Source organism: Nycticebus coucang, chromosome 6, assembly GCF_027406575.1.
Source record: "Nycticebus coucang isolate mNycCou1 chromosome 6, mNycCou1.pri, whole genome shotgun sequence".
NCBI lineage: Eukaryota > Metazoa > Chordata > Mammalia > Primates > Lorisidae > Nycticebus > Nycticebus coucang.
Window position 1 is genome coordinate 130826043 of NC_069785.1, and position 140688 is coordinate 130966730.

General features: G+C 49.6%; 3 protein-coding genes and 1 pseudogene across 12 annotated transcripts; 2 read left to right on the forward strand and 2 right to left on the reverse strand.

Annotated features, from left to right (window-relative positions):
• Positions 1 to 8011: 8011 nt before the first annotated feature.
• IGSF9B (immunoglobulin superfamily member 9B) lies at positions 8012 to 59734 on the forward strand. 8 transcript variants are annotated; one of them, XR_008380674.1, is made up of 21 exons: positions 8012 to 8308; positions 18273 to 18470; positions 20382 to 20528; positions 26293 to 26444; positions 26727 to 26844; positions 27897 to 28038; positions 28336 to 28481; positions 30780 to 30922; positions 31237 to 31377; positions 31462 to 31578; positions 31740 to 31890; positions 33143 to 33266; positions 35508 to 35683; positions 36957 to 37183; positions 38221 to 38305; positions 40313 to 40474; positions 40851 to 40896; positions 41451 to 43076; positions 43744 to 43825; positions 44528 to 44573; positions 50596 to 50959. XR_008380674.1 is itself a non-coding variant. In XM_053594614.1 (20 exons), exons 1-20 carry the CDS (start codon positions 8245 to 8247, stop codon positions 54233 to 54235), a joined length of 4296 nt encoding a protein of 1431 aa, XP_053450589.1. In that variant the 5' UTR covers positions 8012 to 8244; the 3' UTR covers positions 54236 to 59734. The 8 variants fall into 8 exon arrangements, 5 of the variants coding, with proteins under 5 accessions (XP_053450589.1, XP_053450590.1, XP_053450592.1 ...); XR_008380676.1 differs by having other exon boundaries at positions 50843 to 50873; XR_008380675.1 differs by having other exon boundaries at positions 43744 to 44573; positions 50843 to 50944.
• A 1-nt stretch (position 59735) lies between these two features.
• Positions 59736 to 66936, reverse strand: LOC128588030 (histidine-rich glycoprotein-like). Of its 3 annotated transcripts, XM_053594622.1 has the most exons (4): positions 61445 to 66936; positions 61307 to 61395; positions 61053 to 61266; positions 59736 to 60974 (listed from the first exon to the last, which is right to left on the reverse strand). In XM_053594622.1, the coding sequence occupies exons 1-4, from the start codon at positions 61605 to 61607 to the stop codon at positions 60481 to 60483; spliced, it is 960 nt and encodes a 319-aa protein (XP_053450597.1). In that variant the 5' UTR covers positions 61608 to 66936; the 3' UTR covers positions 59736 to 60480. The 3 variants fall into 3 exon arrangements, with proteins under 3 accessions (XP_053450597.1, XP_053450596.1, XP_053450595.1); XM_053594621.1 differs by having other exon boundaries at positions 59736 to 61266; XM_053594620.1 differs by having other exon boundaries at positions 59736 to 61128; positions 61218 to 66936.
• A 16728-nt stretch (positions 66937 to 83664) lies between these two features.
• Positions 83665 to 89307, forward strand: SPATA19 (spermatogenesis associated 19). The gene is made up of 6 exons (XM_053595638.1): positions 83665 to 83742; positions 84171 to 84227; positions 84722 to 84853; positions 84998 to 85089; positions 87613 to 87690; positions 89136 to 89307. Exons 1-6 carry the CDS (start codon positions 83665 to 83667, stop codon positions 89305 to 89307), a joined length of 609 nt encoding a protein of 202 aa, XP_053451613.1.
• A 36755-nt stretch (positions 89308 to 126062) lies between these two features.
• On the reverse strand, positions 126063 to 126722 carry LOC128588238 (transcription factor BTF3-like; annotated as a pseudogene).
• Between the last annotated feature and the right edge of the window lie 13966 nt (positions 126723 to 140688).

The following is a 140688-nucleotide window of genomic DNA, read 5'->3' on the forward strand; positions in this document are numbered from 1 at the left end:
TGCCGGCTGGGGCCTGTTTGCCCGGATGCTGACTGGCACACCATCCACCCAGCCCCTCCCCATGCGCTGCAGCACAGGGCTCATGCCTCAAAGAACCTCCCCAAAGGGCAGCAGCCGAGGGCAGAGAAAAGGCCCCTTCTCCCCACAGCAAATGCTCTTTTCACGCCAGCCTCTGTCTTGTTGGAATGTCACAGAGGCTGCCTGGTGCCCCTCAATTAACCTTGGGGAGCTGCCAGGAGAACAGCCCTCATGGCAGCCCGCCCCTCTGTCCCCCCTTCCCGCCATGTCCCTCCTTCTATCAGCTCATTGTCCCAGTTCCCCGCGAGGCTCTCTTTTCAGTGCCTCAGCTGTCCCCCTGCCACCCCTGCCCCGCCTGGGCTCCACTGGCAGCTGTGCCCACCAAGTCCACAGGCTTGGCTTTTCCAAGTTGGTTTCCTAGAAAGGGAGTGAGGAGGGAACTTACCTTCTCAGCCCCCCAAAGTTGGGGCTCTAAACAAACTCTCCTCCTCTCCCAGATAGGCCCCGTTACTATTTATTAACATCCTCTATCAACCCAGGAACTCCCTACGTCTGGGCCTTACCAGGCCACGTGATCTTCTCTTCTGTGAAGATAAGGCTCTGCTATGTCACGTTGTCCCCTAGTTTCCAGCCACCTAGAACAAGCCTAGGTTCAGCACCACCCTTGAATTCTAATCAGGGTCATAGCAGTCTTGTGCCATGGGGCAGATGGAGGCCAGCTTGTGTTCTCCTTGCTGGGCTCTGGTAGACCTTGTGCACACTGGAGACTGGCCACCCCTTGGCTCATGCTATACTGCCAAGCAACCCTATGCCCAGTAGCTGCAAGTTCTGTGAACAAAAGAACCAGGTCTGCCTTGTCCATGTGGAACCTTGAGTACCTGTGTACTTGGCTTACAACTGGTGCTCTAAAGGGCTGGGGTGTGCAAGCTGCTGATTAGAAGGTTGGACCTTTCCAGGATTCCCAGCGGGACTCTGGGAGGTTACAGGACTCGCCTGAGGATGCACTGGTGGTGAGGAAAAGCAGGGATGGGACTCGGGTCTTCTGACTCTGAGTCCAGTAATCTCTCCATTCTGCCACGTTAGCTTGTGTCCAAGCACCATGGAAACTTGTTGCTGTGGTACCCTCTGCCATCGATGTGTTCTCCAAGAATAAATCCAGTTCTGTCTCTAGGCTCTCCACACCACTTCGAAGCCCAAAGAGGGGAGGGGCAGAGAGGAAGCGAAGGAAAGAAAATAGAGAAAGCAGAGGGCTTGTGATAGAGGGGGCTGTGAGAGGGACAGGGCAGCGGGGCAGGGGTGTAAGGGAGGCTCCCGGCGGGGCAGTGGGGCAGAGGTTGCTGTTTCCATCTGACTTCTGGTGCTTCTCGGGTCCCAGCCCTCTTTTCCCATCTCTTGCACCTGCTGGAGTGATGTTCCTGCCAAGGCTCTGGCGAGGGTGGGGGAGGCTATGGGGATAAAGATGCACTGGGCATCTCCCTGCACCGCCACACAAGGCCCTTTTTGTGTGGGCGGTGAGAGCTCAGTGTGGAGGGGTCCTGGAATGGGAGGTCTGGGGTCAAATGGGTACCAAAATAGACCCCCTGAAGTCCTCCAGCTGTGGCTGCAGGGCGCCCTCCCCTTCCCCCATTCCCAGCCCTCCCATCTGCAGGTCCAAAGCGGATGCACAGGCCGCCCCACACTGCTGCCTGGACTCTTTCACGCTCCAGTCCCACTTCTGTGCCTTTGCTTTTGTTTGGGCTAAGACATGTGCTTTCTCCTCGGTCATCTCTTTGGGCCATGCTCTCCCCCCATCAACCCTGCACCCCTCCGCACTGTTCTCTGCTCCTCTCCACCTTTCGGAGCCGACCAGGTCCTCATTCTCTCTCACTCTCTTTTTCATGCCACAAACTTGTCATCCAGGTCACTGCCTGCATATTCAGTTGCCACTCACCCTTTCTGGTCTCTGGGTAGGTGTCAAGGTCACTAGGCAGAGCAGACCCTTGACCTCAGCAGGTTTCGGACCAGCAGCTTCCCTGCCCTGCAGTCCCTTGTCGCCAGCATCCCGTCTCTTCCTCTCCTTTCTTGACCACGGAGCTGAGATCTCACTTCCTTTGCTCAGCCCTTACAGTCGGCATCATCTCCGCCCTCCTGAGGTTCTGCCGCAATTCACGCCTGGGCCACCGCCTCTCTGGAGGTGCCGTGCAGACAGAGTTTAGTAAATGCTGTTCAAGTGGTCAGCCTCCCTTTTTCAACCAGATGCTAAATTCCTGAGTGACCAAGACTATGGCCAGACACTTGATGTTCTTCACAAGGCCTAGTGTATTGCTGATTGGAAGTCGGTATTTTGGGGCTACGTGTTCCTTGGGGAGCCCCTTCAGCAGGTGCTTCTCCAGCTTAGATCCTCAGTTGCTCCATTTCTGGAACTTTAGCCTGGCTGCCCCTTGGATGACTTCTGATATCTTCCCAAGCTCTACTTGAGTCAACCTTTTGCCAGTTTCAGAAGGTCGTCAGCTGCTTGAGTCCATGGCCTCCTTCTGCCTCTGTAGAAGCTTCTATGCTACACTGGAATCTCTGGCCATCCAAGTCTCCAACATTTGGGGATTGAAGTGGGGTTCCATTCTCTTCCTGTGTAACATCACAGGAGCAAAGCACTGGGCTTTCAAGGGGTATGCGACAAAGGAACTGTCCATAGAAAGTTCACATCCTTTCGTCCTGCACATTGCAGTTCCTGCTAACTTCTTTTTACAGCAGGAGGGAAGATAACTCTGCCAAAAAGGAGTGACCCTGAACCCCAACCTGCTAGGGCTGGAGCTGGATGGTGCCATGGAGCCCTGACTCCTGGTTGTCTTCTAGATTCCTGGATGCTAGTGTATGTGAGTGAGGTTCACTGCTGCCACCTGTCCCGGCACCTCAATTCTTAGTCCTTTAGCCATGAGCAGGCAAAGGCATACTCACAGGGGCTAGTGTTGCTTCAGGGAGTCTAAGAACCACAGTTTCTAAGATGCGGCCCCTGGTAAGGTGAGGAGCTGCTGAGCCCTGATGGTGACACATTCCCATGGGAGACACATTTTATGCAGAGCAGCAAACCTCCTTTCCACATTCCTAGCTTAAGCCACAAAACCATGAAACATGTCTTCTCTAAGATTCTTCAGGGCTCCTCTGAAATACCAAGAAAAAACAGAGGGTCAGTATGGCTGGAGGTGCTACCCATCTGGTTTTCAAATAAACTTATCCTAAATTATGAATCTACTTTCTACTTCAGGCAAGAACATGTTCTCTTTTCAGCCAGATAAGGAACAAACATATAATAGTTTGGCTAAAACTCTAGGAACTGGTTTCTTTATCAATTTATTTTTATGTTGCTGCAAACACAACTTTAGGAACTCCAACTTAAGGCCCAGCATGAGAGAATTCTGCCCTGATACACACGATCAGATTTGTGCATATGTACATGACCAGGGCAGGTTGTGGGGAGAGTTACCTGCTGCCCACTCTCAGGAGGGCTGCCTCTGCCACATGTGCAGGGTGGTTACAGTGCAGGGAAGCAGTGTGAGGCTGTACGCTAGCCATGGATGGATTCTGTAGACTGTCTTCCTGGGTTTGTGGATTCACCTGGACAGGATAACATAAAGTGATCTCATCATAGGCAAAACAGGTTACCTTAAGTTAGAAAGGACTTGGTCAGTCTCTAGGCCAGTCACCCCCACCTAAGCAAGCTGTGGCCTTCAGGGGAAACTGCAACTGTGTAAGACAACTCTGGAGTCTGAGAAATTTGAATCAGAATGAAGTTTGAGTTTTAATAATGAGCAGAGGGCTTTCAGGAACTTATGGTGGGAGAGGGCAAAGTGGATTGTTAAAGGAGCTACTTGGGTCCAGAGAAACAACTTGTGATCAGAGTCCCCCTGCCTCAGAATGAAGCAGGGAGCAAGGAGAAGAGAAATCCAAGCAATGTGCCTTCAAAGTTCTATTTACATTTTGAGCCTAGATGAAAAATTCTTCTGACAGGAGGCTTTGAGTATCTTGCAAAGATTTTCTCCACTTCTCCTGCATCATATTAGGCATTTGTATTTCAGAAATCCAATTTTCTTTGTTTATTTTATTCCCTTTCCAAGTTCTTCTAAAACTTGCTGACTGGTCTCTGGCATATTAAGAGACAACACGGTTAAAGGATTCGCTTCTCAAATGGGCTAGTCTTTTATAAGGGTCAAGGGCACATCCCTGAGACCTGGGATTGACGATGGCAACTTAAAGTGAGAATATTCCAAGATCCAGTTACTATATGTCAAGCCCTTTGGTGATGGTTAATTTTAGGTGTCAACTGGCATACCAGATAGCTGGTAGAATATCATGTGGGGGGTGTGTCTGCAAGGATGTTTTTGGAAAAGATGGGCAATTGAATCAGTAGACAGAGTAAAGATGTACTTTCACCACCAGTGTGTGGAGGGCATCATTCAATCCATCCACCAAGAGCCCAGATACAACAAAAAGGCTGAGGGAGGGCAAATTTGCTGTCTTTTCTGGAGCTGGGACATCTTCTCCTGCCACTCGGACATCAGAGCTCTCAGTTCTCAGGCCTTTGGACTCGGATTGAATTACTCCATCAGCTTCTTTGCTTCTCCAGCTTCCATATGGCATATAGCTAGATTAAGTCTCCAAAACTTCATGTCTCAACCCCCATAATACATCCCCTCTCTATCTGTATCTCTGTACGCATCCTAATGGTTCTGTTTCTCTAGAGAAATCTAACACACCCTTCTTCCCAGGGATTTCTTCTAGAGTTCATTTTTGCTTTAGTTTTTGAAGACTGTTTTCACGGTAAATTGTGTCAAAAATGGCTGCAACACTTGTACTTGTGCTATCCCCTGTTCCAGAAGCCCTTCTCACAATGAGAGAGAGACACTGCTTTACGGAGAGGGATCTGTGTCCTCTCCCTGTGAGCCAGGCATGTTTTCGACTCTGTTGGGAGTGATGCTACAAGTCTTCCAAGGATGGACATAAAGGGTGATATATCTTTTACCCGGTTCTACTGGAATGCCAGCCACCTTGTTGTGAGGAAGCTCAAGCAGCCTCTAAAAAAGCCCTTTGCCAGCAGCCCGGGCCAGTAGCCAGCATCAGCTTGGTAGGCATAGGAGTGAGCCATCTTGAAAGTGGAACTTCCATGCCTCAGTGGAGTTGATGCCACATGAAACAGGAGGAGCTGGCCCTACCAAGTCCTGCTCAAATGACAGATTTTTGAGCACACGAATGTCTTATCAATTTAAGCCATAATATTTGGAATGGATTTTTCTATGACAAGACAACTGATACAGTTTCCTATTTATGTAAACACTAAACATGCTCTTTGGTGTTCATTTTGAGTCGACTGCTTTGATTTAGAGCTGCCTCGCTCCTTCACGAGCAGCTGTCCAACAATTTTTCTACCCTAGATTCTACAAAGTGCCCTGGGACTGCTGAGGAAGGTAAGAAGTGACAAGCTATCAAGTTCTTGTTTGTGAGTCTTACTTGCTCAGTGGATATGAGCGGTGCATGAAGCCAGATTCTTCTTACCTTAGACTTGAAGCTCCTGTTAGCCTGTAGGGATGTGTGGCTGTGTGGGGTTTTTCATAGACCAACTGACAAGACTAGTGTTTTGTATTTCCAAAAAGGAAGTACCTCTGTGAGGTTAAGAGATGATAATAAACACTCCCAAAGCTGTATACGTAGCATTCCTGGATAGGTCACTGCATCTACTAGTGGCATGGATGACTGTCAAGTACACCCCGGAGCTGCTCTTGAGAGTGGCTCATGTTCCTCCCTTATATCCTTCTCAAGCAGCTGGGGTCCATACTGAACTGGACATGTCCACGTCAGGAAAGGGCTGCCATCCTTCCTGGTCCAAAGCTCAGCCACATGCCAAGAGGTAAAGATTTGATTGGTCTCATTCCTTACTGTGACCTGATACAGCATCTTTTTCTTAAGCTGATCTGAAACCCAGATGAGACGTATCTGATGATGATGAATGCTAACTTTGCCCTTAGGAGAAGGTGTCTCTGACCCCTAATGCTTCCCACCTCCCTGATTTTTTTACGCCTAAAAATGATGAGGAACCAGGGCTAGCCCTTGGGAATCCAGCATCTCTCTCTAGGCCACAGTTAGCTGCTTAGAGGTTTGGAAGGAGGAGAGCCCTATTATCACCAGGTCTGCAAGTGGATTCCAGGAAGGCTTTATAGCCCTAGGCCCAGGGAAAATGTGTGTGCACATGTGCCTATGCGTGTTGGGGGTGGAGTTATCCTGGGGCAAGCTGCCTGGAATTACTGCATCAATCAGGAATGGAGCTGCCAGGACTCTCCACAGCCCCAAGAAAGGCATCTTGGCCCAGGAAGAGAACCTAAAGTATAATGGCTCAGGGAGCAATGTACCTAAAGTCATGTATGTTAAGTATGTTCACATGAGTGGAGTGGGTGGGTAGGACAGGAGGTTATTCGTGACTTTTGGTTCTCCAGATTATACCCAGGCGGTAAAACTTTACCAGTGTGTTTACTACTCTGCTGGGGTCCTAGGTTTTTGCCTCCTGGCTGGCAGTGAGCTAAGAGGAGTCAGGTTTCAGGGAATGCAGCACCTCCAGTGTTCAAGGCCATTTTGCTATGTATATGCATGGTGTGTGTGTGTGTGTGTTTCCCCAGAAGCACATCTCCTTCTATTTCTTTTGGGAGCTTGACACCCTAGAGCCAGAGCTTTGTGGCTAACGAGTGCTTTGAGAAGATGACATTCCTGAGCTCTCTTTCACTGCCCCCCTGTTTTCCTGCCTCGGGCTAATAGCCCATCCTGGGGATCTGTGTGCTTCTTAACACCGTTTTCCCTCTTTGAAAGAACAAATATCTTCACTGCAGCCTCAGAACGCCAGTGTGAGCTGATTGTAGTAGATGTTTCCATGACACTCATTTATTTCTTCTGCAGATATGACTGTACTGGGGAAGGGGATGAGGAGCGGCCAGGGTAGGGATATTGAGAAATATGAAGACCTTCCAGTGTCCTCACCTGTGTTCCCGTGTGGAATAAGAAGCCTCCCTTCCCCTTTCCTGGAGTCCCCTCCATCCCAAACTCCTAAAGTGCTCTCCAAATCCATCTTGACGTCATTCTGCTGACTGAGATGGGGCTAAGCTCTGAGTAAGGTGGGAAGGGAGGACCTCCCACCTCCCACCTTACTCATGTGCATGAGTATAAAGCCCTTTTTTAGGAAAACAGGGGGAAAGAACTTTCATTGCTCAAAGTTAAGATTAAGTAATGATGAGCAGTGATGACCCGCACTGGGGGGGGGGGGCAGTGTGCCTGCACACGTGTTCCAGAGGGGTCTGTGACACTTGGCAGCTGAGCCAATGACTCATTCTACATCTTAGCGACTTTTAGAGGTCATTTTAGTCATCCCCCTGCCTGCAGGCTGGATGGAGCCTAACTCAACATCACGTTTGCTGGAGGTGGTGTGCGGCTCTGGGGGAAGAGTGTCTGTGTGCGGAAGGGAGCGAGGGTGCGGGAGGCAGCGCATGACCTCTTTGAAAAGATCTCCAGCGAAGGACGTTTCCTAGCTCTCTCAGGCTGCCCTCTCCAAGGCTTCCCCATCCCTGAATCAGCACGGTCCTCCCGGGAACTGGCTTTTTGCTGGCTGGGAACCGGATGTTGGGTCCCTGGGTGGGCGGGGGCTTCATCCCCTCAGACCTGATCGGGGTAATTGAGACATATCAGGGTCCCGTTGGAAGCTACCATTTCCCTCACCAGAAACTTGCCATGCAGTGTGAGCAGAGAACAGAACTGAGCGGAGACGCTACAACGCTTTCTCCCCGGCAATGCGCATGATTCTGCGGCTCTGTGCTCGCCACACTTCAACGCACCTTGAAATGGGCTCGCCTGCTTCGCACTGCGACGGGCAGACATCTCAGCCAATCGAAATCTAGACTTGTGGGCAGTGTTCAATAGGCAGGCGGCGGGGGCGGATCCGGAGGCCCGGCCCCGCTAGGCTTCACCGTAGACCTGGCTGCGCTCTGCCTCGGCTGGCAGTGCAGGTGCCGCTGCGCCGGGGTCGGGGAGGCTGCGCGCCGAGCGGAGCGGAGCCGAGGAGGGATGGAGAGCTGGCCGCCCGGGCTGCAGGAGAACCGGCGCAGGGCGTAGGCGGGCCAGAGGCAGGCGAAAGACGGGCGCTCGGGCACAAGAAGTGTGCGGGCGCAGGGGCACTTTGCGATAGGATGAGGCTCTTGGCTGGCGCGCGGTAGTACTATGATTTGGTATGTGGCCACTTTGATAGCAAGTGTGATCAGCACCCGAGGTCTTGAGGCTCAAGGTGAGTTGAAGTGCAGCGTTCCTCCTTTGCCCCTCCCGGCTCTCTCAGCCCCTCGCTCCCGGGCTCGGGTTCCCCGGCGCACCGCGCCTTCCCTCAGGGAGGCTCGGGGTCCGGCCAGGCGCACCCCGGGGCACTGCCGGGGAGGGCCCGGGGGCTGCAGGCTGGAGAAGCCGGGCGGGAACGGGCTCGAGCCTTCCGGGCACTCTGGGAAGGGATGCCTTGGAATCGAGGTTGGCTTCGCCCACCTTGGGCCCTACGTTCACACCGGCGTGCCGAGTCCGTTGCCTCTTGCCCGAGCGGCCGCTCTCCCGAGCTTTGGGGAGCCGGAGGCTCTCCTAACTCTGGCTGCTGCGGAGTTTGCGGGTCCTCGGGCAGGCTGCAGCACGCTCGAGCCCCGTGCAGCGCCACCGCTCCGCGGAGAAGTCCTTGCGGGGAGGCGCGACCCCGAGCCTTGGGACTCTTGGTATTAACGTCTAAGAGATGGGGTTCTCGTCCCTGCAGGCACCCCAAGCTCCACTCGCGCCCCTCCTGCCCACACATCTTGGCAGCTAGAGGTCGGATCCCCCTTGCAGGGGCGGGGAATGCATGGCGCCTGGTGAGAGGAGAGGAATTGATTAAGCCAGCTCGGAGGAGACGAGCGTCCGCTTTTGGCTGGCCCTGGCAGGCGCCTGCGTCTGTTTTAGCCGCATCTGGGCCCAGGCCAGGCAAAAGTTCCCCAGTAGCGCGCCGCAGCCGCAGGGACCCTACGCCACCCTCCCGCGGCTTCCAGGGAGAGCTGGCTAGGGGCGAGGGCGGTGGGGGAGAGGGTCCCCGCTGCTGCATCTCGAAGCGGGAGGAGGATTCTCTTTCCGCTTTCCCAGGTCTGATCTGGGGAAGAGGCAAGAGGGAAGCCAGGGAGTTGGGTGATGGTGCGTGAGCGCGCGGGCTTTTGCTTTGGAGGCGCGCAAAGCGACCTACAAGCCTCCGGGTGGCATCCCCGGCTCTCGGCCCTTGTATGGAAGTAGGAGCGGAGCCTGAGAGGTGCCAGGACTCTGAGCTCACTGCTCTCAGCGCGCAGACACAACCCGGTTGCCGGCAAGTTCACAGAAGCCGGGAAGAGATGGCGGCGGGAGAGAATCGGTCGGTGGGTGGAAGGCAGCGGGGAAGACCCGCCAACCAGAGCACCCACTCACAGGGTCGCTCGAGTGGAAGGGTCGGCAGGAGGCGCCTTTAACGGGGTCTTCACCCTGTCTGGGGGTGCGGACGGGGGGAGTGCTTCGAGAAAGTTTCTGGAATGGAATATGTCTCCTATGCTACTTGGGGCGGGGAGGGGAGGCGGTGTCTGAGAACAGAACCAGCGGAGGGCGGAAAGGAAAGGTGATTTTTGTCAAGAGATTTGTTGATCTGGCTGTTTTAAAAACTCTCCGTTTGTCAAGTAGGAAAACTGAGGCCAGGGTGGCTGCAGAAGCTTATGGAATGGGGGTAGATGTGAGGTGGGTCCGGTGGTGCTTGAGAATCTCTCTGTAGCCTCATCTTCCTCCTCTCCCCCATTTCCTTGCAGTCTTCCAATGCCCTCACCCTCCTCCCCTCCAGTTTTTGGTATGTTCCTGCTATGGGACTGTCCCTGAAAGCAGAAAAGGATGAGCTGGGATCTTTGAATAGAAAAGACAGTGAAGGTAGGCTCTGAAATAGCCTCCAAACCCAAGTCAGGATGGGGGGAATGGACTTCTTTGTAAGTTTAAGTACAGAATAAAGGAAAATAGGTTTAAACTGCAGCAACGCACAGCATGGCAAGGCAGAAGGGAAGCCTTCACAGCATTGAAGGTTGTTGGGGATGAAGGTTATGCCTTCTGTTAGGGGGCAGAGAAGGCTTTCTGTCTGGGACGACTTGACACAGATTCCTGTCTAGAAGCAGAGAGTGACCTTGTTAGTCTTGGGGTCCTTTTTAGCTTCAAGTAGCTCTATGTGTGGTGGTTACAGATCTAGGTCTAGGGTCAGATTACCTGGATTCGAATCCTGGCTCTACCACTTGCTAACCCTCTGACATTGGACAAATTGCTCAACCTCTCTGAATGTCACTTGTGTCAATGGAATGTGGGCTAACTGTGTGAACGTCTAGGGTTTTTTTGGGGGGGTGGGTGGGTGGGAATATTAGTGCTATAAAGAAATGAGTGGCTACCTGTTACATAGTATATGTTCAATAAACATTAACATTACTATTATTTCAGTGGGATTCCAGGCTCCTCAATTTCTTTCCCTTGGGCTATTCAGGGCACCTGGAGCTGGATGTATGTTGGGGGGCAGTTTGTTAGGCTACCTCCAGCAGGACCTGAGACCCCTTCGTGGGCTGACCTTGTCTGGCAGACCCTTTTGTCCCCCTGCCTTCTAGGTGCAGGGTGTGCAAGCCTCAAAGTTGCTTGGAAGTCCTTTGCAAGGTCTGCAAGGCTGGAGTGCTGTCAGAGTCAGAGGCTTATGGAAGGTGCAGAGCCCAGGAGGCAAGCTGCCAATAGCACGTAGCCTCTGGAGGGGGTGGGCGCTTGCTCATGTGAGAAGCACCAGCCAGAGTTCAGATGCTGTTGAGAGCTCAGCTGTTCTTTGACTGGCAGAGGTGACTTCTGGGGAGATCCCTGAATGGGAGGGACTTTGAGATGCCACTCTTAGGATTTGGCTAAGTGGGGGATGCTCCAGCAGAAGAGTGAAAGGGATGGGACCCTCAGGTGGTATGTTGAGTGGCTGTCAAGCCCAGGTGTGGGATGGAGGTAGGGCTGTTTGGGCTCTTCCTATTGACTTTGATCATGTGTATTTGGGAGGTGATTGAGGTCAGTGGACAGGTTGGGAGAGTGGGAGAAGAACTTGGAGTCTGGAAGATGGTGTCTGGCATAGTCTGAGCATCTTAGACGACTGCTGAGCAAGGTGGGAGGAGTTTGCCGCTCTATCAGAGGGCCCCAGGCCCTGCATAGCTGACTTTGGACTCAGAGGGGGACGGAAGTCGGGCCTTTGTACCTGAGGCTGCCTTCTCTGTCTATCACAGATTCTGTGGTTGGACTCTCCCTGACTACGGTGTCCCCAGATCAGAAGGGGTCCTGGCTCAGATCCTGCTGGTAGTTGGACCAGTGCCCTCTTTGCTCTGCTTGGCTTTGGTCCACCTTTCTTCCTTTTTTGGCTAAGATGGGAGGGAGGAGATTTAGACCTGGAGGTTGCTAGCAAGACCCCCAGGACAGTCCTTCAGCTTGGAAGGACTTGACTCAAGAAGTGGTCAGTGGGGGTGTGTGTTTGCGTGTCCCGAGCACATACGAGGGAGGCAGGGGCGTGTCTGTCATTGTACAGCCTGGGGAAGTTGGGGCCAATGTGTTGGGAAGGGCATGGCTGAGGGGCAGTGGGAGGGATCAGCTTTCAGCGTCTGGCCTATGGCCAAGCATGTGACAGTCTTGGAATTGTCGGGTCCCAGACCCTGGTGGTTTCATGTTTATGGCTTTGAGACAGAAACTGGTATCTGATTACCCAGGTTGCAGAGGCTGCCTAGCTGGGAGCTGCTGAACCCCAGCATCCCTCTGTGCTGGTGCCCTGTCCCAGCGAGGGTGCCAGCTCTCAACCGCGGCCCCTCTTTCTCAGCCCTGCTGGGTGCTCCCTTGTTTCCCCACAGCCTTCCAGTTTGCTAGGCCCACGACATTGGGGGTGGGAGGGGAGCCTCAAAGAGGGCTGGGGCTCTCTTCTACCTCCTGTGGTTTTCTCAGGCTGGGGTTCAGGGTCCCCTTCCAGCTGGTTCCTAGCATGAGTGAAGCAGCTTGCCTGTAGTGGAGCTGAATGGGGAGAAAAGAGCCATAACTGGTGAGCACTTGCAGCTGTCTGGAGTGTGTGTGCATGTGTGCCCGTGTCCACATCCATGTGCATGCCGTGTGCACATGTGGGTGCACACACATGTGTCAGTGCCTGTGTGTTTTGTGTGTATGTGTGGAATGTGGCAGTACAGGGGCAGTTAGTGTGTGGGCATGAGGTGGGCGCCCCTCTTCTCTCCGAGTGCTGCAGCACTCAGACGCCACTCAGAACAGACTCCTGGCTTTCCTGTCCCCTTGCTCTGCACTGGAATCTAGGCAGCCCAGAAGTTACCAAAGTGTGAGTCTTCAGCCCAGGAGCTGGATAGAAAGATGCTTGAGAGAAAGCCCAGGGAGAAAGCCCAAGTCGGGGGACAAGGCAGAGCTCAGGGAGGTGCAGGAGATGGTCTGTCTTGCTAGGGTGGGCTAGGGTGGGCTGTGGTCCCAATTGTCCATGAGCCTGGCACATTCCAGGGTGAGATGGGAGGACTCTGGGTTGGACAGACAGCTGATAGCCTCTCCCCACCCTGGGGCACTGCCCGTAGGTGTAAGCCCAGTCTGCTGGAGGCAGCTGACCTATTTTTCTTAGGAATCTTCCTGCTTTTCTGTTCTTTCTTGCGTGAATATGCAGGAGGCTGGGGAGCTGAGATGGGGCCTCCAAGAGGGTTCTGGGGAAAGATTCTGTGTGGGCTAGGGCTGTGAGGGGTCTCAGACTCCTGACTGTCCTTCTGAGAAGGCCCCTTTCAACCCCATCTTCTGTGCCCCCTGCTCCCCCCCGCATGTGCCCGCTGAGACGGCGCTGTGGCACAGACTTGCTCACAAGCACAAACTGTACGAGGTGAGTCACTGTCTTCATTTTCTGGCTTCAGAGTGGGGAATGTTGACGTTTCCTTGGGAGTAAATATGGGACTTAGCTTTCCCACTTAGTTGTTGTGTGGATCTGGCACCTGACCCACAGAGCTTGGCCTCCTGGCAGGCTGCGGTGCCCTCTCTTGGCAGGGCCTCCTGGCCTGCCTCCTCAGGGCAGGCTCCTGGGCACCAGAGTCTGCAGGGCAGGGCTCTGCCAGGTGGGGGCAGAGGGCTGTGGGGGTGGGGGTGTGGCTTTGCTTTTCTGCTGAGGAGCCATTAAAGGAGCAGAGCGGAGATTGAATTACTGACTTCCTTCCTGCCAGTGGCTCATGGGGAAAGGGCTCTTGGAAATAGAATCTAGCCGAGAGCAAATTAAGGTTGCTAATAGCATGGCTGCCTCCCGGGCTGCTGGGGGGAGCCCAGCTGAGAAGGGTCAGGGAAGAGAGACCCCTGCAGAGGGAAGGAGCTGCCTGCCGGCCCCTCCATCCCCAGTACCTTGCTCTTTGTAAGGAGCCCAGACTGGGGACACTGGCCTGAGTGTCCCAGTCTTTTGGCCCTGAGAGGTTTGATGCAGAGTGGGGGCTGGGAGGACCCTGGGGACACTGAGGCGGAGACCCCTGAAAGGTGTCCAGGACGCCGCCTACCCCAACAGCCTTGAGAAGGTGAGCAAGGACACCATCGGTGCCTTGGGCACAGGTCTCTTCTGCATTTCCTATTTCCTGGTGTTCTTTGCTTTGCTTTGGGCCACGGGGAGTCTGTCCTCTGCCTTCTTCAGCCATCCCTCTGGGTGTATGCCTCCCACTTTGTGAGAGCCCTGAGTCTCCCAGCTTCCTGGAATCTCCTGGAGCCTCCTGGCTTCTTAGGGAGGAGGGATTGGGGGACTATTGGGGGCTGTGCCTTTTTTGGACTCAGCAGGGATTATTTTTAGGCTGGCAGATGGAGGTGGCGGTGGCTGTCGCTGGTATTATTAGACAACAGGCCTGTGGTTTAGAAGTCTGGTGCCCAGAGGAGGAGGAGGAAGAGGAGGAGGCTCCAATAAGGACTTGTACTAATGAGCGTCGGCGGCAGCTGGGGCTCACTCTGTGTTCCCCCTTCCCACAGCCGCCAGGCAGACCCAGGCAGGGGCTCCGGAGTCTCAGGAAGAATGACGTTCTCCCCAGAGCCAGTCAGAGGCAGGCCCGCCCTGGGAATCCTGGGCTGCAGAATTTGGACTCTGGAAACGTGTCCAGGCTGTGGGATAGGGGTGGCTGACCTCTGACTCAGTGCTGGAAGGAAGAGAAGGGGTGGTGGGGGAGAGGCCTTGGTCTCCTGGGCCTGGGGTGGGAGAGAGTTGTGTGTTGGAGCTGGGATGAGTAACTGGGTGAGCCACCCAGCTTCCTGAGTGCTCACTGGTAAATTGGAGACGACAGTACTTGTGTTAAAGGGCCGTGGTGGGCGGGAGATTCAGGTTGCAGTCCCAGCACAGGGCCTGCTATGCAGCAGGTGTCTACGGCACGTGAGGTCTCAGCCCTGGCTCCTCAGACCTTCCTTGGTAGGAAGGAACAGTGTCCTGTTCTTGGGGTGCCTTCCCCACCCTGGTTCCTCGCTGGCAGACTAGCTCTAGGATGTGAGTGTTGGACATGGGGCCATGCCAGGCTCCGGATGCCTCAGGGTTCTGTGTCCACGGGTTGGGGTGGGTCCACCAGCAGCCCTGGACTCAGCTGCCCACTGGGTACCACCTGGCCCAGAGAGCAGGAGACTGGTGCCCTATGGGTTTGCCAAAAGGTCAGCCAGACTGCAGGGGCCACCTTATCCTCCCCTGCCCTCCTGCTCTCTCTCTCCTGCCAGAACAGCTCCAAAGAGGGCTGGACAGACCCCCAGGAGGCAGATTTGCTAGGCTCAGGGTACCCCTGTTTCCCACCCTCTCTATAAAAGGATGTGTGAGGCCTGCCTTCTCCCTGTGCCACCGTGTAATCCTCCCTCGAGGGAGGAGGCTGCTGTGAAGGGGGCACTCCACCCTCCCTTCCCCCTCCTCGTCCATCCTACCCTCTTTCTTCACAAGTGATGGGCAGCTGCTGCAGCCTGGGCTGCCAGGGACGTCTCCCCTGCCTGCCCCTTGCAACCTCAGCTCTGTCGCTGTCCTGGTTCTGGGATGCTGTGGTGGTCTGTGTCTCTGTGTCCCTCGTGTCTCTCTCCCAGGGCTAGGCTCTGCCTGTGCCCACTTGCACTGGGGCCTTCTGCAGCCCCCCTCCGGCCCTCCTAGATTTGAGTCTGGTTCCTTCTTATTCGGGTTTATCTATTTCTCCTCCACCAAGCCCCTCTTTCCTCTTCAGTGCCAGCCTGATTGTTGTTATTTTTTCTCACCTCAAGCTTTTCTGGAGAGAGTGTTTTATTAGACATATTTTGGCTCAGAAAGGATCAGGCTTAGAGGGAAGTGCTTGTGTGGAGGGAGTGAGAGAACGATGTGTGTGTGTGTGCGTGTGTGTGTGTGAAGGAGATGAGGGAAAACTGGTAAATATTTTAGGATCTAGAAAACCAAGAGGGCTTGGGCTGAGTGTGGAGGCCAGGCCTGGGCTACCACCTTCTGCTTTCTTTTGGGGAAACTGCCCTTCAAATTGTCTCCTTAACATCTTCAGGAAGAGTCCTCTCTGCAGCTGCCTTGCTTGGACTAAAGGGTCCTTGAGAGAGAGATGTGGGTGGGCCTGGGGCTGGGTGCTCAGCCTTTAGCAGGGCTGGGTGGGGACCTGGAGCATTTGCTAGGGCCTGGAAGGTGTGAAGAGGCTGCTCATTGCCATGCAGTGGGAATGAGGCTGGGCTAGGTGTGAACGAGCAGCTGGCAGCGGGCACTATGGGGACCCGTGTCAATGCAGGCATTGCCGCCTTGAGACCCCCAAAGCCAGTTCTTTAGAGCAAAACCTCCCCCTTAGAGGGCCTCTAACTCCCCTGGATCTCTTCCTCCTGCCTTGACTGGAGGGCCAAAGCCCTGGAAAGGAGCCGCCCTCTATGGCCCACCTTGTCCTCTCCCAGGTAACTGGGCCCCTGGGAAGAACGCCTTCCTTTTCCCCAGGTGCCTGTAGTTTCTTGTCTCATTTCCCCACAGGTCTGCAGACACTCAGGTGTGCACACATGCACACATGTACACACGCATGCGCAGACACACACCGCCTTTCTGCTCGCTCATGGTGCCCACCGTCCACCCATTCTTTTTGGTCCAGCACAGGCCTTTGTGCTAGGGTGCTGGGAGGCAGGCTCAGCCTTCCAGGTGCCCCTCTGGGTGTGGGGCCTGCCTCTGCTGCAGCTGGGTGCTCTCCATGTTTTCCTTGAGGGCTGGGATGCAAACCTAGCTCCAAGTGAGGTAGGGGGTGGGGAGAATCGGGAAACCTGCTGGGGCCTCAGGCAGGTGAGTGTAACACTCTGCTCTGCTCCAAAAATACTCTGTGATCTTAGCTCTTTCTCTAGAAAACAGTGATGTCACCAGGAGCCAATCAGCTTCTGGAAGGGCTGCCTCCTCCTCCCCCTTCCGCAACTTGCAGGAGAGGGGGAGGGGAGAGTGAGACACACAGAGATGACAGACAGACAGACACAGACAGACAGGGAAGCACATGTGTTCAGGGACAGAGCCCCGCACAAAGAGCAGCAGGTAGACCCCTTCCCCTTGCACGAGGCAAGAGAAATCCACGGACCCCTTCTCCCAACACACACTCACACACATACATACAGGCTGCTGGAGACAGAAACAGGCAGGTAGAATCACCCACGGAGAGTGGGAGCTAGAGAGAGAGACGCTGACAGAGACACAGAGACACATGGAGAAGAAGCAGGAGAGAGACAGAGACCGGAGGACAGGGGGACACACACACACACACACACACACACACACACCCCCATTAACACACTAGAAGGAGGTGGAGGGAGACAGACCCAGAGAAGGAGCTGGAGGGAGCCTGGGGGTGGGGCTGGGGGACAGGTGCAGGTGCACACCACACACGTGCACACAGGGACACAGAAAGGTAACAGACACAGGGACATGAGGGAAGGCAGGAGCATACGGGTCAGAGATACAGGGTCGGCCCCAGGCCCTGGGAGCAGCAGAGCCTGGAGCTGCTCTCCACTGTCCTCTCCGTGGGAGGACCCAGCAGCTCCCTGGCTCTGAGCCTCCGGCTGCTGTCCTAGGTGCTGCTGGAGAGAGTGGGGACGTCCATTCTGGGGCTGAGGGGTGGGCACAGAGAAAAGGCTGAGTCCGTGGGGGATTGGTGGGTTGTACCAGGGAAGGCAGGGTGTGAAGTGTCTCCTCCACTGTCCCTGGAGGCATATGGACAAGGTGACCTTGAAGGCCTGGCATGAAAGGGGTGCCTGCTGGAGTGGGGCTGTACCGGACCCAGGAGCCGGTGCTGTGGTGCATGGAAGGTGTGTTCCAGTTTGTGGGTGGGCTGGGCTGTGGGGGGGCCTCCTCCCTGCCTCCTTCCTTGTCAACTCTCCTGCCAGCCAGGATGGGTGTGTCCCGCCCAGTCATCTAGTTTTGGTGTCCTCTGCCAAACATGGGGACCGCCCAGGCTTCCCTCCTCTGTCTCAGCATCCTGTTCTCCTATAGGTGATGATGTCTGGGGCTTCCCAGAGGCTGGTGGATTTGGGGCTGGGGAGTAGGGGGGGCTGCAGACCCCTCCCACTCCTTGTCTTCAGCAGGGCTGGCGCAGCACTATTGGGGGAGGAGGGGCTGGGCCAGCTGGGCCTGTGGGGTTTTCTCTCCGGTGTTGCCATGGGCAGCCTCGGCTTAGCTTGTTGGGGGAATCCCTGCTCCTGCATGGAGCACCCTTGCGTTGCAGTGTATATCAGGCTGGGCTGGGGGTGGGGCGCAGGAGGAGGGCCGGCCCTGCCAGCTCCTACCAGGCTGTAGTAGGAAGTGTCTTGGTTCCATAGGAATGTTTCACGTTCACAGGCAACAATAGCTGGGCTGCAGGTCTCCACAGAGAGGCCTGAGGCCCCTCCACCTGGGTGTCTGTGACTTCCTATCATTGTAGGGGGGTCGTCAGAGGCAGGAAGGGGCATGATTATACCTGCTGGGCTGGCAGGACTGAAGAGAATGGCTTCCCTTTCCCTTCTCCCTCCTTCCCTAGCCCCCAGGATTGTGAGTGCTTGGGCCCCCAGTACAAGGGCAGGTGTGAACAGAGGGGTGAAGAAGGGAGGGGTGCATTTGGGACCCTCTGAGGAGGGCAGGATGGGGGGACATGAGCGAATGGAAGGCAGCTGTGAGGAGTGGGGGGCAGCCCTGTAACACAGACATGTGGCTGCCAGGGCAGGGTCTCTTTGTCACCTGCTTTCAATGTCCCACTTGGCTGTCCCATTAGGCGCCCACGGCCTGCGAGAGGAACCCGAGTTTGTGACTGCAAGAGCTGGCGAGGGTGTGGTCTTGCGATGCGACGTAATCCACCCGGTGACGGGACAGCCCCCACCCTATGTCGTAGAGTGGTTCAAGTTTGGGGTCCCCATCCCTATCTTCATCAAGTTTGGCTACTACCCGCCCCACGTGGACCCTGAGTATGCAGGTAAGCTTTGGGTGTTGGGCTTCCCTTTGTGCTCGCCGCCTTGCGTCTGCCTGGCTCCCAGGGGTCACCAGGAGGTTGTGGGCTCCTCCGCCCTCACCTGTGCTGCTCCTTATTTTTTCCTGACTGCTGTTATCTCTGTTCTTCCAGTCTCTGTCTCTTTCCTTCCATCCTTTGTACTTTAGTAGGCTTTAATTAAACAGTGGGAAGACAGGGAACAGGGGGTGACATAAAGCCCTCCCACACCGCATGGCCTAGGGGTGGGAGAAGCCACATGGGTGAGAGCAAGGACAGCGGGAGAGCAGCTCATGACAGGGAGAAGCTGAGTCAGCACTGCCACCATGCACCGCGTGTGGCTGGGGCGGCAGGGCAGAGTTTGCTCTGTCTGGCTGCGCCCATCCCTCCCCTCTTGGCTCTGAAGCTGGGGCACCTTCCCATGCCTGGGCCCCTGCTGTCTGTGCAGCTGGCGGGCATCTGGTCTCTGCCTCCTCTGCCACACCGTGCTTCCTTATGGCCCCGTCTGGGTCTTGCTTGGCCGTCAGTCCCGCCAGTGATGCTGTTGCCTGGCCTCCAGCTAGGGGGAGGTGGGTGTGGGGGCATGTGCATGCGTGTGTGTGTTTGTGTGTGCACGTGCGTGTGTGTCAGTGAGTGTGTGCTGGGGTTTAGAAGAAGGAAGGAGACAGGTAAGAAGCAGCCCTTTACTTTCTTTTTTTTTTTTTTTTTTGAGAGAGAGTCTCATTATGTCGCTCTGGGTAGAGTTCTGGGGCGTCACAGCTCACAGCAACCTCCAACTCTTGGGCTTAAGTGATTCTCTTGCCACAGCCTCCCAAGTAGCTGGGTCTACAGGTGCCCGCCACAGTGCCTGGCTATTTTTTTTGTTGTAGTTGTCATTGTTGTTTAGCAGGCCTGGGCTGGGATTGAACCCGCCGGCTCCCTACCCACTGAGCTACGGGCGCTGAGCCGGCCACCCTTTACTTTTACCCTCACTCGGAGTCGGAATTGCCTTTCTCTCAGAACGCTTGCATTTCCATTTTGCTTCCTCTCCTGTGCCCGGGTCTCTCGCTGTCTTTTTGGCCATGGTTGGTTTTGACAGTCTGCGTTTTAGGCCGATGGCCAGTGTCAAGACTAGGAGGAAAGCAGAGGAGGGCGTGATAATTGGCTTGGGCTGAAGGGTGGGTAAGGTTGGGGCTGACCCTGAGGGCTGCTCCACCCCACTGCCGGGGAGGAAGGGGCTCCTACTGCGTCTCTGACTACCTTTTTGCTGAGGGAGAGAGAGAGAGAAAGGAGAGAGAGAGAGAGAGAGAACCCTAATGGGGGTGAGCAGGGCATTAAGGAAGGGCGGCTCTGGGCCCCTTTGTCCTGGGCAGCTGGAGCTGCTGGGCTTTGATAGCACATGTTGTTTCTCTGGCACCAGCAGCAGGACTCTAGCTTCAGGGTCCCCAGCCTGCCTTCCCTCTACCTTGCAGGGAAGGATGCTGGGTGAGGCTCTGGGACAGGGATGGTGCTCCAGGGCCCACTGAGGCCCCGACCTCTTTGGTTTGCATCCTCTGTTCTGCTCTCTCTGTTCTGTTTCTTCTTAGCTCTGTATCCATCATGCCTTACCTTTGTCCCAGGAGATCCAGAAAGAATGGCAGTGTCTAAGGAACTGAGGCTGTCCTCAGTGCCAAACACATTGAACTGCTGTTGGTGGCTGGGGCGAGGCCAGCTGGGGAGGGTGAGTGGCTCCCTGGCCAAGGCCTATTGCCTTTTCTTTGCCACCTGCTGCTGGAGGTGTCAGCCGTTATTCTGGGGCGCTGTCATGGGAAATGGTGTGAACGTTTTGATGGGTCTCCTGCCTTTGGCTGAGGTAGGGGTGGGGAGCTGTTGGCCTTGCCCTGATGGCCTCTGAGGTTTTTGCCCACTCTGTTCCCCCAGGCCGGGCCAGTCTCCACGATAAGGCATCCTTGCGGCTGGAGCAGGTTCGCTCCGAGGACCAGGGCTGGTACGAGTGCAAAGTGCTCATGCTGGACCAGCAATATGATACCTTCCACAACGGGAGCTGGGTCCACCTCACTATCAACGGTGCGTATGGGCCATCTCTGAGGACTGTTCTGGGGAAGCCTCTCTCCTGACTGCACCCTGTCCCTTCCCCAAGCCCTTGCTGTGGGCGCCGGAGCCCTGGCCCATGAGCTGTCAGCTGCCAGCTGGTGCTCTCTTGGCTGTCATGGCCTTGGGCTCAGCATGGTTACACGAGAGGGGTGGCTCTGTGCCCTGTGATGCCATCAGGGTCTGTAGAGAGAAGCTGTGTCTTGAAACCAGAAGGGTGGAGGCTTTGGGCAGCAAAATCGGTCCCTGGTGAGATCATGTCCCAGCCTTGGGACGGCCTCGATAGCCAGTGGAACCCCCTCGGTCCCACTATTAGTGTTTTTTCTTAGATTGATGTTGTGGCTTCTTGTTAAGTGTATTCCTTTGAGTAGAGCATGCTGAGGGTCTGTCGTGGGCCAGCCCTGCCCCAGATGATGGGTAGACAATGGTGAGCAAACCCACACACCTGCTCCTGTGGGTTTTCCCAGCTAACGAAGTATGAGGATTCTGGGAGGAGCAATGGTTTTAGTGGCTATCAGCTATTTATAGCTCAGGCTATGTGCAGCTGCTTTTCCAGTGCTAGGTGAGGGCCAGGGGCTGGGCGAGCTTGCTGAATCTCAGGATAGCTGTGAGGGCACCGAAGCTGGGCCCTTGGGGTCTCCCTGGGAGTCCTCACCTGGGCGGTGGCACTCTGGAGGAGCCCAAAGGCTGGAAGAGAAAACACGAAGAAGTGGTCTCTGGAGTGGGAGGGGGGCAGGGTTTTCCATTCTGTTTTGCTTCAGTTTTTTGCCAGACTCTTCTTTACACAGTTGATGACAAAAATGTGTTCAGCCACCACTGTGCTGCAGACACCGTGCTAGTTACTGAGGCTTCCACAGCGTTGGCACCTGCACGTGCCATATACACTTAGGTCCTCCTGGCTCTGATGTCTGAGACTGGAGATGCTGTGGCTGGAGGAGAGAAACTGGTCTCCATCCAGCTTGGAAGGTCTCAACATAGGTCTCCCCTGTGGGGTGGCTCTTCCCTCCTTACCTAGTGGGGCTCCTTCTGGTTTGGGAACCTTCCAAGGTCCTGGGGGAATAGAACCACTGGCCTGTAGGATGAGAGATCTCCAAGATGGTGACCCCACATCCATGTTGGTCCAGGCTGCCTGGCCGGTCCTCCATGTGGGCTGTACTTGGCTCTTGTTTCTATCGGTCACAACAGACTTATTGGAGGTATATTTTAAATCTTGGGTGGGTTGTTCCTACCACCCAGCAAACTTTTGAATCAGCCCCTTTTGATGCCAGCTGTTGTGTGAGCAGGGAATGAAAACTCATCTGAATAGTAACCCAAGCAAAGCGTAATTAGAAAGGTAAATCCGCTGCTCCAAGCTTCTCCGGGTGAACACCAGGCCAGGGGTCCCCACGTTGCTTCCTCTCTCCTGTGCTCTTTCCGAAATGGGGTGAAAGTCTTTAGAGGTGCTGCCTGCTTGCCTTTCACAGCACCCTGGCTGGTTGTTTCAGGAATCTGAGACACCAGGTGTAAAGTGAACACTACACAGGACGGGCAGGGAGAACTTAGTTTGGAATTGTATGTTCTGTCTTAGCTTGTGTAAACTGGGAATTCTTTGGGAATTCCTCGTTGCTTAGAGGGGTGTGAGTGTGGAGCAAGATCCTGAAAAGATTTGGTTTACTTTGTGAACCTCCTGTGTGTTCACTGTTTCATGGACATTGACTTTCAAAGACAAGTTACCTCTTTAAGGTTTAGCTTCCTCCACTGCAAAAAAACAATGCCTGTTTGCAAGGCAGGTGTGAGGATTAAGTGCAATGTGATGTGAGAAAACGTCTTGCCTGTTATCTGGAACATTAATTACATGTGGGTAATTATGTGCGAGATGTTGGCCATCCTCTTTCTCAAGAGGGAAAAAAATAAAGTCAGATGAAAACCTAGTGATAGCAGGGATGTCAGGCCTGGAATTTGCAGAGGGCTTTGGTAGTTTAAAAGTCCTTGTGAATCCATCCATAATTATCTATACAAAACATACATTTGCATGTTGCACTCTGTGGCCAGCGGAGAGGACACAGCAGGATGCCCGACAGAGTCCTGGCTCTTAGGGAGACATCGAGAGACAGTCAAGTCTGGAGATGGCTGCAACATGGCTTTGAGAGCACAGAGGAGAGAGCTTCTCCAGAGAAATGGCTTCTGCTCAGAGGGCGGGGAGTTAGATGGAGGTGGGAAGGGTACTCCTGGCAGAGGGTACGATATGCCCAGAAGCCTGGAAGGATGGCGTGGCGCTTCAGGAAGCTTGGGCAAGTTCATAGGAAGTGTTGGACAGAGAAGCTGAGGGTGGTACCTTATCTGCTATAGACTAGAGACCCCAGGCTGATGATTGAACATGTTTTGCCTAATCAAGGAGCCCACCTGCAAACAGAGCAGAACAGACCCCTCCTAAGGTGAAAGAGGTCTCTCTGTCCCCTTCCCTTTGGCATGAGTTCTGAGGTTCCTTCCCGCATAAATATTCCCATTATTGAAGGAAAGAATCAGAGCACCAGCATTCCACCACGTCCCAACTAGAATGTTTAATGTCGGCATTTTCTGGCAGGGATCACCTTTGGAAAGTGAAAGGCCAGAGAAAAATTAGAATTACAAATCGACTCCTTTTCCTTCTGTGTTTTCTTTGAAGACCAGTTGGGTGGAAACAAACCCAATTATTTCTTTATCACATATAAAATACCGGAAAACCCAAGCCGAGGCTTGCTTTAGGTTGGTGAATTCCACAGAGGAGAGGCCAGCCTATTTCTAACCTGCGCTATTAATTATAGGGCACTCGTGAGAAAGAATTAAGCCCGGCGATGCAGCTGGCAAGCTAACATTTAATTCTGTAAATAATTGAGAGTCAAACCATTATTTTCCTGAAAACTCGAAATTGTTCAAAGTACTTTCCTGATTAGCACCTAAATAATAAAGTAATTATGTAATTAGTAAGTAATTTGTCACTTTAGGACGTAAATTTAATTTAGTATCTTTTCTTTTAAGCTTGACACCAGAGGTAATCGGGGCCATGGCTGTGTTAACTGTATTTCAGGGGACGGTGGTGGGGGGCTGGGGGAAGGAGGAACTATCTTGGAGATGCTATGTGTGTCCCAGTGGGAGGATTCCAGGATCCCTGTACAAGGATGTAGAAGGACTTTTTGCCATTACTTTTAGTATATTCTTAGATCTCGGATGAGAATTGATTTTCTCGGGAAGGCGTGTTGTCTGTATTTTTGGGAATGATGAAGTATGCTTCTTATTTCTGTGAGTGGTCACTTGTCACATGCCCCTTGTGTGACCACGCTGGGCTATGGGTTTGGGGGGATTGTAGCTGAAGGTCATTGTGCTCTTAAGAAGTTCTTTGTGTTTGGGCAGTGCCTGTGACTCAGTGAGTAGGGCGCCGGCCCCATATGCCGAGGGTGGCGGGTTCAAACCCAGCCCCGGCCAAACTGCAACCCAAAAATAGCCGGGCGTTGTGGCGGGCGCCTGTAGTCCCAGCTGCTCGGGAGGCTGAGGCAAGAGAATCGTGTAAGCCCAAGAGTTAGAGGTTGCTGTGAGCCGTGTGATGCCACGGCACTCTACCCGAGGGCAGTACAGTGAGACTCTGTCTCTACAAAAAAAAAAAAAAAAAAAAGAAGTTCTTTGTGTTTGTATTTATGTTGGTCTGGGGGTGTGGATGGGTGTGTATACCTTCATTTATTCATTTGTTTCATTCATCTGCTTACTCAACAAATGTCTGTTGAGCACGCTGCTGCCTCTGGGAACCGTGCTGAAAGCTGGGCATGCAGAAGGGGTCTGCCATCGAGGAACCACCATTGTAATAAAGAGACAGATAAGATGGAAGTCAACAAATATATATTTTTCAGCCCCAGGGACTACGGGAATGGTACCCTCTGCCCCTGGCCCTGCCTCTGCGTGCCCAGCTCCCCTCCTAACTTCTGGCTAGTGAGCAGTAAGATTCCTCCAGAGACAAAATTATTCCTTGCTCTGGACTTAAAAAGAGCAGGTTTTGTCCCTCCAGTGTATCTTTGGTTTGGGCTTTGCTGGGAGAAGGTTGAGTAGGAAGGGTGTGAGAGAGAGAGAATAAAACAGTGCAAGGAAATAGAGAATGATGGAATGCTATTTTATTTTTTAGAGACAGTCTTTCTCTGTTGCCCAGGCGATAGTGCCTTGGCGTCATAGGTTATAGCAACCTCTAACTCCTGGGTTCAAGCAATCCTCCTGCCGCAGCCTATAGGCACCCAGCTGTGATGGCCAGCTAATTTTTCTGCTTTTAGTGGAGACGGGGTCTCATTCTTGCTCAGGCTGGTCTCGAACTCCTGAGCTTATATGATCCTCCTTCCTTGGCCTCCCAGAGTGCTGAGATTACAGTTGTGAGCCATCGCACCCCTCTGGAATGCTGTTTTACATGGATGGGCTGACCAGGCAGTGTTTTAGCAAAGACTTATATGCATTAAAGAAGTGAGGTCCAGGTATGGAGTTCCAGGCAGGAAGGACAGCAAGAGCAGAGGCCCTGCGGGCAGAAGTTCTCGGCACATTGGAGGAAGGCAAGGAAGGTCGGTGGTTGGAGCACAGTGAAGGGGAGGGTGTGGGCCTGACACACTCTGCCTTATTCTCTAGACAAGGCTGTGAGGGGATGGGAGACACCTCCCAAAGCTCCCCATTGGCACCTCGGGGACTGCTGGGGAGAAGATCATGCTGGTGGGAATAATGGCAGAATAACCAGCATGTTATGTATGTGTGCATTTACCAAGATGCTTTTCACAAACATTTATTCCTCACATCAATTCTGGAGGGTGGACGATTTAGGTGAAGCCTGGAGAAGCCTCCCTGGAGATTACCTCAAGTGGCAGGCTCGCAATGGAACCTGGGTTCTGAGCTTTGGGTGCCAGCCCAGGGCTGTGGGCCTCTGGGCTGGCGTTGTGGAGTGGGGGCCTCCTCGTCATTTCAGAAGACCGAGAAGACGGTGGAACTGATGGTCCAAGGGGTTAAGATTGACCGGATTGCTTCTACAAGCAGCTCAGGCAAATGAGTCTCTTAAAAGCCGATTATCCAAACAGGATGGAGTTTTAATCAAATCTCCAATATAGGGGGGGAAGAAAACCTGGGCCAATCAGAGACTTAGGAGGGAGGAGCCTGCAGGGTGAGTGGTCCAGTCCCATTCACAGCAGCCAGAAAGGGAGGAAGGTGGATGATTTTCTCTGTGGGGTCTGGAAAAAGGAAGACTCCTTGTAGTCTTAGCCTGTGATCTGTGTGAGGCCTGGATAGGGCTCAGCTGGCACGTGTCCTGGAAAATGTTGAGGGCCTGGCTGAACTGGGGTTCTGGAATTAAGGGCTCCTGTATATCAGGAATAGCCCTGAGGAGAAAGACTAAGGGGTGATCAGATCGGCTGGGGAGCTGGTGGCAAACAAGTGAGCCAGAAGGGCCACCAGGAAGCTGTCTCGTTGATGTGATATCTCTAGCACTGAACACAGGGTCTCCTGTAGAAGATGTTCCACGAACGTTAGTTTATTGGGGATACACAGTTGGAGACAGCGTGGAATTTGGACCCAGCCAGGCTGAGTCTGGAAGTAGGAGTCTCTCCTGCCCCCAACATATTCAGTGCAGAGGATGTCCCACACCTTCACCGTGTTTGGCCTTCCTTATGCTGGTGGAGGTGCAGTGAGGGTTACGACCAGGGCAGGCACTGCCTGTGGGCAGCGACGTGGCTGACGTCATCCTTCACTATGCTGCTGTCCTTTGCAGCCCCTCCCACCTTTACAGAAACACCCCCCCAGTACATCGAGGCCAAGGAGGGTGGCAGTATTACCATGACCTGCACAGCTTTTGGGAACCCCAAGCCCATTGTCACCTGGCTCAAGGAGGGGACGCTCCTCGGTGCTAGTGGGAAGTACCAGGTGAGTGTGGGTCTGGGCTGGGCCGGGGTAGTCACTCTTCCCCATGTCCCTCCCCTCCAAGGCCACCTCCCAGTATAGCTGGCCACTGACAGTGTGCACAGACACAGAGGACGTGAGAAGCTGGCAGCCCAGCATCCTGCAGGCTCCTGCCTATGTCATAGGAGGGCGACTGGCCAGGAGGCACCTGCCCTCTGCATCCCCAGTTGCCTATGTCCCTGAGATGTCGGCAGGGCCCATGGGTGGGTGCTTGGGTGCTGAGCTCCATCTATCCTTGGCCCCCAGGTGAGTGACGGCAGCCTGACAGTGACATCGGTCAGTCGGGAGGACAGAGGCGCCTATACCTGTCGAGCATACAGCATCCAGGGGGAGGCTGTCCATACAACCCACCTGCTGGTCCAAGGTAGAGTGTTTACTTAGGCTCTTGTGGGGACCTTGGCCCAGCTGAGCTATGGAGGGTGTTTTTTCTGGCCACATGTGGCACAGCAGGGGGTGGGGTGGAGATGCAGGCGGGCCTCCCGTGTGCCATGTGCAAAACCTCACTGCTCCCGCACAGGCCTGCCTGGGAAAGAGCAGGGCCCACGAGCTGTGGCCGGGCATGACAGTGTGGCAGGCAGACACTGTGCTGCCTGGGTTTCCGGTTTCTCCCTCTGTCCAGAGAGCATCCCTGCCATGCCTCCACCTACCTCGGAGAGGAGCCCTCCCTTGGATCATCTATCCATGAGTGATGGCATCAATAAATACAGGAGTCCAGCCCAGGCCCAGACAGTTAAATAACCCTGAGGGCATTTGGCAGAGCTGAGGTCTGTGCAGTCAGCACCCGGAGATGCCAGTCCCCCAGGCGGGGCTGGGCACTGCCCAGGGTGGTGCAGTGTCTGAGGGCAGGGGTCTGTGCAGAGCCTGTCTCTGCCCTGCCTCCACTCCCCTGCCTGCTAGAGGAACACAAGGGGAGGATGGTGGTGGCCACATGCTTCTGCTGGTGCTGCTCTGAGTGCTGAGCCATAGCTGGGGCCAGACGTCCCTCATAGCCTGGATGGACTCTGCTCCCTTGGGAAGGAGCCAGCACCAGGGACTGCTGGACGGCAGCCTCTGCCCCCTGCCCTGCCTCTGCACCCGTAGCTACCCTCCTGACTCCCGGCTGGCAAGCAGCACAAGGCTCTGATTCTTCCAGAGACAAGATCATTCCTTGCTCTGCATTTTAAAGGAGTGGCCTTTGTCCCTCCCGTGTGTCTCTGGGAGCAGGGAGGACAGGAATGGGTGTGCGGGAGAGACCGAGAGATGGCTGGTCTGGGGGTTGTGGGTGTGGTAGCAGGTGGGGTGGAGCAGGTGCCAAGAGACCGCCTGGGTTGTGCTGTCCCTAGCGCCTCTTCCTGGGGCACTCACAGCTTCCTGGGAGGCTGGGGCTGTTGCCTTCCCTGATGAGGTGAGGTGATGTCTGTTCCTTGCTCTCCCCAGGGCCGCCTTTCATTGTTTCCCCTCCTGAGAACATCACTGTCAACATATCCCAGGACGCTCTGCTCACCTGCCGGGCAGAGGCGTATCCCGGAAACCTCACCTACACCTGGTACTGGCAGGACGAGAACGTCTACTTCCAGAAGTGAGCACCTGGCTGACCCTCTCCCAGGGGTCCCCACCCAGGCCCTGGGGGCAAGGCCTCCGAGCAGAACCTGTGCCTATGCAGCTGCCCCAGGCTCCAGGAGCTGGGACAGGCGGGTGGTTCAGACTGCGTGTCCCACAAGCTGAGGCCAGAGTCTGCGTGGAGGAGCCTTGAGAGAGGGGACCTGGGAATGCCAGGGGCATGAGGTCTGGGTGACCCATTGCTACCTTGCTGTGGCAGGACCCTCATCTCCTACCTCTCAACAACCTCCCCCCATTTTCTTCATATGCTTTGCAGTGACCTGAAGCTGAGGGTGCGAATCCTGATCGATGGGACCCTGATCATCTTCCGGGTAAAGCCAGAAGATGCAGGGAAGTACACCTGCGTCCCTAGCAACAGTCTGGGGCGCTCCCCCTCTGCCTCGGCGTACCTGACAGTGCAGTGTGAGTTGGGGTGCTGGACAGCCCAGTTGGTGGGGGTTCTAGAAGGTTCAGGCCATACTGGGCAGACTTCAGGCTGGAGGGCAGCAAATACCAAGCTTCATTCAAGGGAATGTGGAGGGAAAGATGAGGGAGGGGGGAGAAGGGGGCAGGAGGGGAGGCCCAGCGCCTGCTGGCTTGTTCTTCGGCCAGGCATTGCTGTCTGTGCTGGGCTGGTTACCTCAGCATCTACACTTAGGTTGGGCTGAAGGAGAAGCAGGCTCTCTGGGCAGTTGTCCTAAACAGTTGTCCATGCGCTGAATGCTGGCCAGCACCTCTGCACCTTGACTGAGGTGTCTGAGGGAGTACATTCAAGAGTCGGTGCAGATTAGATTTCCCGCCAGCCAAGCACCGTGGATGCGACAGGGAAGGGCGAGAGCTCCCTCTTCTGGGGCGTCTTGATCTGGCTCCCATGCCCGCTTCCTGGGTGCCCTTCTCTGTAGTTGCTGGAGATGCAAATGAATGAGCTGCTCCTCACCCTTAGCAATCGTGGGCTTTTGTTGAGGACAATAATTCTGTTTGCTAATCTTCAATAGTGGGAGCGGGCAGTCGCTTTCCCGCCCCCTGGCAAGCTGAGCACTGTGTATGAGACAGGAAAGGATGAGTAATGAAGATTAATGTCTTCCTTTTGATTTGTGGATGGCCCTGTCACTCAGGCGACAAAGGCCCCAGGCTGTTGCTGTAGGTGACACTCTTCATCATTCAGGGCTGGAGTGGGAGGATTACTCATACCCGGAGGGGCAGGGGTGAGGAATGGCAGAGTCTGGAGACATTGGCCCCCGGTCAGTGTATGAGTTGAGGACAAGCAGAGAAGCAGTTGGTGGCTCCAGAGGCAGAGCTCATCTGGTGGCTGTCTAGAGCTGGGTATTGCATGTGGCTGCCATCGAGCGGTCATGGTGGTGGGGCCGAGCAGGACCTTCTGAGCCCTGTCGGACCCCCACCTCACACTCTTACTGTTTTCTCATCTTGATGGAGTATGTTGTCTCTCGGCTTCCACTGGCAACAGCTTAAAAGGACTTTTAGCATGCCGTGTTTACCAGTTCCAAGCTTCACAGAGCCGTGAGGCCTAGGGCCATAGGTCTAGCCCAGCAGACTGCAGCGAGTCAAGGAGTTACTCATGAGTGAATTAGGACAAGCTGGGCTGGAGCATCAAGGACTAAAGGGAGGGAGACCTGCCCCTCAGAGGAGTGTCCTGTCCCTTGGGCTAGGTGCAGGCTGTGCCACCTGGGCAGGAAGGTGACTGTGATGGGCCCGGGGAGCCAATGGGAGAGGTGGTCTTTGGGATGCCAAGCCCAGCTGGGACGAGGCCCCAGACTGCCAGCTCCAGGCCGTCTGTCTGCCAGGAGGCGTGTTTTGGTTTTCCCCTGTCTCTCACTGGCGCCAGCACCACCCACCCCCTCTTGTCCCTCCTTCCTGCCTTCAAAGAAAAGCCAGGGGTTGAGATTTACAGGTGGGTGAGACGAGGATCTTTATTTCTGCTAAAAAGCAGTGTTCAGAGTATTTCTCATTCATAAACCCTTTGAAAATCTTGGAGGAGAAAAAAAAAAAACTCTACCATACAAAAGTAGGAAGCTATGTCTAAATATATAACCCGGCCTGGTATTTATGTAATGCTGTTCTCTGAAGAGCTCAAAATGCTTAAAAGATACCAGCTCATTCATCCTCACTGCCTCCTTAGTTCTGTAGCCTTCTGCTCCGTAGCCCTCAGGGGAAGTTGGGGGGGATTGAAAGGAGGTGACTCAGGCTGCTGGCAGGAGGTGTGGGGCGCTTTTGTGGTCTCCCGAGAGCCTCATCTGTTCTGTGCCCGGGGCTGATTCTGCATCTCAACAGCAGAGTGAGATGGGGGAAACCGAGGCCTAGAGAGGCTGAACAAACAGCAGAGGGGAGAGGCAGAAGAACAGCCCCTGTGGTTATGCCAGGGTTGGTCATACTTGCAGAAGTGATGGCTGCCCAAGAGAAATTTGGGGATAAGGAGGGGTGGGAGGGGGTGTGGGCAAATTTGGCTTCACAGATCAGGGTCTAGGGGCTCAGAGTGATGGACATGGAGACTCCTTGCCCAATGGGTAAAGTCCATCATGAGTAGAAGCATTTGAGGAGTGCCGTGGGCTGGGGCCTATAGGCTGGAGGGCCTTTGGGTGCCTCCAGGTGCTGGGCACAGCAATCCTACAGTCTGGGTGTGCACGTGGGCTCGCCCCCCGCCTGGATTTCTCACTTGGTGTCCCGTGGTCTGTCTTCTCTCCCACCCACACTAACTCTCCGCAGACCCCGCCCGCGTGCTCAACATGCCCCCTGTCATTTACGTGCCCGTGGGGATCCATGGCTACATCCGCTGCCCCGTGGACGCAGAGCCACCAGCCACCGTGGTCAAGTGGAACAAAGACGGGCGCCCCCTGCAGGTTGAGAAGGTGCTAGAGAGACGCATGTGGGATTTCAGAAAGAGAGGCCCCTCCTGACATCCAGACGCTGCCTCTAGGGTCAGGTTTTCCGCCAGGACTTCCCTGCCCCCTCTAACGTCTCTGCTGAGACAAAGAGCTGCTTCTGTGGGGGTCTGTAGTGTGGCAGGGGCTTTGCCGTTCTCCTAGCATGTGCCGACATTGCCCACTCCGCTGGAGCTGGGGCTCCATCCTGTGTCTGCCCAGCTCAGATCCCACCTGGAGGGGAGTGGGACGCAGTGCCTGTTCCCTGACCAGCGCTTCTTGTTCTGTTGTCTGGCCGGCAGAACCTAGGTTGGACCTTGATGGAAGATGGCTCCATTCGAATCGAGGAGGCCACAGAAGAGGCCCTTGGCACTTATACCTGTGTGCCTTACAACACCTTGGGGACCATGGGCCAGTCTGCTCCTGCGAGGCTCATCCTGAAGGTGAGGCCCCAGAGTTGTGAGTGGCTGGCCCAAGGGCGGGCACCTGAACCCTCAGCTTCATGTGTGTGCCTGTGCCCCCTGCAGGACCCCCCGTATTTCACGGTGCTACCAGGCTGGGAGTATAGGCAGGAGGCTGGCCGGGAGCTGCTCATCCCCTGTGCGGCCGCAGGGGATCCCTTCCCTGTCATCACATGGAGAAAGGTACCTGGGCTCTGGAGTTCCTGGGGCCATGGGGGGAGGTGGCAGGGACCTGGTGGCCAGTTCTGTTCTGTATCTGCGCGGGGCAGTGTCCAGGTTTGGTGGCTTCTTTCCTCACCTTCCTTTCTGTCCCAATCCTCTCCCTGCCCCCTCGTTTGGCCAAGGTAGGGAAGCCCAGCAGAAGCAAGCACAACGTCCTGCCCAGTGGGAGTCTCCAATTTCGCGCCCTGAGTAAGGAGGACCACGGGGAGTGGGAATGTGTCGCCACCAACGTGGTCACGAGCATCACTGCCAGCACTCACCTCACTGTCATTGGTACTTGGCTGGTGGGACTGGGTGGGGCTGGACAGCAGGACAGAGCGGCAGCTGGTAGGGGCCCGGGCTGGGTGGCTGCCCTCTGCAGTGACGTTCAGGCCAGCCACTGAGCTCAGAGTCTAACAGCTTTGTAAGGGAAGATCAGCTGGGATCTTGTCCTTGGGGAAGTCTTTTTCTGATGGGGACAAGCTGAGTGTACCCAACAACCCCCCCTGACATAGGAAAAGACCTGGGACCCAAGACTGGGGCAGGGGGACATCTTTCCCTGGGGCTCCAATTTTTGATGGCCCAAGGTAGGAGACCCCCAAGAACTCGCCTGCTTTTGTAACCTGTCCCTTTGGGTCCTGGCAGCTGCAATTGTAACCATAGCCAACACTTTTGAGCTGTCACCAGCAGCTTTAGACTCTGTACTACCTAGGTTCTGCATACCTCATCATGCACAGTTCTGGGTGCTGGGGTTCCCCCACTTTGGCGTGGCTGGACCCCCTTCCCTGGGTCTCATTACTAATAAGTGCTGGGCCCAGGACTCAACCCTGAGTTGAATTTCTTTTTTATTTTTTGAGACAGAATCTTATTATGTTGCCCTTGGTAGAGGGTCATGGCATCACACTCACAGCAACCTCCAACTCCTGGGCTTAAGTGATTCTCTTGCCTCAGCCTCCCAAGTAGCTGGGACTACAGGTGCCCGCCACAATGCCTGGCTAATTTTTGGTTGTAGTTGGCCCTGGCTGGATTCAAACCTGCCAGCTTTGGTGTATGTGGCTGGCGCTCTAGCCGCTAAGCTACAGGCGCCGAGCCTCTGACTTGAGTTTCTTAACTACTGTGTCATGCTACCACTCACCCCAGTGGTCAGGTGGGATGTGGCTATCTTGTGAGGCCAGAGACCTTTATAGGAGACGGGACTTTTTGGCTTTGCCTGGGACTGTAGAGGCCAGTGTTTCTGTGCTTGCCAAGGATCTCAGGATGAGATGAGTGTTCTGGTTTCTCTTTGGCCCATATCCCTGATGCTCATATGATCTGCCAGTGGCACCAGACTGCCCAGTGGGCCGGGCTTCCCTCTCCAACTCTACTCACCAGTAGCATTAGGGAGCTAGCACCTGAGTGTCCCCTTGACCCTAGTCACTTCTCTCGCAGTATTGCATTCTGCTGCCACAGGCCGCAGCCTCTCTGGGGCTCCCGCAGTGAGCTTGTGGGCACCCAGCACCATGGGCTCAGTTCTTTTCAGTCTGAGAGGTCCCCCCTTGGTTTCTAGGCACCAGCCCCCATGCCCCAGGCAGTGTCCGGGTCCATGTCTCCATGACAACTGCCAATGTGTCCTGGGAGCCCGGCTATGACGGAGGATACGAGCAGACATTCTCAGTTTGGTACGGACCTCTGTGAGTCAGCCCCGCACGCTTTGCTCTCTGCTTCTCCTCTCCCCGCTCCCACTGCAGGCAGTCCCGGGTTGGGGGAGGCTAGGGGATGCTGTTCCTCTGGCAGACCTACAATGGCGAAGTGGGCCAAGGCAGTGACCAGTTCTTATAGGTGATGACTGCAGTCTGCAGGCTGCCTTGTCCCCAGCCCTGCAGGTTGGGGTGGCCCAAGTCATCCAAGACTCTCTGCCGCCTCTCTTGGCTGTGTCCCTGCCCTGAATGTTAGGTCCCTCTAGCTTCCACCTTAAGCGCTTTGTACAATAGCCGAGCCTTAAGGGTAGAATCTAATTTTTATTCTCTCCCTTCCCCAGTGGTCCCAGAGGCCGGTGTGGAGAAGTGTGCTCACCTTCTCGGCCTGTGTTCAGCTTCTGCGTTTTTCTCTTTAGGACCGTGTGTTTCTCTGCTACTTTTATTCCTCTGTTGTTAATTTAGCCAGACGCGGTAATTTGTGAGCTTTGCCCAAACCTTAGAGGAAACAGCAATGTCTAAAATGCACCAATCTGGAGGGAGCAGGAGGCCCAGGAAGGGAGGAAAGAGAGGCCCAGCTGACCTCCCCCCAGCACCCTAGGGATGTTCTCTCCCCACAGAGAGAGGCCCAGCTGACCTCCCCTCAGCACCCTAGGGATGTTCTCTCCCCACACTCATGTCCAAGCTAAGCACTGTGGCCACCTGCCTTGTGGGTGACGTCCCTGAGCAGGGATAACAAGCCCCCTTGCTTCCTTTGTTCAGACCTCTGTCACCTGGGCTGTGCTTCCAGCCAGGCTCAGGACAGCCTGGGGAGGATGGGAAATCAGACTCTAGATGGGAACTCTGGAGGGGGAGAGGGATTAAGAACCCCTGATACACTCCCAACAGCAAGGGAGGTGGAGAAGGGAACCTGCCCTGTCATGGTGGTTTAAAGTGGGCCGAAAGTCCTTGGCATGTTGCGTTCTGGATAGGTGAGCTGCACCTGGTGTGGGGGGGCGGGGGTTTGCAGCCAGAACACCCTCCCATGCCCTCATCTTTATTCCTCCCATGGCAGGGGTTGGGGTGCACCTAACAAGCCTGCCTAGTGGTTGTTGCAAGACTGGTGCTGCTTGGCGGCTGCATGGCCGGGGGAGGGGCACTTGGCACGGTCCAGATATCTTTGGGGATGTGCCTGAGGCAGGTGTGGGTGCAGGCGAGGGGCTCCCTTGCTACTGTGGCGCGCCCCACCTGCTGCTCATCTGCATTGCTTTGTCACGTGTCGCCTGCTGCTTTAGTGCTCTGGCGAGGAAGGGCAGGTGCCAAGGTTGCGGAGGTCCCCTTCCCGCCTTTCTTTCTTACAGCCTCTAACGCTCCGTGTAGTGACTCAGGCATTTGGCACTAGCTTCTCTTTGCTGTGCTTTCCGCTGCCTCAGCTCACCCTCCTGGGCATACACGGCAGCAAACCTGTACAGCTAGAGGGAAACCCGGTGGGCATCCTCTGCCTTACGCGCAGGGCTGCAAGCGCAGGGCCACTCCCACAGGACTACGTCTCCCCCTGGCGGCGATGTGGCGGCACTGCACGTGCCACAGCGGGCTTTATTGCTTGTTGGGAGTTGGGTGCATAGAGCCAGAGAAAGCCCTCACTCCGGGTTTCCGTACTCTCCACCTGCTGTGACCTTGCCCTTGACTGTGATTTCTAACTCCTAAGCGTTAGGGATCCTGGTCCCACTGTGGGGAGACCCTGGGCATTTTGTCATATGCCCTGGATATCCTTAGATGACCCAAATCTAACTGGACACAGTGAGCCATGTGGGTTATCCTGGGTCCCATTTTTTGTGGTCTCTGGTGGGGAGGGGTGGAAGCCAAGCTACCTGGGTTCCTTCCCTACTCCTGCCATTGCTGAGTTGTTCTTCCCCACTTTCTAGCGTTCTTACCCTTCTAAGGCAGAGCCCACCTTTGGGGTTATGCCCAAGGTGGGATTCTCCCACAGTGCAGCTGGTATCATGATAAGCATGACTCATCCCTCAGGGCCCCTTTCAGGGGAAGAGGTACCAGCCATGGCTAGTGACCTGGCATCAAGGGACTGGCACAGCCACAGCCGGGCAGGTCTCGCTCCTTGGTCATCCCCTCTTCCTGCCCTTGAACCTGGGAATGCCCCCTCCCCCCCCCGCCTTCTCCATGAGGCCCTTGCATGTACTCTCTTCTCTCCAGTGTGACCCACCCCACCCCTTGTCTCCTGCCCTGTCTTTGTCTGGCCAGGATGAAGCGGGCACAGTTTGGGCCCCACGACTGGCTGTCCTTGTCAGTGCCACCGGGACCCAACTGGCTGCTGGTGGACACTCTGGAGCCTGAGACAGCATACCAGTTCAGCGTCCTGGCCCAGAACAAGCTTGGAACCAGCGCCTTCAGTGAGGTGGTCACTGTGAACACTTTAGGTGAGGGCCCTGGGCCTGGGGTGTCTCCAGCATATTTCCTGGAGGAGCTGAGATAGTGACGGGTGAGGAGACAGGTGCCCCAAGCAGGGGGCATGCGTGGCCTGCTGCGTGCCAGGCGCTTTGCTAAGTACTTCATGTAATCATGACATTTGATCTTCCAGGATGGATTTGTCATGCTCTTCTGTGGGGTTTTCCTGGTCTCACCTCAGAACACAGTTGGCCAGATCCCCGTTGTGTTTCTAGATGGAAGAAAGAGGCTTAGCATTTTACCCTTCCTGGTGAACCACATGTTAGCAACAAGGCTTCACAGGGGAGACTGGGACTCCTTCCTCTGTCCTCCTGGCCCTGCCTGGCGGTTCTCTCCTTGGCCCCAGCCCCGTGCAGGCTTGTGGCTGACTCAAGCTGTGGAACCTTCTAGTACATGCCAGCTCTTCCTTCCTGGACCCAGTTGCTCACTCCTCCCTGCCTGGCACAGTCCTCTGAGGCGGGAGAGAGGGCTGCTGTGAGCAGGATCTTCCCAGGTGGAATGGGTGGCACAATGCCGCCTGTGCCCAGACTCCTCTCCTCAACCGCCGCCATGGGGGCCGCAGGGTTAGATGTTCACCCCAGCCCCCAGTGCTTCTGCTGGGCCTCAAGTTGCCCCCATGGGCCAGGAAGGGAATTGAGAGTGACCAGCATCCTGTGAAAAGATATGCCCAGCTTCTTGGAAGAGCACAAAATTATACTTCAATTACCTTGCATTCTTCTTTTTTCCCCTCTAGTTCCCATCTCCCCGACTTTAAAAAAAAATTTTTTTGAGACAGAATCTCATTCCATCACCCTGGTAGAGTGCTTTGGCATCATAGCTCACAGCAACTTCAAACTCCTGTGTTCAAGCGATCCTCCTGCCTTAGCCTCCCGAGTAGCTGGGTCTGCAGGTGCCTGCCACTACTCCTGGCTAGTTTTTCTATGTTTAGTAAAGATGGGGTCTTACTCTTGCTCAGGCTGGTCTGGAACTCCTGAGCTCAAGTGATCCACTGCCTCAGCCTCCCAGAGTGCTGGGATTATAAGTATGAGCCACTGTGCCTGGCCCATTTTTCCTGCTTTTGAGATTCTTGACTCTCTCATCATGTTCTGTAGCAGAACTCTGAAGACAGAATCATGACGCTCTGGGGTCACTGGCCTTGACCTCCTTCCCCTCTTGTACCCGAAATGATGAGGGTAGAAGCATGCAGGAGTGTGGAGATCTTGGCCCTCTCAATGCCATCATCCCTCTTTCCTCTCCCCACTGCAGCATTCCCTATTACAACTCCAGAACCCCTGGTGCTGGTCACCCCACCAAGGTGCCTCATAGCCAATCGGACTCAGCAGGGTGTGCTCCTGTCCTGGCTCCCACCTGCCAACCACAGCTTTCCCATTGACCGCTACATCATGGAGTTCCGCGTCGGGGAGCGCTGGGAGATGCTTGACGATGCCATCCCAGGCACTGACACAGAGTTCTTTGCCAAGGATCTGTCACAGGTGAGGCCTCTCCTTTTCCTTGCTGCTTCTTCCCAAAATGTGGAAGTGACGTGTCTCTAGAGCTTCTGGAAGCTGTGAGTGACCAACTTAAGTTGTGAGGTCAAGCCATGTGCTCTTCTCCAGCTGTGCTGCCAAGGATTGGATTCTTAGATTCACAGGTTCAGGGTCAACTTGGTGGCAAAAAACTAAGGATTTTCCCCAAGCTCTGACATAAGCTGGGCTGGCCAGACAGAGAGGCCAGCATGCACAATCAGGTCACTGACCTCTGCTTTTTTTTGGAGACAGAGTCTCACTTCGTTGCCCTCTGTAGAGCGCGTGGCGTCGCAGCTCACAGCAACCTCAAACTCTTGGGCTTAAGCAATTCTCTTGCCTCAGCCTACCAAGTGGCTGGGACTATAGGTGCCTGCCACAACACCCGGCTATTTTTTGGTTGCATTTGTTATTGTTGTTCAGCAGGCCTGGGCTGGGTTCGAACCCGCCAGCCTAGGTGTATGTGGCTGGCACCCTACTCACTGAGCTATGGGCGCCGAGTCTGACCTCTGCTCTTTGATGAGTCTCACCTGGGGTGGCAAGGCGGGTCCCAGAAGGATGGTCATCTAGATTGGCCCAGGGAATGACCCCTCTTTTTAACAACTTGGATTCTCTGGAGGAAGATGCATCATCTGTTTTTCCAAATGACCCTCTTTAAACTTGGGAGAGGAAGTGGTTTATTTCATAGACACAGCTGATCTAATCTTTCTTTCTACCTTCGTTCCCTGGATGCTCATTTAGTGGTGCCCTGGAATCAGTTCACAGTGGCCCTGAGTGCCGATTGTGTGCATCTGTGCCCAACACTTCCAGTGAACTCACATTCTTAGCTAGAAATCAGCCAGGGTGGGAATATTTACACACAGTAATTGGCCACTGCTACCAATCGCTTACTGTTAGACACTCAGGTGCCCCGTCCCACAGGAGGTCATGTGCAGGGCTGGTGGGGGGAGGGGGACAGTGGTGTCTCAGGTCCCTCAGCTGACCGGGTGCTGTCTCTGGGGCCGCAGGACACCTGGTACGAGTTCCGGGTCCTGGCCGTCATGCAGGATCTGATCAGTGAGCCCAGCAACATCGCCGGCGTCTCCAGCACAGGTACTTTGGGGTTGGGGCATCTCTTATGACTACAGTGATGTAAAGCCCCTAGCCACTTGGGAGTCCCTTTGTGAAACGGCTGATAGAGAAAAGTCTGATTGGCACCGACATGAGTCACAGCATTTCTTAAGCCCGCTGGGGCCTGGCTTCTGTGACACACAGCATTTTGTTCAACTTAGGTTTCAGACACACCTGTATGTTAGCCCCGAAAAGAAATTCAACCAGTGTTTTTATAGTGGTCAAAAGGACTCGATTTCACAGTTACTTGCTGTATATTTCTAGTTTCCTCTGGTGTTACCCTCTGTAATGGGGGGGTATAAAGGGGAAGGAAGGAACAACAGGTCAAGTATTTACTGAATGCCTGCTGCAGACTTCTTTATAATTATATGGGTTTTATTTGGAAAATTGTTGTTTGCTGTTGTTTGCTTGTGTTCCTTCCTCTCCCTGGATCTTTTCAGGCTAAATAAAGCCAACTCCCCAGCATTTTCTCCATTTCTCTCTCTTTCTCTTGGCCCTGGTCCCATTTCTGCATAGCATCTCTCTAGCTACAGTTCCTGAAACACAGCAGGGCCCCTCCCCGAGTGAAGGAGAATCCTTGAGATGGGAAGAGTGAACGAATAGTGGCGTCATTTCCTTAGGCACTGCTCGCCTAGAAAGCCCTGGGACCCAGCGGCAAGGATCTTGGCCGAGAAGCTGGTGCAGTCAGCCTTGCAGTGTTAGGAAGGCTCTCGTGTGGGCAGCCTGCGGGGACGGGAGGGCTCAAGCGTCACCAGCGTGGGGAGTAAGAGTGGAACATGATTTCTGCCTCTTCCACACCAGCGGACTTTTTAAAAAATAAAGTTATCCTCCCAGAGGCAGCAGAACCAGAGGGCTTCTGTCTTAGCTTCTCTCCAAGGGAAAGAGACTCAGAGGTGTCGGGACAGCCAAGGCCACATTAGAAGGCTGGAGAGTTTTGCAGGCTCATCTCAGCAGACTCTTCCTCGGTAGCTTGGGGCCTGGCCCCCGGAAGGAAATGTGCTTGGTCAGATGATCGCACGCGGGTGCCTGAGGGTGCAGCCGGCTCAGCAGTCGCAGTATTTAGACATCCCATGTCTGAAGGCGGTCGTGTTCATTTCCCATTCAGCCAATCAACGTTATTGATGGAGCCGTGAATTCTGGCCAAATATATCACCATAAATCGATTTTCCCTGTGCTGACCCGAGAGTGGCACTTACTGATATTGCTGTCTTATGAGTATATTACACAGACCGGGGTCTCGTCCTGGGCTGTGTTATTGATGAGCTCTGTAAGGTGGGCATGGCTGGGGCCACCGTTCTTGACCTAAACAGAGAGTACCCACCTATCTCTGCTGCCCCTGCCGGCTCTGTACCCGAGATGACCAAAGTGTGCTGGTCCTCACTGCCAGAAGCTGCGTGCCTGTACCGTAATGTGTTTAAAGATGGGTGGCTCTGAATTCTATTGTGATAATACCTCTCCCTGCTATAGTACAATATTTTACCCTTGCTGCTTCTTCATACACGGGCTCTTATTTTGTAGAGACAGCAGCAGGTGGCAGAAAATCCCAGATAGGAAGCTGGAGCAGCTGGGTTCTGGTTTGGGACTGACAGCAGGGTCTCTATGCTAAGCGACTCAGCGTTTTTTCATTTAGAGAGTGGGCACAGTGTATATGCTCTGTCTGCCTCATAGGGTAATGTGAGAAGGTCCTATCACGTGCGTGCCATGCTTGGCAAAATGCAAAGCACCAGCAAGTATGGATCATTGTCACAATAAGGCATAGAGGCCTGTCTTCTTTGGAAGCTATGTGAAGGTTACTTGACTTCAGGAGATCCTTCCCTTCTCTCTCTTCATGATGCTGTGCAACCTGTTGAGCGTTAGCACTGAGCGTGGGCCCTGAGCCTCAGTATCTCTGTCCCATGAAGGCGAAGCAGGACACTTGAGGACTGTGTTTTGGGGCAGGTGGGGGGCCTGGGAAAAGACAGACTTGCGTGCTCTCTGCCCTCCCTGCAGACATCTTCCCGCAGCCGGACCTGACCGCGGACGGGCTGGCGCGGCCTGTGTTGGCTGGAATCGTAGCTACCATCTGCTTCCTGGCAGCTGCCATCCTATTCAGCACCCTGGCTGCCTGCTTTGTCAACAAGCAGCGCAAGCGTAAGCTCAAGCGTAAAAAAGGTAGGTGTGGGTCCCTGACCCTGCATGGCCTACTGGGAAATGCTGCCCATCAGGAGAGATGGGCTGTTTTCAGCATGAACTCTCCTCAGAAATAGGAACATGGGGGTTTTGTGGGTAGACCTACCAGTGGGACCTGATTTGAAGGCAGGAGTAAGGAACTGAGAGAGATGGGGAGGCTGACGAGTTGGGGCCTGAGCTGGTGTAAAGGCAGGGCACGGGTGGGCACCGGCTTCTGAGCTACGCCCAAAGGTGCCAGATGTGAAAGCAGCTCCTTCCCTCTGCGCTTGCTGTGCACTGCTCACCCCTGGGCAGGAGGAGGCCCAGCTGCTGGTGGCTCCGGCCTTAGTGGGCTCTCTCTTTTTCTTTTCCTTTGCAGACCCTCCACTCTCCATCACTCATTGCAGGAAAAGCCTGGAGTCTCCGTAAGTGTCTCTGACGCTAGGGGAAGTATGCCGTGACTTTCTGTGGAATGTGGGGAGGAGGTGGTGGTCCGGCATAGGTGGACCGTCCACCTCGTTCAGCCCTAGTTGCTGTTAATTGACCCACATATTTATTTTAAGTTGTCCACACCAAGACACAGAGTGGTAGTATAATAATCCATATTAGTGAGTAAGAAGCTCTTCGTTAACCCTGGACGGTATTTCTCTAATTTTTTCCCGGCCTAACAGGCCTTCATAATGTCTCTTGCTTAAGTCAGTATTAAAATGAGCTTGTGTTTCCTGCACAAGTGGACACAAGGCCGGAGTGTGCTCGGGCAGAGTGAGGCAGTCTAGAATAAAAGTGCAAAGGAGTTGTTCATTCCAGAGATGGCTGAGGCACATCCAGATGATAGAGTATAGACAAAAGTATTTCTTAGCAAGAGCCACAGCCTGTTTTCTGCAGCATCCCCTCCCTGGGAGTTAGTTGTTTGTAGGGGAGGCTGAGCAGGCCGGCGTGCACCGCGCCTCACAGCTCCTGGCTCTTGCTCTTCCTGCAGCTTGTCCTCAGGCAAGGTGAGCCCCGAGAGCATCCGGACGCTCCGGGCCCCATCAGAGTCCTCTGACGACCAAGGCCAGCCTGCAGCCAAGAGGATGCTGAGCCCCACGCGGGAGAAGGAGCTGTCGCTGTATAAGAAGACCAAGAGAGCCATTAGCAGCAAGAAGTACAGCGTGGCCAAGGCCGAGGCGGAGGCAGAGGCCACCACCCCCATTGAGCTCATCAGCAGGGGCCCTGACGGCCGCTTCGTGATGGACCCTGCTGAGATGGAGCCCTCGCGGAAGAGCAGGCACATCGAGGGCTTCCCCTTTGCAGAGGAGACTGACATGTACCCCGAGTTCCGCCAGTCAGACGAGGAGAACGACGACCCGCTGGTGCCCACGTCTGTGGCTGCTCTCAAGTCCCAGCTGACCCCTCTGTCATCCAGCCAGGAGTCCTACCTGCCACCACCAGCATATAGCCCTCGGTTCCAGCCCCTGGAGGGTCGTCTCCAGGCCACGGGCCAGGCCAGGCCCCCGGTCCCCCGGCCTTTCCAACACGGCCAGTATTATGGGTACCTCAGCAGCAGCAGCCCTGGGGAGGTCGAGCCGCCCCCCTTCTATGTGCCAGAAGTGGGCAGCCCCCTGAGCTCTGTCCTGTCGTCCCCACCCCTGCACAGCGAGGGGCCCTTTGGCCACCCCACCATCCCTGAGGAGAATGGAGAGAATGCTTCCAGCAGCACGCTGCCCTTGGCCCAGACGCCCACGGGGGGGCGCTCCCCTGAGCCCTGGGGCCGGTCAGAGTTCCCCTTTGGGGGGCTGGAAGCCCCAGCCATGATGTTCCCCCACCAGCTGCATTCCTGTGACGTCACCGAGAGTCTGCAGCCCAAGGCCTGCCTCCCCCGAGGACTGCCCCCCACCTCCCTGCAGGTGCCCGCAGCTTACCCAGGCATCCTGTCCCTGGAGGCACCCAAGGGCTGGGTGGGCAAGTCACCTGGCAGGGGTTCTGTCCCAGTGCCCCCCGCCGCCAAGTGGCAGGACAGACCTATGCAACCTCTGGCGAGCCAAGGGCAGCTAAGACATACCAGCCAAGGTATGGGCATACCCGTGTTGCCTTACCCCGAGCCGGCCGAGCCCGGGGGGCAGGGCGGCCCCAGCACATTTGGCCTGGACACCCGGTGGTATGAGCCCCGGCCCCGGCCCAGCCCCCGGCAGGCCAGGCGCGCCGAGCCTAGTTTACATCAAGTGGTGCTACAGCCATCTCGGCTATCACCTCTGACCCAAAGCCCCCTGAGCTCCCGCACCGGCTCCCCTGAGCTTGCGGCCCGCGCCCGGCCTCGCCCAGGCCTCCTGCAGCAGGCAGAGATGTCGGAGATCACCCTGCAGCCGCCGGCCGCGGTCAGCTTCTCCCGCAAGTCCACACCGTCCACAGGCTCCCCTTCCCAGAGCAGCCGCAGCGGGAGCCCCAGCTACCGGCCCGCCATGGGCTTCACCACTCTGGCCACAGGCTACCCTTCCCCTCCGCCAGGCCCCGCGCCTACTGGGCCTGGGGACAACTTGGATGTGTTTGGACAGACACCTTCCCCTCGAAGGATGGGGGAGGAACTGCTCCGACCAGAGCCACCCCCACCCACATTACCTACTTCAGGGTGAGTGTGAGCGGCATCTCCGCCAGCTGCACCTGGTCAACCTCCCTGCCCACTTGCCACCCTGCCCCCACCTGTCCATCCACCCAGTGACAGGGCTTGTTTGCACATGCTGCAGCATCCCCTCGGGAGATGAGTTCTGGCCGCTATGGCCACGGCACTGGCAGGCTGTGGGCACAGGGTGGCGGTGCTTACCTGCCCGGGTATCTGGCCAGCAGCATGAGAGATCTTTTCTACCTGGCCCAGAGTCCCCAGAGGCCTGCAGCATTCCTGGGTGTGGCTCACCTAGGGTAGGGGGACATGATGTATCAGAGCAAGTGGCCTTGGGATGCCCCAGTCCCTCTTGGCCCTGAGGGCTTTCCACGTCCCCATGATCCTGGCATTGGGCCGTGGTGCCTGGGGCCTCCCACCAGCCTTGTGTCAGCCTCTTTTTCTTCCTGGCTCCTCCTCCTTGCTAAGCAGGACCATATATGGAGCCTGACTGCCCAGGACCACCAGGCCAGGGGCCTGTTCCCAAACTCTGCCCCTTAGCAGCCTTAGTGAGTGCCGGACTCTAGCCCCCTCCATGGCCTGTCCTGGAGACTCACATCCTGGAGGCCTGGAGAAGATTCTCAGACCTTGTGACCGTGTGCGGGAGCCACACACCCCAATCCCCCTGTGTGCCTCGCAGGAAGCTGCAGAGAGACAGACAGACAAGCTTCCGTGATCGGCCTGCCTGAGCGAGCACTCTAAACTAGCCGCGGGTATTCCAGGTACCAGAGCCTGGATGCCTGTCTGTGCCTCCAACTCTCTCGTCTTTCTGCCCTGCCCCCCACCCCCTTCTCTAGTCAGTCTTTCTCTCCATCTTTCTTCCTTCGCCATGGTCTCTGGGTTGGTCCGACTTGCTCAGAAGAGCCTGCCACGTCTCTACTGCCCCTGGATGCCCTGCCCCTCCCTCCCCCCTCTTCTCTCTCTCTCTCTCTCTCTGGCTCCGTCCTTTGGTCTCTCTTCTTGATGTAGCGCCTGTGGAGGGGAGCAGAGAGTTCCAGAGCAGGCTGGCCTGGTGGTGGGCAGGATGCGGGGTGATGGAGGAGGGAGCCCCGTGCTCTCCCCTGCCCCTGTCCCTCACCCTCTCTGGTACCTACAAGTGCAAGCTCACCTCTCACCTTCAGTCCCACGTGGGCTGCTGGGGAGGAGGAGGGCATGGCGGGCGGCGGGGCACAGGACAGCTCTGGCTAGGGCCCGCCTCTGCCTGCAGGATGCTGTCTCCGCAGCCCTGTCCGTGCTTGTGCAGCGCTCATCTGCTTCCCCCCATCGTGCGTCTGGGTCTTGTCTCTCCTCCTCCCTCACCCATTCTCTGGCCTCGCCTGTCGCCTGTCGGTGCTAGCTGTGCTCCCCCCTGCTTCCCTCTGGGTGTGCGTGGGCGGTTGACCCCGGCCCATGTTGATAACTGCTTTGTTTCTGATTGATCTCAGCTATCTGGGCAGTGTTGTCGAGACAAGCCTCTCCTCAGCTCAATAGGTAAGGGAGCTCCTCGGCTGGGTGGGCGGGGGCGGGCAGGCGGACGGGGCTTTGGCAGGGCCATCGCTTCCTGGACAGGGGATCCAAAATCATGTCCCCTCACCGCCCCATGGGGTGGCAGTGCCGCTCCCGATCCCCACGGCTTCTGGGTTCCCCACATTGTGCCGCTCCGGGCCACGCTCGCTCAGATACCTGCCTCGCTGCAGCTTCAGGCCCCCCCCATTCCCCACATCTAGCCACCTGCCAGATTTCCCGTAGGTCCCCTCACTCAGACATCTCTCCAGACTGCTGCCAACACACCCAGGGCCTCCCACAGAAGCCCTGGGCTCTGCATGCACCCCAAGGGGCCCAGAACGCCAACATCGGCTTTGCACCCCTGCACCCTTGGGGCCTTCTGTGAGGCCACTCTGGTGTCCAGCCACAGCCCCCCACCCTGTTTTCCCAGTAGTCTCAGGCATAGTGTCCCCTTCCTCCCTCCCAACACCCAAGGGCTCTTCTCCGGGACAGCTGCTTTCTCACTGCCTTCTTGAGGTCTTCATGATACACATATATTTAGTCCTTTCAAGGAGGATGAGGTTGAAACGTGGTCCACGTCTTCCCTCAAGAGTGGGGTCTTCCTCAGGGTCAGGTCACCTGTAGTCCTACCAGGGCTCAGAAGTGTCACCACTTCCCTATGCTCCAGCATTCTGCAGCCTGTTTTTAGTTGCCACAGGACTGAACTGTGACCTCACCCTCAGGTCCAGATGGCTTTCAAGATCCTAGCAGTGTTCACGCTGACTTTCTTGGGTCATGCCACAAGGAGAGGATCTTGGGAGGATCTCCGTGGGGTGGAGAAAGCAGCTTCCTTGGGGCAAAAGGGTATTGCACTGGTCAGAGGTGAAAACCCCCAGGGGTCAACACTGCGTCCCTCCCTCTGCCCCACTGTGGCTGACCCTCTTTCTACATGTCTTTCTAGTGGAGGCAAAAGGAATATGGGTATTTTAAGGGCTGTCAAGTCTCTCAAGAGGATTAGGGTGCCTTGAGGCTCACTCCCTCTCATAGAAACCTGGAAGGTTTTTGCCTCCATTGGCAATGTCCCTGGGAGAGAGTGAGCCTCGCCTCTGGTGCTCTTGGCTTGCTCAGGTCAAAAGTAGCTGCATTCTTTCCTCCTAGAGAGGTCTAGGGAGGCTGATTCTCCTAACTAAGGACTATCAATCTCATGCAGTCATAAGACAGGCCTCCTGTTAAGAGGACTGACTGTGTTTCATTTCTTTAGGATCTGCAGTTATAACGTTGTCAGCAGCCCTGAGGCCCTGCAGCTGAGGGGAGGCTGCCGGGGAGCCACACCACAACCATGGGCAGGGAGTGGCCGGAGGCATCCCGCGGCCACTGAGCAACTGGGCTGCCCTCTAATTTCCCCGTTCTTCCACCCTGTGCCTGGGAGGTGTGGGTGCATTAGACCAGTACTCACCTGGCTTCTAGAAGCTTCCTGAACTCCATTCTCTTTGTTACTTCCTCTTGCCCTCACCCCATTCTTGGCCCCCTCTCTCTCCATGGCCCCCACCATGCCAGCCCCAGAGAGCCCTGCTAGCCTGTCACTGCTGTGGCAAACCCAGAAACCAGGGGCAAACCCAGAAACCACAGATGATGGACCATTGTTTCTCTCCTGGGCCTGGCGGGGACCCCAGCCTAGGAAAAGGAAATCCTCCCACTGTTTCCAAGGCAGCCCTTCCGGGTGCTGTGGCAGGAGCCCCCCGCTTGCTCTCCCGCTTGCTGAGAGCCTCCGTGGCGGCGCGGTGGCTGCCGTGGCCATGGGGAGCCACGGGCTCCTCTTTAGACGCTGTCTCCATGCCGCGCCTTTGCATGTAGCCCCCTCAGTCTTGCTTGGAGAAGTTGTGACACCTCTTGTCTACGTTCTCGCTCTGTTTCTTTTCCCTGCAGTTTCTTTCCTGGTCCTTCTGCCCACACCTGTAGTTGTTTCTCCCGCCTTTCCTCTTTTCTCTCTTTTTTGTCTCCTCTTCCTAACTCCTGTCTCAACATGGGGAGTTGGCCTGTCTTGTTTGTGGACTGCGAGGCGGCCGAGCCAACCCTCAGCTCCCTGTCTGATACCAGTAGTGCTCTGTCCCCACATCTCCTTCTCATCCCCTTCCCCATGAAGGCCTGCAGTGACCTCGGCAAGGCCTGGGGTCTGGGAGTGTGGTATGGCCAGGTGAGTCATAGGAGCGAGCCCCGTTTTGGAAGCTGCTGCCGCCAAGTTCAGAGGCAGAGTGCTGGGTCTGACCCGACTGCACTGGAGAGGCCCCGCCTTGCTGTTAGGCTGGGTAGGGGCAGACCTCTAGACTCCTGGCTCTCCACGTACTATGTGGAGAACTGATTCGCCTTTTCCCTGGTGTAGGCCTGGATTTCTCTGCCCCCCATCCACAGTGTATAATCAGGCAAGTGGAGTTTGTTCTTGGATGGTTAGAAGAGGAGGAAAATGCTCTTGAAGCTACTGCTTCACTCTGTTCACTGAGGGACGACTGAAACTGGGTGTTTGCGGTCATTTCCCTGGGCGTGAAGGGGAGGAAATGTCCGGATGGACTTTGACTTTCCTGTCCTGGGGTTTTGCCTGCATTTTGAACCTGGCTGCCTCTTTCCTCAGCTCCTCTGGGGGAGCAGAGTGCTGGGCAATGATGACCTGTTGGCCTACATGGGCATGACTTGGGTTTTGTATGGATTTTTTGAAAAGAGAGAAAGAAAAGAATTGGGGGGAGGGGGAGCATTAAACTAAATTCCAGTCAATTTTTGGTAGTCTTCAACTGCAAGAAACACCACTGGGCCTTTTGGTAATACCTGGACTTCGTGGGAGAAGGTGAGCCCCAGCTTTTACAGCATTCTTGTATATTTGGGAAGAATTCTGGCTGACTGGAAAGAGAACTGGGACCTCAACTTCTTGGAAAGCCCAGGGTTGGATTCTGTTTTAACAGGGTAATCTATAGGTCAAAATTAGCTTTACTTGACAGCTTAGTTCCAAGGACAGACTGGAGTTGTTTAACACAAGCTTCCCGTCTGAGGCATCAGGATCAAAAACTGCATTACCGGAGGGCCCCAGGTAGACACTGACAGTGGACGTGGTCACCCTTTCTAGAAAAGGGAAGCAGTTTGATTCTAGAAGCCTTTACCTATTTACTGATAAAGCCTATTGGAAGACATTTTATACATTTTCTCATCCTGCTAGACACCTTATTTGCTTTCATTGTTTTCCTCTGGCCTTGGGTGAGTGTCTTGTGTTTGAGCCCTGTGCCAAGAGTTCAGACAGGTGGACAGCAGGCGTCCTGGAAGGGCTGTAGCTTGGCTGTTTCTCAAGGGAATATCGGCTTCTCCTCAGTTTATCATTATTGTTGGGGAATTTTTGCCAAAGATGTAATTTCTGCCAGATTTCCCCCACCCCTGGTCTATCTCACCCTGGCTCTGCCATGGAAGCAAAGAACATCAGTGACTGGGTGTTCGGCAGGGTGAGACAGATTTATTTCTTGGGTGTGGGGTGTATGCAGTGTTTTTATTCTGTGTAGCTTCGATAGCTGTGTTTACTGGGAAGAAGTTTGAAGAGCATTTAGCCTAATGGTAAGAGGCCTGGTTCTATCTCCTGATACCTGGATTACTGGACAAGGTGCCTGACCTCTCTTGACTTCAGCGTCTCCATCTTAAAAGTGGGGGTCAATGTGGTATTTATCTCTTAGAGTTGCTATAAAGGTTAAAGGCATTTCATAGAGACTAGGACAGTGCTCAGTATGGTATATAGTAGGTCAGCACAAGATGGTACCATTGAAATAGTAACTCAATGTTGATTCTGACAGTCATATCTACCCTGGCAGCTTCCCTGGCTTGAAAACTTCATAGAGGTCATTGGGGGCCTTCCCATCCCAGTTTCTCTCGTGCCCTAGCCATCTGGGGTTAGGTTGGAGGCACTGTTCTTGCTTGTCATGTGTCTGCCCAGCCATACGTTGCTCATCTTTTTCAGTCCTTCTGAGGAGGCTGGCCAGGACCAGAAGACAGAGGTCAATGGAGTGGGTGGGTTCATGTCTTTGATTTTCCTTTTAGGCAGCATGAAGAAGCCATCCATAGCCAAGGAGGAGAGGGGATGAGGACATTCCACCAGCACTGGGGAGGTGTGCTCACTCCTGCCCTAGGCATCTCACCCTTTGTCTGCCTTTCAATTCCCTGCCTGCTGCCGCTGCCGTGGTGCGGGATGTCTATGGGTAGCTGGAATAGTTTGCAAAAGAGGAAGGAAAGAGGCGTGGGCGTATTGGGTCTTTGGGAGAGACTTGACTTCTGACGGTGAGTTAGACTACTTTCCTTGGGAAGTGTGTGTGCCTCTGCAAGCCTCTTAGCTCTGCCATCAGGGGATGTAGGAAATGAAGACGTCTCTGAACTGAACTTGGAGGGAGCATCTTGATACTTTATGGACTAAAGGACTATAGTATGATGACATCCCTCAAAGAAGATGGAGGTCACTTCATTGCTGTTTAATGCAAGAAATCCCCAGAGATGGGAAGTTTATCTACAATTAGTCTGTACGTTTCCTCTTCCTGCCTCCCTGCAAAGATATTTGATGATGAGGATGGGTGGGGGGGGGGGCTACAGTCTTCCCATCCCTCTAACATTTTTTTTTTTTTAACTTCAAACTGCTTGCTGACCTCTGGGGGATTCTTTTGCCCTTATAGGGTTGTCTGTTCCACTTCTTTTAATCAGGATTTGCTAAAAACTGATTGCGCTGGAGATGGGGGAGAGAGATGAGAAGGTTGAGGAGAGGAAGAGTGTGAGTCATACCCGTCCCCCGTGGCCCTGGAGCATTCCTGCTCCCCTGATTGTGAGCTGGCTAATACTGGCGCTGTTGAACACCGTGGTGACCCGTCTTTCTTTTCCCCTCTTTATTCCCCAGGTGCCTCGTTGGGCTTCCTTTGAGAGCAAATGGCATTCATAATGTGTTTTCTACATTATCTTCTTTTATGACTTTTTTTTTTGAGGCAGGATCTCGCTCTGTTGCCCAGGCTGGAGTGCAGTGGCGTCATTGTAGCTCACTGTAACCTGGAACTCCTGGGCTCAAGCAATCCTCCCGTCTCAGCCTCCTGGGTAGCTGGGACTATAGGCATGCATCACTGCACCTGGCAAACTTTTCTATTTTTAGTAGAGATAGGGTCTGGCTCTTGCTCAGGCTGGTTTCAACCTCTTGAGCTCAAGCAGTTTTCCCACCTTGGTCTCCCAGAGTGCTAGGATTAGAGGCAAGAGCCACCACCATTGTGCCTGACCCATTTTGGACTCTTGAAAAATTCTCTCCCGTATGCACAGAGTGTTGGAGATCACACCTCCCTGAGTCCTCTTTGGCCCCTGTTGAGCTGCAGCACGGGCTCTGGGTGAATGGTGACCACGTCTTTAACCATGCAGTTGATCCAGCAGGCAAATGACAAAGTCGATTTCACAATCACAGTGGGGAAAGAGAGAGCTAAATATGTAGGCTCCTTTCCCAGCCACCTTCCTTTCTCCGTAGAGTCTTACCGTCCACCGACACTTGTTACAGACAGATAACAGGGGCCGGGTGGGGCTGCTGGACCTGGATGCTCTGTCATAATCTCCTGCTACCCTCTTCCGTTCTCTTACATGACTGGGGAGATCTGAGCCTAGCCTGCAGGGTCAAGGAGACGCCCCTGCTGGAGATGTTGGTAAATGACAAGTGTTTGTTGCCCTTGGCTGTGGAGGTTCTGGCTGAATCTTGAGGAGGACAGGATGAAGCCCAGGGACGCCTGGTTTTGCGCAGCACGGATCACTGGCTGCTGCGTTTCTCGTTCGCCTTCCCTTCCCTGCAGATGGGGGACAGTGCATTGGGATGGTGACTGCTCCTCTCCTGCTCTCTTTTGCCCTTTTACTTTTCATGGAAAGGTCTTAATTGTGATGATGTCGAGGAACTTCAGAAGCTGAACCTGCTTCCTTCCCTGACACTAACGCGTCCCGGCTTGAGTCGTGTGGGACGGGGCTGATTATTAAAGTCTCTCTCTCCTTTTCCTAGGGTCTTCTGGTTGTTCTGCAGGTTGGGTTCTGTCTGAGGCAGTCCATGCCACTGGAGCTTCCGACAGGGTGTTCTCCCTTCCAGGAGCAATAGAAAGGCAGGTGTCAAGGAGCCATCCAGGACACCTTGGACTCCAAAGAACTGGACTCTATCTTCCTCTGGGTCAACCATCTGGTTTTCTTCCAGCCCTTCTTCAAAAGCTCCCTCATGTGGGAGTTGACCTGTGCTCTCTAATTGTTCCTTCCAGAACACTTCCACCTGCACCCGGGAATGCTGCTGCACCTGAGAGGCTGGAGGCTCTGAAATACCAACGGATAAAGAAGCCCAAAAAGTCATCCAAGGGCTCTTCGAAGTCAAAGAAACGATCCGGTAAATGGTGGGAAGCAGCCTGGTCCTCTCTTTCCACCTTGCCTTGCCGTTAGGAGGATTGCCGGGCCCAGATCCCAACCTTGGTTAACCCACCAGCTTCTCTTGTTCTTTGTTTCTTTTTCAACACTAATTTTCAAGTAATACACACAGTTTTCATGTACAAAGCAAGAAAGATAAAGCTAAAATTTCTAATTGCCCCCCTAAATGTGTTTCCACCACTAGAGGTCCACCTACCTTCAGAACCCTTTCCATGCATACAGCTTTAGAAAATGTATTCTATTCTTTCAAGATAGCTTTAAACAACATATATATACTCCCCCTCCACCACTATCAGCGGGTAGTATACCTTCAAATATCTCCATCTCTTTGTACTATACAGAGGGTGCCAAAAATGTATACACATTTTAAGAAAGGGAAAAACTGTATTGAAGTTGTAATACTGAGTATACACTGATAACAAAAGATGAACACAAGTCATGATTGACTTCTGTGATAAGAGGAGGTACTGGAAGGTGGTTACCATCAGCATCCAGACACTGCTGATTATGGTGACCTCCTGCTCGAGCCAAGTGTTCACTTATATCACTATAGATGCTATTTCAGTTTCTTCCTGAAGTACGGCCAGTATAGCCAGTTTTCTATGGCAACCACGGCCTTTAAGGTCCCCTGTCTTCCTGCCACCATTGTTGTTGTATGTTCCCAACATTCTCGAATTTCAATGCCACTTCCAAATGGTCTTGCCCTCCTTTACGAGAACGACAACTGTGTTTCCTTTCTTTGACATCCTCCTATGGCAGGGTGACACTAGCATTCATCTCATAAACCTCATCTTTGGAGCCAACAAGGTCATACTACACATTACTACCGTAATTCAATTCAACTTTGAAAGTCATACACAGATAACGTCTCTGAAAATGTGTAGCATGTTTTGGACACCCTGGGTGTTTCTTCTCCCTCATTTCAGCCCTTCTAGTTGAACACGGGCATGATGAAGCCCTGTGTGGTTCTCAGGGTACCACGGTGCCATGGGCCCAGCCTCTGCCGGGTGACCAAACTTTTCTCAGTGAGGTAGAGAAACCCCTCTGTGTCCTGTAGAAAGGGTACCTCTCTTGAAATGTCTGATGTTTATCCAACAGAATAGGTAGCTTCTGAGATAGAACGAAAATAATCCAACCCTCTTTTAGACATTAGAAAATTCCTTAATATTTATCAAATGCTCTGTTTTCTCCAGTGGTTTTGGGAGTGTTGTGGCAGGCTGTCAAGGAAGCATGTGGGACAGCTCCTTTACTGATCTTTGGTAACTTCTGTAGAGTAACTCCCTTTACAGGGGGGTTGTACAGAAGTGAAGCCCCTTGAATCTTCAGGAGATGGTAATGACTTATCCATGCCTTCGCTTTTGGGTGGTGCTCAGTTTATAGAGGGGAATACATAGTGAGGCAGAAAAAAAATGAGTATTTTAGGGCTTGAGTGAAATTAGAGCCCAATGCTAAATTTTCAACCCATTAAGCACATTTCAGTTTAAGACCCACCAGTATGTATTATATATGGATATATGTGGATATACATATTATATATATATACACACACACATATGTGTATATGTATAATTTATGTTTGTTTATTGCAAAAAAAGTCACATTAGGTGTCCGTATTCTGTCTTGTTCTGATGGTCCTGTTACCTGTTTTGTGTTGACAACTCTCAAATGGCTGTGTTTAGCCCACATTTCTTCCATGGGGTCAGGTCTGCTATTTCCAGTTTCCTGCTGCACATGCACTTGGGTGTTTATTAGTCTTTGAGATGTCTAAAATAGAGTTATTGATTATCCTCCCTGAATCCTCTCAGTTCTTCCCCAGTTCTTGCCTTCGCTTACATCCACTCCACTTGGTAAGGTCTGCTGAGTCAGCAGCTCCAACATATCCTGAATCTGGCCACTTCTGTTTCCACAGCTCGCTCTGCATTCTGAGCTGCTCTTCTCTCTGGCTCTGCTGACTGCAGCACCTCGCAGGGGCTCAGCGGCTGGTCCCTGCACCTTGCACGGCCTATTTCTCACACGGCCACTAGGGAGAGCTCTAGAACATGGACCAGCGGCCCCTCTCAGTCATGGACGGACGGACACACACACACACACACACACACACACACACACACACACACACACACACACGACACTCTTCTGAGTAAAGCCTTCCAGAAGCATCCCATTGCAACCAGAACAGATTTCAAACTCCTGTGACACCTCACCTGTCTTTCCGGCCTCCCTCTGCTTTGGCTGTGATAAACTTCCTTCTGCGTTGGGAACATGGCTTGTTAGAAGAATTTTTGCCATTGCCATCCCTTCTGTTGGGAATCATTTTCCCTCAGGTCTGTTGAAGACTCCTAAGTCAAGGCTCAAGTGTTAACCCTTCAGGGAGCAGAAGTGGTGCTTCACTTGTTTGCTGTCACATCTGATCTTTCTTTGTAGCACTTTCAGTGTCTGCAAATTTTCCTTCTGCATTTGCCACGTCTCAATAGTTTGTCCCTTCCTCCCCACCCCCAAACTAAAGTATAATCTTCTAGAAAGAAAGGCTCTCCAGAAAGGCCATGAACAGAGGAGTGGCCCTGGCAATCCAGGAAGCCTCAGGTCTGACTATTGCATATGATTAAAATCTTGGGTAAAGTCTGTCCTTACTTGGCATGGGTGAGAAAATGTATTGAGTCTTGACCTGTTCTTAGAAGCTCTGATCCCCAGTACCTGGAGTGATCCTTGGTACCTGGGAGGCACTAAAAAAGAAATATTTATAGATTGACTGATTTCTTTCTATCTATCAACAGAAAGAAAAATCATCCATCCAACTTCCTTCACTCTCATTCTAATGAGGCAAGCAGGGCCGGGTTGTGGTGAAGAAGGTGGTTTCTCTGCAGCCATTTGGTTCTGTCTTCCCTACACTAGCGGATTCATTTTTTAATATTAGAAACTCAGAACCTATCCCCTGACAGGTGGAAGAGGTGAGTGTGTGAGGCTGTGTGCCTCCTTTTCATCTGCGTCTTTTCTTTTCTTTTACATACCTGCCCCGTCCCCTAGACGGCCCTGCCTCCCAGGCTCAGCAGCTCCCCAGCTCTCAGGTTCTGTGGCCCGAGGAAGCTGTCTGCCTCCGAAAGAAGAAGAGACACTCTCGTCCTGACCCCTTTGCCCGGCTCTCAGACTTGTGTCACCGCCAGCTTCCAGAAGACCAGACGGCGATTCTCAACAGTGTGGACCATAACGATCCTGGCCACGCTACTCTGCTATGATCCAGCCCCACTATAAGTGTCCCCAGGGCGAGGTGCTGGGCTCACGGGGCAGGGAGGGACGTTGTGCGTGGCGTGTCCTCCTCTGCCCGCCAAGGGATGGCCCAGACCTGTGTTCTGCGTGCCCTCGCTCCTGTTGGAGGGGGCCTCCTTCTGGATCCAGCCCTGCTGGCCTCACCTCTGGGACGGGGGGCTGGGGCAGACCCTCCACCTGTGGGTTAAGGTCAGGAAGTGAATTGGGGACAGGGAGACATGTGTCTCCTCCCCTCTTCCCCCCTGCTTCACTGCATTAATTTTTCTCACCTCTTCCAATGTCTTTGGAAGTGAAGGAGAGGAAAGTGATGGCTTTTATTGCTCTCGGCTTCTGTTTCAGTTTCCCTAGTGCTGGCGGAGGGCTGGATTTCCATGCCGTCTCCCAGGCGCCACGTATATATAGATACAGATACAAACGCACATGTGTGTAGTGTGTAGGCTTCGCTACGTGTGTATATATGTACATTGAAGCAAAGCGCTGTTGCTCGCTGTGGTCAATGCAGGCAGGAGGACAGGGAGGGCGGCAGCCAGCGGGGTTTGTGAGTGAGGCTGTCCAGATCTGGCCGGGTGCCTGGTGTCTGTCTTGGGGGATTCGTCCTCCTGAAACAGGACTCATGCCTCTCCACCGAGTACACCATTTGTCGCCTATCTTCTTCCAGCTAGAGCAGAAATGAGGCCTTGCATTGATTACTGGCTGCTGGCTTGGGGCTTCAGCAGTGAGTTCCTGCAGAACTAAACTCAAGCCTTTATCTCTTGGTTCCTGGGTGAAGAAAGGGCGGTCAGGCACTCAGCCTGGTATCTCCCTTCCTTCCAGTTTTTTGGGCTACGTAAGTAGCAGCTGCTTAGCCATGGGGCCAAAAGGCAAGCCCCCGGTGCAGAGTTCAGCTCATCCTTCAGCCCCTTTTGGTCCAGCTACCCCCACTGTGGCCCCACTGTGGAGCCACCAGGCTGAGCGCCAGCCTGCCACGGCTCTATTTATACCGTCTGTGGCTCTGTGCTCTTGGAGCGCTGCTCCGTGGTGGCTGATTGGATCCTCCTTTCCTTTTGTGGGAGCTAATTCCCCAGATTGATTAATTGCCACTTGTGAGCCGCCTGCGACTCCTTCCCGTGCCTGCTTGGCGCTGCCTGCTCTTCTTGTCGCCCCGGGCTTCCCCCACCCTGCAGACCCCAGCTCCAGTAGGATGGGTTGCGATGTAGCCAGGGAGCCTCAGATTCCCACATTCTGGGGTGCTCTGGGTCCCCACTGTCTTTTCCCAGTTCTGTTGTGTGGAGCTGCCTGAGGCATAGGGACGAAGGTGGGAGGGGTGGTAAGTAGGGGTCTGGGCACGACACTTCCTCTGCCAATGTCCTGTCCTAGTTCCAACTATTAGCATCCAGACGCTTCTGTGAGGCCATCTTTCTACTAAGATTCATCTCTCTCTTCCAATAAGACAATGGTGCTGCCCAGGATAGGGCAGAAAGCCTGAGGGTGGGCTGGAGGGTGGGGCTGCTCCCCCACCTCCTCTGTGCAGGAGCCCCCACTTGTGGTGTGGCCTGGAATAAAGGTAGCTGCCAGGGTCCCTGAGGTGTTTTCTTCTTGGTGCTGCTGTCTTGGTGGGTTTGGCGTCACCCCCCTCTTCCCATTCTCCTGCTTGGACCTTAGCCACCTCAGAGCACTGGAGGGCTTCTGTGGGTCTCATTGCTGTGTCCAGAGGCTTGGCCGAATGACCTAGGTAAGGTGGGTCCTCAGGGGGCTGGGAAGCTGGTCTTTCCTCTGGGCGTCTGTCTAGGGGGTATGGATCTTGCTGTAGACAGGCCCTGGTACTTCCTTCCTCGGCCCTGGTGAGCTGGGACCTGCTCCACCCTGAGGTTCACCACAAAAGTCACACTGCCACATTTCACTTCTGAATGCACGGGAAGGTGTCACGGTGAAACAGGTGCATAGGACTGGGCCGTGTGCCCTCGGGTGGAGCCTGGGCCTTCCCTGGGGCATGAGAACCTACTTGCCCATTGATCAGCAGCTCTTGCAGAATTGGGAAACAGCTGCTCTGGCTGTGTCCTTTCTCCTTCCTCATGCTGGTGGCTCTGGCACTCTTCTGGGGACAGTGGGAGCAGGCTGACCTGAGAGGGCAGGATGAGGACACATCACAGGTCAGCGTGCAGCCCGCGTCTCCCAGGACGGGGCTCAGGTGCGTGGCCCAGGTCCTGGGTGGACTGGGAACGTGGGCTTCAGGCTGTTGGACTTGGGGATGAATTCAGCCACCTTTTCTGAGCACTGTCCTAGGAATTACAGGCTTGGACATCAGAAAAGAGGAGGAGGAGGGGTGGAAGGCTCTGCTTCCTCGTGGGTGGAGATCCTCAGACTCTGGCCATGCTTTCCAGAGGCCCCCAGGACTAACAAAGGTGCCGACTCCCGGTCTGCTCCGCCCTTCCCTGGCAGTGCCCCTTACTCAGCCTGCCAGACCACACGGTGGGAGCTGTGCTTTTTGTTGACACCGGGTGGCAGTTGTGCTGTGCTGTCCCCCACGCCAGGGGGAGGACACCAGGTCTGGCTATTTGTCAGTGGCCTAGGACTCCTAGTCCTCCCAAGAAGCCTTTCTTCTACGACAGTGTTCTCAGATGCCAGCAGCCTTCCTGCAGCCCTGGGGAATGGGCAGAACACAACCCTCTTCCTCCATGGGACGAGGGTAAAGATTTCACAGGCACATGCTTAGGTGCTGGGTGTGAGCACATGTGTGATAGTGTTGCCATGTGCACACGAGGGACACGTGGCCATTTCTAGGGACCAGTATCCTTTGCGATCTGCCTCTGAGACAATGGCAGCGCCCATGTCCAGCTTCTTAGGAGTTTGTGCTCCACCCTGTGGGAGATCCCTCATCTTCTGGGTACCCACCTTCACAGTCTGGTAGTCTCGCAGTAGAAGGGACTCAGAGGAAAATCTATCCCGGCGTCTCAGATTTTCATCTGCCTCTTCATTCTGCGTCTTAGTGGCTGTTTGAGTGTTAGATGATTCACAGACCAGGAAGAGGGTAATGGTGTGATCTCCGCGCGGCCTGAAAGACCGCGTGTGTATAGGGAGGGGAGATGAGTAACAGGGGGAGAAGGTGAATGCTGTTTCCTGATTTGCAGGCTGGCTGCCAGGGCTCTGTGACTCTGAGTGGGGTCCTGGCTGGGTTGCTGTGTTTGGCCTGGGCCCAGCGTCTGGTGGTGGGGCTGTGCCTCTTGGCAGCTTTTCTCGAGGAGCTGGGGGTAGGAGAAGCCTTTTGAAATAATTCTACCATCTCAACAGGAAGGATGCCTTCTTCCCAGCAGGCTGACAGGGTCTGGGCTCCCCTTAAGAAAGGGGTCTGTCTCTGACCATGCTCTCAGGGAAGGCTCGAGAGGGGTGGATTGAGCCGAGTGCTTACTGATATTTGTCCATGCGCTCTCTGTCTTTATTTTTGATTCGTGATCTAAACTATTTGGGGTTGAACTGATTTCAGTTGCTTTATTTCTCTGCCCTCTTCAGGGAGAGGGAACTGGGTAAGGTTCAGATATGGAATTTTGTGACTTTCTTTTTGCAGGGAGAGGTCAAGCTTGGCAAAACAATAGCTTCAGAGGAGAAACAGAGTTCATGGAGCACTGGAATGTCTTTGCCCCTGCCCGGGAGCTGAATCCAGGGCCAAAGCATATGTGGCTTCTTCTAATTCTGTTAGCAAAATCTTTTGGGGGGCTTGGGGGTGGGCTGGGGGAAGAATTGTACATAAAGTACATTTTATTACTATGTAGAGAAACCTAGGAAAAGAAAAGCTAATGGTTAATCTTGGGCTTGCTTTGCTTGCATGTAAAGGAGCTTCTGGGGGGCAGTGCAGGGAATGTTGGGGAGTATTAGGAAAGGGGTCAGAAGGTCAAGTGGGTGGGTACACAGGGAGCCCCCATTCCTATGAGTACAGCCACCCCAGCTCTCTATGGAAACTGCATATTCCCACGGGGACGTGTATGCCCAGCCCTACCTCGTGTCTTCTCTAGAGTAATGTGAGATCAGGTTCCCTCAGGGTAGACATGTGGAGCCTTGAATGGCTGTGTTTATTGCTTTGGGGAGAGGGTTCATGAGTTATCTGAATGGCCAGATCTAAGCTGAATGGGGTTATGGGTTGGGCAGGTGTTTCAGGAAGGGGAATTAGAGCTGGAGTGTGGAGGAGAGGCCTGTGTGCTTTGCCGTGGGCCCATGAGGCTGGGAGGGGTATAGAGTGTGAGGTCAGGCCTGAATTAGGAGCAGGGACCCTGGAGTATGGGGGCAGGACCACGTCGGGGAACAGCCAGTGTGTGATAGTGTAGCTACCTCTAGGGGGCAGCATACCCAACGAGGGGTCACCACCATACAGAAAAGAGTGATTGCCTGGTAGCAGGCCAAGTGGGGCATGGTGGCCCTGCAGGGCATGTTGGGGACATGTGTGTGTGTGTGTGTGGGGGGGCGTCTACTTGAGAATAGACTGTGGGGTGGGGTCCCGGCAAGTGGGCCCAGACTGGATTTTGGAAGAGGTCTTGCTTCTTTGTCAGACTTCTTTGCTTCTTCTCGAATTAGCCTCAAACACTTAAGTGCCCAAACCAAAAACATGGACATCCTTGTAACATTTTTCCACTTTGTCTGTTCTGGGGGCTCCTCAGACCTAAGGCCCATCCTATCACCAGCTCCCTATCAGTGGGGAAGGAGGAACGGATCCTTCTCAAGAGCTGCTGGTGTGTTTTCGTCAGACGTAGCAGGCCGCCTCTCTCTTCTTCTATGACCTGAAAATGTTCACAGGACATTGGTGATGGTGATGGGGAGGAGGGGTTGGGGCCTGACTTGCCTTTCTCACTCTTCCTTCTTGTGGTAAACAGGCTTCCTTCAGATCATAAAGCTATGCAGTGGCTTCATAGCTAGAGGATCTGCCTTCACTTTCTATTTTTTTGCTAGGTCAAAGTCACCAGTCTATGCTAAGGTAGGAAGGTGAAAGTTCTGCCCTGAGATCAGAGACCAGCCATTTTTCTGCCCTCCTTAACGTCTTCAAATCTACTTCTTTTTGGATCAAGAGGCAGAATTAAAAATCTCTTCTTTAGAAGAAGTCAGTAAACCAAGGATCAAAGCCCAGATTGGACTTCAGCACTCCTACTAACTTGACATTTGGGTCGGGGGTATCCATTACCACCCTTCCCTTCGACTGCCAGTGAATCCACACTGGCCCAGAGCCTTATTTCTGGGCCCCTGTCTATACTTTCAAAATAGACTTTCAGGAGCAAGTATAATATCCTCATCAGACAATTCCTGCATTAGGTTGCTGAGAAGGTTGCAGTTTTTTCATGACCTCATTTTAAGTTGCTGGAAAAACTCTCAGTAGATTAAATTAGGTCCAAAGACTCCAAAGACACCCTCAGACTCCAAAGGTTTCTGTGTAGCAGAAGGAAAAAAATTAAGCATTAGTGCAAAGGTTATTAATGGCTGGCCACACCTTAGAGAAGGAGTCAGAGGATTTTGATAGAAGAGCAAGCAGTCACCAAATTGTGGGTACTCTCTTCTCTGTAGGTTGGTAGTAGTAGTTAGGGTTTCTGAAGGGAGCTGGTGACACTGTTGTCAGCTTTGGATCATTGCCTAGGAGAGCCGGATTAGAGCATTTGAAAAAGTGGACATATCCTCAGCTCCTGCCCCTAACTGTCCACCTTTCTCATCCCCCTGGATGGGGACATAAAGGCTGTGTGTGCCTATTTATCTTTTGAATCTTGAAGAAATGTTCTCCACCAATCCCATCTCTCCCAAGCACTGGATTTCTCAGATTTATATTGGGACCTAGGGCGGATGCTCCCTCCTATCTGCACCCCAATCAGGTTCCCTTTCCTTCAGCCCCCCACTTCTTTATGGCTCTAGGATCTGAACATGTGCATGGTCCATGATGGGAGGTTGTTGGGTACGAGGGTTGGGCTGGGGAAGGGGGTTGCATTTTCAGCCTTAGAAATGCTGTGAGCATGCTTTGGGGCTGGGTGTGGGGTGTTCACGGGAATTGTAGGGAAGGAGCAGAGGCAGGGCCTCCTCTTGTGGGGTACAAGGGCTTTTGCTTCCTTCCGGCTTAGGGACCTGTGAGACCTCACTTCTGGTGGAGGGCTGAACCTCCTTGTTGTCTTCTTGTGTTTCTTAGAAGGGAAACCATCAGTTACTGTACTGATAGTGTCTACACTTCTGCAGACAGTGAGGTCTCTCTGGAGTCCACGGTGTCCTGGCTGGGTCAGAGAAATGGGATTGTCCTCTCTGTCCTGCTGTGGGGACGAGGCCTCTCCCTGATCTGACCCGGCCAGCATCTAGCCCAGGGTTCCTTTTTCAGGTTCAGGAAGTGATGTGTGTGTGTGTGTGTGTGTATGTATGTACATTGTGGTGTGTTTTGTAGTGTTTGTGTTGTTTGTGCTGTGTATGGGATGGTGTGTATGGTCGGTATCTGTATGGGGGGGGTCTGTGTGGGAATATGTGTGTATGTGGTGTGTGATATGTGTGTGTGGTATGTGACGTGTGTATGTGGTGTGAATAGGTGTTTATGTGAGAAAAGGTGTGTGTTTAGTGTGTGGTATGTGTGTGTGGTGTGATTGTGTGGTGTGGTGTGCTGTGTATATGGGAATAGGTGTGTATATGGGAATAGGTGTGTCTGGGGGGGATGTAATATGTGTATGTAATGTGTGTATCTGGTGTGTGATGTGGGTGTGGTGCATGTGTGTGGGGGAATAGGTCTGTGTGTGGTGTGTAATATGTGTGTATCTGGTGCATGATGTGGGTGTGGTGTGTAATATGTGTGTATTGTGGGTGTGGTGTGTGTGGTGTGTAATATGTGTGTATCTGGTGTGTGATGTGGGTGTGGTGTGTGTGGTGTGTAATGTGTGTGTATCTGGTGTGTGATGTGGGTGTGGTGTGTAATATGTGTGTATCTGGTGTGTGATGTGAGTGTGGTGTGTGTGGTGTGTAATATGTGTGTACCTGGTGTGAGATGTGGGTGGGGTGTGTGTGGTGTGTAATGTGTGTGTATCTGGTGCGTGATGTGGGTGTGGTGTGTAATATGTGTGTACCTGGTGTGAGATGTGGGTGGGGTGTGTGTGGTGTGTAATGTGTGTGTATCTGGTGCGTGATGTGGGTGTGGTGTGTAATATGTGTGTATCTGGTGTGAGATGTGGGTGGGGTGTGTGTGGTGTGTAAGATGTGTGTACCTGGTGTGTGATGTGGGTGTGGTGTGTAATATGTGTGTATCTGGTGTGTGATGTGGGTGTGGTGTGTGTGCGTGTGGGAATAGGTCTGTGTGTGGTGTGTAATAGGTCTGTGTGGTGTGTGTAGGATTTGCATGGACACACTGATTTGCCTGACTAGCGCCATTGGGCCCAGGAGACCCTGTTTTCGGTTGGCTCCTTCTTTGCTAGACGACTTCTGCTTTGGTAGGAGGGTCAAATTAGTAATACACCATCTTAAGTGTATTTTTTATGGAGATTGTATATAAAATTATATAAATATACATAATTTGCTCTATTTTAAGGAGAGAGGGAACTTGGGGGGGTGGGGTCGGATGCAGCAGTGGCCAGTGGGCGCTTGTGCACCTTGGGGGTGGGGGCAGGGACGAGAGCTTGAAGCCGGGCAAGATGCGTGAGGGCCGGGCCGCTGCACACGGTGTAAACGTGAAGGGAATCTATACAAAGTCTATCTAGCGATCTTATCTCTATAGCTCTATATCTCTATGAAGTCATAGTTTGCTCTATTTTTGTACCTGTGCTTAGAGATGTTTTGAGCAGTGCCGCCTTCCCCGGGGGTCGGGGATACTAGCTCACGCCTTGACGCCACCTCCCCCCCATCCTTGCTTTCAGATTCTGCTCAGAGTTGCTTTAAGTCTTTCGGATGGAAATGTGTATATATAAAAGTAGATATAAAACAAAACCAATAACCCACTTGCAGAAAGGACAGTGAGCTGAAAGTTGTGTGGAGCAACAGGATCTAAGAGTTCCGAAGAATCAGGATCCACGTGCCTCTTGCTGCTGGGAGGACGCTGACAGAGCCAGGGTGGCACAGAGATGAAATCGCTGGGGACCATCCCCCCCACCCGTGACTGTGGGCTGGTGCCAGTTTCCCCTGAAGGAACCCCACGTTGCAGCATTAGAAAGGGGAGGTCAGGGTTACCCGGGGCTTCCAGTGACACTTGTGTGAGTTGTACACTGTGACCCCAACAGCTCCTGGAGGGTGTGACGGTGGGAGGGTTTATGAGGCTGACCACGTGGGCTCGGTCTTGGAGAAGACACAGCCTGGTTGTTCTTGCTGCGGATTCTTGGAACCAGTGGGAATGTGGTAACTAGTATAAATGTCATCTGTGCTTCTTTCAGTTTTTTTAAATTAGAAAATAAAGTGCCATTGGAAATGGAATGGTCCAGTCCTGGACACTGCGGGGGTGTTGATAACGAGTAAGAGATTAACTTTGGGCAGGACTGGGAGGGTGCGTCCTAGTGGAACCTTTCTGGAGGCATCGAGCCTGAGACTTAGAAAACTGAACCATGTTTTGGCAGAGTTTGACCCAGAATGAGAGATTCTGGGGAGCAGGAGTCTGCTTATCTCTGAGTGTCCTAAAGAATACCTCTCTGAGCAAATTGGAGATCTCACATACACTGCAAGCGCCCCATGCCTTGCAGCCTCAGCAAGCGTCTCCTGGGTGCTAGCTCTTTCTTCGGACTTGCCAAGAGCACAGAGTGATGTGTTTGAAGCTGGTACAGGGCCAGATGGCGCAGGAGGGGAGGAGGGACTCATGACTCTCTGCAATTACGCCTGCTTGTTACTCAAAATAAGGCAATACCAACCCTTCCCCCAATCAAAATGTGATGCTTTCTAAGAGCTCTGATCTATGGAGTTTGATCGTTAGAGGAACTCAGCCACCTCAGTGCTGGGAAGGGCTCTTTTTACATTTTGGGGGTATTGTGGGGAGAGTAGGTTGGGGCAAAGCTTGAGTCTGACTCCTGATCCCTTTTGTGGACGTTATGGGGCTCTGCCACTCACTCAGGCACCTTCCTTGGGTCAAATTATGTACTCAAACAAAACACCTTCCATTTCCTGAGGAAAACAGGCTCTGTGCGTGCAGTCTTGGGAGGACCCCAATACTGTGTCCCACTGGCGGTGTGTCCATCCTGCCATTGACTAATCTTTCCTGCATGTCTTCAGAAGGCATAAGGAGGCCACAGCCTCATGTTTCTTGTACAGGTTTTCAGGAAGCTTGAGCAGGAAGGGCAGTAGATTCTGCCCCTTCCTGGCTTGCGAGGCACGCCCCCCACCTCTGCCACCAAAGCCTCTGTTTAGGGAGTTTCCAGTCCTGTTCTTTTGGCTCTTGGAGCCACACTCCTCTCTCCTCTGTAGACTCTGCCCCACTTCTAGCGCACATGTAACCAGCAGGGTACATCACTTCAGTACCACAGGCACCTCATGGGGTGAGTGCTTTCATGACAGCCAGGAGTCCCCCAATGCTCGGCTGTCCATCCCACACTGAGTCAGAGGAGACCTCAGCAGTGTCAAGGGATGGGAGGTCAGGAGAGCCATTCTGCACAGTGCTGTCCCATTCCTCAACCTGCAAATGGACTCTTTGATTTGGGGAGGAAGAGGGAAAGTGGGGGATATATTCCCTGCCTGGAAATTTTAGAGCTCAGAGAGGGCCTAGTGCTGCCCTGTGTCCCCTCCAAGGTGAAGCCTCAGCAAGGTGGTGAAAGGGCACGTGTCAGAGGGGAAAGGATAGAGAGTCCAAAAGCAATCTCCAGTTTCCCCGTAGAGCTGGCCTTTCACAAAGGCATGGGGAGCAAAGGGGATTGAGATCTGATTTTGTATGGAGTGAGCAAAGAGGTCTTTGAACTTCTCAGTTAATGGGACAGGTGGATGGATGGATGCTCTGATGGAGCCTTTGAGGCCCATGGCCACTGCCAGAAACCTGGGCTGTTCCATCTCTTTTGACATACTCCTTGGTCCCCATATAGTGGAAGGGACATTGAATTTTGGTGCTTTTCCCTTTGGGTAGGAGGTGGGGGAGTCTATAGAGTTGTTTTTATTTTGGACCTCTGTCTGTTTTATACAGCAAGAGTTTGGAGTAGACAGAGCTGCTGGGAATTGGTCCCACAAGGACTGGTGTGGGCCTTTTCCCCATTGTCATCAACTGATAGCTTGGGAAGAAGGAATTGTCCGTTCTCCTTGGATTTTTTTGCTGGGTTCATCCACTCCTGTGCTGTGGATATTCACATTTGCCACACTGGGCGATGTGAAAGTGGGAGGTGGGAGGTGGGAGAGCCCACGCAGTGCACGTCCCTGTGGGTAAGGGATTGGCCATGGTGGTCTCTCCTGTGGCTTAATGAACTAGTGTAGTGTTCAGGGTTATGGAATGATCTTGGTAGTGGAACTTTGGATGGAGGTGTCAGAGGGGGACGGCTGGTTAGGGAGAACAGCAGTTGAGCATTCCATTTACTAAGTCATCCCCACCAGTGTCAGAAGATCTCGAAGGCCCATTCAGATTTAATTTCTTAACTGCCATTTGTGGGCTGAAGATGGTGCGCTCTCAACCAGCTGCTCCCACTTCTCCACAGACCCCAAGTGAAGGGACCACAACTGCTTCAATTCTTCCCCTTTTGTCTTCAACCTTTTCTCTTCCACCAGGAGGGACTTGGATCCTCCTGGCTAGAATCCTTCCATCGCATGCCTGGAAGCAAGTTTTATATACATTTCTTTGCCCTGTTTCCCCGGTGGTCTGCAGATACACCCGGGGGCAGGGGGAGGCGGTGAGGAGCTGCGTGGGTGGGGAGGAGCTCCCGATGCTGCCTCCCTCGGACCCCCTACAATCTCTGTACCTCTAGATGTCCAGTGGCCTCTTGCTCTGGTTCTCTTTTGACGGGTCTGGATACGACCATCACTTTCGTTATGAGATTTCTTGCTCTCATTTCGAACTCTCTTTTTCTTTTCTTCCACTTTCTTTGGGGGTTACCCCCCATCCACGCCAGGTCTTCTTATGCGGACCATTCAAACCTCATTTCCATTTCTTGAATGTTAAGTATTACAACATAACCGCGCCAGGGTGCTTCATGGTGCTGTTCCCGAAGACGCCAGCTGACCGAATCTCCTTCGCTCCGCTGGTTCCTCATCTCTTCCTGTACTTTATCTTCTGGTAGATTTTTTCCCCTAGGGTTTGGGGTGGGAGACTTAGGGGGTGGCTTTTGTGTTCTCTCTCTCTTTCTCTTCTTCTCTTTTCTTTCCGTCTGTGTGGACTGGTTAAAGTCAGTTATCGCGGGCAGCTGACTTCATGGTATTGATTCGCTGACTTTGGTTCAATATTAAAGACAAACCAACAAACTGTACAGCTGCACACGGAACACCTTTGAGTGAATTTGAACGGCAACTACAGGCTTACTTTTTGAACTTCAGGTATGTAACTCAAAAGTAAATAAAAACACTATTTTTTCAGTAAGCTTTTTTTTTTCCTTCTCAAAGATGACTTAGAACTCAAACTATAAGAACATTAAATCGGTGCTGTACCAAAGCCTTATATGAACATGTTCTATACTCTGTAACCTGTCTGTGGGGAGCTCCCTGCTCTATCACCTGTTTCTCAAAAGCCTGGGAATGCCAGCAGGTGCCAAGCCTGGGGCCGGGTCTTGGGGACCTGTGGGCCAAGGGGATCCCTGGGAGCAAAAGATGATGGTGAGGACGGGACACCGTTCTGCTGCCTGAGCAGACTCTAAAGGGAAGCCAGGCATGTGTGTGCATGTGTGAATGTGTGTGCACACGCGTGTGTGTACGTGTTTTGTGCGTGTGAGCTGATAAGTGCACAATGCCAAAGTGCACGCACTAAGTGGGTCTAGAAAGGGAGAGCCAGGCTGGCTCAGAGAGAGGGGTTGTGGGAAGAAGAGGGGGGAATGCTCTCTCTCCTGTTTCCTATCTCCTTTCCCCCTCCATCAGTGAAGGGAGGTCTATTGGAAACAGCTACATTCTCAACCAGGTGCTTTTTTTTTTTCCTCAAAATCTCCAAATTCTTAAGCATTTGTAAAGGGCCCGTGTAAGGGGCAGGCACCTCCAGCTCCCAAATCACAGACTTCCAAGACTGAGAGGCACCTTTTTCCTCCCCAGGCCTTGCTTGGTTTCTTGGGGATGAGGGATCCTCTGGCAGGGTCCCTGGACCTCCTGTGCCTGGGCCTGGGATACTGGCTTTCCTAATCCATTTCTTCTCAGTCCATCGAGAAGACCTCATTGGAGATGACCCCTGAGCCACACCTGCTCTGTGGCCCTAAGCAATAATGCCTGCCCTGGCTACCAACGACAGCGATCCTTTTGGCCTTAGAGTTGCTGGTTAAAACCTGAGTGATACCCCAAGCTCAGGTAGGGAGAGAATGTGCAGCCTCCCACAGCCAGGCTGCCACACCAGGCTTCACTTGCTGGTATTTTCAGGCTTGCTAAATACTAACCAACTCATCATCATTAACACTGCATGTTCATATCCTGAATTAAGAATCAAAATGAATGAAAAAGGAGATAAGCAAATACACAGAAAAAAGGCACATCGACTGATAAGATGTGTAGCCAGTGAAGGTCCCCTGGAGTGTTGCAAGTTAAATTAATTAAAGAAGTTTAGTATTTAACTGCTCCTCATGTAACATTACTCTGCTTCAGAAATGTTTTGTATTTTGATATAAATAAACATTTGCTAAAAAAGATCACTTTCTAATTCTTTTTTTTTGGTACATAAGAAGTATTTTCTGATGTTAGCTGATCTCACTTGTGCCCCTAGCACTCCCTAAAGCAACCCAATAAAAACTCGTGGCTCCACATAAAGCTAAAAGGATTTGAGGCTTGGGGAGGAAGGCAGCTGCTCCTCATTCATTGAGGAAACACACGCTGAGTGTGGGTGTCACGGTTCTGTCTGGTGGGGATTCACTAGTAAATACAATAGGACTTCTGTCATAGTGGTAGCAAGACAGACAATGAGTCATTACTGCATTAAGAAAATCATGGAATGGAATAAGATGATAAGTGCTTCGGGAAAGAAGGTTGAGCAGGGTCATGGGCAACTGAACTACAGAAGGAAGTCATTGGCTGCTGTTTAAAATCCAGGGCTCAGAGTGGACTCACGGAGAAGGTATGCTGGAGTAAGGATTGTGTTTAATGCACTTACACTTCTTTTACTTTGTAGGCTCTTTACATTGCCTGAAATCTTTGCTAACTTTTCAGTTATGTGATGAAGGTAATTTTTTGGTTTGACCACATCTTAGGCTCAAGGAGCCCCCAACTAACGAGGGCTGGTCCTGGGAAAAATCTCTTATACAGAGTTGATAGTGCAATGGCCTTTCTTTCACTGAATTATCTTTTCCGGAGGAGGGATTCGCAGGCCCCTGGGAGACATCTCACACTGTCCTCTCCAGGGTTGGTTGGAAGAATTGGATAAAGGATTGCCTAAACTTGCATACCTTCCTTTTCCAACCATGTGACTCTTCCTATTTCCCGGCATCCTTTCTTCTGTCTAGGCCAGTGGTTCTCAACCTTCCTAATGCTGCGGCCCTTTAATACAGTTCCTGTGGTTACAACCTACAGGTTGAGAATCGCTGATCTAGGCCATGTTCCCTGATTATCAGCTCCCACCATGCTTGTTCTTTTATTTGGGATTTAGATGGAGGGAAAACATCAAAATATGATATTCCTATGTATGTCTATTATTCTAAGACAAGAAAACTACAAACAAAATAGGTGGCTCAAAGAGTAGGGCACCGGCCCCATATACCGGAGGTGTTGGGTTCAAACCCGGCCCTGGCCAAAAACTGGAAAAAAAAAAAAAGTTATTTACAAATGAAAACACCTGTGTCATAGTTTAAAAAGCCTGCATTGTAAAATTCCCTAAAAGCTGTGAGGATCTTATATCAGGGGGTCCCTGGTGTCCAGACAGCTGCCCTTTGCCTCAGTGATTGCTCACAATTCCCTTTATTACTTGGTTCCCATTGCTTCCTTTCTCTGCCTTCTCCTTTTCTTAGCACGCCATGATGAAAATGTTTGCAATATTTCTTACGTTCTTTAGCCTTGATTTCCTAAAAGCAGGTGCTTGGTGTGTTTGGTAGTCTCCTACACATAAATGAATGTGACCGACATGGCCAGATCCTCCCAGTGAAAGACAAATCTAGGTCCCTTCTAGAGGTGTGAGCACTGAGGTCACTATCACGGATCTGGGGCTTCTGTAGGGGCAGCTTTTGAACTAAATAAACATTTTTTTTTTTTCTTGTAGTTTCTGGCTGGAGCTGGGTTTGAACCCGCCACTTCCTGCATATGGGGCTGGTGCTCTACTCCTTTGAGCCACAGGCGCTGCCCTAAATAAACTTTTTTGTTACATTCACAGACTCTGTGGCAAAGCTAAGTTAAAAAAAAAGTAGTGAGGAAAATAAATTTTGGTCAGGAGAAACTTATTAGTGTTAAATTGTATTATTTGAGTGGCTTTAACTTGTTTTTAAAGCCAGGGCTAACTTTATGTTAACAAAGCGCTCCCTGTGTTAAGAATTCCCTTCACGTTTATTTCATTGGCACTCCCAGTAACCTTGTAGGTTAAGTAAGCCCCTGTCTGTCCCTCCTTCCCTCTCTCTGTCCATCCTTTCCTTCTCTCCTTGTTCCACAAAGGCTTTAAAGGCAGCAAGAAGTGGCTTAGAGAATAAAATAAAGGACCTAGTACTTTGGCCATTAGGCTTCCTTTCACATTGATATGGCAGAGTCCCGGGGTACCTGTGTTCTCCATGTGAGGTCACATGGTCCCCTGAGTCTAAAGAGTGATACTCTGAAGCTCCACTGAGCAATACCAATGTTCTTATTACTGGCTTTTACCCAAAGGTAAATTACCATGAGAAGGAAGGGCTGGCAGAGACCACGAGACAGCAAACTTCAGAGGCTTGTGTGTCACAGACAAGACTGATTTCAGGGTCAAGGCTGTATTTTTAGGCTTTAAGGAGCGAGCGAGCTGTAAGGGCCCATTTGTCATTGTGCAGGTCCTGGGCAGGGGAGCCCCACCTGCAGCTGTGCCTGTAAACTAGCCACAGTTGCCTGTGTCCCCAGCCTCCCTCTTTTGGGGCCCTTTCCCCTCCTTCCATAGAACCCTTTTCTTCTGTGGTCAGAGTTCACCTTCTGACCCTTCTGTCTACAAACCCAGAGTTCAAGAAGAATTTAAAATGCAGCAGTTCTGCCATCAGTGGAGGCAGGCCCCTTTCCTCGGGACTCTGAAATGCCCCATCACTCTGCTTCGGAGAAACAGTCTGCACAATCGCTTGCTTTTTGGCTTTTCTCTCTGGGGAAGAATTCTCCGTCCTGGTTCTACCGCTTTGTAAGGGATGAACTTGGGGAGTTCACTTCGTCTTGCTGAGGGAGCTGCTCTGGAGCAGGGAGCCAGCGTCTCTGCTTCAGAAACAGCAGGTGGGGAGCACATGCACTTCCTTTACAGCTGGACAGACCCCAAGTGCCAGGGGCGCTTGCCCAGGTGGCTAGGGCCCAGGTTGAGAGGGAGGTTTTGCAGCTTGGCTGGCAGGAGGGAGAGGCTACGTTCTTTCTCCTGCTGGCAGCCCAATGGCTATGACCTGTTGTTGCAGAGTGGTGCTTCATTTTTGAGGGGAAAGCATTCTCTTTGGCACCCACATAAGCTGAGCAGGGAGGCACCTTGTAAGGCCAATGACCAGACTGCCCTTTCTCTTCCCTTCCCTTCCCTTGGCTTCAGAGGAGGGACGTGGTGTGTCAGGCTGTGTTGGAGGCACCAGCCCTATTATTATTATTATTTTTTGTAGAGACAGAGTCTCACCCTACCGCCCTCAGTAGAGTGCCATGATGTCACAGGACTCACAGCAACCTCCAGCTCTTGGGCTTCAGCAATTCTCCTGCCTCAGCCTCCCGAGCAGCTGGGACTACAGGCGCCCGCCACAACGCCGGGCTATTTTTTGGTTGCAGTTCAGCCAGGGCCGGGTTTGAACCCGCCACCCTCGGTATATGGGGCCGGCGCCCTGCTCACTGAGCCACAGGCGCCACCCCACCAGCCCTTTTGAGAATGAGGGGTACTTACTCCTGTGTGTCCTCAGCTGCAAAGTGGCAACAAGCAGGGTCCCTAACACTCCATTTCATTTGCTTGTGGGTGACGGCCTCACTGGTGCAGCCCCAGTGCCTATCACAAAAGACTTCATCTATTGAAAGATGGAATCATGGGTCAGAAAAATGCCTATTACTTTTAGACCTTGTCACATGGCTGAGGAGAAGGGACCCCTGGGTGAAGAGCACCCTAGGGAGGCGTTCAGTGAGTGCAGCCCCTGGGGTGAAGCGAGTTTGGTCTGAGGACTAGAAGGGGAGGGAGATCCCAGTGAGAAGGGAAGGAGACAGCAGCAGAAGACAAAGCTGGGGAAGCCAACCCGGGCCGTGGAAACCCCAGGGAGGGTTAGGTTTGATTCTAAGGGTGCTGGGCAGTCACTGGAGAGTTCTAGTCTGAGTAAAGGAATGATCTAATTGATGATGTGAAAAGAGCCCTCTGATGGCTGGTGGAGAGGGGCTCGTGGGAGGGCGAGAGCAGAAGACGAGAGCAGGGGAAGGGGAAGAACGCCGTTCACAGTTGGGAGGGCAGGATTGGGCCAGCGCAGCCCGGGCAGACGTGGACAGAAGGGAGACCAGTGTGGACTTGTTTGTAAGAGAGTAGGGAAGCTTGCTCAACATGATGGGTCAGGGAAAGAGAGGAAGTAGGACGAGTCCTAGCCTGAGCAAACACCCGAGCGACGGAGAGGATGGAGGGAAGAGGAGGTGTGAAAGGGAGAGGAATCAAAAGTCTGAAAGGCTCATTAAACTTCCCATCGGAGATGCCAGGTCAGATGCTATTGGATAAATAAGGCTGGACTCCCACAGGGAGGCTAAGGGTGGCGATGGACTAGGGAATTCTTGAGATATGCCATTTGGTCCTAGGGAGTGGGGACAGATGGAGAAGAGGGGGGCACAGCCAGGTTGCTGGGTGAAGGAAAGTGAGAGGCAGCAGCCGGAAGGTAATTGATGGTGCCGAGCAGAGCGGCCTCAGTGGAGGGTTGGGGTTGGCTGTGTAAATGCAGTGGGTTAAGGAGACAGTGACTTTTGACTAGTCTAGGGCTGGGAGGCAGAGGGGAAGTTCTGATGCTGCAAGGGAATTTGCTCATCATGAAAGGATGTTTCCCAGGAGGTTGCTTCAGGGTGTAGGAGCACAGTGGGTGCTGCTGCACCCCACCCAGGTCCCCTCTGCCGGGTGGGTGTGCCCAGCCTCTGGCTTCTTTGAATGTTGATGGTTAACAGCTGATAGGTTCCCCTTGGCTGGAGAGGTGTCCTCAAATGATATGGATTGCTTTCCTAAGAGGTCATACGCCCTTCCCCTGGGATGACCCTCAGTCAGTGGTGACACAGGGATACAAATGACCACCCCTTGCCTAACGAGCTCTCCAGGCCCAGGCCCAGGCAGGAATTTACCTGAGACTGCATCCTTGATCACTTCCTTCCCTAATCTTGTCTCGCTTTCCTTACTTCCTGCCATGTTTTTCTCCAAGACTACTCCCACAATAAGGCGCATGCCCCAGTTGCCTTTCTTAGGCTCTGTAGGAAGCCCATTCCAAGGCCTGTTGTCAGGGCACTCTAGGGACAGAGTTCGGGAGTTGGGCAATAGGACCCTATCATAACGGCAGGTTCAGTGCTAGCGCTGGCGGGTGCTAACAGTGCAATTGCTAAGATTGCAATTGCAGAAGTGAGGCAGGGAACTGTTCGAAGGGATATGCTGCTTCACAGAGTATCTGACATTGGAGAGACACCGGGGAGAGAGTGTTCACAGGACTGTGGGATTGAGTGACTTGCAGGATGCCCCTGATGCTTTGAAGAGAGAAAATGTAGGATCAGGGCAGCCACTCCCCAATTTAAAGCAAGGTGTACAAATGTCTCCATGACTGCCTTGGACCTTCACATGCCCAGAAGGATAGACAAAGCTGAAGACCAGACCCGGGTCTTCATCATGAAAGTGGCAGGATTTTGGAGAAAGCTGAATCTCATCCTGAGTGAGTCTCCTGTGCCCAGGTCACAGATCTGATAGGACTGGACCTGGGGAGTATGCCCAGTAGTGAATCCTGAGAGGGCTGGCTCAAGGGAGCAGGGCTAGAAAGCGCTTCAGGGGAGCATGCCTCTGGGGTGCGGGATTAACAGTTTGGCAAGGGTCCTGGAAAGTGCTTTTTTAACCCTCTTATTAAATTGGAAAGTTTAACGATCATTTTATATTTCATTAATGACAATTTTCCATTTTCAAGTACTCAATCAAACCCATATTTTCTTCACCACTACTGAGTGATGATGAACGCTAACTTTTTTTTTTGCATATTTTGTCTGGGGCTGGGTTTGAACCCGCCACCTCTGGCATATGGGGCTGGTGCCCTACTCCTTTGAGCCACAGGCGCTGCCCATGAATGCTGACCTTTTACCCCATGGAGTCACTCCGGTCTCTGACTGCTCTCTCCACCTTGCCTATGGTGAGAGTTTAGGAAAGTTTCACTCCCAGACTTTCCCCCAACCTGTATGATACTTTTGAACATTTTTACTTCTTCCCATCTTACTACTCAGGCTTTGTGGGGAGAGTTTAGTATGTTTATTTGATTTATCTTGCAGTAAGTAGGTTTTTTTTCTATTTAAGAATCCTTATTTCTTAGGTTATACACTCTCAGATGCTCATTTTCAATATACGTGTTTGTATAAGTATTACTTACCACTGTCTCTTTTCCATCACCCTCTATTTGTTTTTGAGAGTAAAGTCCTTTCTTAAGTTCTTCTCCTAGAAGAAGAATTAAAACCATATATATAGTCTCTGGACCATGCATTTCTGAAGATAATCACTTCTGACACCTTGTGACAGCAATGTAGCACCTTTCAACCCTCTTTCAAGATGCTCAGGGGAGAGAAGTCTTAGCTCACTTGCTCAGCACTTCCCAGCTCCTGAGAGGATGGAGAGAATAGCACAGCCAGTGGCTTCCATTGTCTTCTCCTGGGGCTCAGATGTCTCTGCACACTAAGCCTTCTCCAGGAGCCACCGTGTTCCTCATCTGGCCCTGGGATTGTTCCCACACTTGTCCCTAAGTTAGTGTGTTTCAGAGGAAGAACAAATGGAGTGTTAGGTTAAATCCTGCAAGTGGTTGATGTTGCTTATGAGAGGACAGAGAAAGGATGGGCAGTGGCCAAGGGGAGAATGTTGGAGAAGGAAGTCATTATATCAAAAAAGCGCCTACCCCCATGTTTATAGCAGCAGGATTCACAATAGTAAAGACACGGAATCAGCCTAAGTGTCCATCAACAGAGGCTTGGGTGGAGAAAATGTGGTCTACACAGTGTATACAGACACTGGAGTACTATTCAGCCATAGTAAACAAAGGAATTTTGTGTCTTTTGCGGCAACAGGGATGGAACTGGAGGCCATTATCTTACAAGTCAGGAAGTCATACACCAGATGTTCTCACGGATAAGTGGGAGCTAAATAATGTGCATGCAGGGACGAGGAGGGTGGATCCGTAGTGCAGACGTGGATGGATGCAAGCGCGGGGGTGGGTGGGTGAAGAGAAATTACGTAATGAGTACAGTGGATATCATTCAGGTAGTGGATGCACCAACAGCCCAGACCTCATCACTACTCAATATATCCATGGAACAGAATCGCACTGCATGCCCCTAAATTTATATAAAACATAAAAAGAACAGCACCCAGGGGGCACGAGTATTTAAGGAGCAGGCAGAGAAAAGGGGCTTGAAGAAGAAAGTGGTAACTCACACATAAGAGAAGGGCCATATAAATACTGCCTGTATGTTTTTATGAACTAGGATAAAAATTGTGTTAGTTTTCTATTATTTTTACTTATCTTTTTAGACAGAGTCTCACTCTCTCGCCCTGAGTAGTGTGCCGTGGCCCACAGCAACCTCAAACTCCTGGGCTCTTGCGATTCTCTTGCCTCCGCCTCCTGAGTAGCTGGGATTACAGGTGCCTGCCACCACTCCCGGGGAATTTTTCTACTTTTAGAAAAGTATCTCACTCTTGCTCAGGCTCGTCTGGAACTCCTAAGCTCAAGTAAAACACCTGCCTTGCCCTCCCAGAGTGCTAGGGTTACAGGTGTGAGGCACCATGCGGTGACTCTGTGTCTCACTTGCCATATAAATGGGAAGCCATGTTTTCCCAGGGTCCCTTATTCTTATAGTTCTCAGAATCCCTGGAGCATTTACATGACCTCCAGAATTATTCCTGGATATCTTTCCTGCTTGCTGGTAAGAATGGGCGCTTAAGAGCCCGTGTTCTGCTCTGAGGCTGCGAGGCCGCTGGCCTTGTATCTCAGGGCGTTCCCTGTCCTGCTGGTGCAGTGTCAGGGAGGGTGCATTGAGCATGTGCCCATGTGGAAGGAGGCCGGTGGCAGAACTGTGCTCCACAGGCCAGAGAGAAGCACAGGCAGCCATACAAAGCCCCAGCCCCGTCTGCTTTGTGCTTGCTTTGTTTCTTGTCAGAATGCCCAACTCCTAAAATCTCAAAGGGCAGGGATCAGGGATTGTACATTTTCTTCCCCTCTGTCTCAATGTAACTTGCTGGATTTGGTTAGATGAACACAAGGGCTAACAGCCAGGTTCTACATGCAAAGGAGTGCATTAGGGAAAGAGGGAGAGGGGAGTGATGAATAGGGTCACACTGGTTCAGTTGGGGTTTCAAGAGGAAACAGATCACCAGAGGACCATTTATTTACAAGAGGACAATGTTTACACATTCTTTTTAGTAAAGCATCTCAAGAGTAGAAAAAAAAATCGAATGTACTCAATATTAATGTGAAGCCAATATATAAATAATTACATGCTCACACGAACGATAAAACACAAAAATAGTCTGGCAAGGGAGAGGGGTAAGGAAGGACAGGGAGGGTGATTGGAAGGAGGAGGGAAGGCATTTGGTAGGATCTCACCTAATGTGCACAATGTGAGGGTGTTCAGCATACCCCTTGGGCCAAGGACTCTTCTATAATTTGAACTTTACCTTGGAAGGGAGAACACAGTAACTTAAGCATTTGTACCTTCATATTCATTTGAAATAAAAACAAAATATAAAAAAAGTTTATAGATGTGACAGGGTAAGAAACCATGTAGGTAGGGTGGGAACCTAGGGCAACTAGTGGCTGGCCATCACCCTCCCAGGCCTGAATGAAGGAGGGAAGGGGCTCTGCAGGGCAGGTCAGCTGGAGAGGAGCAGGGCCGAGGGCTACGGCCAGCACCTGGTGACCACACAGGTACAGAAGCAAGGGAGCAGACAGCTTGGTTATTTTCCCCATCCCCCTCCAATCATCTGCCAACTAACAGCCAAGAGGCACAAGAGTCCATTGATGATAATTATCCCTACAGTGGAAGAGAGGAGGAAGGGATGGGAAAGGGCTATGGAGGAGCCATCAGAGATTCCAGCACGAATGTTCTCTGCCTACAGAATTGATGACTTAGATCTATGCTCAGCTAATGTGTTCCGTCACACCAAACAAGAACCAAAAAATGATGTTGGATGGGAAAATCCCATTTAGATTGAACTAAATCCAGGAGATCTCAGGATGTGGGATATTGCAAAGATGCCCTTGGTTCTTTACCCCTTCCTGCCATGCGGCTTTCTAGGGCCTTCCCTCTCTACTCTGGGCCTGATCAGTCTTGGCCATTTTTATGTTGACAGATGTTTAAAGCTATAATTGAAGTGAGTCTGTGCTTAAGAGCTTGCTCTCCTGAGCTTCTGCCATGGCCATGAGGACAGGCCATGGTTACCTGCTGGAAGAGTCCTAAGACATGGAGCAGAGCCATGCTGCTCTAACTGCTGCAGTTGGAACCAGCATATACAGACGGAAGTGCAGATGAACTGATCCCCAGAAATGTAGGTGAGCCCAGTGAAGGTCAGCAGAGACACCTGGCCGACACCCAGTGATTCCAGAGTCGGATTCCATGTTTCTAAGAGTTTGTGAGTAATAAAGTGTATGATTCCAAGAGTTTATGAGTAATAGACACTTGTTATGTGCCACTGTTGAGACAAGCAATAACTGATACTCAGGATAAACTGATGTTCTTAAACTCTCATAGGGTTGGAGACCTAAATGTAAAAATCGCATCCACACAAGTACTGGAAGCAAGCATGGCCGAATTCTTATATAATTTGGGGTATTGAAAAAAACTTTTTCACTATGACTCAACATCCAAATGCAATTAAAAAATTAATAAAGTTGACTACATAAAAAATGAGGGAATTTTTTTACATGACAAAATACCATATGCAAGGCTAAGAGTTAAAAATGAAAAACTGGGAGGAAATGTTCTAACTTCTGTATAGACAGATTATCAGTATACCTAATGCATGAGGAACTGTCAAGAAGCAAAGTAAAAGAACAAAATACTTAATGGAAATCTGGACGAAACATGCAGACTGTTCACAAAGTATAAATGGTTCCTGAGCAAATGAAACGATGCTCAACCTTCCTCATAATTACAGAAAGGCAAATTAAAATACACAGCGATATCCTTTCTCACCCATATGATTGGCAAAATTTTAAAAGCCTAATAAAATGCTGTTGCTGCAGCCTTGAGGAGCATGCTCACACAGTGCCAGCGGGTACAACCCTATGGGGTGAAATCTAGCAACACCTAACAAAACTGCAAATGTACTACGCATTGACTCCCCCTCTGTGAAAACGCCCTGAAGCTGCACCTCTAGTAACAACCTCCACAAATATCCACAGGGTTACTAACTAGGGCATTATTTGTAATAGCAAGACACTGGAAACGTCTAATTGCATGTTCACAAGAGACTGGTTCACCATGAATATAACACATCCAGGAAATGTAGTGCTATGCGCTGTAAAAACAATGAGAAATATTTTTACAAAATTATATGAAGTAATGTTCCAGATATACTTTTAAATAAAAGAAACCCAAGTGCAAAATAATGTGTCTATATACACTTAGTAAATGTATGGCTTCATACCAATTACTCTCAAACTTAGCGGCTACAAGCAATTCCAGTTGCTACGCATCAGGAATTTGGGAGCAGCCGAACTGGGGAGTTCAGATTTAGGGTCATTTGTGAAGTTTCAGCCAAGATGCTTGTTGACGTAGTCACATGGAGAAGGCTTTCCTGAGGCTGAAAGTTCTGCTTTCAGCTTGCCTGGCAAGTCGCTACTGGCTGCTGGTGGGAGGCCTCTCCACATGGACCTCACGGCAGGGCTGCTTAGAAGTCATCAAGTTTCCCTAAGATCAAGAAATCTGAAAAACCAAGCAGAAGCTGCCGTCACTTATGACCTAGCTTTGGGTTCATTCATATATCCATGTCTATAGTCAGCCCACTGTGTCCATGGGTTCTGTATCTATGGATTTAAAAAGAATAAAAAAGAATGGTTGTGTTTGTACTGAACATGCACAGATTGTTTTCTTTGTTCTTATTCCCCAAACAATATAGTATCACGACTATTTGCATAACATCATTATTGTATTATTATAAGAATCTAGGGATGACAAATTACAGGAGGATGTATGCGGGATACATGCCATTTTATAGAAAAGATTTCAGCAGTAGATTTTGGTATCTACAGGGAGTCCAACTCCTCAGAGATACTGAGGGCAACTTGGTATCTTTTAAATAACTTGGATTTGTCATAGAAATTTAATGTTGGTTTGACATTTGAAAACCAGTGAGCTTAATGCATTGGTTTTAAGAACAAAAGAAAAATCATATGATCATCTGTGCAGGATATATTCAGGTTCTTAATCACACCATACGCACAAAAACAACTCAAGATGGATCATATACCTAAGAGCTAAAATTATAAAGCCTTTAGAAGGAAATAGAAAACATGCTTCATGACCTTGGACTGAGGAAAGGGTTCCTAGATACGATGCCAAAAACATAATTCTGTTAGTGAAAAAAATATTTGTCTTCATCAAAATTAAAACCTTTTCACTTTCAAAAGATAACATGAAGAAAATGAAAAGACAGGCCACAGATTGGGAGAAAGTATTTGCAAATCATATATTGGATAAAGGCCTTGCATTCAGAATATATAAATAACTCTTAATACTCAATGAAGACAACCTAATATTTTTAAATGATTTGCATATTGCACCAACTAATGTATGTAGCTAATAAACATATAATCAGATTATCATCATTATAAGCTATCAGAAAAAGGCGAATTAATATAGATGATATCACACCAACAAGAATGGCCCTGGTGAAAAATGGAATGCAAATGCTGTGAGAGTACTTGAACCTGCTGCTGATGAGAATGTAAAATGCTACAGGAAAAAGTTTGGTATTTTTGAAGAAGTTAATTATATAACACCAAATAGTTAAAGATTTTACAAACTTCTAAAACATAGGGGAGAGAAGTGGAATATATCCCAGTTCATTTTATGAGTTCAACATTACCTTAATACCAAAACTGAACAAGGATATCAGAAGAAAAGAAAACTATTCATCAACACTTCTTATAGGAATAAAAGTCTTCAATAAAATACTAGCAAACTGATTTTAGTACATATTAAAAGGATTATACACTGTGACCAGTGGGATTATCCCAGGGGTTGGTTTAAATCTGAAAATCAAAAACTAATGTAACGTAGGCCATTAATAGAATAAAAACCCCAAACCACAGGATCACCTCAGTAAATGCAGAAAAAGCATTCAACAAAATCCAATGCTCTTTGATGAGTAGAGCACTCAAAAAACTAGGAATAAAAAGTGAACTTTCTCAACCTGATAAAAGGCATCCACAAAAAGATCTCATCAAACACTATATTTAATAAGGAAAGAACATGCTTTTCACCTAAAATCAGGAGCAAGAGAAGATATTTGCTTTCTTCACTTCTATTTAATAATGGATAGTCAGGACACTTAGGCAAGAAAAAGAAGTGAAAGACATTCAGGTTGGAAAGGAAGGAGGAAAATTTTCTGTTTGCTGATGACCTGGTTTTGTGTATAGAAAATTCCAAGGAACCCATTACAAAACCAGTACAATAAATGAGTTCAGCAAAGTTGCAGAAAATGAGATCATTATTCAAAAACCCACTATACTTCTATACACTAGCAATGAAAAAATCCAGAAGTGAAATTAGGGAAAGAATTCCATTTACAATGGCCCTAAAAAGAATGCATGCTTAAGAACAATAAACGAGGTCAAATGGAAGGTCTCCTTTTAGTTCTATACTTCTTTCCAAAGAGGCTGTATTAGTGTGCAATTTTGCCAACAGTGAAAAGTATTCTCTTTTCTCCACACCCTCACCAGCATCTACTACAGCTTTGAGATTTTGTGATGTGGGCTATTCTCACTGGCGTTTGGTGATATGTCAGGGTGGTTTTAATTTGCATTTCTCTGATGATGAGGGACAATGAGCATTTTTTTGTGTTTTAGACATTCTTCTGTCTTCTTCAGAGAAGGTTCTGTTCATATCTCTTGCCCACTTGCAAATGGGATTGTTTGTTCTTTTGTCTTGATGAATTTGAATTCCCTGTAGATTCTGGTTATCATTGTCAGATTTGTGACCGGCAAATATCTTTTCCCATTCTGAAAATTGTCTGTTTGCTTTAATTGTGTCCTTAGCTGTGTAGAAGCTTTTTTAGCTTAATTCCCATTGATTTATTTTTGTTGTTGCAATTACCAATGGAGTCTTCTTCATAAAAATCTTTCCCCAGGCCAATATCATCAAGAGTTTTGCCCACCCTTTCTTCCAGGATTGGTATCATTTCATGTTTTAGATTTAAATCTCTTGTCCATCCTGAGTCAATTTTTATAAGTGGTGAGAGATGCGGGTCCAATTTCCATCATTTGCATATAGTTATCCAGTTCTCCCAGCACCACTTATTGAATAGGAATTCTTTTCCCCAGTGTATGCTTTGGTTTGGTTTACCAAAGATCAGATGGTGATAAGAGGCTGGTTTCATCTCCAGGTATTCTATTCTGTTCCATATGCCTATGTTTTAATTTTTGTGCCAATACCATGCTGTTTTGATCATTGTGAACTTACAGTATAATTTGACGTCAGTGAAGTGATGTCTCCAGGTTTGTTTTTATTGCCAACAATTTCCTTGGCTGTACATGTTTTTTTTTTTTTTCTGTTTCTATACAAAATGAAGCCCTATTTTTTTTTCAGTTCTATAAAGTATGATGTTGGTATTTTAATGGGGATTGCATTAAGTCTGTAGATTGCTTTGGGTAGTATAGATATTTTAATGATGTTGATTATTCCCAGCTGAGAACGTGGTATGTTCATCCATTTGTTAGTAATTTCTATTTCTTTTCTCAGTGTTTCATAATTCTCTCTGTATAGATCCTTCACCTCCTTTGCTAGAATTATTCTGAGATATTTCATTTTCTTTGAAGCTACTGTGAAGGTTATTCTGTCCTTGATTTGCTTCTTAACTTGATTGTTAATGATATATACCAAGGCTGCTGATTTGTGGACATTGACTTTATACCCCACAAAGTTATTGTATTTCTTGATCACTTCTGGGAGTCTTTTGGTTGAGTCTCTGGGATTTTCTAAGTATAATATCACAATATCAGTAAAGAATAAGAGTTTGACCTCCTCTGCCCCCATCTGAATGCCCTTAATATCCTTCTCTTTCCTGATTGTATTGGCTAGATCTTCTAGCACTATGTTGAACAGTAGTGGTGATAGTGAATGTCCTTTTCTTCTAGTTTCAGTTTTAAGTGGAAATGCTTTCAATCCCATTACTAAGTATCTAACCAGAAGGAAAAAAAAAATCATTTTACCATAAGGACATATGCACCAGAATGTTTATCACAGCGCAACTCACAATCACCAAGATATGGAATCAACTCAAGTGCCCATCTATACATGAATGGATGAATAAACTCTGGTGTATGTATACTATGGAACACTATTCAGCTATAGAAAAGGTGGAGACTTTACATCTTTTGTATTGACCTGGATAGAGTTGGAGAACATTCTACTTAGTAAAGTATCACAAGAATGGAAAAGCAAGGATCCAATGTATTCAATACTAACACACCAGTAGACAAACGAATACATGCCCACACAAGAGAAAAAACTCAATTCAAGTTGGCGGAAGGTGGAAAAATGAGGAGGATTGGGGAGAGGTGAGAAGGGAGGAGGGAGGAGGATTGAGCTCCCACCTAATGGGCACAAAGTAAGGGTATATGGTACACCTCCTGGGAGAGGGGTGCGGCTACAACAGGGACTTTACCCAACAAATGTAAACAATGTAACCTCATATTAACCTGAAATTAAAAAAAACAAACAAACAACACCCCCAAACCAAAATATTCAGTGAAGGAGGCCAGAGAGAAAAGAGTACAGGGTGGCTGTTCAGAAAGCATCTAGCCATTTTAATACTATTTATTTTCCCACATTCCATGGCTAGATTCTTTCAGGACAACCCTCATATTTTTCTAGGAAAAACTTCTCTGTGATGACAGAGGTAAAAAATGCTGGTTAGAGTATTCACGGGAGATCTGTTGAGGTATTAAAGATGTTATACATCTTTATCTGGGAGGTAGTTAAACAGGTGTGTGTATATGTGTAAAAATTTTTCTGAGCTATGCATATATTTGTACATTTTACTTGTATGCATTTCATAATATAGTAATACAGAACCAAGACTAGAATTTATGTTTTGTCTTTGTTTTGACAACATAAACACAGGGTACATAACCTAAAACTAATGAAAACGTTACTTCTTACGTGGGTTAGAACAGGGTTGAAGGGATGGAGGAGATGGAACTTTCCTGAATACATCTTTTCATAAAGTTTTGATTTTCTTTGTTTGTGAAGATGGGCTCTCTCTCTGTTGCCCAGGCTGGTTTTGAATTCAAAAATAAAATTATGTCAATAAGGTCAAAAGCAATTTTTAGAGGATAGTAGCAGAAACGGAGATGTTGGCAAGTAATTTCACTGGCTGTTTTACAATTTCCAGTCTCTCTTGGAGATAGATTGGGGCCATGTGACTAGTACTGGCCCCAAACCTGTAAGTAGGAGCCTCTAGCCTGAAGCACAGGAGGGCTGATGACGCCTCTCTGGGTTCTAACTTCCCCTGCTTGGGCAATCACTGAGGTCATGTGCTGAGAATGGTTGAGCCCTGGGATGGATGCTTCCTGGATCTTTGAGTCTCTGTATGAAGCACAACTACTCTGAAGAGTGACTCTGAGAGTGAGAAATCAACCTTTTTGATTTGGAGGTTGGTTCATTGCCTTGACCCTCAGCAGAGCCTGGCCCCCACCTATTCTGACGAACACGGGGAAGATACAAAATTGAGGTGGTTTGCTGAGAGTGAGGAGGCGTAGAGGCTATATTAGGGGAATTGGAAGAGTAATAAAGGTTTTCTCTATCCTGAGAAGAAAGAGAATGGGAAAATGGAGACAGAAGAAAACTAGAGACACTATTATTTCCCTTTCATTTTAAGACAAAGAAACTTGGACCAGAGAGACAAATGATTAGGTCAAAGGCAAATAAGTTAGTGGTAGAGACATGATCAGAACCCTGGCTTCTGAGACTTTGAAAATAGTCTCAGGGCTGAGTCGTAACTACTTTTGAGAGCAGATGTTCAGGGTCCTTTAGGATCTTGAGAACTTCAGTGTCCCGGTAGAGGTTCTTGATGGATACAGTGGCTATTAATTTTTGTCCCCAACTCTGAAGTCACAACACGATCCCTGTCCCATTTTCACATGATTGTCCTTCCAACAAGGCAGCTCTCCATGGGAGAATTGAAATGGAATCATCAGGAAACATCCTTTCAACAAATGGTGCTTTCACTTTTGACTCTGTTACCTCTTACTGTTTGGATTATGTTTTAATGATGTGAATCACTTGTGTAGACAAAGTAGATGAAAAATGAAAAGTTGTCCTTATTGAGAATTGTGCGCCCTCTTTTGATATTTTCTTGTGGGCAACAAGCTCTTTCCCCCTAATATATGAAGATAAGAATAGGAAATACCTGTGGTGTGGGTTTGAATAAATGTCTAGAGGGCCCCAGGTCATTTTGTCACAAATTTGCTTGTTTGATTTGTGAAGTTTCTTTGGCTTCAGCATTGCTCAGGACTGGGTGACCAGCCACCAACCCTGCACTCCACCTCCCCACGCTGAGGCTCTCTGTGGTTTCAGTAACTTCCCTTTTGTGCCCTACTTGGGCCCTACCTCCCATCCTCTCATCAGTCCATTTCTGAGCTATGACTGTCACTAAGGACCAACCCTCCTGACCTCCCTTCCTATCTCTTCTCTGACCCTGGGAGATCATTGTCACATCACCAGTGCTCGGCCAATCAGGTGCCTACCTCCCTTCAAAGACCTCCCTGTCCCACAGGAGTTCTTGGGCAGCCTCAATGGAAGGAGGGAGCCAAGAAGGAGGTCTGACAGAAGTCCAGAGATGATAATTACAGCGTGGATTGTGTACATTCTTGCCCGGAAAGGTGTGGGGCTCCCCTTCCCACCAATAACCAGTTCGGTAAGCAGAACTGGCAGCCACCTGGAAGTGTTTCTTTCTTTCTTTCTTTCTTTTTTTTTTCACATCAAACAACTTTATTGGACAGACCTCTGGTAGTGTATTCTATTTTTTCAAAAGAGTTTGGATCCAGTGGTTTTCTTGTAGCAGAAGTGCTGTGGGTGAGGGAGTGGCATCCAAAAGATCAAAAATCACTTTATAACAAAGATATTTGCACCAGATTGTTCATTGCAACTCAATTCATAATAGGCAAGTCATGGAAGAAGCTCACGTGCCCATCGACCCAGAAGTGTCTTATCAGTTCTCTCCCCTCGGTGCTCCTGCTGCACTCAGAGAGGACTTACAAGAACGTGACTTTGAACCAGAGTCAGGGGTGGGTGGGGACTGGGTTTCTGGGTTTTCTGGGGTAATCAGCTTCCACTTTGTTCCAGGACATTGATGTTGTGGAGAGTGAGGCGGTAGCTGTAGTACAGCATTGGTTGAAAAAAGTGAGTGCAATTCCTCTGTGACTCAGGGCATCCAAAGTTCTAGAGAGCTGGTCTCAGTGGGTGTGGGGATCTGGGCTCCCTTCTACATAGAACTCAAGTTCATGGCTACATACCCTGCCTGGAGTTGAGTCTCATCCACCCAAATGTCTTGGGGTGAAGACATGTTGAGTCTCATCCACCCAAATGTCTTGGGGAAGAAATGTGTTAGTGTCATCACTAACCCTGGTCTGCTTCTCAGGTACCCTGGATTAAGGAGGAGTGTCACTTTTAGTTCAAGGACATCTCACACCATGGGGCAGGGCCAGGGACTTGGGGAGGTCCCTGGGACTTCACTGGAAGTTGCCATAGAGGGCTTGTGGCAGGAGAGATAGGGAGGGTATGTGTGTGAATATGAGGCATTGTGATGGAGAGGGAGAACAGAGGAAGGAAGGAGAGAACAGGGACTCAGGATGAGTTACAGTGACACTGTCAGAGGGCAACTACTCACCTTTCAGACAGAAGAAGAGGCCTCCCGGGGCATAAAGGAGAAGATGTCCACCAACTATTCCACTCAGGGCATAAAGGAGAAGACATCCATGAGCTTCCCTCCCACTCATGGCCAAGACATACACGTAACCAGAGATATGGTAACCTGGGAGGAGGGTGGGGGGAGGGGGTGAGGAAGGAGGACCTACTTCAGGGTTCTGGGCAAGAGCATCTAGCTTGGTGCTGGCCCAGCTAGGAGGTCCATACTGGGCAGCCACCATCTGGCACCCTCCTGGATTTCCTAGATGAAGCACCAGCTCTCAAAGGCTGATTTGTCAGCAAATCAGAGTCAAGATGTGCTGGAGGAGAGAACAAGAATCCAGTTCATAAGATGGAGGTAAGTCATCCCATGTGCTTTGAGTGGAGGCACCAGCCCTTCTCTCCAGGATTCGGGCCGACAGGAACCCACAGATACACTTCCCTAGAGCTATTCTCTCCTTTGGAGGAGAAATTCCTCAGTCTTCCCTTGGGGTCTGAAGGGCATATTCTTGCTATCTTGAAAGCCCAGCTCATTTCTACATTTTGAAATGACTGGAGGGTTGGAAAACCCAGGCTTGCTCTCTCCGTCTTAAATGCTTCTGAATACATTTCAGACTTCTGTTATTTTTGCACTTTAGTTGTTCAGAAGTGGCTGTGCTTTAAAGAGCTAAAAGAAAAATAAGCTCTTAAAATGCAAAAGCCAAAGCCCGCCTTTGCAACTGAGGTACAGGGAGGTTTCCCCGTGCCTGAGGCTAGAGAGTTCTGTGCTTCACACTGGCCCTGTGGTCCCATAGCCTCTCCAGGCTGCAGGCTCAGGTGAGGAGCTGGGTTGGAACCACCTCCCTTTGGGTGCAGGCTTCCCAATGACCTTTCCAGTGCCTGTGCTTAGGGGGCCTCTGGACCAGTCTAACCCAACCAGGCTTTGCTCTCTTCTGGGAAGGATGTTGTATTTTTCAAGAAATGTACTTTTGCTTCCCTATAGATACTGGGTGAACCTGTTTCTACCCCTTCTCATGGCGTCTGCATTTTAGGGTTATCTAAATGCACAAAAATTATATAACAGGAAGGACTAATGGTGGAATTTGAGAGCTCCTCTGGGAAAATTATTTTTTACATGGCAAACCTTCTGAGGATCCTAAGTCATCAATGCCAGTGATTGCAATCCAGGCTTTCTGTGCCTAACATGTTTGCACTGTGGAGTTCTAAAGCTGCATCCCTGGTTCAGATAAGGCACACACCATTTTCCAATACTTTAAAAATCCCGGCTGTACAGCATAACTGGGTTTAAGCTTTTGAGGCAGGCTACAGTTATTAGTCCATTATCTACATTTAATTTTTCACTCTGGGATTGTTTATGGAATGTTTCTTCTTTTTTCTTTTGGAGACAGAGTCTCACTATTTTGGTCTCGGTAGAGTGCTGTAGCGTCACTGCTCACAGCAACCTCAAACTCTTGGGCTTAAGCGATTCTCTTGTCTCAGCATCCCAAGTAGCAGGGACTACAGGTGCCCACCATGATGCCTGGCTATTTTTTTTTTTGCTGTTGTTGTTGTTATTGTTGTTTAGTTTGCCTGGGCTGGGTTCGAACCCACCAGCCCTGGTACATGTGACCAGAGCCCTAACCACTGAGCTAAAGGTACTGAGCCTGTTTATGGAGACTTTTTAACCCCCAGGCTCTGCCTGTTTTCCCCATAATCCACTAGCTCTGGCATCACCTCTTAGTTTCTTTAAGGGTAGAGTCAGGGAGACTATATACCCTTTATGAGCACCAGTGAAGTTTCATTTGTTTGATGGGTCATGTGCTGGTCACCTGGCGTTTGCTAGGCCCTCTGGAAGAAAGAAAAAATGTGACATAGCCCCCAATTTCACAGGGTTAAACGTTACTGAGGTGAGCCAGGTGTGTGGAGGGTGAAGAAAATGTTAAGGGAAGCTCTGAGGAGTAGCTCTGAGGACACAGTGTGGGGCAGCTAGGTCACAGAGGTGCTGGGCTCACTGCCTGGGTACGTGAAAGGTTTCTAGCAGGGCCGTTTGCTTGGACTGGTTCTTGAATGGAACACGGACTGGACAAACAGGAGCCAGGGTAGGGAGAGGTGACTTCGGAGAGTGGATCCCACGTGGCCTCTGCACTGGGCCCCTTCTCTGAGGCCCCTTTTCCCTCCTGTGCCCCGGCAACCTCTGCCTCTGCTGGAGTCCCTGCATTTTATATCTCCCCCTCAGGCCACCTTATTTTTATTTCACCTCTCAGGTTCCTCTTTGCCCAAGTGGTGGTCATGAGCACAGCTCACCTCAGTGGGCTCTGGTTCCCTGGTGGCAGTATCAGCACTGTTGTCACTTTTGAAGGTCCTAAGCACTGACAATGGGGCACGATCCAAAGAGGGCTGTTCCAGCTGACACAGAGCTGGGATGTCAGTGGACAGAGGGAGGGCTTGTGAGGGGTGGGTGGGAAAGGACAGGACGGTGACCAGAGGGAGGGAAGCAAAGCCAGTGTGAACCAGAACAAAGACAGCAGCCATGAGGCACCCCCAGCTTCCCTGTGACAGAGGTTCTAGAAATATCTCTAAACCATAGTGAATGTGGCATGGGGCGGATCACAGAGAGAAGTGAAGTTGGGGAGGAATTCGGAAGGGGTGAATACCACGTCTTTTGAGACCAGTGACATGCTAACTTTAGGGAAGGTGCTCCACCTCTGTGTCCCCAGCTCCCTGCAGGGCCCTTTGCTATCTGCTCAGCATTACTGGGCCACTCAGGCCTACTCCTGACTCCGTGAAGGAGAAGGTCCAGCTTAAAAGTTCACTGGGACAGGGCTAGAGCTGTTGTTCACGTGACCCCAGCTTGAGCGGTTTCACGATGCTTAGTAAGGAAGGTTTGAATGGCGTTTTGCAGCCACACGCGTATCTTCCAAGTGCCAAGTGAGGTGACGGAAAACATGATGCGAGACCGGATAGAGCAGGTGAGACGCAGGTAAGTGTTGGAGAGCAGCTGGTGTCCCCCTTGCTGGCGGCAGGTGGGTGGGGGCACTCCAACCTCAGGAGCAGGGACAGACAGTCCTGGGGCTGCTGGCCCATCTTCTGTGCTTCTTGTGGTAGGGCTTTGTCAGCCTCCATGTGCCTGCTGGGACACAGGGACAGGAGTGCTCTGGGCTGAGGGCCTGTTTGTGGGGCTCCGCTGGCTCCTGGCCTGTCCTGCAGCCTGGCTGTGTGGTCTGTCACTGGGCAGCCCCTTCCCCTGGCTCCTCCTCTTATCCCTTGTAGTATATCCCACGTTGCAAATGAATCATGTCAGGACACCAGCATGACACTTTCAGACTGCTAAGAACAACAGGTGAGGAGCTGGGCGGGGCAGACAGTCATCCCAGGGAGTGGGAGGCGCTTGGCTGGGGAACTTGCTCACAGCCTTCACCTTTCCCTCTCTGGGAGGGGCCTGCACGTGGGGCCAATGTGGTGGGAGGAGCGGGCAGCTTCTTGGACTCCTGCAATGCCTCTTTAGCTTTTAGAAGAACTGGAAAGCAGGCTTCAGATAGGCCTCTCTGACTCTTGTCCCTGCCGTGTCAGAGAGCATTGCTTCTCCATTGTTCTTGGGCCCAGGGTCTTGTGCAGAGCAGGCCGTGGTGGGGTCAACAGTTCCCAGGCTTTGTTGCTGGTCTATAAACCTCACCCAGACTTGCAAGTCAGAGGCAGGAGTGATGCCACATAGGTTCTGGGTTTGTACTGGCTGGAGAGGTGACTTTGGATCCCATGGCCTCTTTGCTTGGGCTGGGCTTGGGCTGGGTCACATGGTCACTGTTTGTGGTCCCAGGAGGCAGAAAGCCCATGGCAGGGCAAAGCCGCTCCATTTGCCCACCATTAGGTAGCCACTGCACCCCTGACAGCATAAATGGCTGCACAGTCCAGATGGGAAGCTAAAGATATGATTTAGACACAGTGTCCTCAGAGTGTTTACAGGAAGGCCACATGGTTGTAATGCTGGCATTTATTGAGCACTTACTGTATGCTGGCTTCTATATAAGGTACTTTGTCAAGGTTTCTCATGTGAACCAAAAATAATCCAATGAGGAAGGTATCATTTGAGCTCATTGCACAGAAGGCAGAGATGAGCCAAGTCCATGAGCAGACCCTGAGCTCCAATCTTGTTCCACCCTGGGCAGGTTACTTAACGGCTCTGTGCCTCCATTTCCTCCCCTATAACGGAGCATCTGTGTTGGAAGGTTGTTTTGGGGGTGATGATGTCTAGCTCCTGGAAATGCCACATCAACTGCGTGCTACTATTACTAGAGATGAGGAATCAGAGTTTCTGGAAGGGCAAGTAGTTCCCAGGGGCTTCTGAGCTGGAAGAAACAGGCCCAGGCTGAGTCCCGGCTGCCTGACACACCACTGCCTTTGTGTTCCATGGGATTTTCTGTTCTCTAGACAGAAAGCTGTGCGTTTGTGGAACAGCAGGGTTGAGGGGCATCACCGGCTCCGCCCTTTGGCCAACCACAGCTCCATGATGTGTCCCCTGGGCACTTCTCCACCTCTTAGGTTGAAGTCCTTCAGGGCCAAGGAGCAGCCTGTGTCAGCAGAATGTCCATCTCCTGCTTGACCTGAAGAATGACCAGACCTGGGCAGAGACAGTCCAGCGGGTGAGCCCTTGACAGTGGCAACACTGGAATCTTCTTGCTGAAGTAATAAAGAGATGTGCTATTTAACAACTCGCCTGATATTGGTGTGGGTGCTTTGCTGGGCCAGCCTCCACTTATTCATTTGCAGATACTGGGCATCTTGCGCACCGGCTCTGGGGAGCACGGCTTATAGTCCTGTGGGGAAGACAGCAGCTGTTCTAGTATGACCAAGCCCCTGCAGAAGCTTCTGGAACATTAGAAGGAGTGCAGGCATGGGCCAGGGCAGGGTGGGCTTCCTGAGGGAAGTGTGGCTGGTTTCAAGTATTTATTTTATCTTTACTTATTCCTTCTTTAACACTCTTTCCTTCCTTCCTTCCTTCCTTCCTTCCTTCCTTCCTTCCTTCCTTCCTTCCTTCCTTCCTTCCTTCCCTCCCTCCCTCCCTCCCTCCCTCCCTCCCTCCCTCTTTCCTTCTCTTTCTTTCTTTCTTTTCTCTCTTTCCCCTTTTTGGCTGGGGCTGGGTTTGAACTTGCCACCTCCGGTATATGGGGCCAGCGCCCTACTCTTTTGAGCCACAGATGCCGCCCAACACTCTTTTCTTTATGTAGCTCTGGTTTTCTGACTGATAACCTCTTCCCTTCTCTTTGAAGAACCTCTTTTAACATTTTTTTTTTTTTGTAAAGCAAATATACTAGTGAAAATTTCCCTCATTTCCTCAATTTTTGATTGTCTGAGAAAGTCATATTTTTCCTTTACTTTTGGAGAATAATTTTTCAGGATATAGATTCTAGGTTGGCATGTTTTTCCTTTCAATACTCAAATATTTCACTGTGTTTTCATCTTGCTTGCATGATTCTCTGAGGAGAAGTTGGATGCAATTTTTATTATCCAAGGTTACTTGCTCCTCTATAGGTAACATGTTTTTTCCTTTCTCTGAGTTCTTTTAAGATATTTTATTTGTCTTTGATTTTCTGCAGTTTGAATATGATCAGATTAGGTGTAGATTTTTTTTTTTTTTTTAACCCTCATTTATCTTGCTTGCTGTTCTCTGAGATTCCTAGGTCTGTTGTTTGGTGCCTGTCATTAATTTAGGAAAATACTCAGTTATTATTACTTCAAATCCTTTTATGTTTCTTTCTCTTTTTATTCTTTTTCTAGTATTACCATTACACCTTTTGTAACTGTCCCACAGTTTTTGGAAAATCTGTTTCACTTTTTATTTTTTTCCCTCTTTGCTTTTCAGTTTGGGTACTTTATTGACATTTCTTGAAGCCCCTTGAGTCTTTCCTCAGCCTTGTCCAATCTACTGATGGTCCCTTTGAAGATATTCTTTTTGTATAGTATTTAAAAAACATATTTGGCATTTTCTTTGTATTTTTTCTAAGAGTTTCCACCTCTCTGCTTACATTACCTGTTTTTGTATGTTTTTCACTTTCTACATTACAGCCTTAGCATATTTATTATAATTGTTTTAAATTTCTAGCCATATTTGAGTGTGGTTTTCATGCTTGCCTTTTCTCTTCAAACCGTATTTTTTGCCTTATAACAAACCTTGTGATTTTGTATTGAAAGCCAGAAATGATGTACAGATAAAGGTAAATACGTTTTTAGTGTGAGGCTAGGAGTAAGACTGTTCACTATTTGCTGTAGCTGTGTCAGAGATAAGATTTGCTCTAATATTCTTGTTTTCATCTTCCCTGTTGTCTTCAGGTTTCCCTAGGGACTCCTTCTTAAACAGAGCATGAGGTATACAGTTATTTCAGTGCAATTCCCTGTTGTTATATAGGAGGAGAAGTGTTCTATAGTTGGAAGATTCAGTCTCAGTACTTAGGGAACCTGTGCCCTTGGGCTGTGACCTCAGCTTCTCAGCTTCTCAGCCCTCACCCCTCACTCTAACTTTAGAAAAGGTAAGAAGAAGAAATATAGCAAGGCTAGTGGACAGGGGCTGCAGCTGGATATTTCTCTCCTCCCAGACTGCTTTGGCTCTGGCGAAATCTTGAGGGCAGGCTTTCGTTAAGGAGAAGAAGAATGCTCTGGACCTATCTAAAAATGGCTATTTTCCACTTCTCCCTTGGGAAGCAGGAAAGGATTTTTCTTCAGCCTTCACTGTGAAACCTAGCAGAGCTCCTGGAATTAAAATTCCTGAAAGTGTGGGAACACACCCCCTCCATGACTAGGCCCTCTTGAATCTTAAACCATCAAGTTTGTCCACATTTAGTTTATGGTAATTTGTGAGTTATAATTCAGGTTTTCCTGATCAGCACTGGTTCCTCTGGAAGTTTATACACCTGCTCTTCCGCTCTGGGAAGTTGTGATTCTCTGTATCCACCCTCTGTCTCTCCAATTTTAAGGACAGTGGTTTGCCTTGTGAGTTCAGTTCTCTAACAGATACAAGAGGAGTCATGAATATCTAGTTTATTCAGCTTTTTATTCTTGTGAGGATGGGAGTGATGACTTCCAGGCTTTTTACACATCAGACTAAACACAGGAACTCTCATTCAAGTATTTACTGTTTATGAGAATAACAGCTAATGTTTACTGAGCACGTACTATGTTCCTGGTCTTATCTAAGGACTTTAAATGTGTTCGAGTGTTTACTCCAAGCAGCCTTTGATATAGATATTATTATCATAGAGGTGACAACACAAGACCAAGAAAGTTAATAACTTGACCAAAATCACTTTGGTGATTGCAGAGTGTTAGAATCCCAGCCTGTCTTTCTGACCTTAAAGCCTCCCTTTTCAGCCACTTTGTTATATCATGTGAGGGCTTGGGATGGGCTCCATGAATGTGGTAGTAAATAGAACCCACCCTGTCCTTGACCTAGTGGAACTTTCATTTTGACTGGGGAAGTGAATTTTAAATAAACCGAGTCACAATTTTCCTAACTACTACAAAGGAGAACCACTACGTATCATGGAAATTTTACCTGATTATCTTACCTGAAATGTCAGGTAAAATTTCTTTTTTCAGTTTTAAATCATCTCTCCACCCCCCATCTTGCAAAAGAGGAACAGGAAGCTCAGAGAGGTTAAGCAGCTTTCCTGATGTATCACAGCTATTAAATGGCATGGTTAGGATTTGAATCCAGATGGTCCCATGCCACAGCTAGTGCCCTTCACTACTGCCCTGCACAGCTGAGCTGGGGTGAAGCAGCATTTTGGTTGGTGTTATCTGTGGTCTGGCTAGATACCTTATAGGGAAGGGAGGTGGTGGGCTGAGGTAGGACAGGCCACCTGGGATTTCCCTCTCCTCACCCTTTGCTCCTCCATGCTTCCCTTCACCTGCTTGCTCCAGTGGGAGTGGCTGAGGGAGGACAGGGTGAGAAGGAGACACCCAGGCAAAGGGGCCAGAGAGCAGCTCTGGGCAGTGGCAAGAGGGCTCTGAGTGTGGGGAGAAGCCTGGCCTCACAGAGGAAGGCTACTCTGGCTGGGTGGGGGAGCAGGAGGGTGTCAGGGCCAGCCATATGGGGTGTGGAGATCCCTAGCTCATCCCAGCAGGGACAGAGACAGGATATACGGAAATATTTGAACATAAAGTCCTTTTACCTGTGGAGTGAGACGGTGGCAAAGGGTGACCACAGGGAGCCCAGCAGGGGTCCCCTGGACATTTGTGCATGGGTCTGAGACAGGACTGATGACCTGGCCAGATATGGCATATGAAGAATGGAGGGGAAGTGAGGTCCTGGGGGTAAAGTTGGGGGATGGAGTCATCACCTAAGGCAGGCAGGCCCAGACGAGCTCAGTTTGGGGTTGGGCTGGCAGGTGTGGGTTGAGGTGGGACATGGAGAATGTTCCGGTGAAGAAGTGACACACACATAAGAGCTACTGGCTGGGAAACTGTCCGGCCTGTTTGGAGGGGCAGGCGGTAGGCGGGCTGGAGCTTGCAGGCTGAGGGAGGGACAGAGGAGAAGTGAGCAGGTTTTTCTCAGAGTCCCGAAGGTGACTGCACCATCGCAGCCCCTCACTCAGGGTTCTTTGGAAGCTAGAGCACAGGCTGCTCTGGGCACACCCTCCAGAGAATCCAGGGTCTGCAGGAGGCTGGCCAAGGGAGGAGGCTCTCTCCACAATGGCCCACTGACAGGCTGTTTTGCTGGAAACCACCAGATGGTGCCATTTGCATGTGAAAACAGATTTCCTGAAGGTGACCTGGTCTTTACTTTGAGTCAGCTTCTGCGTGCAGGGCTGGGTATAGATTTTAGCACCATGTGGGGAGCCTCAACAGATGAAATGCTTTTGAGTATCATCATTATAAAAACAGTTCACATATACATGCATGAACGACACAGGGGCTATTCCTTCAGGGAACACAAATTGAGCACTTTTGCCCAGCACCAGGGCAGTGCTAGGAGTGTGGGGACACAGGTGAGTAGCCTGGTACATGCTTGAGGAGCTGAGTGGTGGAGGGGCTGACATGCAGGCAAATAAGGAAATAGAGTGTGAAAATAAACCAAAAGAGGGAGTATACATGGTAGAGGAAAGGAGGGAGTGATTTTCTCTGATTAAAAGAAAAAGTATCAGCAGATTCTTAAAGGAAGAGATGTTTAAGGAGAGTCTCAGAGGATTTGCTAGGTTCTGGCAAGGGAGGAGTGGTCTTCCAGGCAAAAGGAGCGCCATGGGGAGGCATGAAGGATGGTTAGGGAATTTTGCCTGCGTACCTGACTGACTGGGATTCTGGGAATGGTGGGTGGGGTGAGGTGGCGGGGGGGGGCGGGTATGGCAGGAGAGGCTGAGAGGTGAACCGGTGCACACATGTAGGTGGGTGCCCAATAACCCCATGAGATCTGGCAGGGATCCAGAGGAAAGGAGGATGGAAGAGGACCCTATGGGCCAGGCAAGGCTTTCCAAAGGATGGAAGATGTGCCCAAGGAAAGTGGGGGAGCACTTTCTGAGACAGCACTGTCTGAGACAGATGCTGAGGGGCCCTGAGCTTCCTCCCTCACATTCACATCTGGAGTTTTGGGAGAGAGGGATCTACATTAGTATTATAGCCACAGCTCGGTCAAACCTACGGTAGAAATGAAATCATTAAGTGGCTCAAACGGAGTTTTGTTCTGTGCATGATTAACCCCAGGAGGGGAGTTTGGAAACAAATATGCCTTCTCTACCTGTATTACAGGGGGACTAAGCCATGGTAAATTAAAAGAAAATCACTGGCAAATTTGGGACCAGTCAGCTGTGACCAAGCCATTTGTGTAGTTAAATGGAGCAGAAAGAGCTAATGAAGGCTTTGTGGGTCATGGATTCTCTAGAGAGGAGGGCTGGGAGCTGGGGGTGGGCAGGTGGGCAGGGAGCTGGTTCAGGCATGTCAGAGGTGAAGGTCTCAGCAGGGGACTTCTTGGTGATGGTGCCAGTGGTGGTGGTGGGGATAGGGGATGCTGGCTAGTCCTCGTCATCCAGTTATGTGTCACTTCCTAATGGGGCCTTGCTAATTCTAGGCAGAGACAGGGACCTAGACCCAGCCTTGGCCTCCCAATGTCTCTCAGAAGAAGCTCCTCCAGGCAAAGCTGAGCTTGGAACATCAGGGGAAACGAGTTTGTTCACATCTGCTGTTGAGCAGCGGCCTCCTGTGTCACTACGGAGAGGCATTCGGGGTGGGGGACTTAAGGTAAATGCTGCTAATGGATTGTACCCAGGGTTGTGGGGATTCCTAGGGTGAAGACATAGCCAATGTCTTGGGATATCCATCTGGGGTGGGTGGGCTTCATTCCTTCCCCAGAGGAGGAGGTAAGTCACCCAGCCAAACCGTGAGAGCGGGGTGGGGCTGGTCTCGGCCAGGAGAGGGCCCTAGCCTGAGGTGAGGCTGCCCCGGCAGGTGTGCAGGCCCAGACACAGGTGGAGCCCAAGCGCTGAGGTGGGGAAGAGTCTGGGACTCCACACCAGGGTGCCGCGGGGTGCAGAGTAGGGTGAGCCTCCAGGAGCCCAGTCCCCTGTCCCGGACTCAGCAGTGCCCTGAGAGCACCCACCCCACCAGGATGGGCCCTGCCTCTGTCCGCTCCTCACCGCTCTAACGCCCTGGTTCCCAAGGGTCCCCCTTCCCCAGCCACTGGGCTTCTGCAGCTTCTCCCTTCCAGGACGTGGTGGGAGCCCCCGCGGCTTAGAGACCTGGGGAGGGCACTGGCACCGACCCCTCCTCCAGGGACAAGGCAAGGAAGCCACCCCGCCTCTGCCGAGCACCCAGACACATTGTTCGACATGTTTTCCAATTACTTGGCAAGCTCCGCGGCGATGCTGAAATTCATTTTCCATTCTGAGAGAGGAAAAACAAAGGCAACAGCAAGCAGCAGCTGCTCCTCGCGAGTTGGGAAACTTTGCTGCAGCCAGCCGGAACGGAGAGCGGCGGGCCCCAGGCCCCAGCCCCGGGACGCTCCCCTCCCGCAGCCCGGCTCCCGCGCCCTCGCCGCTGCCTGGGCCTTGGAGCTTGTTCTCAGACCACTCACTGGACCAGAGGCACCTGGGTGCAAGCGAACCAGGAGGGCACCCTTGTGGTCTATGGAGAAGGGCGGAGGTCAAGGGCTTCAGCCAGAAGGCCCCCAGCCAGTGTGTTTGGCTGGGGTGGGGAAGGACATGGCAGAGTCTTCCAGGAGATAGTAAAGGGGTGGGGGGCAGTTAGTGGAGAAGTTCCAGACCAGCAAGTTTGCTAGCAGTCCACTTAGCACAATGCTGTTTGTGATTATTTGCCCCCCCCCCTTTTTTATTTGAAGATGGTCTCCACTGTTAGAATGTGCCCTCCTGGAGGGCAGGGCAGAGCCCCCTAGTTTACTGCAGTTTCCAGGGTACCCTTTCCCTCCTGCACAGCACCCAGAACAAGTGCTCAATATATATTTGTGGGGCCGGGCGTGGTCGCTCACGCTTGTAAGGATTGCCGGAGCTCAGGAGATGGAGATCAGCCTTCAAAAGGGAGACCCCATCTCCACTAAAGATAGAAAAACGAGAGGGACATTGTGGCCAGTGCCTGTAGTCCAGCTACTGGGGAGGCTGAGGCAAGGGGATCTCTTGAGCCCAGAAGTTTGAGGTTGCTGGGAGCTATGATGCCAAGACATTCTACCCAGGGTGACAGACTGAGACAGGGTCAGAAAAAAATCGTGGAACAAATACACAACTGGATGGGTCCCAAGTTTGTGCAACCAGTTTGAACCACTCTTTTCAGTTCTGTGAGCGTCCACCCTCCTAGGACCATCATTCTTGGTGTCTTCTCATGGCACCTCTTTGTGGGTGCACCTGGAGGTCCTCCAAATGAACGCTGAATGGATCATGCCAGGGAGCCTGGTTTGCCGGACAGGGAAGGGCGGGTATGGAATGCCCCCAGCATAAGGAGGGTGCTGGACGTGGCTGGCCTTCAGCACAGAGCCTGAGCTCACTGATAGCATGCGCACGAGGCCTTTTCCTGGGTGCCGTGCTGTAGGACTGCTAAGCCTGAAGGTTCTAACTTGAGATCACCTGGGCTGGAATACTGGTGCTACCATTTAGTGGCTGCGTGATCCGGAGCGAATTGCTTGCCCTGTGTAATTCCATTTCCTCATTTCCCGGGGAACTTGTGAAGATCAAGAGAGAGAGAACGTGGAGGGGCAGCACACGCAGCGAGGGCACTTGGTGAGCCCTCAGCGCGGGTGGCCAGGAAGAGGCATCACAGAGCCAGCCCTTTCTGGCTTGATGGCTGCTGGCTGTTACTCCTCACACTAGAAACACTGGTAAGCTTTGGTGATCTGGCCAGTCCAGAAAGAAAGAGTCACTGCCCTCTTAGGGATTGTACTGGAAGGCAGAAGATTGTGGGGGCTTCTAAAGATGCTAAGGAACCATAGACAAACATTTAGGAAAAATGAAAATATTGGGTGTGCGTTTGGGAGCCAGTGTGGCAGGGGGCGTGCTGTCAGATTCATGCTTGGGAAGCTCTGGGTCTGCACGTTTTCAAGGGAGAACCAGAGTCCCAGCTCTATGATCTCGGAAGAGATACTTCCTAGGGAACCTGGGGGACTCAGGACCCTTCTGGGTCTATGTGCCCACTGAGGAGAGGCTGGCCTGGGGCCTAGACCCAGAGAGGGTGGCATGGCGCCCTGTGGCCAGCAGATGACGCTGTTGATCCAGTGGTACCAGTAGCCAGGCCTAGAGGGTGCCCTCCCCCCCCCCACGGGCTCCATCCAAAGCTGCTGATGGCTGATATTTTCCACCAAATACATGATGCACAAACCACCAACACTCCCATTAGTGCCTGCAGCTAGCTCTCTGCTTGTCCTTCCAGTAGGGATAAGCTCCTCTACCCACCCCCAGCAGAACTGACTCCAGGATTGGGGAGTGAACAGAGGACAGTGGACCTTCTATTTATTCTGTAATGGGGGAAGAGGTGCTTCCCACGTTTTGGCCGCAGAATTCACTGTCTGGGAAAGTGAATTTACCCCGTTGCTCTATAAAGCCACAGTTCCTGCCTGCTGACCACTCTGGGCTTCTTGAGCCAGCGAGGATGCCTTTTATGAGGCTGGAATACACACAGGGGAGGTGTGGACAGAGGAGCAGCCCCAGGACTTCCAGAACACCCTTTGGAGACCTAAGTTCTGTGTCTAATTCTTCAAAGGCTGAGATAAAGCAGCACTTGTCCAACTGTCCTGGAATCAGAGTCCCTCTGAGGAGGGTTTTGTTAAGAATGCAGGTGATTGGGTACCACCCTGTTTCATTTGGTAGGTTTGCGATGGAACCAGGAACCTGTATTTTTTATCACTCCCATCCTGGTGGTCTTGAGACAGCTATTCTCAGGTCAGTAGTGAGATATGGATAAAAAACTGCTGCTTTTCTTAGTAGAAAAGAGCTTGGCAACGCCATGATTAGATCAGGAGGTGAACACTCCGCCTGCTTCAGCTGCCCTTCGCCTGGTCTTGGGGAACATCTTTTGCTGGTTATCCCTGTGACCTCCAGGTGTCCTGCCTTACACTGGTCTGGAGAACTAACAAAAGGGAGCGAAGCAGCGTTATCCCACAGGCACCCTGGAATCTTCTTCAGCTTTTACTGAGCCCACCCTTCCCCAGCCCTGTCCTGGCTCCCTCACCTTTATGCAGCCTGCTTCATGCAGGGCTTGTTTCTGCATCCTGCAGCGGGGAGACCCAGCCACCAGCATTGGTGTGGCTTTTCTCTGGGTCTTATCAGGACAATGTCATCACTCAGGTTGCAGAAATATGCACGCAAGGGCGCGTGCGCAGGTGCACGCACATTTCACCACCCTGGGGCTCCTGACGTCAGGGTCAAATGATGGCTTGTGAAGTGAGAAATAAAAAGGTGCTTTTCTTTGAGTTTGTTCCCTTTTGGGGTCACGTTCTCAGGGCTGGTGGCCAGCATTCTGGGAGCCATGTGGGACGTGGGAGGAGGCATTGATGGAGGCAGCAGGACTGTATCCGTGTGGCTGTGCCTTCCCCAAGCTGGGTGGTGGTGCTTAAGTCGCTTAGTGTCTCTAGACTTGGGCTTTTCCATCTGTGAGCTGATAATATCCTTCTTTCGGTGTTGTTGTGGCATTAGATGAGTACAGCTCCTCAGCACAGACCCTGGCCAGAGCTGGTGGCCACTCAGTTCTATCTATGTGCTCCAGAGAGAAGGGGCAGGGCATTCGTTGTGTCTAAACCCCAGCACTCCTGCCAAGATCAATGGAAGGGGCTGGAGTGCGGAAGGGTGTTGTAGTTCGCCCAATATTTTCACTCTCTCCTGTGTGGGGGGCCTGGCCATGACCTTGGTGTTAGACCACTCACTGCTAGGTCTAGTGCTCTGAGGCCCGCTTGTGCCCCCAGCCTCATGCTGGGCTTGTGCCAAAGGTCTCAGGAAGTCATCCAGTGCCTGGTACATGGTACACACTCAGTACATTATGTTGATTTGGATTGGCTGTGTGGCCTTGGACAAGCCATTTCACTTCTCTGAGCTCGTAAGTAATATAGGAATAAAAATGTCCAGTGGGCAGGGACAGAGCAAATGTATGCATAGCTTTTACCAGAGTTCTGCACACATATTAAGTGCCCTGATAAATGTAGCTACCAGTAGGCGGTGCTGAAGTAGTTTCCCCTTCCTTCCTACTCTGGGGGGACATTTTTGGTAAAAAATAGAAAAGCTACATTTCAATAGAAGCATCCTCTACCCTGGGCTTCGAAGGAGCAGAGAGAACACTCAGAGAAATGAACAAACTTAAATTCCTAATGGGCAGAGATGCTTCACTTTTCTTTCTATAATGGGACAGGAGAAGGCAACTTCCTTGCCAGGTCCCTAAGACTGAGACCTCTCCTCATTTCAGCCCTAGGAACTTGACGGTTTGCATCAGCAAGTTCAGTTTGGAATATGGGTACTAGTGCGTTCCCTTCCTTGGTAAGCAGTGGGCAGAGACGACATGCTTGTATCTCTCTTCACGTAGTTTGTGCATCTTTGTACTCCCTGGAGTTGATGTAGATGATCACCTAGCTCCAGAGAAACCTCATCTGTCCCAGAGAGGGAGGACCCTGGCTCTGCAACACTCTGTGGGGTGGGCTGGTGGCCCCCTTCTTTCTGCTGGTGAGTGCCCGTTCTGCAGGCTGGACGCAGACCTCCCCTGTGGTCTGCTTGAACCTTCCACCTGCCCTTTATGACTCAGTTCGTACACCACACCCTCCGTTAAGATATGTCCTTTTTCTCCTTACTCCCAGCTCCCCAACAAGATTAAGTTTATTTCCATGTCTCCCTGTCCATACAGTCAGCATCATCTCTTTATATCTTTCAATCATTTTTTCTCCCTCATCTTTAAGCCTGTCAGACTCACTACACTGTATGATCCTTTAGGACAAGATCTGGGTCTTGTCTACCCTCAGTGGGTATTCATTAAAGGCTGGCCTGATTCAGTGTAGCCGAAACCAGACCCCTGATGTGCCAACTGATTTACCTGTTGTATTTTCAGGCCCAGGCTGATGGCAACATCCTGTCTGTATTTCTTTTTTTTTTTTTATTGTTGGGGATTCATTGAGGGTACAATAAGCCAGGTTACACTGATTGCAATTGTTAGGTAAAGTCCCTCTTGCAATCATGTCTTGCCTCCATAAAGTGTGACACACACCAAGGCCCCATCCCCCTCCCTCCATCCCACTTTCTGCTTCCTCCCCCGTAACCATAATTGTCATTAATTGTCCTCATATCAAAATTGAGTACATAGGATTCATGCTTCTCCATTCTTGTGATGCTTTACTAAGAATAATGTCTTCCACTTCCATCCAGGTTAATACGAAGGATGTAAAGTCTCCATTCTTGTCTGTATTTCTAATACTTCCGTCCTTCCATGGCCCACCCTCTTCCCCCATGGAGGCCCACACATTCTGGCCTACAAACTGTGTGTTTTCTCCCCTGAATGGAATTCTGCCAGGGGGGTGAGGAGGCTTCTCTGAACACAACCTGGCTGCAGAAAGCATCTCTCCCACAATCACCCTGGTGACAGTTTCTGTAGCGATTGGCAGTCTCAGAGGGGAGCTTTCGGGATTGTCCTAGGTACCTGTTGCAGAACACAAAAGGCCCTTCAAGGGGCCGTGAAGACTGCAAGTGAGGACGGGCAGAAGCCAGCTTTCTAGTTTCCCTCCCTTGTGGGCCTCCCTGCACCTGTCTCTCTAGCTCTCCCTTCCTCTGCCTCTGTTTCCCTCTCTGCCTTTCTGTCTGCTAGTCTCTCTCTCCACCCTACCCTCTGATTCCCCTTGTCTCTCCCCTCTTTCTGTTTTTCTCTCTCAGTACCTTCTCTTTCTCTCTCATCTTTCCCCTTGTCACCTGTCACCTACCTATCATCCATCTGTTAGCTGTCATCATCTCTTCTCTCTGTCTTCCCACAAGCCTCACCTTCAGTATCACAGTCCCCTTTGTAGGTCTGCTCCATTGCTAGGAATAAACCCTCGTGATCAGGGTACAGAGAGAGAGAGAGTACAGGTAAATCTTCCACTCCTACAGCCTTTGGCTGAAGGGGAGAAGAATTCCTGTAGAGGAGGGTCTGCCTACCAGGTCGTTCTTGAGGGGCCCAGGGCATGTTGATCCCTTGAATGTGACAAGTCTGGCTCCCTCCTGTCTTCCTAACCATTGGGTGCCCTAAGTACTGCTGGGCACAAGTGAGTCCTGGCTGCAGTGGAACTGGACTCCGTGGTCTCTGCAGGATGTGTTTGATCATGGGAGTCTTCTTTGTATCCTGGTTACCCCAGATTGTATGTCTTCAGAATATAATTAGAACATTGTACTTGAGGCCCCAGCTCTGTTACTTCCTAGATATGTAATCAAGTCTAGGGCAAGTGGTCTGATCTCTCTGAGACTCATCTGAAAAATTATGAACTATTGGATGAACTGATGAACATTTGTGCACTCTTCCAGGCTCTGAAGTTACAGGAGTTGGTAGGAGGAAGCCTCACGTTCTGGTAGGGGTAGACAGCAAGCAGATTTATAGGTAGATGGTAGACAGGAGGCTGGCAGTAAAGCAGAAAGCTGAGGGGATGACTGGGACTTGCTCTTTTGTATAACACTGGACACTGATGGCCTTGCTGTGGACATGGCATTGGAGGAAGGACCCCAGTGAGGTGAGGCAGTGGGCCATGGCTATCCGGGGAAGGAGTTCCAGCCAGAGGGAACAGTAGGTGCTAAAGTCCCGGGGCACAAGGGGGCCAGTCCTGTCCATGACACAGCTGTTGAGTGGGGTGGGGGGGAAGCAGACAGAACACTGAGTATAGAGGGGGCAGGAAATTGAATTGAGAGAAGCTGAGCCCCTAGGACAAGGCAACACCCCTAGTGTGGACAGTGAGAGCTGATGGCCCCACTGGCACTGACGAGGGGGTCCAGGTCAGGGTGGCGGGGTCCAGCTCTGGCCAGGCCGTGGTGAAATCTTCTCCCTGCAGTGAAAATCTAAGGCAGTAGCTACAGGACGTGGTCAGCTATGCCTCTGAAAAGGTCTTTCTTTGGTCTCTGGGATCCAGTTTTCTCATCTATACAATGAAAACAGCGCTGCCAAGCCTCATAAGATATTGTCAAGATCCAAAGGCTTGTTTGATAAGGGCTGAGTGAAGTTAACAGCGCATGATCCCAACGTAAGCTGCTCTCACAACTATTAGGCTTCTCCTGAGTGGGGGAATGCATTTCCATTTGCTTAGGTGTGTGGCCAGAGAAGTCTCCGAACTTGAAGAGCCCTTTCCTTGTAGATGGTCTCACTTAATCCTCACATCCCACACAGAGTGGTGGAAATTATTATTATTCCCATTTAATTATTCCCCCCTCAGAAAAAGCAACTCAGAGAATTCAGAGAGGTTAATGCACTGAATATTGGAGACGGGCTTCCAACTTAAACCTTCTGATTCTAATTCAGTTCCTAAGAAGAGGGTGTGTCTGTGAAGGTCAGGTGTGGGGAGGCGGTAGAAGGAAGTCAAAGTTTAGATTCAAAGCTGAAATGGACTTGTTACAGCCACTGCTGTTGTTGTGGTCACACACACAGTCCTTGGAAAACAATGTAGCATTATAGACCGAACAGATTTCTCACAATAAAAAGTTGCTGGAAATACTCTAGGCAGATGCTAGCTATAGTGCAGAAAGCTTGGGAAAATAAGGCAAAAACATAATGTACCAGCTGATGGCAATTAAGGACAGATGACAAAAGAATAACATAGTTCAGCTGAGATCTGAGGACCTCGCTGTAACAGTGATGGTGGCCTCTGTGAAAGACCGAGGTGCAGGGAGGGGAGGGCTGCAGGTGACAGTGCTTACACCCACCAGGAAAAGTCCCCCCACGGTCATCCCTTTCAGCAATGGTTCGTGAGAAGACAGAGGAACTGGGAAGAAGCAGCAGCTGGCCTCCAGGGATTTCACCCTGAAATCTCACTGGCCTACACTGTCGAGGATTCCTAGGGTTCCTTGACAAATGCAAATCCCCAGGGCTCCGCCTTTGATTTTGGAAGTGTCAGAAGGCTAGGAAATTTTAAAAGTGTCTACCATGTGATGAGCAGCTTAGCAAAGAATATTTCCAGAGGCAGCCCTCAGCCTCCCAGCAAGACTCTTCTCTACTTGAGCCAAATATGCAGCTATCTCTTTCTCGAAGTTTGCAAAGAAAGGAATTCTGGGGGTGGTGCCTGTGGCTCAGGGAGTAGGGTGCCCATCCCATATACTGAGGGTGATGGGTTCAAACCCCGTCCCAGCCAAAACGTCAAAAAAAAAAAAAAAAAAAAAAGAAAGGAATTCTGTATCCTTTATTATAATTTCTTCCTTCTCCAAATGCTGTCTGCTGACACGGAGACTCGCTGATTCCTCTTGTCCATTCTTCATCTCCTGTCTCGGCTTCCGTCCTTCTCGGAAAAGCTCATCGATGCTGCGTTGGCGTGGTCATGGGAAACAGAAGTGGCCCACGGTCAGGGTGGAGAGGGGGAGATGGAGGAAGAACAAAGGGGACCAGCCACCATGCACCCAGCCTCCTCGCGTAGCGGTCCTGGGGCCATGGCAGTGGGGGCGGCGTCCCTGGTGTGCTTTTATCAGCATTATCATGCAATATTCCCAGCCAGCTTTGTTTTAGCGTTGCATTTTTATCAATACCACCGGCAGATCCTGCTGTCCCTTTCTGTGGGTTTATTAATATTGCCCTCTGATCTATGGGTAGCTGCCACACTTTATATTCTAGCCCCATCCCAGCTTCTCCAAACTCAGACACCATATTTAATTAGATTTTCTCCCTGGCTCAGGCAAACAGAAATTGAACTCCCAGTATATCTCTATTGCTCTGGAGCTGGCACCTGACAGACATAGACAGCTCTCTTTCCCTTGGTCCCTTTCTCTGCCTCATCCCTTCCATTCCCACCCCTGACATTAATATTCCAACACAAGCCCACTTCTGAGTTCCGTCATGGGCCCCAAACTCTGAAATTTATTCTCACGTTGCCCAGTGCCATTCAAATGAATCACGTAGCAGAGGGTTTTGCTGCTAAAACTTTTGATCTTGCTCCAGGCTTTGAGCTGGGCCTTCATGGTGCAGAGTGGAGGAGATGGGTGTCGGGTAGATGGTGTCTCCTAGAGGCCAAGGTCAAGGTGTCATTCTGGGACACAGTAAATATCCTTTCAAAGTGATGACGCTTGGAGCAATTCACTGGACCGGTCTTAGGGGAAAACTACTTTCCGGTCACAATTGTTCCATCTGTAAGATGGAGAAGTACACAGAATAGGTCTTAATTGAAGTGAAAAAACCACCTCTAATTTCATTTTCTGTCAAGAGAATGTGGAAGGAGAGCACAGGCTTAAGAGGACACCCAGAGAACACAGGAAGGAGTCCTGCCCGGCCAGCTTTCCTGTGCCAGGAAAAGTCACGCTGGGAGGAGGGGACAGTGGGCTAACCCACAGCCCTAACCCTAACCATCCCTGAGCCTGGGGCCCACAGTCTTCAGGAAATGTCTTTTATTTCCTTTAGCCATCTTGTACCCCCTCAAGGAATTTACTTAATACATTTGAGACTCAGTTTTGTCAGCAGTTAAATGAGGATGATGACAGCTACCCCTGTGCATGTCCCATAGAGGTAACCCTGGCACAAATCTGTGTACCTGACTGTTCCATCAACTGTAACACTGCAAAGATTAGGAATTCCCATTCTCAGTGAAACCTTGCTCCATAATTGCTCATGGGCAATGTAGAAGAGTGGACAATAACATAATTTTTGACTTTCAAATGATTTTTATTTTCTTTATGCAGGAATTTCTCCATTATAACTAGTTTACTTTGCTTGAGCATTTAGACAGATTGGAATCAGAAGAGATTTAAAATAACTAAAATAAAATAGAGGAAGGAAGGATAGAAGGAAGGATGGAAACACAAACCAGTAGACAGTGGGGTGAGGGTGGTTTCTCCAGAGTCCTTGGGTAATGTTTGAAATGGCTCCGTACCCAGATATAAAAATAGGCCTATTTATTTTAAAGCATAGTGGGTATTTAAGACATTTATGTGTGAAGATCTGCCAAGCACCCCTCAGAGGGCGAGATGAGCAAGCTGCTGTGGGGGAATGGGGTCCCACAGGCTCAGGAGCCACCCTCGCCCCAGCTGTGGGCACCACCTCCCGGAGCAGCCCCCCCAGGAGTTGGGGAAAGGAGCGCCTCCCAGTTCTGGAGGTCATAGAGTGTGGTGAGGGCCCCCGGGGCGCAGAGAGGGCACCGCTGGGTAGATGGAGCCTACGTGGGCGTGGCCTGTGGTTGGAGGGAAAGGCTTTGTAATCGCTGGGTATGGGTTGCGACTCTGGCTGCGCTTCCTGGCAGTGGGCCCTCTGGCAAGTTAGAAACCTCTCTGCCCTCAGTTTTGTTATTTGCACCAAAGGGAAAAACGCTGCCTGTTTGACAGGGTCCGGCGGTTAATTGGGTCAGGCAGCGAGGCTTTGGCAGGACTTGCAGCCCACCTGAGTCCTCTGCACTGTGAGTGCCTTCCCCGGCGGGCTGGGGTGATAGGATGAGCGCATGCTCAGAGTCCATTGTCAGGTTGAATTCTTGCTCACCCGGGCAGCGTGGGGTGAGTGGGCCCAAGAGAAGGGGACGCATTTGAGAGTCCAAGGCAAACACGAACGTTCTCAGAGGAGCCTGCCTTTGTATCAGCACACCCCAGATGTTCTCGTTCTCTCAGATTTACTTGGGAGCGCACAGCTACCTAACAAGCCAGCCCAGACAATTCTGCATAAGGTGGAGGCATTGTCTGGAGCCCCATCCACTTAGCCCTGGGGGCCCCCACTGCTGCACCCCTAAGTTGGGGCAAGTTTGAACCCCACACTTCTGCAATGGACCCATCTTGTTCAGGAAAGTCCCCTGACATGTGCTCGGCACAGGGGTGATTCTAGAATTAAATACTGAGCTGGGGCTTGCTTATTTCATAATGTCATGGCGTCTCCTGTCGGAGGAGGTCGGCCTCTTCCCCACTTTGGGCGGCTGCACGTGAAGGGGTCCTTGAGTATCCGGGGGTAGTTCCAGGATCCCCCTTGGATGCCAAGATCGCAGATGCTCTCTTAGATAAGACGGTGTGGTATTCGCACCTAACGCCACCTTCCTGTAGGCTACCTGTAATACCTGGTATCCGGATGCTATGTGAATTGTTGTTACCCCGTATGTTTTTGTTTGGATTGTTTTTATTGCTATATTATTATTTTTGTTGTTTATTTTCTGACTATTTTTGATCTGAATTTGGTTGAATCTATAGATGTGGGACCCGCGGGAACAGAGGGCTGACCGCGCTAGGCGAGGGAACACCTGCCGCGGAAGTTCCTTTCTCGCGCCTGTTAGCAGGCCGAGTGCATCTCTGACCAGCAGGTGGCGCTCCACCCCACGGTGATGCAGGAGCACCCTTTGTAAGGGTCCAAGTGTCCCCTGTGCCCTTGCTGCCTCTTTCTCTAGGTGGTGGAGGGAGGAAGGGAGTGGAGAGGGGCACAGACACTTCTTAGAAGCTGTGGTCTGGAAAAGACGCCTACCACTTCCACTCATGTCCACCGGTCACACTTCCACTCACGTACGTGGTCACCTTTCATCCCAAGAGACCGCTGGATGCTGGTGGCAACTGGCAAACGCTACCACCCTACGTGGCCGCCCTCTGGTCACCAAATATCTGTCCTGCTCTCTCTGCAGAACTGGCTCATCCACTCTGGCCTTTGCGTGGTTTCTCAAGGTCTGGAAACTTATCTAGTTGTAACTCACCTACCTTCCAGGTGCAATGGGGCAACAAGAAGAGGACGTTGACGGGGCAGCGTCAATAGGCAGCCACACCACAACCAAGGACAGGATGAAGCTATTGGCAGGCAAGGTCAGGAAGCTCCACCCTGCGAGTGGGGACACTCCCAGAGGAGACTTTCTTCTGCTCTCTGGGACAGATGTCCTATCTGCGGTTCTGCAGAGTTTCTGCCTACCCTCTGGGAGGCTCTTCCTTCCTTGCCCCCCCACCCCGTGTCACATCTGAGGAGGGCATGGGGGGTATGTCTGCTTCCAACTGGCATGAGCTTCCCCCTTACAGGTCTTTAGGCTTGCTAGTGTTTTCTTTGGTATCTAGTTCCCTTAAAAACTTGGTAGGTTTCTGAACTACTTGCTAGTAGTTAGCTATCTGAACTAGTTTCTTGAACTATTTGTCAGTTTCAAATACTAATGTACCAATACCTAAATCTCTTTCCATGATACTGTTGTCTTTTTTTTTTTTAAACTGGTATCTATATTTATTTATTTATTTATTTTTTAGAGATAGAGTCTCACTTTATCACCCTCGGTAAAGGGCTGTGGTATCACAGCTCACAGCAACCTCCAGCTCTTGGGCTTAGGTGATTCTCTTGCCTCAGCCTCCCGAGTAGCTGGGATTATAGGCGCCCGCCACAACGCCTGGCTATTTTTTTGTTGCAGTTTGGCCAGGCCCGGGTTCGAACCTGCCACCCTTGGTATATGGGGCCAGCGCCCTGCTCACTGAGCCACAGGTGCCGCCCAATGATACTGTTTTCAAGTGCACCGAAATTCTTTCTCTCTTCCTGGCTTTCAGCCCTTCTTTCTCTGGAATGAATAACAGCCACCCTGAGATAGCAGAAACAACAGGCTGGCAGGTGCCTGAGTTTGGTAGGGCTTCCATAACCAAGTACCGTGAACTGGGTCATAATTCTTAGTTTCATAGTAGGGCTGAGTACACTGGATACTTTTTCTTCCATTCTTGGGATACTTTGCTAAGAAGAATATGTTCCAGCTCCATCCATGTAACATGAAAGAGGTAAAGTCTCCATCTTTCTTTAAGGCTGCATAATATTCCATGGTGTACATATACCACAATTTATTAATCCATTTGTGGATCAATGGGCACTTGGGCTTTTTCCATGACTTAGAAATTATGAATTGGGCTGCATAAACATTCTGGTACAAATATCTTTGTTATAATGTGATTTTTGGCAGAGTGTGTGATTTTTTTAAATTTTCATGTTTACTGTCTATCTCTCAGCACCAACAGGCTCCACAAAGCCAGCAAAGATCCTGCCTGCTCTGTTCACTGAGGTGTTTAGCGCTGGAGCAGTGCTGTGGCCTCAGTAACGTCCTGCTCCGTGAACGGATGGAACGGGTTTGGGTCCCTCCCTGGAGCCTGGGGCTGCAAACCAGTGCCAGGGGCTGCATCAGAACTGCAGTGGGACCCATGACTTAGAGCCACCTGGAGTAGCCATCTCAGCCCTCTTTGGAAAATGGGGGCAACAACAGTCTTTCCCTGGCAGGATTGTTCTGAGAATTAAGTAATGGAATTGCATAAAGGAACGCTTAGCAGAGGGCTGGGCAGGTTGGGCGTGCTTGGTAAATGTCACTTCTTCTTGTTAGGGTGGTTGTTAATAATGTGAGATTTTGCAAAAGAAAATCCCTCTGTCTTTTCTCCTGTCCTTTCACTGCTGTTATATTTTGAATTGGACCCCTGATCTCAGAGGTCATGAAATGGTACCTCCATAGGGAGGAGAGCCAGGGATGGCTTTTTTTCTGTAAAATACTCAGGTCTAGTCTACTTTTCTTCTCCCAGGTTTCTTGGACAGTTATGTGGCTGTGTGTGCTACGTGAGGACAGCAGGAGTGGCTGTAGGTCCTGCTCCATCTAGCCCGGCTGGCTCTGGTCCTTGAGTCTTCTTTCTTGCTCTCTTCCCACCTGTAGACTTCCCACCCTGCCTCAGTTTTTTGTTCAGGAAATAATGGGATTTCATTCTTGGTAGACTATTGGAAGACAGTTCCAAAATTTGGAGCATCGAACATAAAACTAAGAGTTGGAGGAACAAAGGCTCATGGGTAATTTTTCATTAAACAGAAGGCCCCTGATGATGTGTGAAGTCTCTTAGTTTGACCTTTTCTTTCTTTTTTTTTTTTATTAGCCACCCTTTTTTTTTTTTTTTTTTGAGACAGAGCCTCAAGCTGTCACCCTGGGTAGAGTGCTGTGGCATCATAGCTCACAGCAACCTCAAACTCCTGGGCTCAAGTGATTCTCTCCTGCCTCAGCCTCCCAAGTAGCTGGGACTATAGGCGCCCACCACAATGCTCGGCTATTTTTTGGTTGCAGCCATCATTGTTATTTGGTGGGCCCGGGCTGTATTTGAACCCACCAGCTCAGGTGTATGTGGCTGGTGCCTTAGCCGCTTGAGCCACAGGCGCCAAGCCTAGTTTGACCTTTTCCTAATAGTGCTGTTTACAGTTTAACCAAAAATACATCTTTGCAGTGACTGTCCCACGGATTGCTATTTCTAGACCGTTCGAGCTTCTGTGCTAGTCAAACTCACTGTCTTCTGATGCTGTCTGGGCTGGACTGTCCTTTGGCTCCAGGAGAGTCCTGTGAGCTGTCCCTGACTGACAGGGTGAGCTTTGGTTCTCTAACTTCCACGTTCACATTTCCTTCTGCCAGGAGCCTGGTGCCCAGCAGGCGCGTCCTCTTGGGTCCAACAGGTCTGGAGTACACAGGGGCAGAGAGAGCACATGGGCGGACCGGGCACAGCCAGGCCCATTTGCTCACCCCATCCCTTCTCCAACAAGACCTCATTCAAAGCCAGTAAAGATGGAACTAGACAATTACATTCTGGGTGTGCATTTTATTAATGAAAGAAGAAGACAGCAGCGGGGACTGTAGTAATATCATAGTATGTCTGATCTAATTACACTAATCAATTTTTATGGCTCATCAGGGACTCCTGGTGGGGCTTGTGTCAGGAATTCCCCAGACGATCTGGAGAGGCTGTTCCAGGACTTGGGAAGCTGTTGGGAGAACATCTCAAGGCCTCACTGTTCGGGGCCACTGGCTGTCCCATTCAGGGAGAGGTGGAGGCCGCCAGAGCTTATAACTGCAGGAAGAGCAGTGGTGGGTGGGCTGTGTTCAGGGCCCTGGCTCTGTTCTGGTGATAGGAACTACAACCTAGCTGCACACAGGAGCTCTGGAAAACACCAGGGCCTCAGTGCACGCCACATATCCACCAGGCTGCCTCCTGCGTCTTTCTGCTCTCTTCCCACCTATAGACTTCAAAGCACATTCTAACCCCACAGTTTCATTTCCCAAGCTTTAGCCAGTGTATTATCCTGTTCAGCGCCTGTGTCCTCAATTTGTATCTCTCTTTCCTTCTTCCCAGCTCTCCTCCTTCCTCTCTTCCCCCAAGGGAGTGTATATTTTTATGCCTGGGTTAGACTCTATTTGCAGGGAGGCAGGGAGAATATTGGTGGTTATTAAAGACAACCCGAGAAAAGAGACCCAAATAACCCTACTCTCACCTAATTGGGTGCCTAAAATTCCATATTTCTTTTTTCTTTTTGGTCTTAAACTGTAGGTTCGTGTTACAGGGTCCTGTCTTCCCTGGGCATGTGAATAAGTGTGATGAGAGTGTGCAATGTTTTAAGGCATCAATTATTGTAGCCACTGGGAATCACACCCAGATCCCTTCTTAAGGGGAATATGTTGCAGGTGGTAGGGAACACAGTGGCCACATTTTTATTTTTCCCAGTGCTGCCCATGGCTGTGTCACCAATGGTTACCTGTAGGACACACTAGTGTATCCCTCTGCCCTTGTGCAAGCTGGGTCTATCCAACTCCAGAGGGAACCTGGGGCTTTGGGGTAGAGGCCCAGCACTTCTGGGCCAGCCCGTCTCTCTGCTGTGCCAGCAGCCCAGCCCAGCAGGGTGAGCTCCTGTCTGCACAGCAAGTGTCTCAGAAAGGAGCTCAGAAACAGATATTTGCTGCCTGGCTGCCTGGCGGTGTCCTCTTTCAGGGCTGATCGTGTGAACCTCAGAGGTTTGGGTGCAGAGGAGTAAAGAAAATGCCAGAGCAGCGGTAAATGTAGGGCGGCCCAGAATTCCCACAGAGGCTGCCTGGAGGGCTTCCGGATTCCAGTTTGAAGAGCATAAAGTGTGTTCCTTCTGGAGCTCCAGGCACTATGCGCTGCTGAAGTGTTAGACCCAGAATTTAGAGCTGTTCTGGCTCTAAAAGCGATTTCTGGCTGCGTTATGGCCACACGTTTTCTCTTGCTGCCGTAACACATGGGCACATACTTACGGCTTAACATACAAACCTATTGTCTTGCAGCTCCCTAGGTCGGAAGTCTAACTGAGCAGGCGTGAAGGCGTCACCAGGGCTATGTTGTTTCTGCCTCTCTGTGTTCACTTACCCTTTCCCCCTCCAGATGTCTTCGGCTCTCCATCCTTCTTCTGTCCAGCAATGTTGCATCTGTCTGTCTGCATCTTCCTCTCTGACCTCCACCAGGAAGGGTTTCTCTGCTTTGAAGGATGCATACCGTTAGATTGGGCCCAGCTGGACAATTCTTAACCTTATGTCTGCAAAATCCTTTTTGCTGTGTGAGGTGTGGTATTCACAGGGTCTGGGGGCGAGCCCGTGGACATCCTTGGGGGTACATTATTCTGCCTCCCACCCTGGCAGTACCCAGACTGGCCTGAGCCCATCCCTAGGAATGAGCCTCTGGGAATGACTGGTCCCCACTGAGCAAGGGCTCTGCAACAACACTGCTGTGCCTGGACTTGCCCTCTCACTTGGGGCACGGCAGACATGGAGGGCTCGATGCTGATCAGACTGCTTTCTTGTTCCTGGGGGCACAGCTGACTGCATGGGCCTTCTTTTGAGTGAGAGGGGCCACAGACTGAGCTGTGCCAGGGAATGTGGGTCAAGGTCAGGTGTGCTACTTGCAGGCCCCGGCCACACCATCCTCCTCCATGTTGGCAGGATGTACAGAGCCCAGGGGAGGCTGCTGAGTACTGGTGGTGGAGAATGGACCAGACGGGAAGAGCCTGTGCCTGAGTGGTGACCTGCCAATGTGTGTTGGACCAAGAAGGGAGCACTGAACAAGACCCCATGGTAGTTAGCCGCTGAATGATGGAATTCTTTGTTACAGAATTGAGTCTACACTGAATAATAGAGGAATTGGTCCCAGAAGTGGGTACCCCCATAATAAAAATGTCTAAAACATGGGACATTGGCGTAACGATCAGATGGTGGGTGGTGAGGAATCCCACGCAGGAGGCTGCAAGGCTGGCCAGGCCGTATTGCTGTGGTGAAGCATTTGGTGGAATTTCTCAGTGAAGATCTGGGAGGGAGATCGTGCACCTGAGATTGTAGCTCTGGGAGAGATGTTTGGAAAATGGAATATTAGCCATGTGCACAGGTTTATGTATGGTGGTTCCTTGGCAAGGTATCACGAAAAGAATGAAGTCAGGGAAGGAAGAACTGATTTGCAAGAAAAATAAAAGGGAGGGCGGCGCCTGTGGCTCAGTTGGTAAGGCGCCGGCCCCATATACCGAGGGTGGCGGGTTCAAGCCCAGCCCCGGCCAAACTGCAGCCAAGAAATAGCTGGGCATTGTGGCGGGCGCCTGTAGTCCCAGCTACTCGGGAGGCTGAGGCAAGAGAATCACCTAAGCCCAGGAGTTGGAGGTTGCTGTGAGCTGTGTGAGGCCACGGCACTCTACCGAGGGCCATATAGTGAGACTCTGTCTCTACAAAAAAAAAAAAAAAAAAAAGAAAAATAAAAGGGAACGGGAGGAATGCAGAAATGTGAGGGCATCAAACATGTTCCAGCTATTATCACCGGGTGACAAATTACCCTAAACAGTTTCATAAGCCATTATGATGCTCCTCAATTCTGTGCATCAGGAATTCAAAGAGGACGTAGCAGGGACACTGTTTGTGGGGGGTGGTCAGCTAGAAGACTTGAGGCTGGAAACTGGAATCGTCTGAATACATCTCACTCATGTATCTGGTGGCTGATTCTGGCTGCCGGCTGGGGACCCTGTGCCTTTGCATTTGGTTTCCCCACCTGGGTGCATTTGAGCTTCCTCGAAATATGGTGATTGGGTTGCAAGCCAGAACTTATATCCCTTTTATTACCTGGCCTGGCAGTCAGACGTTGTCACCTCTGCCTGGTGCCATTTGTTATTATCAAGGCCCTAAGGCCAGCACATATGCAGACAGAAGGGGGTTGCACTTCACTGAGTCAAGTGGCAAGGTTCTGGGAGAATAAGCGAAACTGGAAAGATAGCTATGGCCATGGCTGGCCACTTTTTGGAAAATGGAATCTGCCCCAGAGGAGTTGGAAAAGCTGACTGCTTCCTAATAGTAAGAGGCATGATTGAGAATATTTATAGGAGGCAGAGATTCATTAAAATGTTTCAGCTGAGCAGAGTGACTTCCTCTTGTAAGCAAAAGGTTAGATTGGGGTGTGGCTGTTGCATTCAAACCTACTATTCTCTGTAGCCTCAAGACAGCTGTTGAGAACAAGAGAGGTGGGAGAGTGAGGAAGGAAACAAAGAAATCAAGCATATTTTAGAATTATATCTAACAGGACCTTGGATGTGTTTGTTTTGCAAATGGAATTGCCTGAAAGCAAATGGATCCAAAGCTATTAAGCTTTTGTGTTTGGAAGGTCCAGCAGAGGACTCCAAGGCCCTCTAAGACAGGCCCACAGATGGAAGGAGCCAACATCTCTTGGCCCCCACCCTGCAATATCCCCAATGGTCCATGGTAGACTGAGATGTGAGCAAGAAATAAGCCTGTGAGGTTTTGGTAAATAGCAGTTAGTCTACCCTGACTAATACAAGCTGTTTTCCTGGCATGTCGTTTGAAGAAACAGTAAATAACATTTGCAAGGAAGTCCATTTCTCTAATGGACTGGCATACCAATTCCCCGCTTTTCCCACTCCCGCCAGCCACGGCTGATTACTTCAACACTGTAAGATGACATCAACCGAGTCCGTCACATTATCTGCCTCGGGTATTTGGAGTTGTGAGTTCAGTAGGCTGGTGGGGCTGGGTGGCTGCTGCTAGCAGAAGCAGAGAATTGTGCCACAGGGAGGGAGCCCGGTGTGCTGGGCAGGGGGCCAGGTATCTCCTGGGACGATGCTGGTCCCTGTGTCCCAGCTGGTTTTTCTTGGGTTCTAAGTGATTCCTGATTCATGTGACAAATTTTGTGTGACCGAATCTAGTGTTAGAGGGTTTCATTCATTGTAAAAAGATATTGATTGAGGGCAGCGCTTGTGGCTCAAAGGAGTGGGGCTCCAGCCCCATCTGTCGGAAGTGGTGGGTTCAAACCCAGCCCCAGCCAGAAACTGAAAAAAAAAAAAAAAAGATATTGATTGAGACAGAAACGACATGGAAGAATGTTCATGGTATTCTGGGTGGAGAGAACAGGTTACAGAATAGATTATACATTATGATCTTGAACTTGTGACAATAACTGTCATATATAATATGTATGGAATATAAAATAGACATTAGCCTATAAACGGTTATCTCAGGAAGTGGAGGAGAGTATAGGTAGCAGGTATTTAATTTTTTTTTCTTTTGCCAAGAATATGTATTGCTCCAATAATCAGGAAAAAAGAAATCAGGTAATCAGGTTTTAAATACATACCATACCTAAAAAGGAAACTGAAGAACACAAAACACGTTTAAAAATAGCTGAGGATACAAATGGTGAGTTTGGTTTGCAGGTTTTCTCTTGGGTGTTTCCGTTTGGAGAGGCAGCCGGGGGTGGCTGAAGCTTCTCGGCTCTTCCCCGTCCAACCAGCTCTGGGCCTTCTGTGGCTGCCCCTCCCTCTGTCCCTGGATTTGGTCCACCCTCTGGCTCTTTGGGAGATAAAAAGACATCTGCCACCTTAGGCCTGGAGCTTGCTTTGTTGGTGACAACTGACCTGTTAGCTACTCACTGTGGTCACCAAAGACCAGTTATGAAAAATCTGGAAGGTTTCCTGCCCCTGCTTTTGCCTCCCAACTCTCCTGGTGCCCCGGCCTTTGCCCACTTCTCCTTCCCGTCTTTTATACTGATAGCTCTGGGTGCCGGAAGTTCTGCGCTGTGTCTGGATTGGCGCTGCTGAAGGATAGCCAGTGCCTTTTGAATTCTTCAGCTTTCATCTCAGACCTGTCCCACCTGATGTGACCACATCTTCTTCCCAGGAAGCGATTGGCTTGGATTTATCTGACTTCCCCAGGCAGAGAAGATTGACCTAATTCGGACCAATGAACGTCCCTTCTTCTTCCTATTTGCTTCTTAGAGGCGTGACATTTCAGAGCTCTCGAAATCCTATCACGAAAGCCGCATCGTTCACAGCAAGGGGAAGGCCCAGGCCTCGAGCAACATCCCCTCTTCCTGGCCGGCTCCCCAGAACTCTCAGCCAGGCTTCTCTCCTGAAAGGACGTGGTAGTCTCCCTGCCTCAAAGGATTTTAGGATGTCTGCCAAAATGGAATTGTCCCAGCTCCATGGAAAATGCTACTGGTTCAAGCTCGTATTTTTGAAAATGCTGATGAAATTTTCATTTTATTGTTTAATTATCATCCTCTTAACTGCCTTGCAGTGATGTTCTCTCCCCTCTGTAGGAATGTTAGTTCAGACACAGCTGTGTCTTTGGGTCTGTCTAGAAGGGGCCCAGAAGGAGTAAAACAGACTGCAGTCAGGCAGGGAGTTTGACCCCGGCTGTTTGCACAGAGCCCGGGTTCGGGAAATGTCTCCTGTTATTAGAACACACCAGCAGAAGGAGCAGAGTCCCTTTTGGGGCAGCATAGCTGACCAGTGCTCCCAAGGTTCATGTCTATTTTCAGAGTCAATTGTCCTCAAAGGGAAACTCAAGATGTGTTTTTAGTTTTCTTTTGGGGAGACAGGGCATTCCTCTAGAAGTTGCAGTTCAGCTCGCCGTCCCTGAAGCACAATTCAGAAATTGTTGCTTTAAATGATATCTCTGTTTACACGAGGCAGCGTGTATAATTCATGAGGATTTTGTATCACTTACCACTGAGGCTCAGCAAACACGGCTTTCACGTTCATGTAACTTTGTGGGTGTTGGTGATGTACTGTCTTGCCTGAGCAGGGGCAGCTGCTGAGATCTTTTGCCTAACTGAGGACTTTGTGAAGAACACAGCAGCTCTCACAAATGACAAACGGCACTGATAATAATAATCATTGCCTTTACTATGGACCAAAGACGTCGATATTATTCCCGTGCCTAGTCCAGGCAGCCAAGAGGCTCTAAGAAGTGGAGTGTTTTGTTAAAGATCACAAAACCGTGGAGTCTGGAGGAAAACTGGTGACTGACTCCAGGGCTCATGTTTTATTTCCCTCAACATGGGAACAGTGGAATCGAAAAGCACAAACAGAACACAACACGTGCAACATTCTGTTGTTGCTTGAAGGAGGGAGAGAGCTTTCTAACTCTCACGGGGTGGGAGGGAAGCCTTCCCATCCTTTCATTTCTCTAATTCCCCTTGGATTTGCTCTTCTTAGATGGTTAGATTGTGACAATGTGAGCAGACAGACACCATGGAAGGGGATCCAAATCTTCTGAATATTTCGCTTCTTGTTTTGCTGTCACAGGATTTTGCGGGGGCTTTACTAGGGAAATCCTGGGTTAGCAGGTACCGATGGCAGTCAGGGAGCGTATGATGTGTGACAGCTGGGGAAAGGCCATTGAACCATCAGTGCTGCAAGGATTAGGGCAGACACCTTGGGTATTGTCCTCGGTAGCTGCCCTGTGGGATTACAGTTCAACGTTTACCCTGATATTTTTGGGCCAATCTCTTGTCCTTCTGATATCTCTTCCACTCACAAATCACCCCACGCCCCTATTGTTAGGTGAAGACAGAATTATACACGTGTGCTGTTACATTTTTCAGAGCTCATAGGGCTGTGTGCTGAAGGATTTCTTCAGCTTTTCTTTACGGATCCTTTGAAATTTCATCGTCTCATCAGAGGATGGAATTCAATGAATGTTGTTACAATTAGGTTTTTATGGATAAGAGATAGGGGAAAATATCAGTATCACAGTATCCAGTTGCAAATATCACTTATTAATCTGAGAAGCTGGAGGGATTTAGGGCTTTTTGAGTCAAACACTGAGAAGCTGAACATTTTCAGTCTTTAAAAGCTCAGGAACTGGGCCCACAGGCCAGTGGGAGCACTTCCTTGCTGTGTAAATTCATGTTTTAGCTGAAGGCCCTTCTCAGTACGGGCTGAGGCCTCTGTCAAAAGCAGGCTTAGTATGGCAGCTGGCCCAGGCCTGGCTCCATTTCCTTCCCTCCCCCCCACCCTCCTTTCTGCGGGGCTGGGGCCTCTTGGGACTTATCAGGTGCACATCATTCACTGGGCTTCACTGTATGAGATGGGTCTCAGCTGGAGACAGCAAGTGTAGGGGGAAGAAAGGGCTGATTGAGTTTGGTTTGGGACCAGCTCCAAGTCCTGCAAGGCTTGCAAGTGTTTAGGGGGTGATTTCCATATCACTCTAAAGTTGCTTGTCTTTCTCCCAAAGGCAGAGGCTGCTGCCAAGAGTGGAGGACTTAAAGCTGAAACTGCCCTGAAGATGGGGAAATGACGAAAACGCCATTTCTGGAGCTCGCTGGTGTGTGTGTCTGTGTGCGGTCACACATGTGCATGCGTCCTGGTCTTTGGCGCCTTGTTAATTCCCTGTAATGGAGCTCACAGTGCCCAGGAGGGAAGCCCAGGGCTTTTCTAGACATTTAGCTAGCAGTAGAGGCGCAGCGTGATGCCTGGAGAGGGGATTCTTGGGAGAAAGCAGAACGTTATAATGTGCGAATCTTGGGTACTATGGAAGGACAGATAGAACAGGGTGACGGTGAGTTTGGAATGACCCTCTGTGGAGCTATGCAGATGAGGATGTTAAGCTGCAGGAGCCAGGATGAGTCCATTTGCAGCTGGAGCTGTTGGGATCTCCTGGAGGCAAGTCACGTGCGAGCTCTGTCCCCTGTAGTTTCCAGGGTGTGAATGGAGATCATGACTTCTTGGAACTTTCTGGTTAATGATTCTGCAGAGGAAAGAGGTACCATGATTATTATTATTTTTTAAATTGAGACAGAGTTTCACTTTGTTGCCCCCTGTAGAGTTCGGTAACATCATAGCTCACAGCAACTTCAAACTCTTAGGCTCAAGCAATTCTCTTGTCTTAGTCTCCCATGTAGCTGGGGCTAAAGGGACCTGCCACAACACCTGGCTATTATTTCTTTTCTTTTTTTTTGTTTGTTTAGTAGGCCTGGGCTGGGTTTGAACCTACCAACCCTGGTGCATGTGGCTGGCGCCCTAGCCACTGAACAGTGGGCACCCCCGAAGTACCATGATTAATCAATGGCTGTCCCTGCCTGTGAGGAGCTCACTGAAAGCGCAGGAGACAGGTGCAAAGCTCGGAAGAGACCGTGATGCCTGTGATGGCTGACTTGGTGACTTCTGAGGTCCTTTCCAATTCTGAGCTGCTGAGTTTCTACAAAGCCAAGCCAGTGAAGTACTTCATTCCTTTCTTTGATTATTTAGCAGTTATGTGTTAAGAACCTTTAGAAGTGAGGCCCTGGAGATAGACTGAGAAACAACACAGGAATTCCCCTGTACAGATGGAGCCGAGAGTTCTGACAGATTTTGAAGAGACGGTTGCAAGAGCATTTGGTATGAGGATGGAACAATATATCTGACACCCAGGCTCAGGCAGACCCTCCTCAGGGGGTGCGTGGGGATGGCTATTTGGAGCAAGTGACATTTACTTAACACTCGACAGATGACTGGCTGAGGAAAATGGACAGGAAGGTCTTTTCTTAATGACATTTTTTGGGGGCAGAAAGGTGTCCAGGGTGGCTGGAGAGTGGAGTCTAGGGAGAAAGTGGAGGCAAAATTCAGGAAGGAAAGCAGGGAGCTGAGTTATGACTGGCTCTGCTCTGGATTATCTTTATCTTTTCAAAGGGAAGATGATGGAGGGTTTTAAGAAGGCAGCTGTGACTCCAACAGGTGAAAAGTCACTCTTCAGGAAGGCCTTTCCTGATTGCCTCGATTGCAATTAGGTTCCCCTAGTTAAGCAATCTCTAAGAACACAGAGCTTTTCCTTCAGAGCACTTAATCCAACTTCCAATTATCATCACATTGCTGTTTATCTTTTAAAGACCATTTCTCTCCCCTGCTAAGCATGCAAGGGCCATTGTCTGGTTCCTAACCTGTCTCTACCCACGGCTCTCCCAGTAGCTGACACTGTGGAAATGTGGATGGTGACTGAATGAGGAGGTGACTTGGATTTATCATTTAGGGGGGGGGCCTGGCAAAGGGGAAGAGGCAGCAAAGAATGAGAGGCTCTCACAGGGTGGAAGCCACAGGATGTTGCTGTAGGGTGTGTGTAGGGAATTGGGGGTGGGGAGATGAAGAGGATTATGCCTGGGGTTCTGGCTAAAGGATGAATAAAAGTGCCCTGTATTGACATAAAAGTTGCAGAAGAAGAGCCTACTGAGTGACTGGGGGAGAGAGGGTGGGTTCAGTTCGGGGCTTGGCTCCGAACCCTGTGGCTCCAGGGCCCTTTCTTCCTGCACATAAACAACATTCTTGCAAGCTCCCTAGCGCTGCCTGGTCCCTGTCCTCTGTACAGACCTACGTTTCCATCTGGCTCCCATCTGTTCATGAGTCTATTCTCCAGGGCAAGAATGTGAGGAATTATCTTTTTTTTTTTGACTGGGGCTGGGTTTGAACCCGCCACTTCCAACATATGGGGCCAGTGCCCTACCCCTTTTAAGCCCCAGGCGCCGCCCTGGAATTATCTTTTTTCAATTCTTCAGATGTCACTCAAGGGAAAGACCTCAGGAGAGTAATTTGCCCTCATGCACCTTATTTATTTCTGAACAGGCTTCCATTCCAATGCTTCCCACTTAAACTAGGTTGAGGGACGGAATCTTGTTCTGCTTACAACCCCCAGTCAGAGTCCATATAGATTATACTACTCCTTTCTCAGTCAAGGCTGATTGAACTAGACACAGACATGTGACTCCAGGCCAGCTCATCCCTGGGTTGGGAGTGGTCAGTCTCAAAAATTTGAGCTAAGAGATGTGGAGATGCGGTCAGAACAGGTTCTTGAGCTGAAAAGTCTGTGAACTTGGGACGAGGTACTTTGAGGGACCAGAGAATATAATGAGAAGACGTAGAAGAAAATAGATACATAGAAAACAGAGATAAAAAATTAAAAGAAAGTAGAGATGAGAGACCAATTGGAGGGAGGGAGAGAAGAGATTGCTTTCCAGTTCTTTTTTTTTGAGACAGCGTCTCACTATGTCACCCTCTGTAGAGTGCTGTTACATCATAGCTCACGGCAACCTCAACCTCTTGGTTTTAAGTGATTCTCTTGCCTCAGCCTCCCAAGTGGCTGGGATTACAGGTGCTATTTTTGGTTGTAGTTGTCATTGTTGTTTGGCAGGCTGAGGCCAGGTTCGAATCCGCCAGCCCCTGTGTATGTGGCTGGCACCCTAGCCACTGAGCTATAGCCGCTGAGCCCGCTTTCCAGTTCTTATGAGGTCCAACTATGCTACCTTTCATTGGGATTGAAGGGACTTAATTTTTTTCTCCCTACGTCTTTAATGACAGCTTCTTCTTTATGCAGGATCAAGCTGGGAATGAAGCTTCCACTATTTGTTTTTATGTATTTATAGTTTTTAATTTCAAAAGAACCATGACATGTTTCATGTTTCAGATGTACAGACAAAGAGAATAATAGAGTGAACATCTGTGTACTCATCAACTAGATTTCCCAAATCTTAACATTTCCCTTGGGCTATATTTAATTGAAATACCTTCTGTTTCTCCCTAATCCCACCCCCTTCCCTTTGTCCCTCAGAGGCATCCACTGATCAAAATTGGTTGATTATGAAATATAATTTTATCATATTTACTTGACATTAAACTTTATGTAATTGGTTTTCTTCTGTAGCAAATTCCATAATCTTTTTTACTAACCATTATGTATTTTAGATTTGTCCATGTTCTGACCGTAGGTCTTTTTCTTTTTCATTGCTGTAGAGTATTCTATTACATGCCTATATCACAATTTATAATTTATCCATTCTTTTCTCATGGTCTTTTAGGTTGTTTTCCTGTTTTTTTTTTTTTTTTTAAATTACAAAAAGTGTTCCAGTAAATATTCTCATGCGTGCCTCCTAATATACACTCTTGGAGTTTTTCTAGGGAATATACTGAGAATTGAAGGTGCTAGATCTTAAGACTACAAATGTCTCCAACATAACCAGATTGGGCCAAATTGCTTTCCAAAGCGGTTGTTCTAATTTTGCCTTGCTTCAAGTTCCAATTGCTCCACATTCTCACCAACATTTGGTATCATCAGACTTTTTAATCTTTGCCAGTAGAGGGATGTGAAATGGTGTATCACTGTTGTGAAGAGGATTTCTGTGACTGCCAGTGCAGTTGGCTGTATTTTCGGATGTATACAGGCCATTTCAGCTTTTTTCCTGTGAGTTGTCTGTTGATTCCAGTTGCCAGTTCTCCCATAGGGTTCTTTCTTTTGCTCATTGATTTGGAATTTTCATATATTCCGGCTATAAATCTTTGTTCATTATATGTCTTGCAAATGTGTTTTCCTCATATGTAAAATTCTTTGCAATTTGTGTGTGATACCTTTTGATGTCCATGGGTTTTTAAATTTTTTTTCCACCTAATGATACATTTCTCAAAAAGATTTTCAGTTTTAATGTAGTGCAAAAAATTGTTTTTTTGGAACAGAAAATTATAACTTTATTTTTTCCCTAGGAATTTGCATAAGAGTATGACACAGGTGATCGTTGTCACTTGTCTTAGCAGTATCGGAGAAATAAAGTGCATGCTTTAGACCTATCATTTCATAACTGTGCTTTTAAAAACTGTGTCCTTTAGACCTATGATTTCATAAGGTATAATATTTAATTTCTCCATCATCCCTCCCCCTCCAAATTCTTTCCCCTTTCTATTAAAAGACCTCTGAAATATAGAAATATAAAGGATGTCCCATCATCACGTAGGAGACTGATAACCCCAAATCTTCCACCATTAATTTGGCTTATGGTCTTAAAATTTTTTTTAGAATATTATAGGGGCACATGCATTTTGGTTACATAATTTGCTTTGGACATCTTAAGCCAAAGTTTTTTTTTTTTTTTTAATTGTTGGGGATTCATTGAGGGTACAATAAGCCAGTTACACTGATTGCAATTGTTAGGTAAAGTCCCTCTTGCAATCATGTCTTGCCCCCATAAAGTGTGACACACACTAAGGCCCCACCCTCCTCCCTCCATCCCTCTTTCTGCTCCCCCCCCCATAAACTTAATTGTCATTAATTGTCCTCATATCAAGATTGAGTACATAGGATTCATGCTTCTCCATTCTTGTGATGCTTTACTAAGAATAATGTCTTCCACTTCCATCCAGGTTAATACGAAGGATGTAAAGTCTCCATTTTTTTTAATAGCTGAATAGTATTCCATGGTATACATATACCACAGCTTGTTAATCCATTCCTGGGTTGGTGGGCATTTAGGCTGTTTCCACATTTTGGCAATGGTAAATTGAGCTGCCATAAACAGTCTAGTACAAGTGTCCTTATGATAAAAGGATTTTTTTCCTTCTGGGTAGATGCCCAGTAATGGGATTGCAGGATCAAATGGGAGGTCTAGCTTGAGTGCTTTGAGGTTTCTCCATACTTGCTTCCAGAAAGGTTGTACTAGTTTGCAGTCCCACCAGCAGTGTAAAAGTGTTTCCTTCTCTCCACATCCACGCCAGCATCTGCAGTTTTGAGATTTTGTGATGTGGGCCATTCTCACTGGGGTTAGATGATATCTCAGGGTTGTTTTGATTTGCATTTCTCTAATATATAGAGATGATGAACATTTTTTCATGTGTTTGTTAGCCATTCATCTGTCGTCTTTAGAGAAAGTTCTATTAATGTCTCTTGCCCATTGATATAAGGGATTGTTGGCTTTTTTCATGTGGATTAATTTGAGTTCTCTATAGATCCTAGTTATCAAGCTTTTGTCTGATTGAAAATATGCAAATATCCTTTCCCATTGTGTAGGTTGTCTCTTTGCTTTGGTTATTGTGTCCTTAGCTGTACAGAAGCTTTTCAGTTTAATGAGGTCCCATTTGTTTATTTTTGATGTTGTTGCAATTGCCATGGCAGTCTTCTTCATGAAGTCTTCCCCCAGGCCAATATCTTCCAGTGTTTTTCCTATGCTTTCTTGGAGGATTTTTATTGTTTCATGCCTTAAATTTAAGTCCTTTATCCATCTTGAATCAATTTTTGTGAGTGGGGAAAGGTGTGGGTCCAGTTTCAGTCTTTTACATGTAGACATCCAGATCTCCCAACACCACTTATTGAATAGGGAGTCTTTCCCCCAAGGTAAGTTCTTGTTTGGTTTATCAAAGATTAGGTGGTTGTAAGATGTTAGTTTCATTTCTTGGTGTTCAATTCGATTCCAAGTGTCTATGTCTCTGTTTTTGTGCCAGTACCATGCTGTCTTGACCACTATGGCTTTGTAGTACAGACTAAAATCTGGTATGCTGACGCCCCCAGCTTTATTTTTGTTACTAAGAACTGCCTTAGCTATACGGGTTTTTTTCCGGTTCCATACAAAACGCAGAATCACTTTTTCCAAATCTTGAAAGTACGATGTAGGTACTTTGATAGGAATGGCATTGAATAGGTAGATAGCTTTGGGAAGTATAGACATTTTAACAATGTTGATTCTTCCCATCCATGAGCATGGTATGTTCTTCCATTTGTTAATATCCTCTGCTATTTCCTTTCTGAGCATTTCATAGTTTTCTTTATAGAGGTCCTTCACCTCCTTCGTTAGGTATATTCCTAGGTATTTCATTTTCTTTGAAACTATGGTGAAGGGAGTTGTGTCCTTAATTAGCTTCTCATCTTGACTGTTATTGGTGTATACAAAGGCTACTGACTTGTGGACATTGATTTTATATCCTGAAACATTACTGTATTTTTTGATGACTTCTAGGAGTCTTGTGGTTGAGTCTTTGGGGTTCTCTAAGTATAAGATCATGTCGTCAGCAAAGAGGGAGAGTTTGACCTCCTCTGCTCCCATTTGGATTCCCTTTATTTCCTTGTCTTGCCTAATTGTATTGGCTAGAACTTCCAGCACTACGTTGAATAGTAAAGGTGACAGAGGACAACCTTGTCTGGTTCCAGTTCTAAGAGGAAAAGCTTTGAGTTTTACTCCATTCAGTAAAATATTGGCTGTGGGTTTGTCATAGATAGCTTCAATCAGTTTTAGAAATGTGCCACCTATGCCTATACTCTTCAGAGTTCTAATTAGAAAAGGATGCTGGATTTTATCAAATGCTTTTTCTGCATCTATTGAGAGGATCATGTGATCTTTATTTTTGCCTCTGTTAATATGGTGGATAACATTTATAGACTTGCGTATGTTAAACCAGCCTTGCATCCCTGGGATGAAGCCTACTTGATCATGATGAATGACTTTTTTGATGATAAGCTGTAATCTATTGGCTAGGATTTTGTTGAGAATTTTTGCGTCTATGTTCATGAGTGAGATTGGTCTGAAATTCTCCTTTTTGTTTGGGTCTTTTCCTGGTTTTGGTATCAGGGTGATGTTTGCTTCATAGAATGTGTTGGGGAAGATTCCTTCTTCCTCAGTTTTTTGGAATAATTTCTGCAGTACAGGAATAAGCTCTTCCTTGAAGGTTTGATAGAATTCTGGAGTGAAGCCATCTGGACCAGGGCATTTTTTAGTTGGAAGCCTTAAGCCAAAGTTTTAAGTGTGCCCTTCACCTAGAATCCCCCTCCCACCTACTTGATTTCCATGGAATTTAACTTCCCAATGTGCGCATAAGTGTTAATCCATTTATTCCAACTTACATTGAGTTCATGTGCTGTTTATTTTTCCATTCTTGGGATACTTCACTTAGAAGAATGATCTGTATTTCCATTCAGATTTTTATGAAAGATATTAGATCACCACTTTTTTAAATGGGTCAGTACTACTCCATGGTACAGAGATATCATTAATGTAGTGAAATTTATACACTTCATGGGTTTGTGTGGTTTTTGTCTTAAGCAATCTTTCTTTACCTTGGGGTCAGTCTTTTTAATTTTCTTCTGAAGGTTTTTAAAGATTTGCTTTTGCATTTAGGTTTAAAATCCAGATGGCCTATGTTTTGGTATGGAGTAGGGAATATAATTTTCTGCTTTTCCATTCGCCCCTAGTTGACCCAGCACCATATATTCATTATTTCATACTTTCTCTCATGCCTTATACAGACAGTGCTCGAGTTACAAATATCCAACTGACATATGGCTTACTCTTAGGAATAAAGACTATTGTAGGTCATAGGTAAATGTGCCTGTTCCAACTTATGTACAAACAAACGTATAGAACCTGTCTAGTTCGTAACCTGGGGACTGCCTGTGGGCCACTCTGTCATATGCCTTGTTTCATTTTCTCTATATAGTAGGCTCAACTTGTTATAACACTTGAAGATCCAGGTCTGACTTTAAATAGATTACAATTAGATTTATACATTGAATAACAAAATTTATAAAGTAAATTTAGGAGAATTGACAGGTGCCTAATGTTTTTTCCTATCCATCAACTTATGTCTTCATTTGTTTTCTTTAATATCTTTCAATAAAACTTTATTACTTTCTTCAGAACATATTTCGTATGCATCTTTTGTTATTATTCCTCTATACATTAATATTTTTCTACTTCTTTATCATCTTCTAAAATTTTTAAATATTTTAGAACTGTTCTTGCTGGTATATAAGGGTACAATTGATTTTATTAATTACATCTGTGACAACTTTGCTGAACTTATTGGTTCTAATTCTTTCTAGTCATTCATTTTGTTCTTTTTATTTTTTTGTTAAAAAAACTTGGGGGGTATTACCTGGCATTTTTGTTCTTCTTTTTTTTTTTTTACTAGGCAAAGAACTTTATTAACCATTTTTTCAAACTTTATTCCCAGGCTTCTTCAGCTTATTAGCTGCAAAGAATGGATTATGTATAAGCAAAAACTGAAAAGAGCTGCAATGTCCAAGGGGCTTGGGCTTAAAAATATTAGAGATCTAGATTTTATTAGATCCATAAACAAAAACAATTTTAAAAAGCAGTCATAATATAAAATAGCAGCTCCCAGTAACGTCTTCAAGTTTCATCTTCAGAAGTAGACTCAATTCAGTTTGCCTCATTCTTGGAAGCCTCGTCAAAATTCTCCACAAGATCTGAAACTTCATCATCATCATCCTCTCCAGTAGCAAGTGGTGCTTTTCCATCCACAGATTGTTTAGGCAGAGCTTCAGCCAGCTCCTCAAGCTTGTCAGACTGTCTGCACCACGCTGGTTTAAGATGCTGGGTAGCATTTCGGTCAGCTGCTTGGTCTCAGCATGGCCTGTAATGGTGAAAGTGTTTGCTGCCAGAGATGCCTGAACTTTAGGGTTGTTAAAGTGGATCACTGTTCCTTGGTTTGTAAACATATTCACCTCTTCAATACCAGAGATATTGTTTACCCCTAACTTCTTTAAGGAGAATTGAAGTTTTTTATCATCTGCTGTAGCTGTTCTATGAACCACCTTCTTTCTGCGAGCAGTTCCTTTCCCACCACTTGTACCTGTAGTTTGGCAAGTTTCTCTTGGTTCATGATAGTTTCTTTCATCTTGTCAGAGCGTAAAGAGGGCCGCGCGGGGGACTAGGGTTGGTGCTCAGGGGGTCTCGGGTGGACCAGCTGAGTTTAGGCGCACACATGTGGAGACGCAAGATGGCAGCTAGAGGAAGGCCGGCTATCTTTTTGGTATTTAGGTATTTTTTTCGATCTTTATTTTGCAATAAATCCGTTTTAAGGCTATACATTTACCTCTGAGTACTACTCTAGCTGTAGCCTATGTTTTAATACCTTATATTTTTATTGTTCAGTTCTTAATATTTTATGAATAGTGATTTAGCATATTCAAGAGTTATTTAAAAATGTACCAAAATTTCTAACATGTGTATTTCTATCTTGTTTTTTTTTGTTAGTTTTCATTTCACTATAATTTATCAAAAAATTTATTCTATAAGATAGTGATATTTATATGTTTTCTAGAATGTTATCTGCTGTATTTCAAGTTCAATTTTATGAATATTTCATGTATTTTCTCTGTTGTTCCAGCACTCTATATTCATGTCTATTTGATCACACTTATTTTGTTTTTTTGAGTCTTAATCTTATGTAAAACAGTCTTATTTATGCATAATTAATGCACACTCCTGCATGTTTAATATACATACAATTCGATGCTTTTAGCCAAATGCATTCAGGCATGATACCATCATCACCAGTAGGAAAATAATATATAAATCATCTCCAAAAGTTTTCTTGTGTCTCTGTGTGTGTATGAATAAGAAAGGGTGGTTAGAACCCTAAACACGAGGTCTGTCTTGAATCCTGTGTTGTTAATTATAGGTGCTATGTTATAGAGCAGAGTTCTAGAGCTTACTTCTCTTGTGTCCTTGATACCCCTACAACTGAAATTTTATAACTATTGCATAGTTGTAGTAAAAATAACTTTTTTGTGGGTGGCGCTGTGGCTCAGTGAGTAGGGCGCCGGCCCCATATGCCGAGGGTGGTGGGTTCAAACCCAGCCCGGGCCAAACTGCAACAAAAAAATAGCCGGGTGTTGTGGCGGGCGCCTGTAGTCCCAGCTACTTGGGAGGCTGAGGAAAGAGAATCGCCTAAGCCCAGGAGTTGGAGGTTGCTGTGAGCTGTGATGCCATAGCACTCTACTGAGGGTGATAAAGTGAGACTCTGTCTCAAAAAAAAAAAAAAAAAATTTTTTTTTTGTTTTTGCCTCCCTCCACCCCCTGACAACCACCACTCTATTCTTCACTTCTCTGAGTGTGACTATCATAGGTGTCTCATGTAAGTGGAATCTCGTAGCATTTGTTCTTCTACGGCTGGCTTAGATCACTTAGCATAATTTCCTCTGCATTATCTGTGTTGTCACAAACGGTAGGAGTTCCTCCTTTTTTTGAAGGCTAAATAATATTCTATTGCATATGTGACGTAATACCTTTTTTCATCTGCTTTATTTAGCCAATTTTGATTGAAAAATCCCCAAATCTCTCCAGTAAGTTTATAACATTGTCATTTTCTACATGTGATTCAGTTTGTTTAAAAAATATTTGGGGGCTAAATGATTTGCAGAACATCTCGGAATTAGTATAATTTTCCAATAAATTGTTCTGTTGATCATTACACTTTGGCCCATGATGGGTAGTAGACTGTATCTCTGTTAAAACACCACTCACTATTAAACTGAAACTAATTGATCCAACATCCGTGTGCACATTTGATAGTAAAACCGAATGGAAAACAAGCAGGGGGAGGGGACTGGAAGGGGGTAAAGTCATGCCTAATGGGTACATAAATGCACACTATCTGCACTTACAGCTTTGACTCCAACTGGACCAAAGCAATTCATCTGACCAAAACACTTTTTACCCTTGTTAAGAAAAGAAAGAAATAGCCCTTCATAACATGGTAAGATACCATGCAAAAAATTCTCCTGTAAATAAGACATAAACAATCTACATGTCAAAAAAAAATTTATTCCTCTATTAAGGGAACCCCTTTCACCTAATTTTTAGTTGTGTGACTGGTTTGGGCAGTGATGTCTGAATGACAGTGAGCAGCACGGCTCAGAATGCCACATCCTTCCTCCAGGAAACCATCTGTGTTCTAGGTGGGGACTAAGCCACCACCAGCCTGGGTCTCGGGTGAATGTACTGGAAGTAGAGATGCTCCCACTTGGTGATGGGAACGTAACAGGAAGAGAAATAAACTGCTTTTTGAGTAAATCACTACGATCTTGTGGGCTGGTTGTGCCTGTAGCCTAACTACACCTGTCGTGACTAATACTTCCAACTTAACCTGTGAAGGCCTTTTCCTGACGCCGGTTTTTGTCTACGACCTCTGTAGCTACTTCAATTTTCTGTGAAATAGTGTTTGTCTGGAATATATTTTTTAATCTTTTTCCCTTCCACCTTTTGGAAGGATTTCTATGTATCTCCTGTCAATCACATTTAACTAAATTTTATTTTTGGTTTTTGTTCCATTCTGAGATGCCCCGTCCTTTCAAATTAATTGTTTTTACTGATGTGTCTTATTTTGTGATTTCTGCTCATTATACTTTTTCCTTTTTCTCTCCTTACATGATCTGTAAACTGAACGGTAGCCTCTAAAACGGTAGGTTTAGTACCTAATCTCCAGAGCCTGTGAGTAGTACTTTATATGGCAAAAGAATGAAAATTAGCGTAGGTGGCAAAAAGGTGATTAACTTAAGGAATCTTGGAAGGAGATGCTTCTCCTGTATGATCCACACACACCCTGCACATCACACTGCGTGTCCTGGTAAGACAGGTGCGTAGAAGAGGGGATGGAGATTGGAATGGTGTAGACACAAGCCAAGGAGGGCCAGCAGCCGTCAGACACTGGAGTTCTCCCTTTCGGCCTCCAGAGAATGTGGGGCTCTGCCAGCACCTTGATTTCAGACTCCCTGTTTCCAGAGCTATGACAAAGCAGATTTTGTTTGAGCTGTTCAGCTTGTGGTGATCTGTCGCAGCAGCCACAGCGAACTAGGTACCGTTAATGATGCTGTTTGTATCCCATTAGGTCCTGTTAATGATGCTGTTTGTATCCCTTGGGAGATATTGTAGGAATTAAATGAGATAATGCAAGTCCAGGGTTTATCAGAATCCACCCTACATTAAGTGTTCAATAACTGCTTGCTGTGCTTCCCATTATTATTCTTTTTTTCCCTTCTTTTTTTTTTATTGTTGGGGATTCATTGAGGGCACAAGAAACCAGGTTACATTGATTGCATTTGTTAGGTAAAGTCCCTCTTACAATCTTGTCTTCTTTTTTTTTTTTGAGACAGAGTCTCACTCTGTCACCCTCCGTAGAGTGCTGTGGCGTCACAGCTCACAGCAACCTCAAACTCTTGGGCTTAACTGATTCTCTTGCCTCAGCCTCCCGAGTAGCTGGGACTACAGGCGTCACCACAATACCTGGCTATTTTTTGGTTGTCACTGTTGTTTAGCTGGCCAGGGCCAGGTTCAAACCTGCCAGCCTGGGTGTATGTGGCTGGCGCCCTACCCACTGAGCTATGGGTGCCGCTTAATGACTTGTCTTCCATTCTGTCAAAGAACTGAGATGGAGATTCTTATGCAACTTATTTGTTGAAGGGGTAAAACCTGTAAGGGAGTGAAGCAAGTGAGATAGGGATATATAAAGAAAGAATGACATTCTGCTTCCTCGGTACCAACTCTATATTAGTCTGGGCTCTCTTGAGAGATGGAACCAGTGTGTATAGCTATTTCTATATCTATGTGCATATTTTTATTTCTATCAACTCTACTTCTGTATATATATGCATATCATTATTTCTATCATCTCTGTCTATCAATATATCTATACATAGACAAGGTCTGGCAATTAAATTCATGAACTCATTCTAGAAAATGTGCTCCATACCTCATTGCTGACTATCACTATAGTCACCTTGAAGTACTCCCCTTGGGAAGATTTTTCACTGACCCCAGCACCTTGTCCACCTTTCTAAGCAATTCTGGAGCTCCGGTGCTGGAATGCCCATCAGAGATGTCATTATACGAGGTCTGACAATTAAGTTTGTGAACTCTTCCTAGCGTGGAGACTAGGCACTGGCATCAGTGCGTAGCTTCCCAAGGGGAGAACTTAGAAGGTGACCATGGTGATGTTCAGCAGTGAAGTATGTAGCACTCTTTTTAGGATGAGGTTGTGAACATAGATCCTTTCTGCTCCAATGTGAGACCTTGCCTGACATAGTAGATTTTCCTCTTCTGTTGACGGAAGACATCTGACTTATTTTTTTTTGTTGCCTTCTATGCAAGCCCTCAACTTGCGCAGGGATTGCATAAAATGAAAATACATGTATCAGGAACAGTTATGGCTTCTAGGAAGGGTTTTTCAAGTGATCTGAAAAAGAGGAAACTTCAGGAATATGAATTATGTGCTTATCAATGTGATGTGAACATGCTGTGCCTCTCATTCCAGGACAAAAAGTTAGTGACAATGCCGAGTATATTCTTTGGACCTCAGACACAGTTGATCACTGGTTACAGGAAGAAACAGCTTGTTCAATTCGAGAAACTGACAGTTATTTTAGAATACACAAAGTTTATGGGAAGAGTGGATCAAGCTGATTAGTGCCGTGGATGTTACGGATTTACAAGGAGTTCCTAGAAATCGTGGAAAAAATTATTCTTCTGGCTGATGGAAATTGCAGTTCTGAGCAGCTCCATCCTTTACTCATTAGATAAGAAGGGGAGTGGAGAGAAAGTGCGGACGCACCTTTCTTACTGGAGAAATCTCATCACTCGGCTTGTGAGCAATGTGAGGAACAGAAATTCAAGAAAGGGGAAGACCATCATCTTCTGACACTGAGCACAGGCTACATGGGAAGATGCACTTTATAATGAAAAACGAAGAAAAATCAACAAAAGTTTGCATGGTTTGCAGCAGAAGAAAAGAGGAAGGTGGAAGGAGAGAGACTATTTTGTACCGTGAGACGTGCAAGAGGAAGGCTGGATGTCATCCTGGAGATTGCTTGAGGAAGCATCCCACTCAAGAAAATTATAAACAAAAATAAGCAAAAACCCTTTCATTATTTTATGCAGCCTGAAATAGACAACAAAATCATCAGGCGAGTTCATATTTATGTTTTTCTCTTTTAAAATGGTAGCATAATTACAGGTCGTCCACCAACTCTTTCCACTCAAAGTAAATAAGAACTGGGGAGTATGGGGGTGGCAGGAAAATCAGATTGGATCAAGTTTGCAAACACGCCCCAGAAAGCATGCTACGTACCTAATTGCTAAAAATCACTACAGTCATCTCAAAATACTCCCCTTGGGAAGCTGTACACTGACACCAGCACCTAGGCCATCCTTCAAAGCAATTCTGGAGCTCCATTTCTGGAATGGCCACCAGAACTGTCACTGCATAAGGTCTGACAATTGAGTTTGAACTCTTCCTAGAGAAAGTGTTCTGAAGGGTGGACTCGGCGCTGGGGTTAGAGCATAGCTTCTCAAGGGGAGTACTTTGAAGGTGACCTTAGTGGTATTTGACAATGAGGTATGTGATACTTTTTCAAGGATGAGTTTGTAAACTTAATTGTCCGACCTCATATATGAACGAATATAGATTTATAGATAGACAGATGAGAGGGGATTTATTAGGGGAATTAGCTCATGTGGTTATCGAGGCTGAGAAGTCCCACGACAAGTCATCTGCAAGCTGGGGACCCTGAGATGCCAGTGGTGTGGCACAACCCAGGTCTAAAGGCTTTAGAACCAGGGAAACCCATGGTGTAACTGAGTTCAAAGCTGAAAGCCTCAGGACCTGGGGCTGCTGGTCTAAGTCCTAGAGTCTAAAGGCTGCAAGCCTGGGGTTCTGGTGTCCAAAGCAGCAGAAGAAAAGTCTGTCCTAGCTCAGTTTGCCTCTGTGTCTGTTCTCTCTGGGCCCCTGGCTGATTGGAAGGTGACCACCAAGCTTGAGGGCTCATCTGTCAGACTTACACACTAATCTCCTCTGGAAACACCTCATTGGCTCCTGAAAGAGATGCTTTACCAGACCTGGGCACTCTTTAATCCACTCAAGTTGACACCTGAAATGAAGTCCACAGTTCCACCCTCCTCAACTTGCCACCCGTAGGCATCTCCCGAAACTGCACTTGATTTCCAGAAAAAGACAAGAACAAGTTAACAGCTCCACATAACACGATGCAGTTAACATAATGGAGGCATCCTTCATGTAACTGAAAACAGGGCAATCCCTTCCCCAGAATATGTTCTTTCAGGATTTCAACATTTGGGATTTTAATCTTTGAATTGTAATTTTCAGAATCGTAGATTGCATAGATGTTGATCTTTGAGGATACCAACCTTGGAGATCATGGCATTTGAGATTGTGACTTTTGGTATTAAATCGGGAAAGGGAAGAGCCTAGAGTCCGGCTGTTAGGCGGCAGCTGAGGGCTAGTGTCAGCCTGGTCCTGTGGGGATGGAGGAAGGGCACCAGAGTCGGTCCACCCTAAGGCAACAGAGATAAGCTTTTCAGCAGGGGTGGGGTCGCAGGAAGCAGGGCAGCACAGCCTTCTTGTCATTTCACAACAGACGAGGACTGGCACCGTCCTGTAGGATGTGGTTTCAGGGTGGACTTCAGAACTCAGCTTGCAGGTAGCTCAGGTAGCTCGCTAAGTCCCGTGATTAACTCTTCCTTTCTGTGTTCAGGGACCTGTCCCCTACAAAGCCTGATGTCCACAACTGCCTCATTATCTCTCTTCTATGGGTCTCTTCTCGTGCCTCCTCTCTCTGTAGTGGGGAACACTATTCAACAGTGGTCTAGGCTGGAACAATCGGAATCACCGTTGCTTCCTTCTCAGACCTAGCATCAGGCCCTCCCTGGCCCTGTCTGCTGTGCCCCTTGGACTTTCCCTCACGTATCATCTCCTCTCCTAGATATGCCCGGCCCCTCATTCTGCTCTCCTGTCCTGGAAGCAATGGGTCCTAATGGCCTGGCCGCACTGCCCCCTCTAGGCTCCCCTCCCTCTCTTTTTGATTTCCCCTTCTCCCGCCCTCTTGTTCAATCCATGGCCAAGACCTTTCAGCTCTCTTTAAATACATCCCCAGGCTGCCCAGTGCCACAGCTACACCCCAGCCTCAGGGCACTTTGCCTTTCCTATTCTGGCTCTCCTGGGATTGTCCAGCTCAGCCTGAGCGGTCAGGTCATTTCAGCTCTCTGCCTTACTCAGAAACATCCAGGAGCTCTTCACGCATATAGAAGAAAATCCAAACCACTTTGCCTGGCCTTCAAAGTCCTGTACAGTCCAGCTCTGCCAACTTCTCTGATGTCCCTCCCTCCCCTCCACGCTCACACTGCCCTACCACACCCTCTGGGGTCTGCTTTTGCTCACCTGTTGTCCCCCTGCCAGGACACTTTCTCTTTCCCTTTCAGTAGGGAACCCCCTTCCCCCACCCCAGTAGGCACCCAATATATATTTGTTAAATGGATGAATATCGTAGTTTTGTTCTCTTTTTAAACTGTAAACATCACAGAAGGGTTTGTTTGATTTATCTGGGTAACCTCCCATAGAATCTAATTTTCTGAATGACAATATCTTATGTACTGAATGAATGAAAGTCATTACCCTCAACTCCAGAGTGTAGTTCAACTCAGATGACTAATACATCTGCCTGTTGTCTGGAGCCTCCTTTGCCATTCCTCCTGTCTTGGGGCGTACTGCTGTGTTTACATCGTTCTGAATACTCTGCTCGTGATAACAACACTAGCACTGACCTGGAGAATTCTAAGATCATCTCCCAGTGTTCCTACTTCAAACTCCCCATATGTTTTCCCAGCTTATCAAAACGTTAATCTAGGTACGCTGTGCAGGTTTTTGTAGATATACTTAAGGTACCAAATCAATTGACCTTAAGATAAAGAGATTTTTCACACAGACCAGACCTAACCACTCGAGCCCTACGGCAGCAGAGAGTTTTCTTGTCTGGTTGCAAAAAGAAGTCGGAGATTGGAAGCTTTAGGGAATGGGGTGAATATGATTTCTCAGTTGCTGACTCTGAAGATACAGGGGACTATGTGATAAGGAATGTGGGTGGCCCCTGTGTGACAAATGAGGACCTCAGTCCTACAACCACAAGGAACTGAATTCTGCCACAACTACGGGAGCTCAGAAGCAGATTCAGATAAGGAACCTTAGATACTGAGCCTCAGATAGGGGCCTTAGTCAATACCTGCATTTCTTCCTTTTAAAAATGTTTTAAAATTAAATCATAGCTATATACAATAATGCACTTACATTATTGTACAATGTGCTGATTTGATATACAATTTGGAATGCTTACATCAAACTGGTTAACATAGCCTTCACCTCACTTAATTATTGTGTTATGACATTTATACTCTTTTTTTTTTTTTTTTTTGGAGACAGTTTCACTTTGTCACCCTCGGTAGAGTGTGTGGTGTCACACAGCTCACAGCAACCTCAAACTCTTGGGCTTAAGCGATTCTCTTGCCTCAACCTCCCAAGCAGCTGGGACTACAGGTGCCCACCACAATGCCCAGCTATTTTTTGTTGCAGTTGTCATTGTTGTTTAGCAGGCCCGGGCTGGGTTTGGACTCGCCAGCCTCGGTGTATGTGGCTGGTGCCGTAACCACTGTGCTATGGGCGCTGAGCCTATTTCTACTCTTGATAAATTTGACACGTACCCTTGCAATATACACCATAGGTGAGGTCCCACCAATAACCCTCCCTCCACTCACCCTTTCCCCTTCTCTCCCCTCCCTTTCTCTTCCCTCCTTGATCCTGGACTATAGTTGTGTTTTATCTTTCCTATGAACGTGTGGGTAATTATATATTGGTTTCATAATAGTACTGAGTTATTATGCAGCCTCAATGCCTGCATTTCAACCTGGTCAGATCAGATTGCCAGCCAGGCCATGCCCTGACTACCAACCTACAGAAACTTTGTGACAACAAATATGTGTTGGTCGAAGTTGCTAAATGTGGTAATTTGTTACCTAGAAACAGGAAACTCAGAGTGGTGATGATGTGAAAAAGAGAAATAAACTTCAAAAAGGGTTGGAGCAAAGAAAGAACAGGAGGACCCCCCTCCCCCATTCTACATCTCAGTTTATGACACAGGCTTTCCTTGCTTCAGGCTCCAAAACAACCACAGGTCTTGATTCTGCCCCTGGCCACTCAGGCATCTTCTGGAAAAGAGGATTCTGATATTATTAGTGAACAAAGGTCTTCTTTTCACCTGGGTTTTTCTTTCAGGCTTAGAACAGAGGCACATTCTCTTTTTCTACCCATCCCCCCGCCCCTCTAATAAGTGTACTGACCTGAAACAATTGGCCTTAAAAAACAAAAATAAGTAACTAGCCCCCAGAGCCCTAGCAGGCAGCATTAGCATTCTCCAGTCTCCCTGGGTTGTATCCCGGGAGCCTCAAAGAAATGAATCTTATTATTAGTCTGCAGCCGGGGATGCTCCTGACAGCTCCTCCTCCCCCCGCCCGGCAGCTGCCAAGCCAGGTGTCATGAAGCTGATGGCTCCTCTGGCGTGGGAGGAGTCAGGGAGAAGCTGAGCTGAGCCTTCAGCCCCAAGGCCAGGGCAGAATCTGAAGAAGGCGGATTCCTACTTGGAACTGCCACGTGTCAGAGGAGTGTCCGGATGTGGCATCCCAGGACTTTCTCAGCAAATTTCTCTGGTAGCATATAAGCCACATCATCAGAGGTCTTCTGTCCCCCTCCTTTTAATTGTTAGATGTATCCTCTGTACAGAGGCATGCATGTAATGTCTGCATGCTGTTTTAAAAATTATAAGGTAGTGGCCAGACATGGTGGCTCACACCTCTAATCCTTACACTCTGGAGGCTGAGGCAGGCGGATGGATTGAGGTTGGGAGTTCAAGACCAGTGTGAGCAAGAGCGAGACATGGTCTCTACTAAAACAAACGAACAAAACTGGGAAGAATTAACTGGGCATGGTGCTGTGCTCCTGTAGTCCCAGCTCCTGGGAGGGCTGAGGCAGGAGGATCACTTGAACTTTGGAGTTTGAGGTTGCTGCAAGCTAAGCTGAGGCCATGGCACTCTAGCCTGGGGCAACAGAGTAAATCTCAAAAAAAATTATAACGTAAACACATGTGTAAAAAATAATCATTAAACAAACATTGCCAGCACCCTGATAGGTCTTCATTTTCCCCTTTCTAAAGGAAATCCCTTTCTCCCCCCAGGAGATAATGAGTATCCTGAAGTTTGTGAAAACGATTTCTTTGCCTCCATATTATGGCGTGGAGATTCATCCACATTATCTTTCTTTTTTAAGAGACAGGGTCTCACTTTGTTGCCCTCAGTAGAGTGCAGTAGTGTCACGGCTCACAGCAACCTACAACTCTTGGGCTTAGGCGATTCTCTTGCCTCGGCCTCCTGAGTAGCTGGGACTACAGGCACCTGCCACAACACCCGGCTGTTTTTTTGTTGCAGTTTTGGCAGGGACGGGTTTGAACCTGCCACCCTTGGTATATGGGGCCGGTGCCTTACTCACTGAGCCACAGGCACCTCCCCCATCCACATTATCTTACAAGCATAGTTTGTTCATTTTCATTGCTGATTAGTATTCCATTTTCTGAATATGCCACAATTTATTTATTCTTATCCAGGTGGACATTTGATGCAGGTTGTTTTTAGTGCTTGACTATTTAAGCCACCCTGCAGTGAACATTCTGGCACCTAAGCACCTTTGCGGGAGTTTATGGAGGGCATGCATCATGGCATGGCAGTGGGTAGACGGAGGGCCTGAGCAGCTTCAACCTTGTTAGATAATGTCAACCTGCCTTCCAACTTGAATCTAAGTGCTCACCCCCAAACGGGATATAATTTCCTAGCTCTCAGTATTTTTTCCAGCACTTGATGTATTAGTTTTCCACTGCTACATGACATATCACCACCATCTTGCTGGCTTAAAACACTTTAAATGTATTACATTAACTGGATGCGTGGGCCGGAATCCAGGTGAAGTTTAATGGTGTCCTTTGCTCAGTTTCACAAAACTACAATCAGTGTGTTAGCCTGGGCTGGGGTCTCCTCTAGTTTCCTGGTTCACTTTCAGACTTACATGGCTGTTGGTAGAACTCATCTCCTTACAGCGGTAAGACTCTACAATCCTATGGGACATGCTGGGACGTACATCTAAATCCTTTCTTGGTCTGACCTCAAGCTCCTTCCTTGACCTCATTTATTCAAGCCCTCTTCTCTGGCCCTCGGACATGACCAGAATGTGCACAGCCCCGTACTATACCCAGACCTTTGCCTCTGCCTGTGAACTCTAGTCCCCTGTTTGTGTCCACCACCCAATCCATGAATGTTTCAAGGCTGACTTCAATCCATGTCTTCTAAATCAATCACCTTAACCTCTTGGTGCCACCGAGGTCCTTCCCTCTATCTTCTGAGTTCCTCAAGCATTCAGAGCTTTTGCTATTTGACACCTAGTCTGATCCTTTATTCTAATGCTACTTAATGTTTTCTATGCCTCAATAAAATCACTTACTTATTGCTAGCTGGCTAATCCACTGACTCGTTTTCAGTTCTTATCTTGCTTAAACTTTCTTGAAATTTTAATAGCAATTTATGATACTGGTAAACAAGGAGTCATCTCTGACATTTTTTTCCCCGTATTGATTTCTAGGACATTTTTACCCACTTTTATTGATTTCTAGGACGTTTCTTCCTATTTTGGATCATCCTCTTCATCCAGACTCTAAATGTCTGTTCTTTGGGATTCTGTCTTTGGCCCTTTTCTCTTTCTGCTCTACTAGGGTGTGTCACAGCCCTCACTATCCTCCCGCTGCTCCACTGGACTCCCTCATTCATGGGACTGTTAGCTCCAAGGTCAGGCACAGTGTCCTGCCCTTATCACACCCCTAGGGCCTAGCCCAGAGACTTGCTGACTCATACCCTTACTTCATATGGCTGTGAACACCCACAGTGGCTCTGACACTGGGGGCAGAAAGGCAGAGCTGGTGCTTGTGGAGTGCTTGGGTAGGGTTCATAACCCCAGGATGAGGACAGAGGGATAGTGCTTTCAGAAGAAGATCTTTTTGGAAATTTCTTTCTCTCTCTCTCTTTTTCTTTCTTTCCTTCCTTCCTTTCTTCCTTCCTTCCTTCTTTCTTTTTTTGCATTTTGACTTGGGCTATGTCTGCGTAGAGAATGCTAGTTATCTCGAAATAGTTAAAATAAATATTTAGAAAACTCTTTGCCTTTATTGCAATTTATGTCTTTGGATTCCCTCAGATTTATTTCACTTCAATGCTTCTAAAATAGCTAGAAGCTTTGCCTTTGACCTGGCTCTTAAAACCAGACGTGGAAAGTTAAATCTGATAACTCATATTCGCATACTAACTTTCTGTCCTCAAGATGTTTCTAGATCTCTCTTGGTCTTTCATTGGAACATGGCACATATTAATTAATTTATTTATTCATTCATGTATTTAGTTTTGAGACAGAGTCTCACTATGTCACCCTTGGTAGAGTGTTGTGGCATCATAGCTCACAGCAACCTCAAACTCTTGGGCTCAAGCAATTCTCTTGGCTCAGTTTCCCGAGAAGCTGGGACTACAGGCACCTGCTACAACACCTGGCTATTTTTATTTATTTATTTATTTTTTATTAAATCATAGCTGTGTACATTGATATGATCATGGGGCATCATTCATTAACTTCACAGACCGTTTACCAAGTCTGGCTGTTTTTAGAGACGAGGTCTCGCTCAGGCTTAGGCTGGTCTTGAACCTGTGAGCTCAGGCAATCCACCCACTTTGGCCTTCTAGAGGGAATTCATTTATTAAAAATGCATAAAATGTACCTTCTTCTTCTTTTTTTTTTTTGAGATAGGGTCTTTCTCTGTCAACTGGGCTAGAAAGCAATGGCATCATCATAGCTCCCTGGAACCTCAGACTCTTTGACTGATGGCGATCCTCCTGTGTCAACCTCACAAGTATCTGGGATTATTAACTCACACTACCATGCCTAACTCATTTTTCTATTTTCTGTAGAGATGGCGTCTCACTCTTGCTCAGGCTGGTCTCAAACTTCTGGCTTTAAGCAATCCTTCCATGTTGGCCTCTCAAAGTGTTAAGCTTACGGGCGTGAGCCAACACATCCAGTCTAAAAATGTATTAATAGCTTGATTTCGGCACTGTCCAGGGTACTGAAGGAGCCTCAGAAAACAAAATTTCTACATAACTCACTTAATGACATTGACATAGTGCCTGCTGCCCTATTCCTGTTGGAAGCTGAAGACATAGAGGCCCTGACAAATTGCTAGGTTTCCCCCAGTAATTGTTGGCAAATGAAGGATTCAGACCGTGAATTCAGATCCGCTTGCTCCAGGCCTGTGTCCTGTCTACTGTCCCAGCTTGCCTGGCTAAATGACTGGCTGAACCCTGAAATCCAGTGAAAATACGCTTTTCTTGCTGTGTGTAGCTCCAATCTGTCTTTTTCTGAAGGAGAAACAGAAGAGCACCAAGAATAATGTTTGCAGCAACACTTCGCTTTTTCTTTCAGGTTGTTTCATGTCGAATGGGCCAGGTTCCAGGGAGATTTTTTTTTTTTTCCCACTAATGATTCCAGAACTCATGCAGGCCTGTGGGACCTGAGAACCCTGACCAGCTCTCCTCACCCTCCAATCTCACACCACTGACATAGATTCCACATGCTACAGGGGAGGGAGGGGAAAGCTGTGTGTTCTTCTCTACCCCACCCAGCTCGTTGTGCACACTGATGCACTTGCTCTGAGTCCCGGGGGCCCAGCTCCCTGGGTCTCCACCCCTACTTCTAACTTTCCTCTGAAGAAAGCAAAGGTTAACTGAGATCACACAGCCAGGTGGATGCCTGGATTCACTTTCCCTGGGGCTAATTATGGAACTACATTAGATAAAAGTCAACATATGTTGTAAAAGGCACTGTGTATCACTGCTTGACAGTTTCTAACAATGTGCTCATGTAACAGCTGTCAAAGGCAGTGCTA

Excerpts from the sequence above, each read along its gene's own strand:
- IGSF9B (XM_053594614.1), top strand. The coding sequence starts at position 8,245 with ATGATTTGGTATGTGGCCACTTTGATAGCAAGTGTGATCAGCACCCGA. Across the intron at positions 38,306-40,312 it reads CGCCGGCGTCTCCAGCACAG|ACATCTTCCCGCAGCCGGAC; the intron begins GTACTTTGGGGT and ends CCCTCCCTGCAG. Across the intron at positions 43,077-50,842 it reads CCCACATTACCTACTTCAGG|AACACTTCCACCTGCACCCG; the intron begins GTGAGTGTGAGC and ends TGTTCCTTCCAG.
- LOC128588030 (XM_053594621.1), bottom strand. The coding sequence starts at position 61,607 with ATGGCGCTAGTCAGGCAAATCAGTGTGTCCATGCAAATCCTACACACA. Across the intron at positions 61,396-61,444 it reads ACACCCACATCACACACCAG|ATACACACATATTACACACC; the intron begins GTACACACATCT and ends ATCTCACACCAG. Across the intron at positions 61,267-61,306 it reads CCACCCACATCTCACACCAG|ATACACACACATTACACACC; the intron begins GTACACACATAT and ends ATCACGCACCAG.
- SPATA19 (XM_053595638.1), top strand. The coding sequence starts at position 83,665 with ATGATAATTACAGCGTGGATTGTGTACATTCTTGCCCGGAAAGGTGTG. Across the intron at positions 83,743-84,170 it reads TCCCACCAATAACCAGTTCG|GACATTGATGTTGTGGAGAG; the intron begins GTAAGCAGAACT and ends ACTTTGTTCCAG. Across the intron at positions 85,090-87,612 it reads ATCCAGTTCATAAGATGGAG|CCACACGCGTATCTTCCAAG; the intron begins GTAAGTCATCCC and ends GGCGTTTTGCAG.